The 144,179-nt window shown below is 34.4% G+C and overlaps 2 protein-coding genes across 3 annotated transcripts in view; both read right to left on the reverse strand.

Moving 5' to 3' along the window:
• Window positions 1-405: 405 nt before the first annotated feature.
• LOC114336382 (leucine-rich repeat-containing protein 40-like) lies at window positions 406-97,634 on the reverse strand. Of its 2 annotated transcripts, none has more exons than XM_028286740.2 (11): window positions 97,383-97,634; window positions 77,741-77,931; window positions 73,117-73,320; window positions 62,906-63,029; window positions 57,413-57,582; window positions 57,149-57,291; window positions 49,148-49,351; window positions 45,976-46,119; window positions 39,773-39,961; window positions 16,861-17,046; window positions 406-8,884 (listed from the first exon to the last, which is right to left on the reverse strand). In XM_028286740.2, the coding sequence occupies exons 1-11, from the start codon at window positions 97,540-97,542 to the stop codon at window positions 8,854-8,856; spliced, it is 1,746 nt and encodes a 581-aa protein (XP_028142541.1). In that variant the 5' UTR covers window positions 97,543-97,634; the 3' UTR covers window positions 406-8,853. The 2 variants fall into 2 exon arrangements, with proteins under 2 accessions (XP_028142541.1, XP_028142540.1); XM_028286739.2 differs by having other exon boundaries at window positions 8,792-12,745.
• An 8,640-nt stretch (window positions 97,635-106,274) lies between these two features.
• LOC114336380 (glutamate receptor ionotropic, delta-1) overlaps window positions 106,275-144,179 on the reverse strand; it is a 75,270-nt gene continuing 37,365 nt past the window's right edge. Inside the window, exons 4-8 of the mRNA XM_050646910.1 lie at window positions 143,755-143,927; window positions 140,729-141,015; window positions 135,746-136,189; window positions 115,628-116,004; window positions 106,275-106,666 (exon numbers count right to left, since the gene is read on the reverse strand). Coding sequence (XP_050502867.1) covers window positions 106,350-106,666; window positions 115,628-116,004; window positions 135,746-136,189; window positions 140,729-141,015; window positions 143,755-143,927 — 1,598 coding nt within the window. The 3' untranslated portion in view covers window positions 106,275-106,349. The remainder of the gene's footprint in view (window positions 106,667-115,627; window positions 116,005-135,745; window positions 136,190-140,728; window positions 141,016-143,754; window positions 143,928-144,179) is intronic.

Below are 144,179 nucleotides of genomic sequence, written 5' to 3' on the forward strand. Positions count from 1 at the left end.
TATATTGGTTATTGGTTTAGTCTATTTGAGTAAAATTATTCTGTGTTTGTAATTGGAAATTGGAACTTCATAATAGATTTAAAATTTTATTGTTTTCAAGTTGTCTATTAATAAAGCAAAACAAACAAATCTTGTATTAATTTAAGAAATACAGTGATCACCACAATTAATAACTTGATAAATAAATGACCTAATTTCTGTAACATTTTCAAATAAATATGAACAAACTATTTACATTATACTGGAATTCTGATGTAGGTACAATAATTTACAACTAAAAAGTAGGTATAAACAAAAATAAAAAAATTTTAACCTAAGGAAAAAGAATATTTTTATATTTAAATAGAAGCAATAAAAACCATACAATTTCATCATTTATTTATCTTTTTTTACATTTGTATATTAATTGTATATTGTGTGAACACAATTTATTTTTTTAATGTCAACGGAATTTAAAAATTACTTTACGATTTGCTTTACGTTACGTTGAGGCAGTCACAAAAACTACCTATTTTAACGTTCATCCTCTACGACACGTTAGTGGCTTTACGTATACGGAGATGCGTTACGTTACGTAGCAACAAAAACTACCTAATAACTTTAAATTATTTACGTAGACTTACGTAGCAGAATTACCTCCCTCGATTCACACGTAATAGCGTCTTTTTCATGAAAGAAAATTCTACATAGAGTTTAAAAAAAAAATAGGCGTGTTTTCCTGTAGGCCTATTGGGGACGATCTTTCCACAATAGAAAATATCAACGCACTGGCTAGCTTACCTCAAGTGGTGTGAAAACGGCTAGATATGTTTGTAAAGGAGAAGTTTACTTTACTCAAAGAATTGTGACCGATCACAGGTCACAGGTCAAAGTATCCTCAAAATACTAAGGTAGCCACTTAGGACACTTTTGACTTTGATCCCTTATGACAGACAAATACCGCCGTTCGTGAAGTCACAATCCTCGTTTATATTCATTTCAACTGACACAAATAAACGTCAAAACATGACGATATAGTAACTATATTTTTGGCCTGAGGAAATGAGAAAACTGTGTCTGTTTAATTTTGTAATTAGTTTTAAATAAAAAATATTTTAAAAATTAAAGTAAAATTATTAACTCATTAATCATAATCTTTATTTTTGAGTTATTTATGGACATTCTTACTTACAAATTCACTTATTCTATTCGTTGTAACAACTCTATTGCACCAGAAACTCGAAGTCGAACACAAGGTTCAACTAACACAGATTGGCGCAGTTGCCACACTCAACTTAATGTACATTGCCTATGTCCAGCTGTACGATTTACGTACTGTATCAGGATAATATATTCTGTGATTCAAGTATTTTGTTGTTAAAGATGTTCAAAATTGTAAGCGTTCCATAACAATATATTATTAAAAAATCACTTTAACACTTTTTCTCTTTTCTCGATTGAGTATTAGTCTTTGTTGTACAAATAAATTATTACAATCACTGAATACATAGTTAGTGAAAAAATTATCACATTTATTAACTGAATTAATAATTTGCAATTATAAAAATAACAGTTATCCAAGAACATTCAAAACCCATCTCTTTAAATTAATGATGACATTTTCAAGTAGAATGACATTCTAGTAATGTTTACATATCCATACCAGTGTGAATTTAACTACACGTAATTTGCCGTGTAAAGACAGAAAATGTAGGGATACATGTAAAATATTTGCCAATTATGTACCCATAGCCTTAAGGGATAAAAATGATTCGATTACTATGATTACTTTTGCATTTGAGTACCGGTACTCAGTAGGTATTTTGTATAACGACCTTCACGAAGTACGAAGTAATCAGAGTAATCAAAATAGATACAAAAGCAGTTACTCGCTCTGTTACGATTGGTACGAAGTAATCAGAGTAATCAAAGTAGATATAATAGTCGTTACTCGCTCTGATACGATTGGTACGAAGTAACGAAGTAATCAGAGTAATCAAAGTAGATACAATAGTTGTTATAACTCGCTCTAATACGTTTGTATGAAGTAATCAGAGTAATCAAAGTAACGATTTGCCTCTCTGTATAGTAATCGTTACTTTCGGTATTCGTAAGTAACGAGTACTTTGTAACGAATAGTTACTTTTTCGACATCACTACTGCACGCATGGACACGGCGTAACACTGCGATCCCGGTCGTCACTTCGAGCGACAAGCTATGGCGGTGGCCGGTTCTCGCTACTTGTCGATGGCGACCACAAGTGGCTGTGTTTGCGAGCGCCCTTATAATGGTGACCGATTACTACCAACACAAACCGTTGAAGTGTTACTGCTGTAAATGTATTTAAAAATTATCTTTGCAATTGAAATATAAATTTTATAAGACTACGTTCATTACACATTCAGCCCTGTGATGTATCACTCCAGTTAAATATAACGTAAAGTTATCCTGTAGTTAAGTTATAATCGTCGAATTGGTGTGATGTATCATATTTAACTTAATTAATTGCGTTATTTCTTGGGTTATCTGATGTATCAACTCATTAACTGTCATTTTATAACGCAACGTTATACGTTAAGTTATGAGATAACTTTGTAGTTACGTAGGGTTTGTATGGTTAGGTTCATCTTTTGACTTTTTTAGAAATGAAGTGAATATTCAACGAAGAACGCGGCGAGATTCAACAAATCCGTTTGAATTGACAGAGTTTGAATTCAAACAAATTTAATATCAAATACCAAAAATATCAAATAGGAAGACCTAAAATAGCAATTAAAAACACGTAGGTACTAATAAAATTAAAACAATATTATAAATAAAAAATAGAGCTAATTTAAAAATATTGCATACTTTTAAAAGTGGAAAAATTATAAAAAAGACAAATCGAGAGATCCAAGAATAAAGATGTTTTTAAATTTATAAACATCCAAGGATTTTACTACTTCCACCTACTTTTATGGTGTATACCTTCTCATAATTCTTTTTCTCGTTCCAACTCGTACTATTTCTACATAAGGTTCTCTTTGTTAGACAAAACAATACTTCCTTTTTAATTTCTGGGAAATAACTCATCTCACAACGGTGAGCGATACACCAACCGGAATTTAAGTTATCGAGACAGTTCTCTGTCAGTTATTTTAATTTAAAGCAAAACGTCAAAAATAACTTTGGTGATACATCACAGGGCTGGTTATCTAAAATATCTTACTATTGACCCACCTTTTAAAAATACCGCTATGCAGTTGACTCAACACATACTCGGTACTTTTATATATGGCATCTGTCAAGGTCTACGCTTTAATATCATATAAAGGAATACTGAAAACCTAGCATCAGAGTAAGCGCACTTGTAGCAAATCACGTCTTGTTAATATTGTTTTCAAGTTCTGACAGCACGCTCAATTGGCGCGTCTTGCACGCTCAATTACTCTTGAGTGTTGTCCCACTGTTCATGTAAAAATTTGTAGTTTTTACCATTAATTTTAGGGCAAATTTGGCGCTTTTGATTGCAATCATATCTAATATTATCTGCATATCTTCTACACTGTTTATCAACAAAACAGTATCGTTAGCATATGTATCTTTATGTTATTAATACATGGACAAACACTCCTAAGGGGAGACAGTACACAACCCTGTCGTACAATACGTATCTTCTCTGATGTAGTTCTATCAATTTGAGCTGAAGTGGCCTGTTCCAAGACAAGTTAGCCATTATTCGAGTATCTCTTTCATTTGGACCGATTTTCTTGAGTATTTCCATCAGTTTGATATGCTGTACTGAACACCTTCTGAATACTATTCTGCTATACTGAATACCATTCCATAAATACCAAAACCATTTCTGAACATATTTTATATTTCAACAATTTCTCTTGCACAATGGTTTATTGTTGCCAAATATCCAATTTTTCATATATCTGGTGACGTCCATATGTAGCAGTAACGTCCTCATATGACGACAAAATTTGTGTGCACAATTTTCTCTCGTCTTCACAATTAATTATAAAAATGTGATATTAGTTTAAGAAATAAACTATCTTGGGAAATTATAATTTTAAGTCAGATTCGAAAAAAATTAAGATAAGAAAATATTCGTTAATTGTTAGATCAGCGGTTCTCAACCTTTTAGCAATGGCGCCCCTTTTGAACACTGAAGATAGCTCACGCCTCTCCTCCAGTCAATAATTGGTTGGTTCAAGTTAGAACAGTGAAATTGTGAAACTGACGATGCTAACTCTACGTTAGCAAAAGCTGGGATGCAAAATAAAAATCCAGATATATTTAAATACGAAAGTTTATTTGATGTCTCATTAAACTTAATATTGTTTATTTATTTGAGAAAAAGAATAATCAAAAAATCAAATACGAATATAAAGTTGAAAGTCTTATATGAGTGTTTTTGCACTTTCAATGAGAGGGTTGGCATTGTCTGTTCTTGACAAGTTTTTCGATATTGGGTTGAAACTGTGTCAGAGCACACCTCAAGTCACTTTCAACGTCCAGCCTTGAACGGTATTTTGATTTTATATACGCCAATGCAGAAAAACCAGACTCGCAAAGATATGTGGATGAAAACTGGGCTAATAACTTCACATATACTAAAGCCACTTCTGGGTAAACAGGAAAGTAGGTTAACCAAAATTCTTACAAGTCCATATTTGCAAAATCTGCTTTTGCTTGTGAGTCACATTTTAGGTCAATTGCCTGCTCTTGAAGGTTAACTGGAAGAATGTCAACTTCGATATGAAAAGGATCTCTTGTCAACTTAAATTCCCAGTTTTCCGAGCTAACATCTGGAAAGTACTTTCGAATTTGATTTTTCAGTTCTTCCAAATGCCGTGATATGACGTCTTTCAAATCCGAAACTAGATGTAGTGGAAGGGTTTGAATATCATCGAGGAGGTCGTTCAGTTTAGGAAAAGAGGAAAAGTTTGGCTTGGAACTGTGAAGGCGGCGTTGCCAAAGCGATATTTTTTCAATAAACCCCTTAATTGCATCATAAGTGTTTGAGGTTTTTACGGCCTTGAAGCTGCAGATTCAGGACAATAAGTGTCTCAAAAAAGTCAGACAAATAAGCCAAGTAAAAGATATTTTTATCATCTGTAAATCTTCTGTGAAGATCTTCTTGTTTTGAAGTCATTAACAAAATTTCAACTTCTGACTTTAAATTGAAGAATCTTGCAAGCATATTTCCTTTGGATAACCACCGGACTTCTGTGTCAAACAGGAGGGTTTCCTGATCACTATTCAGTTCTTGACATAGTGCCTGAAAGAGAATAGTGTTTAATGCGCTGGTTTTGATGTGGTTAACTATTTTAATTGCTAAGTTTAATGTGACGTTGAGAGGTTCAGGTAAAGTCTGACTAGCTAAAGCTTGTCTGTGAATAATGCAGTGAGAACCAATTAGCCTAGGGTTCTTCTTTTTTGCCAATTCCATAAATCCAGATCGACATCCTGTCATGGCTTGGGCCCTATCAGTACATATACCAATTACTTTCTCCCATGGAAGTTCATTGATTACTAAAAAATCTTCAAGAGCAGAAAATATGTCAATGGCTTTAGTTGTTGTTTCAAGAGATGTTGAAAACAATATTTCCTCCAGGCACCCGTTTTCTGTTAATCAATCGACATTAAAACAATAACTGTGCATGCTTTGAAATATCAGTTGTTTCGTCACACTGCAAAGAAAAAAACGGCGAACCTTTTAATTTTTGCAATAGTTGATTTTTCACATCCAGAGCCATGTCATCAATTCTACGTTTTACTATGTCGTTTGAGAGAGAAATTTTTTCTGCTTTCTTACAACTGTCTTCACTAAGTACGGTACTACAAGCCGTAAGTAAACAAGGTTTAATTAGTGACTCACCAATAGTATGTGGTTTCTTGTCTTTAACTATCAAAAGTGCTATTTTGTATGATGCTTCCACAGCTTTCTCATTTTCAACACGAAAATTTGCAGTAGAGTCAAGTTTCATACGTTTTAGGCTGCTTTTTTGGCAATAAAAAATTGTGGGCCTTTATCTTTCAAAGAAGAATGGTTTGTAATTAGATGCCGTTCCAAACGTCCGGGGCGCATTGCATCATTACTAAGAACAGCATGGCAGTTGACACATTGAGGTAAATGACTGCCGTTTTTCTCCATAAAGGTAAAACCATACTTGATCACTGGCGAAGCGTCCATGTAACCACTGTTACCATTGGTAACAGTTAAAAATCTTGCAAATAAATATTTTATGACGATGAATAATTCTATTTACCAATATTTTTACCAATAGAAATATATTATTATATTATGTGGTAATAGTACCTTACTCAGTAAATATCTCACTAAATAGCCAACTACTCGTAGACACGAAAATATTGGCGAGTTTATGTGACTCCGTTGCACTTTATTATACTCTGTTACCAGACTCATTTCTGGTGACAATGGTTATATACGCACGCTGGCGCTCGGGACCGGGTAGTGACTGAAAATTTTGAAGAAGCGACGGCATAAGCGCGCTGTGTATCAGTAGGGCTGTTACCAAATTTAAAATTGGTGACAGTACCTATAAAAAGTGTGCGTGCAGTTAACCATAGATGAGTGTCGCTTCTTAATCGATCAACTACTCGAAAAGTAATTCTCCTTGTATAATTTTGAAGATAAAAATGAGATTCTTAAAAATGCAAGACCTATTTTAAACAATTTAAAAAAGGAATCAACAAAAGTAGTTCGATATTTTAAATTTAGTTGGTACAGTGAAAATCCTTGGTTATATTATCGTTGCAAGAAAAATATACTGTATTGTTGGGCATGTCTTCTGGTTTCTACAGAAAAATGGGTGGACCAGGTTCACGATTTAAATGGTGTTAGATTTTTAAAAAGGAGACATGAAATTTCTCCGTTACCTACATGTAAGATGTATACCCAATTTGATTCAGTTTGGCAAAACAAAAATCAGAAGTTCTCTTAACCAAGCTTTTAAAGCAAATATTGCTAAACATAATGAATTTGTTCAAAAACAGATAGGTATATGGTATATCCTTAGCACACTTATAAGAGATACTGTATGTTTTTGGGCCAAACAAGAACTAGCGTTTCGTGATCATTTTGAGTGCGACGACTCTGACAATCGATGCAATTACGGGGAATTGCTAACATTAATTGCCAAAAAAGATCAAAAATTTTGTCAACATCTGTTTTTTTCGAGAGTTTCAAGTCATATACAAAATGATATTATTGAAGCTACACTCACCGGCACAAAATTCCGCCACCCAAAATTTTTTATTAAGTTTGACAATTTATAACTTTATTATTTGTGCTCCGATTTTCAAGATTCTTGCACCAGTTTGTAGGTACATGTATTCATATTGTTTGGTATTATACCGGTAACAAAAATTTTTGCTTGCATGTCATTGTACAGGGGTGAAAGGAAGCGTTGTATTTTCTCCTAATTTTAAAAAATTCTGTGGAAAAATGGAATAGCTGATTTTGTTTCATAGTCCTGTCATATTTTCCCGGAGACATCACCAACATTTTGTTTTTTGAATTATCCGAATATCTTTTTTCTTGTAAGAGCTGTACCATTTTTTGTAAATAAAAACACTGATTGACTCATACAATTGAGGTTGGATTGATAAGATTAGAATGGCCCGCATGCAGCCCAGATCTCAATCATATTGAGCATTTATGGAATGAATAAAAAAAGCTATCTGCCGTCATCCTAGGCCTCCAGAAAAGTTGGTACATTTATGGCCCTTGTAGAGGAATATCGGGCTATTCCCCAAGCAAGGAAAACACATCTTTATTAGATGCTAAACAGATTGCAAGCAGTCGTTGCTGCAAGAGGTGGACATAACCGCTATTGAATTGTTTTGTTTTCTTGTTAAATTTGTTTTGTTTTGTTAATTTTAGTGCGTTTGATATTTTTAATTAAATAAACCTTCAAAGCAGTGTTTTTAATTACAGCTCTTACAAGAAAAGAGATATTCAGATAATTCAAAAAACAAGACCTTAGTGATACCTCCAGGATAATACAAAAAGGGTATGAAACAAAATCAGCCCTCCAATTTTTCCACAGAATTTTTTAAAGTTAGGAGAAAAAACAACGCTTACATTCACTCCCGTATAATGCCATCTAAGCAAAAAATTTTTGTTACCGGAATAATAGCAATTGACATCAATACATGTACCTACAAACTCGTGCAAGAATCTTGAGAATCGAAGTACAAATAATACAGTTATAGATTGTCAAACTTAATCAAAAATTTTGGGTGGCGGAATTTTGTGCCGGTGAGTGTATATATACATTTAGCCATATCTTCATTTTTTTAAATAAGATGTTTTGCATCTGGTTTTGGTAACACTTCAGAAAAAGTCACGCGTCGCCACTGTACTTGATATAATCGTCTGAATACAATCTTTTCTTTGGAAGTGACTTAGCCATTTTCAAAGCTGTTACACAACACTATTAAATATTTCACAAACAATCACTCTGTTATTAAATAACGATTACACTGATTGCTACAAACAGCACACAGACGCTGTCGATTGAGACTGACGCGTGAGACGGAGTCACTGAACTGGAGCCAGGAGTGCTTGCAATACAGTGTTGGTAAATATACTTTGCGCTCCTACGATGTTGCCATACACAAGACTGTCGTGTTTAACTAGGTTGTGTGTTTGAGTAAAACGATTTTAATCACGTTTAAATAAAGAAATATTTCTAAACAAAATAAAAATACGAAATACAAAATATTTTGTTTTTTAACAAAATATATATTTTTTACACATATAACAAAATATGTATTTTTTAATTTTTATTTTTTTTCTTTGTACCCTCACGCCTCCCCTGAAATTCTCTCACGCCCCCAGGTTGAGAACCACTGTATTAGATGATAATTAATGCTGAAGATATCCATCTGAAACATTACCATCATTACTAATGTGATCAAATAAAATGTATGTAAATGTTATAAATCGAAATATGGTAACAATTATTGATATAATCGAAATGTGGCAACAGGATAACACGACATGATCGATATTCGTATATGAGTTATCATAGAATTAATGATTGGAACTCCTTAAACTATCTGCATTTTTCCTTTATATAATTTTTTAAACATGTCTTATTAAAAACATACCACAGAAATAATAATAGTTATTAAATCATTCACTGCAAATTTCTTATATGTATATAATACTCAACATGATCCATAAAAGGACTATTTGGCAATATGGCAATATATTCTAAAAGTTATTAGATTAACAAATATTAGTTTTAGTCTAAGAAAGATAAAAACTAAACTATGGTACTTATACGTTACTTTTCCACCTCCCTCTTTACAAAATCACACAAGCGTTGCACATCCACGTGTAGATTAAAACTTACATCTAGAATTTTTAACCATTAATCTTAATTTCCCTTGTTATTATTCTTACGTAAAAATGTGTTTTGAATATAAAAATGGAATGATTGATTTTTTATTTGTTACGTCAGCCCTTGGCCTATGATCGAACCGCAAGTGGGCCTCCAGTAACCCAAACTTTCTAGAAGCAGGTGTTCACCGACGTTCCGAATCTGTCTACTGTCGACGGTTCCAGACTGTTCGATGTAACGACACTCTGACTTATCAAACGAGCACAGCTCCCGGAGCGACCTATGGCCGGTGAGAGAAACGGTGGTCTGCGTGAAGATTATGTGGGTTTACGACCGACGAGAGGGTCTGTCACCGGCCATGGTTCGTTCCGGGAACTGTAGACGATCTGATGAGAACGTTCAAGGGAATGGACAGCCTAAGTCTGAAGTCATAAATTTTTTGAGGAGCTTATATTGACTCCAAACAATTTTGTTTGTAACGTTATCATGTATCAGGAATTTTTCATTTATGTGCTTTGTGTGGCGAAATAAGACTTCACTTAGGTATTTCGTTTAAGAAACGTGTTAATTAAGAGATTTTTATTCGTTTTTGCTCAGGTGGTTTTTATTCCTTAGTGGTTGAAAATAAACATAACCTCAAAACTGTTTACGTTCTTATCATTGCATTAAATTAACTCACCTGGGCAAAAACGAATAAAAGTCTCTTAACTAACACGTTTCTTTAACTAAATACCTAAATGAAAAGTCTTATTTTGTCACACAAACCACGTAAACAATAAATGAAAAATTCCTTATGAGTGTTTAACCTTATAAACAAAATTGTTTGGAGTCAAATATAAACTCCTCCCAATTTTGTGACGTCAAGACTTAGGATGTCCATTCCAGATAACAGTTCACAAAACATCTATAGGGAAATTTTGACTGTAAGAGTTAGTCGGAATTATAAACTCGTATTGTCATAAATAAATGTATATTATAAATTAAGTAGTTATTGGTGTTAGTGTAAATGAATTAAATAGTGTTAAAAATGTCTGTAAAATAAAGACTAAATAAAATAGATGTAAATAATTAATAGACAACTAAAACCAGTGCATTATAATTGATTGAAATTATAAAACCAGTTTGTGAAATAATGAAATACTAATATCTAACAATAAAACACTGAAAACGTTTGTTTTCTATACTTCCACAAAATTTAGTATAACTATGTGACTACAGCTGTTTCGGCAGAGTGCCTTTCTCAAGTGATTTAGTTTACTATGGGTTTCCCTTTTTAAAGTCTTTACCTGAAGAGGTTGAGGAGTGGGGAGCTGTTTGTCTCGAGTTTGTCATTCAGAATTATATCTGTATTTTTTAATTTATTAATTTCCATAGATTCTAATAAAGATAGCTTAAGGCCTTTATTCTGAATATGCAGAATTTGAAAATCTTCATTAAAAGAATGATTATGATCTTGAAGGTGAAGTGCGTATGTAGAAGTGTCTGTGTTTCTATTGTTGAAAGCCCTTTTGTGTTCTGCTATCCGTTTGTCAAAGGTTCTGCCAGTTTGATCGATGTAAGTTTTCGGACAGTCACCACAAGTTAGTTTGTAGACACCACTCTGTAGTTGTTTTCTCTTTCGGCTCTTATTGTTCTTAATATATTTGCTTAAGTTGTTGTTGGTTCTGAAAGCTGGTGTTATTCCTTTCTTTTTTATGTATAAATTAAACACTAATATATTAAGCATAGCTAGGATAATAAATAATATCGTTAAGTGATATTACACAATAATTTTGATGACAATCTTATCTCGACATGACAATAATTTTACCTTTTTCTCTTTATGTTGCATCTCATATAAAAGGGTGGCGATCATCGAACATTGATATTTTTGATATCGCTGATCTAAACAAGTCAACGGAACTATATCCAAACCAGGTCCTAAAATTGTTGTACAGACAGTTTTACATTATGGTGCGGCTGTTTTTTACCGCCCAAAATAATTTTCTCTTTTCGTTCTTAAATATTTTTTTGTTTACACGCTTTACCGTTCAGCGCATATATTGTTTTGATTAAATACACACTCAGATGGTTAATTCTCTTGTCTCTCAGGGACCATTGCATCACAACTGACTCATGGCACGCTGAGATTTTTCACGATGAACACATAGTTCAGAAAGGATGCATGGAACAGGAGAAAATATTGCCTAAGCAATGCCACCAATGCTGCAGAGAGTTGGCGCCAAGGCTATTCGCGGTGTGCAAGTACTTGGAGGGGATATGAGACACGATCGTGCGCGAATAACGGAAAAATGTTGCAACTTTCTTAAATAATTCATATTGTCAATTGAAATTGTCAAATTGACGAATATTTCATACCTACTGTTATTGAAGAAGAAAAATTATATGTTAATCCACAATATTGATACGATACGCAATTATTATATAAAAGTAAAATTAATTGTATTTTGCTTGCAGTACTGCATTTTAATAATTAATTTTATTTACTACATACAATTGTTTACCTTTTAATAACATAACCTTAATATTACTTTTTCTTCTTATAATTTTTTTGGGCCATGGCCTTGACAATTGTCCAGTAACCAGGCCCAATATGATTGGCCAATATAATTAAAAGTGCGAAAAAAGTTGCCGAGCCATGAAACCAGGTGTCGCATTTCCGAACTTGCACGGTCCAAATAGCCTTGGCACGGTATAACGGCACTGCTGTACCTGACAGCAGTATGCCTAATTATACCCGAAATTTCGTCCCAACTCGCAGAAATAATAACTACACCAAGACAAAAACAAATAGGGATAATCAATAGAGTCTGTAACTAAAGATATAAAAGGAACGAGTAGAGCGGCGAGAGGTTTTGTATCTCGTCATGTTGCCACATCCTGTTTACGTGCACACCCTCTTTATGATTAAAATTCTCTTAAATCTCTTCCCAGATGCTCCGAAAATTCCAATATTGATTTGGACCATCTGCGGGCCACAATTAACTAAGATATTCGAAGAAGATCGTCAGGGATCAATGAGTAGTGATTGCGCCTCCATCCGCATTGCATTTTTGTAATGTCTGCTGCAGTTGTACACGAAATTTCAGGAAAAAATATTTCCGGACCAAGTTCTGTAAACCCAGATTATAATGTATCCTAAAACCAGTAGCAAATCTCTAAGATATAGTTAATTTAAACGATAGAGAACAACTAAGCCATAATCCTTGTCACCTCTATGGGATTATAAATAAACTCATTTTTACGTAAGAAAATATTAATTTTAGAACGACCCTTAAAATTCCAACGCAAGCTTTACGTTGGAATTTTATCTCTTAAATACGACAAGACTGATTCTGTTCCCTGCTCTAGTATTGCGTATCTGGGTTGTCTGAAAGGATTTCCTTTTAATTCTAAAGACCTGAAATTAAATTTAAAAAAAATTAACTTTATTAGTATTATGAGACAAATAGAGTTAAATATTACATTTATTGAATAATCAACCGATAAAACAGAATATTGGATTAAATATGTATTGTCTTTATTTGGGATTAAACCACAATTGATTGTAATTAAAATTACATTTTACATTTATTTTTGACGTTTCGATTTCCAATGCGGAAATCGTTTTCAAAAAAAAAATATTATAGATTAAGAAATTATTTTCTTAACCTGTAGTTTATTCATTGGTGCTTTGTGGCAGCTAATTTGACAGTTGACTCACTTGGCCTCAATCTTGTAAGAAAATAGCCATGTTTTTAGTTGAAATTCGAAGGGTGATGTTGCACTCATAGGTTAGGTTATACTGATTATTTCAATGTGCAGTTGCACTCTCGGATTAATATCAAATTATGATCTTTATATGCTTATTTTGCTTCTTTGATTTTTCTCTTTTTTCGTTGTCTCTTTCTTTCATGACTATTGATGCTTTTTTCCATTCTAGTCTGTGCTCATTGATTCTCTGTTTTTGATATGATTCATGCTCATTCATCCAGTGGCGTGCTGTAACTTTTCAAGCGGCCCGGTGATTTTATAAAAAAAGCGGCCTCCCATCCTCATTTTACCTTCCATTATCAGGATTTTTTACTCGCTATTGATAAAACAAAAATACAAAAATATAAATTATTTTTTAATCCAACATAAAACTTTGAATTCAATGAAATTTTTTTAAATTTACTATGTTTTTAAGTAAGAATAAGCAATCTTACAAATAATAAATATTATCACATGTATGACAATATTGTTTGCAGTCAGTCAGAAATCATAATTGCCTGAATAAATAAATAATTTTTTGTAATTAAGATAAAACTAAAATAAAATTTTGAGAATTCGTCGATTATTTCATCATTTTTAAGTTCATACAAAGCGTATTTTTCTATAACGTGTATGTTTATGTGTTATTGGCACATTTTTCTATAACCGTGAGCATAATCCAAGTGATCTTGTGTTAAAGTACTTCTTAACCGATTTTTTATGTATTTCAATGTTGAAAAGTTTCTTTCACAAGATACTTGTGTCACTGAAAGAGTTAATAAATGATTATATAGGTACTGTATTTTTTTTCCTGAAAAATGGCTTTGGCAGAGCCAATTCGCCAGACTTGTTTGGGATTGATTGCAGATTCATAGTCATCAATTTCTTATTTCATAACATAAGAACAATATTATTTTTATAGATACATATTAGGTACATTGTGTTGCTTTTTTAATTTCGTTTTTTAATTACTTTACTGTGTTTTTTTAATATATATTTTAATTTGTGGTAAACAGGTTTACTTCCTTTTTTTTTGTTAATTTTCTTTTCTTTTTTTTTGTTTCTATTCTTTTATTTATTTATTTTTATTATGTTTCCTTTTTTTATATATTTTTTTCTTTTTAATTTTTTCAAACCACATTTACAAATTATGACTAGTTAGTACATATTACGTTTACAACTTGTATTTACATAATTTAACATGTTTATAAATTTCCATATCATTTGTAAATATTAAAGTATTAAGGTCTATTGGGAAACAACATTTTAAATTTTTTAATTCCTTATAAAGGTAGTTTATGTTATTTATGTGTAAATTACATTCTAATATGACATATACTGTATTTAAATTTGGATAAGCACACTGATATAAGTTGAGCTTATGCAAAACAGCGTAACAGCAAGCTATATAATCTTTAGGTACACTTTTTAGTAGGTACCACACGGAGGTGAAACTTTCACGGTATCAACAATATTGTCATTTGTTCATTCATGTTCATTATCATTTAGCATAGCATCCTTCATATATTCTGTAGACTGAATAGGACTGGATCCCACGTATCAAAAAAAATTGATTAATAGCAAGCTGAAAATTTGTTAATAGCTTAACGGTGTCTTGTCGGACAAACTGTGATATATGGGAACACTGGAAGAGGGAAAGTTTTAATTGAGGAACAGTTTAAAAATTTGGAACGTTAGATTACGAAAACGGCCTATGTATTTTGTCGGACAGAACTTCCAGTTGATTTGTTACCGTTTCATTAAACTCTCATGCAAAATCAGACTGCTATTTATCACCAATAAACTTCCTGTTGGACTTATTAAAATGCCCAGGTGGTGATAAATACCAGTCTGATTTTTGAATGAGAGTTTAATAAAATGGTAACAAATCAATTGGAAGTTCTGTCCGACAAAATACATGGAACGTTTTCGTAGTCTGACGTTCCAAATTGTTAACCTGTTCCACAATTAAAACTTCCCCTGTTACAGTGTTCCCATACATAAAAGTTTGTCCGACTAGACCCCGTTAAGCTACTAAACATATTTTCAGCTTGCTATTAATCAACTTTTTTGGTAGGCGGGATCCAGACCTAGAACATAATATTCATCATTAACTTGATCTTCTATAATTTCAGTATTTTGCAAAATCCTATTTTTTAATACAATCCATTTATCAGCAAAATCAACGAGTTCTTCTCTAATGGCAGTCGCAGATATGGTAGGATAAAAGTGTCTTAACTTTTCAGTGAATGATTTAAATGCCGTTACAGGTATACCATTTTCTATTGTATCAAGATTTCTAAGATGTAGAGTGCCGGATGTAGATGACGATTTGTCTTGATCAAATCGTTGTTCAATAGTTATAATAATTCTAATAAGTTTATCATTACGTTTCTCATATTTGTGGAACACTCTTGTGAAGAAAAAAGTTTTTCCATTTTTATATTCTGCAGAGTACATGATTATTAGATATTTAAAGGAAATTGGAAAACCACACCTACTTGTATGTATGAATGTAAACATTATCTGTAGTAATCATTTATGTATATAGAGTCATATTCATTTACTTAAACTGTATTTTACAATTAAAAAAGATTTAAATTGTTTTTAAATTATTTTGTTAATATCATTCGATTAGAAATTAAAAAAAAAATTATTATCTAAAATTTTTTGTGAAAAAATATTTGACCGGTCTTTTGGTGGTTGCACCGTTTCATTTATATGGCCAGCAAGCCACTGCATTTATCCAAATAGTTAGTGGTTTGAGGTTTCACCTACATAAAAATTGTTGCATTCACAAGGTATTTTATAAATGCAGTTCTTTGATCTACTCTGTGTTACTTGGTTTGGTTTTTGGACAGATCTCAGTGTGTTAGTTGTTGTTGATTGTTGTGATGTATTTATTTCGTATCCTTTTTATTTTTTCTGAGTTTTTCTGGAATTTCAACGGTTTTCGATTGTCGGAGGTCGGTTTTGATGTGAGTATTCCTGTTCAACAACCCCAAAAACCCCCCGAGTAATGTATTTGCATCAATGTAGTGTCGGAAAGCTTCGAAATTCCAGAAGATGGCGTGCATATCAGTCACCCTGGACAGTAGGTGCTCCGAGGGTCAGTTCTGATGTCATATTCGTGTTCAGCAACCACAAAAAGCCCCTGAGTAATCTGTTTACATCAATTTAGTGCCGAAAACCCTCGAAACTTCAGAAGCTGACGTGCCCCAGCAGTGACCCTGGGTACCAGGTGCTCCGGGGGTCGGTTCGGAAGACGTATTCGATTTCAGCGATTCCAAAAACCCTCGAGTAATCTGTTTACATCAATTAAGTGCCAAAAACCCTCTAAACTCTAAATGACGTACCTCAACAGTAACCCCTGCTTCGTCAGTGACCCAAAAACCTCCAATAACAAAACCTGGCCCTTAATATACTGATTTTGAGATGTTTATTTACTTTTGGATGCATTTTATGCACTTTAAAATCCATTTATGCATTTCTATCCATTTTTATATTGTACTTTTTCCTGACCTCATTCTGAACACAATCCAAAAATATTATCTCTAGGCGTTGATATAAAGTCGATTTATTTTTTCCTAAATGTCCTGGTCTAAAGTGAAGACCATGGCTCTTCATGAGCTGTTAGCGATCACTGATGATAATGATGATGCAAGTACAAATCTTCGTAAAATATAATGTTTTATTACAGCATTGGTTTTCTCGAATATTCAATGGTATGTAGTTGTGGAATAAAGTTAGAAGTCTATAAAAGTATAACGTCAATATTATTACCTTAATTGTTTAATATTTCCCAGCTCAGGAGGAACGTAATTAATACTGTTGTTACTTAGGTCCAGAGTGGCAATCCTCGTTAACATTTTTAAGTTATCAATCGGAATTTCCTCAATATTGTTATCATTCATAAGAAGTATTTCAATACCCACCATTTGAAAAATACAATTTGGTATTTTCTTAAACCTAAAAAATCATTGGTTGCAAATAATAGGTCATCTGTACTTCTGATTTATAGAAGAAATAAAAAAGTAAATGCAAATTAATATGAATTGCAGGATAAAGGATAATATCAACGTACCAGCAATATTTTAAAAAAATATTTGATAAGTTTTTTTGCATGGGTTAGGGTCAATTACTATCTAATACAGATCTATCTAATTACTATCTATAGAACGTGCAACCTTGGCAGCTAGTTAAATGTAAATTGTGACTCCGATGAAGAGATACTAAGGACATGGGACATTAAAAACAAATTATAAGCATTCGGATTGTGGTTCTATCAACGGATCTTAAAAAATAAAGATGTTCTTAAAATTATGAATTTGGAACGTCGATTCATAAAATATAAAGAGGGCAAAACAGAATACTCCGGATATATAATTAGAGGACCTAAATACCATCTACTTCGCCTTATAATACAAGGAAACGTGGAGGGAAAGAGATGGATTGGTAGAATCTTTCATGGTCGAGTAATATTAGAAAATGGTGTGGTTCTACAGTAGAATAGGGAACTTGCATAAAATTTTAAATTCGACAAAAATGTTATAAATCACAGCAGAACATAATTTAGAACCTGTATCAAAGATAAAAAAGTTTTGTTTGTCTTTCGTTTGGCCCCTAACGACGACTAAAAATTCAACTTATACCAGCCACGCCAAAACGCGTCGTGACGTCACACCGTTGTATGTTTACATTCTACACCAATTGTACTTCTTCTTCTTTTTTGTTTTTGGTTTCGCTGCAAGGCGATTACCAGCACGATTTATAAGCGATCTTGACGTAGTCTGGCTCTAAGCCATACCAAAATCGCTGACTATGTTCTTGTAAGGAAGCTTTTGATGAGGTGTGATGATTATAATTAAATGAGATTAATTGGATCAGGTTAAGTATGATTAAAAATTAAAACATAAATTAAATGACAAATAGCAACATAATATAACACGGATACATATAAACAGTTGAGCCTTGCAATTTGTAAGCTTATTTTGTTAATTGCTAGAAAACGCATTGCAGTTTATAAGCTTATTTGGTTAATTGCAAGAAAACGCATAATTACATTGACTGATTCTTCCGTTAAGGAACTTAGAATATTGTATATAGAGAGCGGTGTTTTGAAGTTCATGGAAATAAATTTTGTGTATATATCAAAATTAGGAATCACATTAATCGGGCATTCAAAAAAGATGTGGTTTAGATCCTCGAGACGACCACATTCACAAAAAGGATTATCTTTTATATTCATTTTATACAGATGTTGTTTTGTTAAACAATGGCCTGTGCGCATTCTAATGATGGTGGTAGTGTGTCTTCTATTTCTATATGGAAAATTTGAATACCAAGGTTTTGTAGGAAAGAAGTCTTGAATTGTTTTGTATTGCGAAGTCTTCTTCTGGACTAAAGATTTCCATTTTTCTTGGTACTCTTTTGTAATTTTTCCTCTGATGACTGATAGGGCATCCTGGGAATTCAGTTGTACTTCCATGGGTACATTCAGGTCTCTTCCTATTTTTGCCAGTATGTCAGCCTGGGTGTTACCAAATATATTAGAGTGTCCAGGTATCCAGGAAAGGAGAATTTTGGTACCATTCTCATTGGCTGAAGATATAAGTTTCTTTGTTTTTAGGGCCCTTATATCTGCTGAAGCAGATATGTTACATGTTTTAATATTGGTTATTGCATTGAGCGAATCAGAAAATATTATAGCTTTCTTTAGATGTTTTGTAGTTGCGACTTCCACCGCTTGATGTATTGCTATACTCTCTGCTTTGCTTATGCTTAGAGCTCCAGGAAGTCTTGAGGAGAAATTATATTCAATACTCGGGATGCATATCCCAAAACCTACCCTTTCTTTGTTTTTTGAGGCATCAGTATATATAAAGGTATGGTCTTTCCCATATTGTTCAGTAGTCATAAGGAATTTTTCTTTAATCATCGGGTCATATTTTTTGATATTACAATTTAGAATTGGAAGTGGATTCATTAGTGTATCATAGTCTAATTCATAGCATGGAAAATTTGGGCTTTTGTATATTTTTTTCAAATATGGAAAAAAATATTCTAATGCCGAAACCAAGTATGGTACATTATTCCTTGTATAAAAATTAGGTTTGTTTATAAGTCTTTTACGTATTTCAATTAGGAGTAATATTATGGGATGATTCTCAATAATGATGATTTTACTTAAAAATTTAGAGGCTAACAATAATCTTCTATGTTCTAGGTCCATTTGGGCAGACTCTGTCAAGATTGCCAAATTTGGTGTAGACTTCATGCACCCCAAACATATCTTAAGTCCCTCAAAAAATACTGCATTGAGTTTGTTGTTGCATTTTTGTGATATTGGGTTGAATAGGAAGGAACCATAATCGAGGTGAGATCTGATCAAGGCATTAAAAACCATTAGGAGTGTTCGTGGGTCAGCTCCCCACCAGACTACATATTGCACGTAGGATGTTAATATTTTTCTTTGCCTTGAGTATAATATTGTCAACATGTAAGTCCCATGATAGATGCTTATGAAAAATTATGCCTAGAAATTTCACTTCATTTTTTAGAGGAATGGCTGTGTTGTTGATTTTGATTTCTGTTAGATTATCTCTTCGCCTACCCTTTGTGAACCATACAGCTTCACATTTGTCTTTGGATAAGGACAAGTCATGTTCTGCAAGCCAGTGTAATGTGTTTTCCAATTCTTTGTTTATTTTACTTACCATGCTTTGGATATCATATCCCTTAATATACAAAACCAAGTCGTCTGCATATCCACATATTTTAACTTCATTATTGCTAATACAAAACAATTCTGCTATATAAATATTAAACAAAATGGTACTTAAGGGAGAACCTTGAGGTAGCCCCTTAGTTGCCATGAAAGGTCCCAAAAAGTCACCATCATTAGATCTTGAATATAAAAGTCTGTTCTGTAAAATTTTGAACACAATATTATTTATTGCAGATGGAATATTTCGAAGTTTTAGTTTGCTATAAAGTTTGTATATATTGACATTATCATATGCTGCTTTGATATCAAGAAAGATGGCCAAAACCGATTGCGAGGATTCAAAGGCTTCCACAATTGTGGAATGAAGGATGGTCAAGTTGTCAGCAGTGCCTCTTCCTTTTCTAAAACCTGTCTGATGGTTGGTGAATGAACAGTTATGTTCTAAGGACCAATCTAGGCGATTCTTGATTAATATTTCTAATGTTTTAAGCACACATGAGGATAAAACTATTGGTCTGAAACTACTGGCCAAGAGTGGATTTTTGTGTGGCTTTAAGATATTTATAACATTATGGTTTTTCCAATCTTCAGGCAGGTTGTCACCATTTAGACAATTATTGTAGATATTCAACAGAAAATGTTTAGCTTGTAGTGGTAGATGTTTTATCATAAGGTAAGGAATGTCGTCCATACCTGGTGCCGAATTTTTTTTATTATTTACAGCATTGTTAAGTTCCCAGATTGTAAAAGGGGAAACTTGCTCGTTTATATCGTCAAGCTCCAAATTTGGATCAATAAAAACTGCAGACATGTTCTGTAGAATTTCTGTTTTAATGTTAGCTGCTGGGTTATGAAATGTCTGGCCGTAATTTTTGTTATTTGAGAATTTTTTAACTTTATTCCAGACATAGGTAGTGTTAGATTCCTTATTTAATGATTCACAGAAGTTTATGAATTTATTTCTTTTTTTAATTCTGAGGTTTCGTTTAGTTTGGGCGATTATCCGTTTAGCGTTTATATAGTTCTCTAAGGAAACAGATTGTTTAAAGTTTTGAATTGCCTGTTTGCGGCTTTTAATCCAAAGTGAACATTCTTCATCCCACCACGGATTTGAAGGTTTACCCTGTGTTCTACAGTTTTTATAGGGAATTGAGTTATCTGCTACTTGATTAACTACCTCCAAAAACTCATTGTAATTAGAGTTTACCGGTAAATCAAGCATTCCTGTTATCATCCCAGTGTGGAATGTATACCAGTCTGCTCTTTTAATATTTCTCATTTTGTATGTTTGTGTATAGATGCTATCATTTTTGTTAAACTCACAGTTGTTTATTATGACAAAGGTGGGGAAATGGTTGCTATTTCCACAATCTTGTATGACACCCCAAGTAGAACATAGAGCCATATTATTACTTGCTATGGCTAGATCTACAGCGCTAAGATTATTATTAGGAGGTTGAAACAATGTTGCTGACCCATCATTTAGGATAATTAATTCTTTATCAAAAATAAAATCATAAATATTTTTTCCTCCCTTATTGGTAGGACATTTATCCCATAGGGGATGGTGAGAGTTCAGATCACCTAGTATAATTAAGTTTTCTATAGGTATGTTTTCTATTGTTGAGCTCAAGAAAGGAAGAGTTATGGCATTATTTGTATTGGAGTAAATGTTTATTATGTATAAGTTACCAATTTTTGTTGTTATGTATTGGATTTGGTCTGAGTTGTACTTCTGAATTGTAGAAAAAATAATAGATTTCTTGATACAAGTAGCTACTCCACCATATCCGTCATCTCTGTCCTGTCTGACAACATTATAATACTTCAAAGAAAAATTAAAATCTTGTTTAAGCCAAGTTTCATTAATAGCAATTATGTCAGGGTCTTCTTTGAAAATTAAGTTCGTTATGTTTTCCCTGTTTGATTTAATACTTCTAATATTCCACTGAATAATTTTTAATTTCTTTTTTGAATTCATGATTATGTGATTTGATATATGTTTAATTAATTAAAATCAGAATCAGATTTATCCTCTTGGTCCATATAGGACTCTACGTTTAATCGGGAAAATAAATGGTTTTTAAGTAAATTTAAGTTTTCTGATGATGTATTACTAATAAAATTTAGGCATGAGTTTAAAAAGTCATTTGAAGAAAAGGCATCAATATTTTGAAAGTTTTGCGATGCACTGGATTGCCAGGCTTGATTGGAGTTTTGTGATAAATTAGCTGAGGTTCTTGATTTGAAAGGTTCTGAACGAGAAAATGAGCTAGTGGGGGAAGAGGTTGGCTTTTCTGGTCTTAATTGCTGTGTATATGTACTCTTTTCATTTGGTTGCTTATCTTGACGTTTTTGCACGACTCTCCGTTTGTTGTCGGAGTTCAGAGCCACCTGTTGAAAGGAACGTTTTACTGTAGATGATCTAAAATTGTTTGTTCTTCGTTGCGATGGTTCTATGGTGTTAGAATTATTTGTACTGGTACTTGGAGTATTTTCTAATGGCCTGCTGTTATTTTTAAAATTTGGAAAATCTCTCGGGTTATAAATAAATTTATTATTTGAGATGTACGATTTTGGAATGGCTTCACTTGCCTCAAAAAATGTCAAATTTTCATACGCCATCAGTTCTTTAATATTCTTTTGCCTTGTATATTCTGGGCAGCTCTTGTCAATAGATTTGTGAGAGTCCTTGCAGTAAAAACATTTTGTCATGCATACGTCTTCATGTTTGTTTTCCCCGCAATTAAAACATCTTTCTTTCCCTTTACAGTTTGTTTTTGTGTGGCCAAATCTAAGACAGTTATAGCATTGTGTCACTGGGGCAATATATGTGTCCACTAGTCTTGGTATGCCATAAAAAAACACAGTTTTGGGCATAAGAACGCCTCGAAATGTAAATAGTGTCGTACCTGTGGGTTCATAAGAAGTTACTCCATCTTTAATTACTCTTCTATTTAATCTTTTTATATGTAAAATTTCAATGTCATTTCCTGTATCGCAACACCGAAGAAGTTCTTTTTCATCAATATATGTATCAATCTGTCTGACGATACCTTTGCAGGTTACGAAGTTAAAAGGTATATATATCTTGTATCCCTGATTTAGAAGTTGAGTGTTCTTAAGTAGCATGTTAGCCGAGTGAAAATTGGCAAATTCAACTGAAACTCTATTGAGCCCTTTACTATCTATTTTTTTAACGTCATTAAGTTTGAGGTTGAATATATCTCGAGCTATTTTAATTGTATTGAATGTGCCAATTTTTATATTCGGTATATTTGTAGATTCAAGATATATTACAAAAGGTCCATGATCTTTTTCGGAGTATGTATTAACCTTTTTTTCTTCCTGAGAATTATTGTCGGAAGTCTGATTTTGATTTTTTTCGGAATTATTAGTCATTGCAATTTTAGCCGGAGAAGAAGTATCAGGATAAGGGGGGACTGAGCCCCCCTTTTCCTCACTCATTGTAAGAAAAAACCAGTCAATGAAGTATTAATAACTAGAAAGCAAAAAGAAATAAAAAGAGCAAGCAAAATAGCATAAAAGAAAGCCGCTTGAAAAAAAAAATATAAGCAAAAATGCTCAACTTACCTATATGCAAACACTTAAGCAACAACACCGGCGGTTGTTAGCTAGGTTAAGACCCTAAACTAGTGGCAAACTTTAACTGCTGCAAAACAGAAACTGTTCACACCTCGAAAGCGTAATGTCTAGTTTAGAAATATTAAATTTTTGGAAAATATTTCTTAAATTTAAAATACGCGGTCTGACGTTTGGTATTTTATTTGACAATCATGTACACCAATTGTATATATAATTTTAAATTAGACATTATAAACGTCAGTAAAAAATACAGTTATGTGACGTTAAGTGTTTTTGATCGTTTGAACTATTCATAGAAAATTTGTACTTTTACAAAATGGTTTTATTTTCAATAGTAAACCTTCTTTTCTTTCCTTCAAAAACTGTATCAAACTCCAATCTCAACAAACTGGTATATATTATTACAACGACATACGATAAATGTCATTAGAATATAAATATTTTTCCTTTATTTCCCGACGACGAGCTGGTCAAATACCCAAGTAGGTGGAGGCCCATAAACTAAAGAAGGAGAAGAAGAATATAGCTAAATATAACGCTGTGTCTAGGTACACGCTAACGTGTACGCAAATAAAAAAGTTAGTGTCAGAGTGTTGGAATTTGTTTAATCGCGTTGTGTTTACACTTTAATTTTAATATTGATTAGTAAAGAGATTTCTTATTTTTTATTTGTTTAGTGTTTGTTTTTAAATTAACTATGCAGTGTGGACAATTATTTAGTTGTTTTAATGAGTTTAACAACATTTTAAAACAGTATGAAAAAGTTAAGAGACTATAAATTAATATATATTTTTTTAGTTATAAGTGAAATAGTATTACCGTCCAAAATTAAAATAAAAGGAAGACCCAAAGCTTTCACAATAATAATTAACTTGTTCTGAAGCTATTTCCTTGTGGCAATTTTGTAATTAACTATTCTAAATGGGAACTAAGCCACAATTTAACTAAAAAAATGATTTTATTAACGTTTCGACGTCTAAATCGGACGTCGTTGTCAAAATAGAAAATATTATTAAATTAAACAAAAATGTTGCTGCTTAGTAAAAAATTGTTTCTAATAAATTATTTAATCTGACTAATTTTTGTATTTTGACAATGACATCCGATTTGGACGTCGAAACGTTAATAAAATCATTTTTTTAGTTAAATTGTGGCTTATTTCCCATTTAGAATAGTTGATGATAATAATTAACTTACGTATAAAAATTATTTTAACAATATTTTGTACGTGTCATGTCAACTAAATACATATATTTATTTTGCTAACCTAAATATATACTTTTTTATATACATTGATTTATTACAATTAAGTTTGAAACATCTGAATAGTTCTGCTTCCCTTCCCTTAACAAATATTTTTCTATCAGACAAACACTAAACATATCAAAATAGCATCTACCAAAATATACAGTCACTGCGCACGCAAAATAATGACGTCATCGGCTTGATGAAGTTTAAATTCGCGTGTACCTAACTTTTTTTATTTGCGTACACGTTAGCGTGTACCTAGACACAGCGAAATATAACCATAATAATAACTAATGTAAAACTATGTGACGTCACGGGTCGTTTGAACTATTTTATACCGCAGAAGACTATAAATATGTATTTCTAAGTTATTACGAGTTTTTGAAGCGTGAAATTTTGGAAATCTCATTTTTAAACAAAACTGAACATTATTATGTAATAAAAAAATGTGCAAGTTCCCTATTATTTCGTTCAGCAACCGATAGAAAGAGGTTTCACAAAATTGTAAACGTGATGACCGTTAACTTCAGAATACGGACATGGTGCCTAAATAAGAAAACGTGGTCACTAGCCGGTCTCAAAAATCTCAGGAATCTCAACAATCTCAAGGAAAGAGAAAAAGAGCATCATTGCAATAAAAATTAAAAATTAATAGCAAATCGGATAGGGTACAGACGCCGTAATTTATTTTTGTCTAGGGACCCATAAAGACATTAATTGCATTTAGATAAACTAGGTCATGGCTAGAAGGTCGGTAACTTATATTAAATGTCAGCATACGATATCGGATGAAAGTAATGCTATATAAATTCTTAAGAACTGTTCCTTGTACACTCACAGTAATATTTATAAGAAATATGCTCCAGAAGGACATGTTGCAATAATCAATACTTGCACTATTGTTGTTTAGTCGTAAGCCGGGTCCAAACACGTGTAACGTGTAATGTAAGATTACGTGTAATTTAACATCAACAGTGTGGACGTCACACGAACGTCCACACGAATCGTTTAACGAATCTTGGTTTCCACTCAGTTGCTACGAACAGCCGAATAGGGATGTCGTGACAGCAGGTAGGTACTGCTTTTATTTGTATATATTTACTAACTGAAGACCGGAAATAACGTTCGGTGCGTCAATGATGGAAAACTGATTTATATCAGAAAAGATCTAGTTTACTTGAGTACCTAAAATCTCAGCAAATGAGTGGCCAATATTAAAACTTTACCCGGATGCCGCCTACTGATTTTGAATATTTATTAACATAGGTAGATCTAAAATATTAAGACTACTGTCATGAAATCTGCAATTTCACAACAAGATAGACTGGCACTAACATTTTTGACAAGAGATTCATGTTCTTCTTCTTCTGGTTCCTATCCGTTTCGGATGAAAGAAATCATATTGGCAATCATAACCTTGCTCGCTGCGGTAACGATGCTGATTTCTCATAACGTGTCCCAGATACTGTAATCTATAAAGCCACATCTCAAATGCTTTAAGTTTTTTAATAGTGGTGTCTGTAAGCGTCCATGCCTCCGCTCCGTACAATAATACAGCGAAAACGTAACATCTCAAATGTCTCATTTTTGAATTTAGGGATATGTTGTGGCTTTTGAAGATGGAGCTTATTTCGTTAAACACCGTTCTTGCCTTTCCTATGCGGCACTTTATTTCCTGTACATTTGTACATTGCTCCACTGCTCATTTATAATAGATCTCAGGTAGCAATACTGTTTTATAGCCTTCGTGCCAATCAAAAATAATACTATAACTGGGATATTCCAATAACCGATCATTGGTGGCTAGTAGAAATAAATGAACTAAATATAATTATAATAATGATAATAGTACATACGATGTACATACTGTATATGTACATCTTACATACATATATATTTATATGGTTTTAGGCCTTTTTATGTCAATGATACAGCAATGTAACCTATTATTATTAAAAAACCAAATTACGTTTTCTGTGCACGCATCTATTAATAAACATGAAATTCATACGATATGTAGATATGAAGCATTTTATGTAGGTACATATTTTCCTATTAAAATACATACAGCAGAATTAGTTATTTACTCTCGAAAAAATTTTTTGGATCCCAAATACCGGGGTTTTGTTGGTATAAGCAGGTAGATTCGTCAAGCGATTGCTCGCCACACGTCCAAACGGTACAACTTTCACGAATGCCGTCCAAACGGGTATTGCGACTGCGAGCGCCTTTGTGTTCACGAAAAAACCGACTGGCGCCGGGTCCCGGCGAGCTCCAGCGCGAATGGTACATGTAATGCTCGCAGTGCCGTCCAAACGCAGAATTGGCGTTTCATTACACGTTACGTTACGCATTACATTACACGTGTCTGGACCCGGCTTTATACTGCTAATAACATCAACCAAGTTTAGCTAAGCCCATGACTGGGCCACACTAGGCTTTATGAACTAAAAAAAATCCTTAGAAATTCTGACGAAAGACCTAACAGTCTAAGGCTGCACCTACATTGAATCCGTATTTCTTCGATCCGATACGACGTCGGATTGAAAACAAGCTCAAGGTATTAAAGCGTAATGCGTAGTATTAAGGAGGCCGCGCACTGAATCTGCTCGGCTAAGAGCAATCGACAGCTTTTGCTATACATGGAAATAAATGAGCCACCGCGCACCGCTTAAGAACGTTCGACTCGGAACGGCCAGATCGTCTCGACTTCGGCGGAGAATTATAGCAGAGGCAAAAACCGCCGAACGATCCCATGCTGTTGTGTATGTTTTAGTAGTATTTTATGCATTGCAAGGTACACGTCTAATTTTTAATAAACGCACTATGGCTGACGAACTTCTTATTATAGAAAGTGTGCGAGAATATGTAATATTACACAGGGTGTTGAATTGGAAAACGGGCCATAGGAAACTCAATGTTAAATTCTAAACTGTTGATTTCCTGCATCCCTAATTATTCTACATCAAAAGACATGAGAAACTATTGGTAGAGGATTGAAATCAACTGTTAAAATTGTTCTACGAATTAAACATTTTCCAAAATTTTGTAAAAATGTAATTTATTTATAGAGTATAACCAGTGACGGTTTCTCCATAAGTGCACATGTGCACGTGAACCCCCAAAATTATTTTCACACCAACATTCATATATGCAAAATTTATCATTGTATCGATAACATTTTAATCTAACTATACAGTAATTGAAATTCGAAATAACAGATCCAAGGAGTTTATAAGTATCTAATAGGTAACATTTAATTATTTTTATTCTATTTCAAATGAGAAACTTCACGGATGCGAGGCCTTAGACAGAACCCCTCGTTCACCGCTCTTATGGTGGTTCCTATCCCAATGACTTTTCATACGACAAAATACAACTCACCACCCGCCCCGCTACCCGCTATAGCCCTCAAGTTTAGATGGCCACAAGAGCACAAGTTGGATGTGATCTGATGTGATCTTATGGTGTATTTAACGTGCACGGCACACGTACGTTTAAATTTTGTTTCGTGAAGTTCGAATTTCGGAACAATATTAAGAATTGAAGGATTTGTGGATGTACATGTTAGCGTGGAATATTTAAAATCAATTAAATTTTCTTCATTATATTTAAAAGAAAAATTAAAAATGCCGAAACCAAATTTGTTAATTAAGAATGTACCAAAGTGCAAAGATCGGGATTAAAAATGATTATTTAAAATGGAGATTTGTGTAAAAACTTACAAATTGTGTAGGTGTGAAGCACATATTTGGAGAAGAGGAAGCATAATGAATAAAATAGAAGATACGATTTTAACTATCCCGCGCAGTCCACTTAACTAAATTTTTGATTAAAAATAATTTACAAGATGATTTTTCTGAAATAATTTGAATTCTTCAATTACTTGTTACGATGCCAGTGACAACTGCAGAAACAGAACGATGTCTCTCTGCATTGAAACGTATCAAAACTTTCCTTAGAATAGCTATGGCCAGGTACGATTAACTGCACTCGCAATGTTTTCAATTAAAAAAATGATTCAAGAAATTCCAAATTTTACTGAATTTGGTTGTGAATAATTTATCTAAAAAAAAGGCGACTGACTTTCGTTTCAAAACTTGCTTGTAATATTTAAACACTAAATTATAATTTTAAGTCAATAAAATACATTATTTATTGTAATTTTTAATAAGATCCTTTGATTTTTACAATTTGACGACACTCAAAAAATTTTACCTACGGAAATAGGGTCTCAAGGTCTTTTTATATCTTAATATTATGTGTGCACCCCCAATATTTTACAACAGGCGCCGCCACTGAGTATAACGCCAAAGTTAGGCCACACACAGTGCGATAATATATGTAACGTTTGCCTTCGGTCACAATGAAGTTATTATATTTACCATATTTGAATTGTCAAAATTTTTATTTAATCATTTATTGTTTAAAAAACAATAAATTTTATAAGATACCCTCAGTTGAGGAAAAAGTATTAATAACAAAGATGTTTTATTCAGTCGATAGTGAGCACACTGTCAGTTAAATGGTAACGTGTGGCACAATTTTACACACATAGATACCTACTGTGGCAAAATGTATTATATTTTTCAAAATTTTGGAATGTCTTTAAATCGTAGAACAATTTTAACTTTTGTTTTTAATACAGATTTCAATGCTCAACAAATAGTTCCTCATAACTTTTGATGTAAAATAATTAGGGAAGCAGGAATTCAACAATTTAGAATTTTACATTGAGTTTCCTACGTTTTACGATTCACCACCCAGTATGATCCCAAAATAGATATTATCATGACCTCCAATAGAAAAGAAAAGCCTGTTTTGATTTCAATGTCCTTTCTTTCATAAGTATAAGTAAGTACTAACTAAATAGAATAGAATATTTTATTTCTATTCATTCTTTAAACAATTGTTTCACACAGAATAATTAGTAAATGAATGAACAATACTTTAATATTTATTGCTGTCAGACGTTTTTCTGTATATAACCGTTTGTTTAAACTCAAAGAACAATGTTTTATTGTTTATTATTCGGTACAAAAGTGCTGGTAACATTATGATTGTGACTGATAAAAGTAATACATATAAATTATTTTTTCTGCTAAAACAGGTTATAATTATATTCGTGAACCTTTTGTTTAAATTAAATTTAAATATACCAAACAATACCACAAATAATAAAAATATACGACGTACACCGTCGTAATAAACAAAGTCCCCCTCCCCCTTTTTCCAGTTTATGGATGTTCCCTTAGTACTAGATACATATAATTATCTATTAATATTTCAAAGTTTGACTGATTAATTGAAAATGTGCCATAAAATTTGGCACTAGACATTCGAAAAACTTTTCGTCATCTTCGAGTAGGTCGAGAAACAAATGATAAAACTCTCCATAAGTTTCTCGATTTAAATTAATATTATGAATCCAATATCTTGGTTTTTGTAATTCATTGCACGCTAAGGCAATCATAACATCTTCTTCAGAATCTAATGAACTAGAACTCATTTTTAAAATGACTGAAGTCTATATCACACTGTTGCTTACACGAAACTGCCGATGCCGAGGTGACCGAGTCAGTGCGCGGGTACATTTTGCCGATCGTACCGTTCCGAGCCGATTCAGTGCGCGGCCTTCTTTAAAGCGTAAATCGCCCGATATCGGATCGGGCTTCCCACTGCAGTGTAGGCCTGTTGAACAGGGACACAGTATATAGAGGTTCCACAGTAAAACCACTCCTCTGTCGGCGCTTTGATCTCAAGAAGCAATACCGGCAGTACGCAATTGGTAATTCACCAGTGGTGGATGCGGGTTTTCCCTGTTAAAATTCGTACGTTTCTATGCGACTAGCAATGCGAGAGTGGGGCAAAAGCGACTAAGAACATTGCGCGGTCGCCATGCGCGACTACAGATTTTACTTCCAATTTTTCGGGGAGTGGTTCTACTGTCCCTCTTTATACTATGACAGGGATCTCGTGAAATGGGCGGGACTTGTAGTGCGCAGACAGAGAAAGCCTTTGGACAGAAAAGGATGAAACTTACCCGAATATTACCGCTTTGTTGTCGCAATGTTGTCAATATGTGAATGACACATATTGATATTTTTAGTATGATATCTAAAGAAATGAGTTTCAAATAATTGATACTCTGCATGACGTTTATGTAGATTTATAATAGGTAAAAAAATTTTTAAAACAAACATTGTACAGAATCAAACGAAAACAAAAATAATGATATGCATGACGTGTATGTAGATTTATAATCAGGTAAAAAACATTTAAACATTGTACGAAATCAAAGGAAAACAAAAATAATGATTTGATTAAAATTTAATATTTATTAATACATTTTTTTTTATTTGATCCTAATTGCAAAACTGCATTACTGATAAGTATTTAACGTTTCAAAATAAATGTTAAAATAACGCAATAATTATATGATTTTTACTATCATTTTAATATTTTAAATTCTTTTTAATATAAAACTAACAAATTCGGCAAAATTATTTTCTTTAATTTAAAAAGTACGTATAACATTATCTATTGTAAAATATTACTGAAAATTCTGAAACAATAATAGCATTAAGGAGTAGTAGATATTATTAAATAAATGGGTTTTAAATAAATCAGTTTTTTTTTTACCCGTTGGGGTTAGAAATCCTCGGTATCTGATTCTTCATCATCAGAAAACTCCCATTCCGAATCTGTGACTCTTAAAGCGACGACAAGTTTTTTCCAAGTTTATGCATATTATTTTCTGTTGTTGCTTATTGAACCAAAAATCCTTGCTCACATTTTTTTGCACGGTTGCATCGGCCTTGCCACTCAGTGTGAGGAAAAGTGGCAAAGAATTGTTCACATATATCTCGTTTACATTATTTATATTGAATGTAATATTTTTTTGATGTTACATACGATTTTAAACTAGCCCAGGCCAGCTCAATTAGATTAAGATCTGGGAAATATGGAGGTAATCTTAAAATTTTAAGACATATCGTCGTGATAGTCGCCTATTTTAGTACTAGATTTGAAAATTAAGGTTATTTTGCACGTTGTATGTGTTGAGTGAATGTATGTTTCATCCATATACACTATAGGACGATCTTTTTCTCGGTACTTATTAAAAGCTCTTAAGTAGTGTATACGAAGCTTCTGGATGTCATATCTTTCCATTAGAAGCCTTCGATTTGTTTTTGATTTTCTCCAACTGAAACCAGTGTCTCTTATACTTAATTAATCTTCTAAAATTTCTTAAAAACTACCTTGATTGCCTCCAGCATCTCTGAATTTAGACAGAATATTTTTTAGCTGAGGTACTTTTGCATCGCTCGTATGCAAATATGAATAATACGCCTTAACGCCTCTTTGTCAATGTCTTTAAAAGTTTGCTTCTTTTTTCTGTTATAATATGTTTTCTTGGAGAGGAAAACAAGGAGCGTTGTCCTGCAATTACATATACAGTCGAACCCGCTTATTGTAATAGCCTTCGTGCCAAGCAAAAATATTCTTATAACCGGGATATTCTAATAACCGATCATTGGTGGCTAGCCGTAATAAGTGTAGCGAAAATACGTAATAATAGTACATACTATGTTAATATGTATATGTATATGGTTTTAGGTCTTTTTATGTCAATAATACAATGGCGTAACGTATTTATTAAAAAACCAAATTACATTATTATATTATGTTGATGCATACAGTAATTAATATGAAATGTATGCAATATATAGATTATGTAAATATTTGCGTATTAAAATACATAATATACTTAATAAGAAAATTATTTATTTAGTCTTGAAAAATAATCGGTAATTGTAGCTTGTTTTCTTGTTACATAAAATACTAGTCACTTTTGTTGCTGCAAGCAAGCAATTTGATTCAACCCGACCCATGAGACTTGTTCACCCCTGAGGAAGTACGTTCGGGTGTAACAATTCATTGGAGCGAGGTGTATTAACTCGAGTCTAAGACAGGAGTCACTCCACCGCGCTCCAATGCTCCGGGCCATCCCTTTCCCCCCTATAGCACGCTGATGCGCGATAGGGGCACAACTATCAGCCAAATGCTTTTCACGTGGGAATCCTGGGTAATAGAATACCAACGTGGTGCCCTAATCGATTTGCAAATCAGGCCAGCGTGAAGCGCTATATGCCTGTTATCTTCTTGTGACTTGTCCGCGGTACTAAAATTGCTTGCTTGGGCCCCAGGCCTCTGAACCGAGTTAAGCTCGGTTCAGAGACCTGGTGCTCAAGGGTTGGGCCCTACTTGCCCGGGTTTTTGTGTTTTTTTTTTTTTTTTTTTTTTTTGTTAGAAATTTTTTTTTTTTTGGCTTGCGCCGGTGTTAGTAATTTTTTTTTTTTTTTTGGCCAAGGCCGATTATTTTGGGTTTTTTTTTTTATATTTTTTTTTTGTAGGATGTCCTGAAAATAAAATCTTAATTAGTAAAAATTAGCGAGTATGGGGCCCACACTAATTGCCTTGTCGTTGTTGATGGAGCCACGTATTGTCCACTTTTATTTTATTTCTTATTTTATATCTTATTTACTGTCATTTTATTTATTTCTTTTTATTTTATCTCTAATGTTTATTTTCTTTAATCCACTATTTGTTGTTTTGGACGTTTGTGCTTCCATCGGTGGAAGGCGTCGTATCGCATTATCTCTCGCAGTATGGGACTTGGATGATTTTCCAGCTCTGGGAATTTTGTCCTGGCTCTTTCCGTCATTATGTCGGTCACTCTGATTTGTTGGAGTTCTCTGAATAGGTGTCTTTCCGCCACGTATCTTGGGACGTTCGCTGCTTCCCTTAGGCTGCTGTTGTGTGCCGCTTGGATCTTCTTTTTTGTTGTTTTGCATACGTGTCCCCACGCGAGAGATGCATATGTCAAAATTGGTATTATTATGCTATTGATTAATCTTATCTTCGTTTTAGTTCTTAATTTACTTTTTCTACCTACGAGTCCTCTTAGTGATGCTTTGGCCATATTGGCTTTTTTAATTGTGGCTTCTACGTGTTTTTGAAATGTTAAGCCTTTGTCCATTATGACTCCTAGGTATTTCGCGTGATCTTTCCACTCTATGGGGTTGTTTTGCACCGTCAGTTGTTCTTCTGGGCTTTGTCTTCTCTTTTTGAATAGCACCGCTTGTGTTTTTTCTGAGTTTATGGCTATTTTCCATTTAATACACCATTCTTCAACGTCGTCTAGCGCTGTTTGTAGATTGTTCACTGCTACATCTATGTCTCGGTGTTTGGCCGCTATCGCTGTGTCATCGGCATAAAGGCTTAATAGTGTTCCAGGTGTTCTTGGAACGTCGGCGGTGTATATTGAGTACAGTAGTGGCGACAGGACCGCTCCTTGTGGTACTCCAGCTTCCGGAGTCCCGAGCCCAGACAGGACTTGTCCTATACGAACTTTAAAACTCCGGCCTCTTAAGTACGAAGAGATTAGTCTTGTCATTGCCACGCTGTATCCATAGCCTCTCATTTTGTATATTAGTCCTTTATGCCAGACTCTGTCGAAGGCTTTGCTTACATCCAGAAAGGCTACGCTGGTATATTGTTTTTCATTAAATCCTGCTGCTACGTATTCTGTTAGTCTGAGTACTTGTAACTCACTGGAATGTTCTGCTCTAAAGCCAAACTGAGCTTCGGGGATTATTTCTAGTCTGTTTGTCTCGGCTTGTAGTCGGCTTAGAATGACTCTTTCTGCTATTTTGCTTATTGCTGGAAGTAAGCTTATCGGCCTGTAATTTTGCGGAAAAGTGCTATTTTTGCCGGGTTTTGGTATCATAATGACATGGGCCAATTTCCATCGATTCGGGAATTTTCTGAATCTTAGTATTCCATTTATTAGGTTGGTTAGGAAAACTATGGCTCTTGCCGGTAGGAATTTTAAGGCTCTGTTTGTTATCTGGTCTGGCCCTGGGGCTTTTTTGGGTGAGCTATTTTTGATAAGTTCGTTGATCTCTTCTGGTGATGTTGGAGGGATGTTCTCGTCTGGGTTTTCAGGCCTTTCTTTTTGTTCTTCGACTTCTTCTATGAAGTCTATGTCTTCGTCCGGATGATAGTTTAGTAAACTCTCTCTCTCTAGTGTGGACATCATCACTTCTGCCTTTTCCTCAACTGTGTGGACTATGCCATTCTCTCCGTGTAGAGGTGGGATGGGTTTTCTGTCGCTTCTGAGTATCCTTTGTAGCTTCCAGATGTTCTGTATATTTGGACCTTGTTCTTCCATCTCTTGGACATGGTCGTTCCAGCTTTCACTACGGTGTTGTTGTAGTGCTGCTTTGACTTCTCTATTTAGTCGATTTACCCTGTTTTTGTCTGCCTGATTTTTTGTTCTTCTGGCTATCTGTTTCGCTCTGTTCTTTTCCCGAATCATGTCTTTTATCTCTTGTGTAATGTTTCTAAACCTACCCTTGTTTATTTCTACTTCCTCCTCTGTAGTGCTATTCCTGAGTGCTTCTTGCATAATGTTTTCTAACTCTAGGACTCTAACTTCTATTTCTTGTGCGTTGTTTATTACTGGGACGTTGTTTATCCCTTGACTTACTAATCTCTTAAAGTTGGACCATTTCGTCTTCTTCTTAGTCCGTTTTGTGGCGATTTCTTCTTCCCATGTTCCTAGTTCCAGTAGTATTGGATTGTGGTCCGTGGTTCCTTCGTTTAAGGTTTTTAATTCGGTTTGGAGTCCTAAGTTTTTAGCAACTACGATGTCTATGTGGGTTGGAAGTCCGTTACTTGGATAATGGGTTGGTTCTTCTGGGCCCAATGCCACTGTGTCTTCGTTGTTTTCTAAGTAGTGGTTAAGTAATCTTCCATTTCTATTCGTGGCTCTATCGTTCCAGTTGGGGGATCTTGCATTTAGGTCTCCTATGATGATTGATGGTTCGACTATGTTTAGGAACGCGTTCAGATCGTCCTCTATTAGTGGATCCTGTGGCCTTACATAAGCGGAGGTGATTCTGATTTCTCCTTGCCTCATTTGAATTCTCACTGTTGTGGCTTCCATGTTGTTTAGTTGTGGTGTTGTTATTTTGACGTGTCTGATGCCTTTTTTTATTAGGATTGCTGTGCCTCCTGATCTTGCTGTTTTGTCGTTCCTATATGTATCGTAGCCGGGAAACTTCAAGTTGTAGGTGTTCGTAAGTTTAGTTTCCTGGATAGCTACGACGTCCATTTCGTACCTGTTGACCAGTTCGTCCAAGATGTCTTGGTTGGTCCTAATTCCTCCTGGATTTCAGGAGCCTATCCTCAAGTATCCCCTTTCAATATAAGTTAGTTCAGTGCTAACTTAATATCACTGATCGCGCTGTGCACCATTTGAGTGACCAGTTCTCTAACTAGTCCTGCTAGTTCGTCTTGGTGTTGTTTTGAGATCAGGATTGTGTTTCTGGTCTCTGTTGGCTGTTGCAACGCTGTCTGTGCGTACGTGGGTCCTGCCGTACTTTGTTGTGGTGGTCGTCTCTGCTGTTGTTGTCTCTGGGGTCTCCCCCAGGTGGGGCATCGGGGGCAACCTCTGTAGTTGGCCGGATGTTGTCCGTTGCAGTTGACACATTTTGCCTTCTGCTCCCTGGGCATCTTACAGTCTCTGGTATGGTGGTCTTCGCCGCACTTTACGCACTTAGGTGACTTGAAACATGCTCTTTGTGCATGGTGGTAGCCTTGGCAATTAAAACATTGTGTGGGCCCTGTCGGTTTACGTAGGTGTTCTACAACGACGCGCATATTCATCAGACCGGTGATGCTCAGCGCCTTTTGGACGTCTTCTTTTTCTACCGTCAATACGAACATCGGGAGTTGTCTTCTGTCGCTTTTCCTGGACTTCATGTTTTTAACTGACTCGCAGGTTATCTCATATTCTTCTATGAGGTAGTTGGTAACATCGGTGTCTTTGATGCTTGACGGTAGCCCTCTCAGAACCAGTCTCGGTTTGATGTCTTCCTCTAGTGGGAAGGCGATCCATTGGATGGGTTTGATGTCTGCATTATAGGCTTCTATAATTTTGATCATCATCCTGTAGTCGTCTGGATTTTTGGCCTGGATGAGTGTTTCCCGTCCGTTCCTTGATAGCTTATTATTCGTGATGACCCTGGAGTTTTGGGCTATCGTCAGTATTGGTCCGGTCTCGTTGACGCTCTGCAGTTTAATCACTGGAGGCTTTCCTAGGTATTTGGGAATATTGGCTGGGGTTGGTATCTCGCCAGTGTCCATTTCTTCTTGTTGAGCATCACCGCCCTGACGACTACGGTTGTCGTCGTCTTTTTTGGGGAGTGACGGGAAGGCTTCGCGGTTTTTGGGTTTCGCGGGCTGCGGTTTTATTTCTTTGGCTGGGGTCGCTTTGGGTTGTTGTTCCCTTTGGGTCGGCTTGGGAGTATTTTTCTCCTCTGGTCGTGTCCTTGATACGGCACCCTTTGTCCTGTCGTGGCATCCTGTTGTTTGTTCCAGGATGTGTGGCTTCATGGCATCCGTTGCCTGGCTCTCCCATACGTCTGTCTTTTTCAGCTGATGCATCTGATCAAACTTACTGTCGATGTGGCCCATGATTTTTTGTTGCGTCCTCTCCATTGTTTCCTTAAGTTCCTCAATCTTTGTTTGTAGGCGGGCTATCTCCTCATCTTTTTGCTGTAATTGCTTCCTCAGTGCTGCTATTTCACTGGCATCGTCTTCGCTACCGTTGGTCGTGCGAGCTCTTTTGGTCGATTGGGACTTCGGTTTGACCTGGATGAATTTTTCATCTGTCGTCATGGGTACTTCGTTAGATTTTGGAAGTTTAAAATCGTCACTCTTGCTTACTTTTTGGTTATCTTTACCGCTGTCTAATTTTTCTTCGACTGTTTCGAAGCCGTCGTCGGCGGGGAGGTCGTTATAAATGTTGTGGTTCGAATATTTCGAACCACCATGAAGATTGACCTGTCGGTCAGGGGGTGACCGTGATCTGTCACGGCTATCTAAGGGCATTTTGGGGGCGAAAATCCTATTTTTGAAAGAAGGCTTTTATTTCAGCCGTCTGACCCGTTGTCAGCACGGTGTCTGGGAGCCACCCAGGAACCTTTGCCGCGGAAGTTCACTCGCCCAGACAGAACTAGGCGAGGGATCCTCTTGCTGTTCTCACCTCACTGGTTCTGGGGCCGAGTCTGTCCGATGTGAAATCCAAAAAATCCACACCTTACATTGTCATTCCAGTCGAAACACAGTGAGTATCCCGAACGGGCCGCACCCGTTTTACTTATTCTGCTAGTCTTGAATGTAGCCTCCCAGAGAATCCAATAAAAATAAATTCCCTCGGTTTAACTACATACAAGTTTGGCTTCGTGGTTCTTGTCGTTTCGCTACGGTCTATTTATAGACTTCAACCCTCGACAAACGAGCGGCACTACGCGTAGCACATCCTCCCTGCTCGACGTCCTCCACTTGACTACTTTTGTTGCTCTGAATTATAAAAATTAGAAAAATTTACAATGGTTTGGCCACCCGAACACGTTTTATAATTTTACAAGGTATTAGGATGGGCGAACTGTTTCTTAAAAATTTTATTACAGTCAACTGGGTGGCAATGTATGTATAGTTTCTAGACAAAGGAAATTATTTTACGACTGAATTTGTCGGTAAACGATTGAATTGGTACTCATAACAACGCAATAAAATATTTACTACCTATCTGACAAACCCAAATAATATAAAGAAAACAGCACTACAGGCCTTCGAAAGCCCTTGGCGAGAAATTATAGTACAAGACATAATTTAAATTTTTAGGAGTTTCGAAATTATAGGTAAAAATTTATTCGTTGACCTGAAGTATTATTCTAATAAACGGTATTGTCTTATGAATACGTATGCCAATAAACGGATAAATTTATTAAGGAGTAAATGGAAACGTTTCTGGACCTCGAATTTATATTCCATAAACCGGGATATTCCTATAACCGGTACTCTAATAAGCGGGTTCGACTGTATTCCATTAGTGCCAGCATAAAGAAGTTGCTATGGATACCATATAAAATATGGTATAGGTATTTGTTTACTACTTTCCATAAGACATAAGTTGTTATTTAATTTTAGTTTGTTCAACTGAGACTCTATAAATTATTGTACTTTCGGAAACACCTGTCGCTGCTACCACACGCTCTTTTATGCTACGATCAGCTATTGTGACACCCTCTTCAGCTTCCTTTTTCATAATGGCTAACACATTAGCAATTATTTCTCGACTTTGACTATTAACAGGTTGTCCGGATAATTTGATCTTAACCTCCATGTTACAATTAAATAACACTAATTAGGGATTCCAATGAACTGTCAGTGGTGGCCGGTGGATGGCCAAACTGACATGGCCATAGACATAGTTAAGGGGGCTGGTCATGGCGTATCTAATGTTTACCTTGAATATTGACAAATTTGTAAAGAATATCCTGTTTGGTTTTGTTTTTTTGTTAATTGTGTAGCGAAATTTTTGAAATTGTGATAGCAAATTAAATATGAAGTGGTTTAAACCTTGGATACGCCTATGGATGACAGTTTCGCCATCCAGCAGCCATATTATATCACGTGATTTGGAATGCCTAATTTAGCTATATCTACTTTTTTATACATATTACAATTATTAATAGTCACTTACCTTTACAGTTTTTAATTTAAGAGTTCCAAAAAGAACTTTTGCATTAAATGAATAAAACTATAATAATTAAAACAGAATACACAAATAAAAAACGTAGAATCAACAATAAAAAAACGAAAAAAAAAAATACATAATCACATTTAAATACCGTGAGTAAAAGAAACAATGCAACACTGTAAACATTTCGAGTAGATCGTTCTTTAACGTCTACTCACGAATGACTTTGCTCCACCCCCACTTTCAAATTTGTTTCGGCGCAGTGACAACTTTTATTTCCCGAGATATCTGTTCGCTTTAATACCTTGAGTTTGTTTTCAATCCGACGTCGACGTCGGATCGGATCGGAGAAATACGGATCCAATGTAGGTGCTCACTAACAGCTATGGTAATCCAAAATGGAGAATTCAATATTAGGACTCCAGAACAGGAGTAATTTGTATTCACATAAATTTTAACGCTAAGATTTTAGTTTACATAACCAAATAAAAACTTACCTATTGTTACTTAAAATTAATTCTCTTATATATACAAGACTAGACAAAGAATCTGGCAAATCCTCCAATTGATTTTTGCTCAAATCGCAGAATTTCAATTTGGTAAGATCCATAAGGAATTCAGGTACGTTGCTTATCCGATTACAGGACATGTTGAGTTCTGTTAAAGTGTTTGATAGTAGTTTTAACCTAAAATAGTAAAATACCGATATAGCAAATCAAATCAGTAGTCATCTGTCAGTTTAATTTGAATATATTGGGATGTGAGGTGTTTGAAATCCACTGACTAAGAAACAAAGTGACTGTGACAACAGTGTGAGCCAAATGGTACCGGTATTGGACCGGTGCATCTGCCCACCGGAGGAGACGACTAGCGACCATAAGAGATGGCACACGCCTTTCATTACCTTTTTAAGGCATAGAAAATCAGTCAATCAGCCAGTCACAACATAGTAGCCACGTTATTACTATCACTAGCTCAGGGAAGTAATGTGTACTGTGTGTGTTAAGTAAATGTCTTGTTAGTTAGTCAAGTCGACTTCATGGTCTTTACAAAGAGAAGCTTATGCTTTATAGTATCCGAACGTCTGCGGTTCCTCAGGTAAGTACCGATCCCACAAGGAAATAAATTATTTTCACTTATTAAATTTTTTAATAGAGAAAATTTTTCACTCAGCCAGGATTCGAGCACACGGTCTTTGGGTCCAAAGGTAGCCTCTCTTACTACTGAGCCATTGGGGAATTTTTTCATTAATTGTATTCAAAATTTTGTTTTATACCATCTAGTAATAAAGTTTATAACGAAATAATGTAATTTTAAAAGTTGATGCCTTTGAGATGTGGAATTGGGCAAGAATAAGGGAATGACAAGAGAGAGATAGAGCTAAGGTTAGAACGCTGAAGTTTCAGCTAAACTTGCTACGGTGACAACATTCTGTTGAAATTAAAAAGAGTGTTGTATTTTATTTTTCATTATTGAAGATGAATTTAAACCAAGTAACCGTCAATTTCATAATTAATTAGTAAATATTCTGTAACAAGATAAACCATGTAGCCCGATCAAAGAACACAAAACTTGAAACGAAAACCTCAAAAAAAAAAGGAAGAATCAAAATTTGCGAATACATCCCCTTCATTTTGCAAAAATTGTGCAGGAACGGTTAATTTTTCATTAAAAGTGCTGTATTTTGAAACTACTGAAATAATCAAAAAAATGTTTTAAAAACAGCCATTACAGTGATTTAACCTTACAACATTGGTCTAATTTTTTTATATTCTGACTATTTTATGTATGCTTCTTTTCATGAGCATTTTTCAGTGCGTCACAAATGATAGAAAAATAGGTAAGTCCTTGATAATATACATTTTAGTGACATGACATTTTAGTTGAATCTGACAGTTGTCAAATTTTATTTGCAATTTGGCATAAAAACAAATCAATTGTGTTTATTGCATTTATAAAATGGTATTTTCTTTTATTTGTATAGTCTTTTAAATTGTTCAGATTATATTCGTAGATATATTATATAACTCGCAAATTATTTTATTTTCGATTATAGCGACATCTATTGACAACTAGAATAAATGTTATAAATGTCACCGACGAAATGTAATCACTGACGTGCGTTTTTTCTGTCACATACAATTTAATGCGTTAGAAAGAAATCGAAAAACTGTGACGCACTGAAAGATCCTCATGAGAAAAAGCATATAGCCCTTTTTTAATAGGGTTTGAAAACCAAACATTTTGAAAACGGTATATTCGGTTATATTTATTTTTTTTACTTAGCGTATGGCTATATCACAGTTTTTGTATACAAATAAAGATAATAATGATAACAATACATTATAAATAATAATCAATATTTATAAACAAAAAGTTAGTTGGGAAATATATTCAATTGACTCATTGGTAGCCACTAAAAAAATAGGACCGATTGCCACTGTACTGTCTGATGGGGCATTCCTCCACCATATGCTTAATCGTTTGTCTTTCAGCACCGTGTAACGGTTCACGTTACGAAATTAGCTCTTTGATTATTTTTATAATTATTTTCCCTTAATCTCATTTAAATCTCTAATTTTCTCGTAAAGGACTACTTACGTGACGTCATACCTCGGTGATGGAACGTACTATGTACGCCACCTATCGAGAATTATTTCGTGTTCTGAGAGAATTTGACGTTTACCTTGGCGGAGAAACGCATCTCGTTCGCCACTTGGCTGTTGGCTGTCTCGACGAAATGGCGGGTTGATAATTTCAACTAAATTATTTATATTTAACATCTCCAGTTTAATTTTAAAGTGAAAAGTAGTTATTACCAATTGTTGTTTTGGAGAAAGGAGAGAAGTGTAAAACACAAGTGGAATCTGGATAAGAATCACCCGGTAAAATATTTATTTTTTCATAATAATTCTTTTATATATAGCCTGGTTTTTTTGTGATGGAACATTTGATATATTAGGTTCATTGTTAAATTTCTTAGTCAACTCATTATTTGGATTTTATGTAGATTATTACATGTCATTGAATATTCATTCAAGGAAAATTATATATTGCGGTTGCATCCTCGAAAATGAGCATCAGGATGTTGCGACCCCATGCCTCCTGTAGGCCCAGGTGCCAAGACGAAAATTGAGCTGGAACGCTCCCATAGCTTACTCCCAAATAGACATACTCCCATTTGTTAGTTTTATTTAATTGGTTCTTCTTTAGCACTTATTCATCTTTATACATTTTTCAGAACATTATTCTTATCTCAGTATTTACCTTTGCTAGTTATTATTATCTACTTTGAGCTACTGTTCTTCGACAGGCATGCAAACGAGCCGTACCCATCCTTGAGTGTCAAGTTGTTCTCTTGCATCTCTTGCTAGCCAACTCTATTTAGTTTGCCTCTGTCTCTTCATACTTCTACTTCTATCCCTTTTAATTCTCCTTTCCTCAACATCATCATTATCATCATTTTATCATTATCCCCCCATACAAGTACTTCAGTTTTCCTTAGTATTTCCCTTACCACCCCTTCTCTTCATATTTGTTCCAATAGCTCCCATTAAGTTAGTTTCTTTTTCTACTTCTGTTGGAGTTTTCACTCTCTTTACTTACACTCCAACAGAAGTTCTTCTTTTTTGTTTCAGCCGCAATATTAGTTATTATTTTCGGTTATATTTGTTTTGTATCAATTAATTTGAAAATCATAGGCGTAACCTGGGGGGTGTGTTTTGGGGGTTATAACCCCCCTCCATTGGGATGTACTTTGAGCTCTATACGCTTAACACCATACCCCCAGAGACCTTCCAGTAGTTCTAGTAGACCAGGATCATCCTGGTTACGCCGTTGTCGAAAGTTGCCCCTTATCAGGGGGGGGGAACACACGTTTAAAATAAGTCCGGATTTGGATAAACGGTTTAATTCTAAGCAACTTTTGTTCTATAGAGTTTTTCACTAAGTCAATACTTTTCGAGTTATTTACGAGTGAATATGTTTATTTTAATAAAAAAAACACGTTTTTAGACGGTTTTCGCTAAAGTATTTTTTCGAAAGACATATTCTTAACAAAACTATTGGGACCATGCAAGTTCGGAAGAGTGACATCTAATAGTGTCATAGCTCAGCAACATTTGTAGCACTTTTAATTAATTATATTGACCAATTATATGGGCGCCTGCAGTTCATCAACACGACTCTACCTTATCGGTAGAGGCTACGAGAAATGCACGGTAAATTGAATGTATAATTACAAAAAGAATATGTATGTGTCATTCCAGTGTCATTCATTGTTCTTTCATTTTGACTTGCTAAGATGTAGCATAATTTTTATTTAATTCATTTTGATCTGTTGGTCCTTTGTCCAGTGTGTGTTATATGTATTTATTAGTTTCAAATTTTTAAAATTTCTTGCCAATGTTGCAATTTGCTGGGATATCTTCCTAATTTGACGAAATGCCCCTGATGATGCTAAGATAGCGAAAGTATACTTGGGCCAGATTTAATAAACTAGATGCTCGAAACCTGCCTTTTAATCATATAGATTCCAATTATATTAGTCCTGGTTACTGGATAATTGTCAAGGCCATAGTCCAAAAAGAATAAGAAGAAAAAGTAAGATTGAGGTTATGTTATTAAAAGGTAAACATTATATGGAAATCCACTTTTCTCTTTGTATTAATTTGAGCTTAGAAGTTGGAAACGAATAGAACTTAAATTGACAATTTTTTGCTGTATTTTTACAATTTATAACATAGCATTTGCGAAATTCCATTTTCTTCAATCACAGTAGATATGAAATATGTAATGACAAATTCAATTGACAATATGAATTAAAGAAAGTTGCAAGATTTCTCCGCTAGTCGTGCACGATCGTTTCTCGTATCCCCTTTAAGTACCTGCACACAGCGAATAACCTATAAAAAAATGAAAAAAAATGGTGTATATATGAAGTCTGTAGACCCAGCACAAGCAGAGTTGTAGCTAATGAAAAGTAGGTTCTTATTCGTTAAATCGAATATTTCAACGCGAAACAACCAAAAAGCTTGATTTTTCTATTTTAAAACAGTTTCTAGCATTAAAAGTAAGTAAGTTAAGCTCAAAATAAAGTTGGTCCCTTTTTTTGGCAAAAAAAAAATCGTAAAAATCACCCCCAAATTAGCATCCCAAATGAACTTATTCGCTACCGCTTAACAAGTTACTTTACTCGTGTATTGTTTATATGATCTGCAAGTTTCATCGGTTCAAAGTGCTAATTAAAAAAAAATTGGTTTTAAAATAATTTTTTTTTTCCTTTTTTCCAAAATAACTTAAAAACAATTAGTGATACTTACTCAAAAAATCTCAAAGAGTAATAAAATGTACGTTTTGCTTTTCTGAATATTTTGGATTTTTTGTTTTCCTGTTAGGCAAAAGTTGGTTATACTAAGGCTGTTCAAAATTTGAACTACAGCTTTTTCAAAAATAAGCACTTTGAACAAATGAAATTTACAGATCATAATATGATCTGTAATAAGTAATATATTATAAATATATATCTGTAATATATTATAAAAAATACATTAGCAAAGTAACTTGTGAAGCGATAACGATTAATTTTATTTGGGAAGTTAATTAGGGGGTAATTTTCAGGATACTTTTTACCAAAAAATAAAAGGGACCAACATTACTTTGAGCGTAACTCACTTACTTTTAATGTTAGAAGTTTTTTTTTTAACAAAAATAATTTTTTTTATACACTTTAAAAAAGTTGTAATGAGTTGTCCTTGAAAAGTGCTTCATTTTTGGTTATTTTACGTTGAAAAATTCAATTTGGAATTTTACGAATAAGAACCTACTTTCATTAGCTACAACTCTGCATACATCATTTTTTTCACTTTTTTATGATCGATATTCTTGCTCAGGATATTTTTTCGATAAAATACATACTTTTTGAGTTATTTGGGAAAAACCGTCCACAAACATGGTTTTTGTGGAAAAATGAAGATATTTACTCGCAAATAACTCGAAAAGTATTGACTTAGTGAAAAAACTCTATAGAACAAAAGTTGCTTAGAATTAGTCATTTTATATAATTCCGGAATTAGTTTGAACATTTGTTTTTTCATCGGCAAGAAGAGGTGTTAGTCATCCCCCGAACAAAAGCGCACATATGTTACAATATCACTTTTCTTCTTTGACATGTTAGCTATGTGTACGCCTAATTTCATGTCAATTCAAGCGGTTGCTTAAAATTTGTAGGTTTTGTAATATTTTACCGTTAGTTAATGGACTATGTTGTGCAATTTTAAATATAAATATTATATAGCTATTTTAGAACGTAAATCTAAAAGGAATGTTAATTTAAATTATTATAAAAATTTTTATGAAAAAAATGTTTTATTTAAAAAAATGATTAATGCATTATTTTCCGAAATACAGCACATTTAATGAAAAACCAACCCTTATTGCCCAAACTTTTTCTTATATAATAATAGACAATTTCAGCTACCTATTCCCAAATTTTCATCTTTTCTTTATTTTTATTTGGGGTCAGATTGTTCTTTGATCCGGCTAATGAGTAAATAAACAAAAATAATACGCACAAATGACATAATCCAGATAATAAAATCTTATTCACTTAAAGGTGCATAAGATTCATGGTGTATTCATGTATATCATCTGGGTCGGGGTAAAAACTAACCGTCTTCAAAGTAACATTAAGTGAACTTACCCGTGTGGAATGTCTACAAATTTGTTTTTACACAAATCGACGTTACTGACATTGGCTTCTTTCGCTTCCATAAAACATTCTTCAGGAACATCAGAAATATTCTTCAATGCCAAATTTAAAATGTTTCCATTTCTCATAGTATACCTGAGCAAAAGAAAAACAATATTTTTTAATTATCTACGCCATATCATACACTGACATATCTCGAATGGTCAGGCACAATAAAAAGGTGCCTAGACAGTCCATATTATCATAAATATATTGCGGAATAATTACAAATAATATTGACCATTTAGAATATTTATAGAGTCGCCTTGTTACTGTTCACTGACTAACAAACGAAAATGTCAATTCTACAACGAGTAAATTACAAAATCAATTAGGCCTGGATCCCAAAAAATAGTTTATTAATAGCAAGCTGAAAATTTTTTACAACGACAAACTTTGATGTACGAGACCACTGGAACAGGGGAAGTTTTAATTGTGGAACAGGTTACAAGTTTCGAACGTCAGACTACGAAAACGTCCCATGTATTTTGTCGGACAGAACTTTCAATTGATTTGTTACTCTTTTGTTAAACTCTCATGCAAAAATCAGACTGCTATTTACCACCAATATAATTCCTGTCAGTTGACATGTTCTACGTGTCGGACGTAAAAAAATATGATATATTTTTCGATCTGTCCCACCCGGATTATAAAAACATAGGTACTAAAAATAAATGGTTTACAAAATCTTTCTAAATTCATTCTAAAATATATAATATAGAAACGGTCTATACATGTCTGCCAAGTTCTGGCGACAATTTATGAAATTCTCCTTATTGCTTGTACCTCAGGTTAATGCCATGTACCTTCCCAAACATCTCTTCTTTTTCTGCAAAATAAACTGCATAAATGTCTTTATTTGTAAATGGAAAAAATATAACGCCCACGTATACCTTTTATTAAATTTCTTTCTTTATTCGAACTAATTTTGAATAATGAAGGTTACATGCCTTCAAATTAGAATGAATTGTCTTTTTTCGTCCAACAATACTGCAACAAGCAGTGCTTCTTCTTCTTGTAATCGGACATTTTATATACAATATTTCCAACTGTATTATTTTTATACTAATGAAATCGCAGGTCGCTATCGCTCCGATATGTTCGCTTTCTACAGAATCCCAGATCACCATCGCGATCGTGGTCGCTTAGATGCGATCGTGGTCGCTTAGATGTGTTCTCCGCTTTAAAGAGGTAAATCGCGTAATTTTTTGTGTATGTCTAAATTGTTTTGAATAATAATAAATATTGTAAGTAAGTAACAATTTTCTACTGTTTATTATTGGTGATAATTAATCTTCCTTTCTTTTAAACAACAAAATTTTGAGTAAGACTAAATAAGGTAAGTGTAATTGCTAATTGCTATTTGTTTGCCTACATTCAGGGGCGTCATTTGAAATTTTGATTGGGGAGGCAAGCATTATACAGGGTGTTTTAAAAAGGTATGTCATAAATTAAATCACGCATTCCGGGGACAAATATATATTGATTGAATCCAACTTACCTTAATACAAAAGTGTACACAAAAAAGTTACAGCCCTTTGAAGTTACAAAATGAAAATCGATTGTTTTTCATATATCGAAATCTCTTAGAGATTTTTCATTGAAAATGGACATGTGGCATTCTTATGGCAGCAACATCTTAAAAAAATTAAAGTGAAATTTCTGCACCCCATAAAAATTTTATGGGGGTTTTGCTCCCTTAAACCCCCCAAACCTTTGGGTACGTTTCAACTAATTCATTATTGTGGTACCATTAGTTAAACACAACGTTTTTAAAACTTTTTTGCCTCTTAGTATTTTTTCGATAAGCCAATTTTTATCGAGATGCGGCTTCTTTTTTAATATGTTTACATAAAAATTCTATGGGGGTTTTGTTCCTTTAAACCCCCCAAATGTTCGTGTACTTTCCAATTAAACTATTATTGTGGTACCATTAGGTAAACACAGTGTTTTTAAAACTTTTTTTGTCTCAGTCTTTTTTGATAAGTCACCTTTTATCGAGATGTGGCTTCTTCTTCAAAATATACCTAAAAATGTAAATTATAAATAAATTTTCAGATTATTAACAGGTCTCTATAAACGTACTTAACCATATACAAATATGTGGTGGATTCGACAAATATTCAAAATATCTCGATAAAGACTGGCTTATCGAAAAAGTACTAAGAGGAAAAAAAGTTTTAAAAACATTGTGTTTAACTAATGGTGCCACAATAATAATTTAATTGGAACGTACAAAAAAGTTTGGGGGGGGGGGTTTAAAGGAGCAAAACCCCCATAAACCTTTTATGGGGTGCACAAATTTTACTTTAATTTTTTTTAAGATGTTGCTGCCATAAGAATGCCACATGTCCATTTTCAATGAAAAATCTATAAGTGATTTCGATATATAAAAAAAAATCGATTTTCATTTTGTAACTTCAAAGGGTTGTAACTTTTTTTGTGTACACTTTTGTACTAAGGTAAGTTGGATTCAATCAATTTATTTTTGTACTCGGAATGCGTGATTTAATTTATGACATACCTTTTTGAAACACCCTGTATATACAATACATTATACAATACTATAGTAATAAAATTGATGTATTTTTTTGTAAATTTCAGTCATTTTCAGGGTCAGGGGGGGGGCAAATGGCCCCCCTGACCCTGTAAAATGACGCCCCTGCCTACATTTGTATTTTGCCTTGATTTTACGAGTTTTCTTTGTCTGTCTAAGAAAAGACAAGTGGCGCCCTTTTTGGAAAATTGCTTCTAGCTTGTTTTCTTAATTTTATTTATCTAGCATCTCTAGTAGCTATCATCTCCCTAATTTTCTTATTCCCAATTTTATTTTCTATTTCTGAGCTAGTAAGGAAGATCCAAAGAACCACCAGTTCCGATTTTAGCAACGAGGCCTTTGTACAAATTAGTGTCAACACCATGTGTGCTAAAATATATATCTGTATATATACAGACACATAAACCTCTGTTCCTTCTTCTAATATAGTACAATATTTTTTACTATAGGAGATACCATGGTAATAGAGAGGTATGTACTATGGTAAATACATTCACTGTTTTTTTTTAAGAGTGAAGTTTATGTACTGTAAGAATACTGATAGTGAATTTTAAATAAATGATTTACCGGTCAGGATATATTTTACAATCGTACGATACATCTGATGGAACGGATAATATCTGTAACTCCTCGTCGCTGATTTTCTCTCTCAAATGTCGAAGAATTCTGTTAGTACCGGTATGGATGATATCCGGCCTTATTTGTTTTAATTTGTTGCCTTCAATCTTGAACGACTGAAGATGTGGCATGAGCCCCATTGCATTTGGTAACCTAAAATATATAGACACTTTTTATATAAAATTTGACCATTTTAAATTTTTTTGACTAATGCTAAAAATAATAATACTAACAATTGAAAATAACCAAAGAATAACTCTGAAGCAGAGCAGAAAAGGTTCACGACCAGATAGTCCTACACAAATGTTATTTTCATAGTAAATACCAAAAAAATTCTTAGAATATAGTATATCATAATTTAAATAAAGCATTTGACAGAGTCCAAATACAAGAGGTACAGTGGAACCTCGATTATCCGTCAGGGCACCGGACCAAGGGTATTGTAACGGTCCACCCGTTATAATATCATTTTTAGCGCTTTAATTATTTTTATAATTATTTTCTCTTGATCGCTTAATTAATTTCTGTAACTTTCTCGTATAGGACCACTTACGTGACGTCACACGTCGACGTCCACGGAACACTTGTCGAATCGTTCCGTGACATTTAATTCATGTTCTGTGGTCGTTTGAGGTTCTCCACTTTGAAGTGAGAGGAATGTTCGTTACTTGACTTGTGGCTGTGAGGTGGGTAGTTGGTACCATAAAATGGCGGTGGATTTCCATCATAATTATTTTATTATTTATATCAGTTTTAAAGTGAAAAAGTTACCACCAAGGGTTGTCTGCAGTAGGGAGACATGTGGGTAACACAACTCCTTCTGGAATTGGAATAAAAATCACCGATAATAAAATCTTTTTTATAATAATTTTTTTGTTAGCCTTGAATATTAAAATATTAGCCCCATTGTTAAACTTTCTTAGTCCATTTATTAGGTGAAGTTATGTGGATTATTTTGATTTTATTTAATATTCATTCAAGGGAAATTATAAGTATATTAATATGTTTTGGGTTTTTACATAACCAAACATTTCTGAAGTCCTCAAATTAATATTGGAAATAATTATCATTACTTCCCTGTAGGTTTTAAAGTTATTGAACATCCAATATTTTTATAAATTCAATATTACAATATCATATTCTCTCAGATAAATCATATCCTATGTTCCAATTTCAAATTCAATGTCATTATTTGTTCATGTCTTCACACTCAAAATATTTCAAGGTTACCTGAGATTAGTTTTTGTTTCATTTAATGGTCACTTTTTTTTCTTAAAAAAAGTTTTCTCTTTATTTCTTCCCTTTACTTTTTGCTCATGTTTATATGGGAAATAAAACTGGGAATGTTTTTTTAGCCATTTGGGAGAAATCATAATATGAAGTCGTAGCCCCTTTGACCACCTAGGGAAACCACTACAGCCACAGTCAAGTCACCATTGGGAGTATGTCGATTTGGGAGCAAGCTATGGGACATTCCAGTCCCATTTTTGTCATCTTTCTACCTGCACCTACAGGAAACATGGTTTAGCACCTCCTCTGGTGCTAATTTTATGGATTGTAGCATCAGACTTTACCTTGAAGTCTTTCGATGAAGGGATTGGTTTGGGAACATTTAAAGTTTGTGATTTGAGTAATTATAGTGTTTATATTTCAGACAATTGGTTAATGCACTATGTTTGTTAATATTTTTTTCCAATTTAGCTTACATTTGGTTTTTATTATAACATATTTGAATATTAGTGTATTTGGTTCCCAAACTATTATCTATGGTAAGTTACTTGTGTGCACAAGGTAATCATGCCTAGACAATTAGGGTTTTATACTTTATTATTGGTTTAATATTTATTTTGTAATATTACTTGCTTGTTTCCCAAATATTTATTATTTATTCGCTTTATTCCATTTGTTCGGTAAATTTAGGTCATCGTTTCGGTATTTATCTTAGCTTCATTTTTATAACTTTTATTAATTAATTTTGCTTAATTCATCATTGTATTTTCTCTTCGTCAGGCTTGTGCCTATTTATTTATATTACTTTTAATATTTGTCGGTTTTAATTTAGTTGTACGTAGCAGGCGTACTATAACCATTTGGTAGAAATCTCATGTGAGTTGTACCCTATATGTAAGTAAGAGGTACTTATTAAATTTTGTAACAGGTAACATTATTGTTGTTATCTTAGATATAACTTTTGTATAACTTTTGTCATGTTAAGAGTCACAGCATAATATGCACTTTGGTTAACTCAGAGATTGTCAAACATCTAGTAGTTATTTTTAATAAATATTTACTTATTTTGTATATCATTTATTTTTATTATTCCTTTATGTTCATTATTACAGATTTAATAATAATATATTTAATATTTGACAGCAGTATAAGATACCAGGGAGAGTGATCGAAGATCATTTTCTTGGCGCCCATGATTTGTTAGTTTTATTTATTTTGTTTCTCTTTAGCAATTATTCATCTTCATTCATTTTCAGTACATTATTCTTATTCTATTATTTCACCTTTTAGTCATCATTACTATCTACTTAGAGCTACTGTTCTTCGACAGGCATGCAAACGAGCCGTATCCATCCTTGACTGTCAAGTTGTTCTCTTGTCTTGCATCTCTTGCTAGCCAATTCTATTCAGTTTGCCTCTGTCTCTTCATACTTCTACTTCTATCCCTTTTAATCCACCTTTCTTCAGTACTACTGCAAAGTATTATTTTTTCTTACTTCGGCTTCTCAACGTTGAAGCCACTTCATTTTTATTTTCATAATAGCCACAACTATTTGGTTATAACTTTCTTTTTCCTTACTTCTGTTGGAGTATATCTTTCTTTTTACTTTCACTCCAACAGAAGTTTTCTTTTATTTGTTTCAGTATGACGAATAATCGAAAAGACAGTTAACAGAACATTAAAAAAAAATTCATAGTACATATAACTCTCAAATTGCATTTGTATAATATTTTATTTGACAATATAAGAGGGATTTACGTTAGTACAGTCGAATCAATTTGATTTAAAATATTCCGAAATCTTTGTTTGTTTTATTGTTACTTCACATTTTGCAACAGCTGAATTTCTTAATAGACGTAAAATCATCAAATCTAATAATTATTGTGCCGGCTTGTTTTTATTTTCGGCTTGCGATTCTAAAAATAGAACTCTAAAAGCACGGCATCATTTATCATTACCTATTTAAATTGAAATTTAATCCAGAGCCCTGAATAAGAACAACAATTATTTACATAAAAAATGCGGTGGTGGCATAACTGCCACCAAATTTCGTTTGGCTTATCGCAATGCTCAAACAAAATGAATTGATGACTAAATTTTTAGTTATGTAGTCAATATAACGTATGGACCCTGACGGTTAACAGAGGTGACGGTTAATAGAGAGACGGATAATCGAGGTTCCACTGTAATACATTTTTATTATATGACACAAACATACCAATGGACAAAGGGATAGGAAAATAACGTTATTGTAGTCTTACAAAAGTACTAAAGACTAAGGCAGGGCTTCCCAAACTTATTCGTACTGCGACGCCCTTGGGACTTTGCTATTTTTTTGCGACACCCCTCAACCCAACCTCCACTAATAGTCTGGGCTGATTATCGGAGAATAGGCCATTTTTGGGAAAAGTTATTTACCAGCAATTTTATTGCTGGAATCGAATCTTATCGTCTGTATATATTAATAATATAGGTATGCAAAGTCCTCAGATAGTGTGCTACTTTTTTTATAAACAAAATGGCGCACGAAAATCGTGTTTTTTTTTCAATTATTGCTCTATAACTCCGAAGATTTTAATTTTACAACAAAAACACTCAAATAAAAATTCACCGTGATTAAATTCTGCATAGAGACGTGTTTTTCCCGATCTGGTCCGATGAAAATTTTCCTCGGAAAATGCGGGTTTTCTTTACAAAATCTTTAATTTTCAAATAAAGTTTTAAATAAGTAATTATTTACCAATAATTAAATAATTTGGTGACTTAAAAGCCTTCTTGGTTTAGATCATAGTTCCAGAAGCTGATAAAAATTAAACGAATATTTTAGCAACAATTCAATTGTTAATTAAAAATTTACGGTCGCAATAATAACCAAAATAATTATGATACACCGATCAAACTTTGAAATCTTATAAAGATGAGATGCCTATTTAACATTTTGTCGACAAAATATAAATTTTTTGTTTTTTTGCATAATCTTTAAATGTTTAAAAAAATAGTTATGAACAAATTAACGTTTCTCAGAAAGTTTTTATTATATTGTAATTTTAAAAAATAGCTAAAATGCGCATTTCAAATTTCTTGAAACTGAATGCTTTAAAACTTTTTTGCAACCATTTGCAAAAAAGTTATGAAACAGCAAAGTAAACATACGATTACTAGGGTGTTTATAATTTTTTTTAATTCTTTTAAAGCGTAGAAGTGAGTTTAAAGTACAAGCTAATTATTTACAAAAAAATATCGATTATCAGTTTAATGGTTCTATTTTAATTAAAGATTATAAATATATTTTTTTGCAATTTACACGCGCGAAAGTGGAATAATACAGTAATGTAGCTAAAATTTTCACTCGGAGCGACGACCGGCCGCGCGAGACGTACACTTTTATAAATAATATATGCTGCGTGTCAGTCGCTTCGAGTGAACATTTTAGCTCCGACTCTGTATCAGGCCTACTTTTGCGCTAAAAATTACAAAAAAAAAGTATTTTTAATCTTTGATTAAAATATAACCATTGCCCTAATTTTTTACATACTTTGTGAGTAATTAGATTGTACCATAGACTCACTTTTAAGCTTTGAAACAATTAAAACAAATTATAAATAACGGAGAAATCGTATATTTACTTTGCTGTTTCATAACTTTTTTGCAAATGGTTGGAAAATTTTTTTAAAGCATTCATTTTCAAGACCTATGAAATACGCATTTTAAGTATTTTATAAAATTAGAATATAATAAACAATTTCTGAGAAATGTTAATTTTTTTATCACAATTTTTTTAAATATTTAAAGATTATGCAAAAAAATGAAAAATTTATATTTTGTCAACAAAATATTAAATAGGCATCACACCTTTATAATCTTTCTAAGTTTGATCAATGTCTCATCATTATTTTGGTTGTTATTGCGACTGTAAATTGTTAATTAACAATTGAATTGTTGCTAAAATATTCGTTTCATTTTCACCGGCTTCTGAATTTATAATCTACACCAAGAAAGCTTTTATTTCACCAAGCTATATAATTATTGATAAATAATTGCTGGCCCAAAAACATACATACATAATCGGTTGCCTCTTTTACCATATTAGGTGTCGAGGAGTGGCCCAAAAAATTTATTTGAAAATTCGAGATTTTGTTGGGAAAACCCACATTTTCCGAGGAAAATTTTCGTCGGAGCAAATCGGAAAAAACTTGCTTCTATGTAGAATTAAATTGGGGTGGATTTTTATTTGAGTGTTTTTGGTGTAAAGTTAAAATCTTCGGAGTTATAGAGCAATAATTGAAAAAAATACGATTTGTCGGCGCCGTTTTGTTTATAAAAAAAGTAGCACACTATTTGCGGACTTTGCATACCTATATTAATAATACATAGGATCTTATAATTCGATTCCAGCAATAAAATTGCTGGTAAATAACCTTTCTTTGTACTTTACTAATTAGACCAGCGTATTATAACTATTTTTTTTTTCAAAATTTAAAGATTATGAAAAAAAAAATTATATTTTGTCGATAAAATATTAAATAAGCATCTCATCTTTATACGTTTGATCAGCGTATCATGATTATTTTGGTTATTATTGCGATCGTAAATTGTTAATTAACAATTGAATTGTTGCTAAAATATTCGTTTAATTTTCACCAGCTTCTGGAATTACAATCTATACCAAGAAAGCTTTGATGCCACTAAGTTATTTAATTATTGATTAATAATTACTTACCGAAAACTTTATTTGAAAATTAGAGTTTTTGTTAGGAAAACCCGCATTTTCCGAGGAAAATTTTCGTCAGAGCAAATCGTGAAAAACCTATCTCTATGCAGAATTTAATTGCAGTGAATTTTTATTTGGGTGTTTTTGTTGTAAAGTTAAAATCTTCGGAGTTATAGAGCAATAATTGAAAAAAATACGATTTGTCGGCGCCATTTTGTTTATAAAAAAAGTAGCACACTATCTGCGGACTTTGCATACCTATATTATTAATATATAGGAGCTTATAATTCGATTCCAGCAATAAAATTGCTGGTAAATAACTTTTCCATGAATTTTGCTAATTAGCCCAGAGTATAATACTTACAAATTTTAGTACTAGCCTAGTAACAGGTTATAGTTACAACAAAAACACTATTTGGACATTTATAATTTTTATTAGAAATTAAGAACGAAATCAAAACATAGGCACAAAAATAAAAAGGGATATTATTTATTTATGTAACTGGTTGGTTAATGTGAGGGATGTGCTTGCTTTTTTGAGTACAGCTTATGAAACCGGGGCTTCAGTTTGAAAATTGCCACTCTCATTTCTTTTTCTACGTTTATGTTTGACATGTACTTGTTTTTAATTACTACTGCAACTGCAGAAAAGCCCGTTTCGCACAGGTACGAAGTCGCAAATGGTAATAAAACCTTTAATGCAGAAGTACTGATGGCATGATATTCATGAGAAACTGAGCTCCAAAAGCTTTAGGCTAGAATCACAGGACAATTCTGTCAGTTGTTCTTCTTCCTCTGTTGAAAGTGTCGATTGTGTGGATGACTGGAAAGGGTTTCTGACCCAGTCATATTGTTCCAGATCTTCGGGAAAATGTTTCTCAAAGTGTTCGCTCAATGATGACATGATGATGATGTGCTGCGTAAACATATTTTTTAAACAGGGATCGAGGATTTCTATCGATTTTTCTTATAGAATACCTTGTAAAGCAGGGAAACAGTCAATTTCTTGATATTCTAATTTTCTCTTCCATAAGAGCAACTTCTTCTAAAACCCAGTAATTTTATCTGCCAATTGCAGGATATGAATATTGTTTCCCTGCAAAGACTTATTAAGATCATTAATGCCTGGTTGCACCAACAGATCTTAAGCTCCAACTTAGCTAAGCTCTACTTATAGATAGGGCCTCCTTGAGTATCACTTACGTTGCACCATAATTTTAGATTCTTACCTTATTATCAATTATGTCTATTATTATATTATTGTATTCTTATTGTAATATATTATAATTATATTATATTAATTCTTATGATATTCTCGACTTAAGCTTAAGATCTGTTGGTGCAACCGGGCATTCATTTCTTAAATATGTCCAGAGGTATGCTAATTTTATTATAAACTCTGAATTAATAAAGTTTTGAGCAATATTATGCGATTCTGTATGTAGATACCTACGTGTAAAATTCATTTCTTAATTCGTATACATGTGCGAGTACGTTGCCTTTGGACAGCTAACGAGAGTTGTATTAATAAATTAAAGGCATTTCTTCACAAAGTTCTTGAAAAGTCTTGATTTCACGGATCGTGTGTAGTTCACCACTTTAATAACAGGTGTAATTTCTTTGTTGCTAAGGCCTCTCTATGTGTGACAAATGTGTCCATTTTACACTTGGAGCCTTGGTTTTGATGAGAGCCTGTAGTCCTCCATACTGTGCAGGCATCGCTCGGGCACCATCCGTACACACGCCTACACAGATATCCAGTTAATATTATTTTAAGTCACATATCAGTTTAAAATATCGAATAAAAGTCAGCCTGACACGCGACGCCCCTGGAACAAAGCCGCGACGCCCTGGGGCGTCGCGACGCACAGTTTGGGAAGCCCTGGACTAAGGTATTGAAAGGATAGAGAGAAAGATACTCTAAACGAAACTTACAGTAAATAAAACATGTAGAGACTTTTTTTGTATAGAAAATGTTTGAATTGTCTTCCTAGGTTGCTATACTTACTCCTCAATGTCATTATTGGTCAGGTCAAATTTAGTTAAATGAGCTAACTTTGTAATTTCTGAAGGCACAGCTTTAATCTGATTATCTCTTAATTCTAGTATTTTCAGATGATTCATATTTTCACAAAATTCAAGGGGTATTTCCTAAAAAATTAGAATCTTTATTTTGTAATCTAGAAGTATAAATAGATTAATAAGTTTAGTCCATACTTTTGCGACATACTGTATACAGATATAAAATAAGAACTTCACATAAAATACGTACTTCTATAAAGTTATTGCCAAAATAAATTTCATGTACTTGTTCACATCCGAAAAATCCTGGAATTTCTCGAATATCATTGTGTTGAGCATATAAGATTTGTAATTTTCTCAGTTCTCCCATATCTGGCAGTTGTGTAATACTGTTGTGACTAATATCCATCTTTAATAATGCTAAAATTTAAAAACAGTCAAGCCATTATATTTTCCATAAGCTCATTCATAATTTTACAATAGGTACTCACATAACAAACAGCAAACAAGGTGATAATTTGAAAATTTCCCACCTTTAACCCATTAATAAACAAAATATAATTTTTTTCGAATTTAAAAATTTTTGAGTTCTGAGCTCTCACAAGAGCTCTGAAATTATTGAATTTTTCCCGCGTGACACTTTGACAGTTTTAATTTCACGAGCCGAAGGCGATGTCAAAGTTTCACGAGAGCAAAAATTCTATATTACTTTCAGAGGTGGAGTGCAATTTGTTGCGATTATTTCATGAATAAAACTGTTCAAAACCAAAATTTTATTGTAATTTATTTATGTAAGTACCAATAAACACACAGTTTTTATAAATATTTGACGATTGAAAGTCATCACTTTTATAATTTTTAAAACATTAATTGTCATTAATGTCACTGAATGTATTTTTTCGTAGCAACGAAGGGCATCTGACGTAATATACTTAACGACGGGAGATTATTAAAAATTATCGATTTAATTCAGATTTCTGTAGCTTTCTATTGGTCAGAATCTCCTATGAATGAAATAATCAGTAATATTGTTATTAATATGGAAATATTCACGAAATTGTTTAACACATTTGCTTTTTTATTAATTTTGACCCGTCCTTTAAATAGATCACTGGGCGTTAGTGTTATCATAATTGCAAGTATGTATGAACTAGTTACAAACAGTCGGGCATGGGCCCAAAATGTCGCCTGTCAAAATGTTCAATGTGTTTTAAATGTATCCATGTTTTTCGAATCCTGAGCAAACCAATAAGTATTTTTGAAAAATTTAAATGCATAATGAAAGATTACATTATTACTGAGGGCCGAAAGTCCCTGAAAACTTCTATACCTAATGTTTATTTTAAAAGTTACAGGCTAAAATAAAAGAGAAAATTTAGTGTGATTTTTAATTGCAAATATTTCATTCAAAAGAAACTTTTTATTTATTCTAAGGGACTTTAGGCCCTCGGTAATAACGTAATACTTCATTTTGCGTTTAAATTTTTCAAAAATACTTATTAGTTTTCTGAGGATTCGAAAAAATTAACACAATAATTAAAACACATTGAAAATTTTGACAGACCACATTTTGCGCCATTCCCCTTAAAATTTTTATTTGTCTCTGATAAAAATTAGTTTATGTTTTATGATATTGTATAAAACAATTTTTACACAATGTTACAGCACATTTTCCGGAATATTTTAGTGATTTGGCTTTGCAATTTTCTCCTGGACATTGTCTCTGCTCTTCACGCTTCTCCATGAAGTATTCTTTCTCCTCGAATTTTACGTCCGTAAATACATTAGATATTGATGTTTTCGATCTTCCTACTATTCTTCTTGTAGTAATATTTGACTCAAGTAATATTTCACTTATTGACTCATTTTTAGAGAAGCCATGAATTTACTAATGCCATATCAATCAATCAGTGTGAATATTGCCCAATTTCACTTCTTAGCTCTGATTTTAGAGTAGGTAATATAATATAAGTCAACCAAATTTGGGAGGAGCTAAGGTACGCGATAAGCGCCTTGATGAGCAACGAGACACAGAAAATGATAATAATCCTATCGACATGTTAGATTTTTATTCTAGAGTGATAGAAAATGAAGTGGATGCGCTTAGAATGGAACGAGTTCGTCCAGTCCCGGTGCTAGGTTATAAGGTACACGTCTGCAAAACTAGCATAGACGCCCTTCGTTTTTTTTTTTAATTAGCATTTTGACCAAAACAATCAAATAAAAAAATATGAAACAAATATTTTTAAGAAACGCTTTTCTTTAGTTACATGTGACTAAAATTAAACATAAAAAATCAACTAAAAAGCAAAAAATAAAAAAAATTGAAAAAATCTAACACATTCGTCAAAGAAAAGGGTGGCGCGTCTTCATCGAATAAACGGTTTTCGCACCACGCTTTTCTTTAACGAATGTGTTAGATTTTTTCAATTTTTTTTATTTTTTGCTTTTTAGTTGATTTTTTTATATGTTTAATTTTAGTCACTCGTAACTAAAAAAAAGCTTTTCTTAAAAATATTTTTTTCATATTTTTTTATTTTTGACTTTTTAGTCTTACACTTTTCAAACATTAAAATATATCCTCATGTTTATTAAAATATGTATAAAACATATGATATACAAACATGAAAAGTAGTCGGAATCGGCAAAAAATTTGAAACTTTATTGTTTATTTATGAAGCATAACGTAAACAATAATTAACGTAAAGTAAAAAGTGAAATTATGTATAGTTCATATAATTAGCTACAATCTGTAAAAGTTTCAAGTTTCTTCATTGTAAAAAACAAAAGAATTTAAGCATTTTCCGTTAAAATCGTTTTTTTATTTAAACAATTAATAAACAAAAAAATTTTTTATTGACTATTCGTGTATTGTTCCTGCGAATACATAATATGTCTGCAAATTTTTAGTCATTTGCATTGAAGAAAAGGCAGCCAAATTAACGTCCAAAGATTTGACCCAAACGATTGAACTAAAGAAAAGCGTTTAATTAATTAATACGAGAAAACGAATTCTTTAATTGTAGCACAAAACGTTTCTACCGGTGGTTTTTCTAAGACTACGATAAAAACACGAATTATTTGAATTCGAGTTTTGGTTGAAGTTTTGTGTCGTATCGTATTGAAATTTGACACGAATAAACGCCGATTTATATATAAACAAATATATGAGCGTTCAAAATTTGAAACTTTATTGTTTATTTATGAAGCATAACGTAAACAATTAACGTAAAAAGTGAAATTATGTATAGTTCATATCATTATCTACAATCCGTAAAAGTTTTAAGTTTCTACATTGTTAAAAACAAGAGAATTTAAGCATTTTCCATTAAAATCGTTTTTTTACAATTAATTAACATAAAAAAATTTTTATTGACTAATCGTGCATTGTTCCCGCGAATGCATATATCTGCAAATTTTCATTCATTTGCATTGAAGAAAAGTTAGTCAAATTAACGTCTAAAGATTTGATGCAAACTATTGAAGTAAAGAAAAGCGTTTAAAAAAGATCATTTTGTCGCCTCCCACAAACAGAGGCGCCTGCTTGCAGTGCATCCCTTGCAGGCCCGTTATCGCCGGCCATGAGTTCGTGCACATCGAACACAACATAAGCTCAACACAATGTCAACTATCCCACATAGTTTATGAATGCCATGAAATTTGCTGGACTCCTCACAATTTACAATAATAGGTAGGTTGTCATTATGCTGCTTAATATTAATCAACCTCGAATGTACAATGTGAAAAAGCTACCGAATAATGTCATTGAGGCAATTATCAGCAAGGAAAAATACAAAGAAGATGTCTTGATCTCGCGTATACCGATGATTCCAATGGACTTCCTATTTGATTTTAAGAATCTATTATTTTCCATGTGTTTGGTTTTATGCAATGAGGATAAAGAAATCGCAAGGCCGATCGTTGGCAGTTTGCGGAATCAACTTGCGAGTTTTGATGTTTCGCGCATGGACAACCATACGTCGCGTTTTTGCGCATCGGAAACCCGTCATCGTTGTATATTTACAAGCATCAAAAAGGGCCAAAAATATTGCTTATCAGAAAGCATTAAATTGATTAAACTTTTTTCGTGCAAAATGTTCTTGAACATTTTTTAATTCATCATTTAATTCTAAGTCGGTAGACTTATGTTATGCTAGAGTGACTTTTGTGATTTATTTTTTTAGGCACTAATATTTATTTTGAATTGACTCTATTTATTTTTAAATAAGAATCCTTATATTAATTTAAATAAAAAACTTCATATTATTTTATTTACAGCACTAACTTTACAAAAACAATAACCGCTTAACACTTAATTTATTACGACAAATATAATCTAATTTATATTACAAAATTATCTATTCAAAAATGCCGGCTACATACGTTCGAAACACGGCTTTATTATACTGTCCCAATACATTTTTGATTCCTTAAATACTAAATTAAATCCTTCTAGGTTTAAAGAATTCTCTAGAATATCATAATATCAAATAAACAAAGTTAAAAGAATTTACTATTCTTTTTCTCATAGGTATCTTTCAGTGCGTCACAGTTTTTCGATTTCTTTCTAACGCATTAAATTGTATGTGACAGAAAAAAAGCACGTCTGCGATTACAGACATTTATAACATTTATTCTAGTTGTCGATAGATGGCGCTATAACCGAAAAAAAATTTACGAATTATATAATATATCTACGAATATAATCTGTACAATTTATAAGACTATACAAATCAAAGAAAATACCATTTTATAAATGCAATAAACACAATTGATTTGTTTTTACGCCAAATTGCAAATAAAATGTGACAATTGTCAGATTTAACTAAAATGTCATGTTAGAATAAATGTTATAAATGTATATTATCACGGACTTACCTTTTTTTATATCATTTGTGACGCACTGAAAAATGCCCATGAAAAGGACCATAGTACGTTCGGCAAAAAGCTCATAAATCAAACAAGGTAATAAAATCCTTAGGTAGACAAAAAAAATGTTTATGTGTGAATATAAAAATAGGCCGGAATCTTTGGTGGTCCATCGACAATGAGGAGCGTCACACTTAGCTCACCATTTCCACTGAAATAATCTTAAAGCTAGAGACGCCTTTAAATTCACTGTAGAGAAGGTCTAAGGTCTAATGACTTCTAACGCAGCGTAAATTTCGAACGCGATTTTATGGCAACTTTTGGACAAAAAATATGAAGTTATAGTAGGGGAGGCAAGTGTGCTGAATTTGCAGTTACTCGAGCGTTATGGGGACCTATTGGGTTGTGAAGAATAGGTCCTAAAACCAAAAAAGTTAAGTTAAGTTTTCCATAAAGTGGGAGACTTTACATTTTTAATTTAATTTTCCATTTCCAACAATCGTTTTTCCGATTATAGCGTCATCTATCCATAATTCGAAAAAATGTCTCGAATAAAAGTTGCTTATTTTTACGTGTATTTTGCATTTAAATTTACCCCCCGCCCTTGAGTGTTTATTGAGTTTACTAGCGATCCAAGATATGTTAATTCCTTGACTTGCTCAAAGGTATGGTTGTTATTTGAATTTTCTGTTGGATATTTCGGGAGTTTTTAGAAACCAACATATATTTGGTTTTTTCCTCGTTTACCACAAGTCCTAATTCACTTGCCGCGTCCGCAAGCCTTGTAAAACACTGCACCATGTCTCTCATACTTCATTTAAGGTCTTAATTATAGAAACATTAGTAATGAAATATGTTAATCTAACAAACTCACCTCTTAAATTAACAATATCCGGTGGTAGTTTGGCAAGCTTGTTATTCGAAACATTTAATTCTGTAAGTCTTACCAAAAAACCTATTCCTGAAGGTAAGTTTAATATCACATTGTTTGACAAATCCTAAAATGAAATGTAATATAGGTTAAAAATATATTTTTAAGAATACACCACAAACGGAAACAAAATGGTTTTAGGCAAGCTAGAAGCGAACACTGTGATTCTTTAAAAATAGGTTCACACCAAGGGAGAAAAATATGTGCAATAGAGGGCGTTGTTGTGGTATAAAACGTCAATGCCAAAAACAATACCGGTAAGAAATTTGTTTCACAAGTTTGAAAAATGAAAAACTTTAATAAAGAAAGCGGCAAAGTTCTGTCTCTAGCTAAAATAATCACAGATTCTTTTAAAATATATGCCAGAAAATATATTTACGTGAAGTGATTATACGCTTCAACGCTTCAATTATAAACTTTCAGTTTATAAAGTTCTTTTTTCTAATGTAGATATCACACTGACTTTTTTCATGGTCTATGTTCATAATTATATTTTCAACCAACTCAATAGTATGCTTTACCACATCTTCTTTTACTGTATTACATTAAAGAAAATTAATAAGGATGAGACGTAACTCGTTTTAAAATTCACTCCATCATCTTGCGTATATACATATATAAACAAAAGCTTCTAGATCTGAAAATAATTTTTAAGTTTAGCAGTTGGTCTGAACTCATTTCTAAAAGTGTTTAAATTATGATATGATAATATTACAATATAACCAGAATACGAATAAATGTGGACAGAAGGCTTATCAGTTGATCGAGCACCGCTGGGCTGCTTATGTTGATAGAGAACACACTCAAATTAGTTTGGTAAGTGATCCCATGAAAGTAAATAATCAGTTGTGGTACCTTCCCTTCTTCTTCATGTACATCCTCCTCTAAGAAGGTGGACAATCACCTCAGCAATTCGCACTTTCAATATCCCGCTGCTTTAAAGCTATCAGCAGAAGTGCAGTTAAACTAGGATCTCAAATAGTTGGACCAGAAAATGCACTTCTTCCACGAGTCCTTCTACACTAAACTCTTCCTTGTATTAATTGTAGCAAGTTATAACGCTCACTTCTCATGACATGTCCCAGATATTGCAATTTCCCAATCTTAATAATGTTTCTCTTTCTCTTTTCTCATTCGTCTCAACACCGTGAATATCTTCTAAACATTCGGGATATCCCTCCCCCCAACTTATTCGTAATATTCTTCTGTAGGTCTATAATTCGAAGGCTTGCAATTTATCTAAAACGTATTTCTTTAAGTCTCTAACCCATAAAATAATACGAATAACACGAAGCATTAAAGAAAGTGTAATGCCCCTGCTACATAATACTTTTTTCCCTATGTTAAAAGCATTTCTTGCCTATTGTCTTCTTGTTTTAATCTCTTCTTTGTAGGTACTCATTACTTTCATTAATTATCGTTCCCAGATATTTGTATTTTTGAACTTTTTAATTTTTTTCTATGTATTGTTAAGGGGCTATCCTAGTGTAAAAGTGCGAAATTCATATACTTTTTTTTCTTCTTCTTTCTCGAAACTCCTTATGCCCCTCAGGCAGGCGCGGATCTAGAAATTCATAATAGGGGGGGCTGGACTTCCCGAAAATGTTATTATTATGATTATCCAGATTTAGCCATACGGCTCGCGCTCCCCCTAAGGCTCTGGGTTGCGGTCCCAGTATAGCTTGTAGTTGTCGTTTTGAAGCATTTAGTCAGGGATGTATTGATAACAAGGGAGATGGTCGGTTTGGAGAAGTACCAGCTTATTGGTGAATTCCTGGTGAATAATCTTTCCTCTGCTTCGGCAAATATCCTTCCTGATATTAACCAGTAGTTCGACTCATCTAGATATCTCGGCTTGCGTCTGAAAATAGGTTCTTAAATTAGTAACCAGCTTTTCTATTTGCTTGCCTATGCACATAAGTCCTCTTCCTCCTAGATACCGCGGTAATGTTGTTCTCTCTACTGCACTCAATGGATTGAGCTCTGGCGCTACTATCTCTATCCTATCTTTTTCCTTGCTACTGAGCCCTAGGTGATTTAGTATATGCCGGAGTATCTCCCAAAAATTAAATTTTCGTGTATATCTGGTCGATGAAAGTGGTACAGCTGTCAGCATGGACTATACAGATGTTCATTCAGACCCAACTAGTTTATGTTTTCTAGAAGGAATGACTCCAGTAGTAGAGAGAATAATAGGTAGGTATTGTTTCGGTACTTCCAAATCTCCGTACTGGCTTTCTTTTCATTATATTTAACACGCAGATTATTGTTGTTAGGTATCACCACATTAATTAGTGTTTTGTGCATGAATTTATTAACGAATGAGATCTGTTCTATTATATGCCACTGTTTAGTCTGCTGTCCTAGTAATTGCAATTCTCAACAACCGATTTTGGGCGTCGAAACGTTAATAAAATTAAATGTAGTAATGAAACACAGACTTACTCACAATCATTTAATTATACTTTGACGACCGGTTTCGATCTCTACATTATACAGATCATCTTCAGGTCGGCGTTACAAGTAGTTAAATGCTACAATTAAAGAAAACCAGAATTAGAACATTATCTGGTTGCACAAATATTAATAGAAAGCCAAATTCGAAAAATTTTTTGAAATAAAGGTTTGCAACTATTGACATTTCAGAATATTGATACATACAAATGCACACCTATGAGTTAAAATGCTCATAAGCATATATGAGCAACTGGGTGCATGCAGTTTGTGAATATTTGTTGAAATTTAAATTTTTTAACTATTAAAAAACAAATTAAAACATTAAGCAACCTTAAATATACATCCCAACTCAAAATAATAATAATAAATAGATAGTAATATTGTTCAAACCTACTCACATGCCGTTACAAGGGATGCGTTGCCACTTAGTTGTTATCATATTAATTCGTCCAACTTATGCCAATTGGTTTGCTGGGAGAGTTATACGGTAAACAGACATGTTACGCAGGTCAAAACAAAGTAAAATTTTTTGAATTTGGAATGGATCCTGAAGGAAGGTGCGTGCTGTGAAACAGGTGATGACTTGTTAGAATGGAGAAAGACAATGCTCAAGTGGTTGTGTATTGAATGTAGCCAAGTATGAAAACTTTATTGTAGACACTTGTACAAAAGTGATGGTCTTAGTTCGTAGATGTTTTACGATACAATTTCCTCTGCCCGTATCGTAAAACATCTACGAGCTAAGACCATCACTTTTGAACAAGTGTCTACAATAAAGTTTTCATACTTGGCTACATTCAATACACAACCACTTGAGCATTGTCTTTCTCCATTCTAACAAGTCATCACCTGTTTCACAGCACGCATCTTCCTTCAGGATTCATTCCAAATTCAAAAATTTTACTTTGTTTTGACCTGCGTAACATGTCTGTTTACCGTATAACTCTCCCAGCAAACCAATTGGCATAAGTTGGACGAATTAATATGATAACAACTAAGTGGCAACGCATCCCTTGTAACGGCATGTGAGTAGGTTTGAACAATATTACTATCTATTTATTATTATTATTTTGAGTTGGGATGCATATTTAAGGTTGCTTAATGTTTTAATTTGTTTTTTAATAGTTAAAAAATTTAAATTTCAACAAATATTCACAAACTGCATGCACCCATTTGCTCATATATGCTTATGAGCATTTTAACTCATAGGTGTGCATTTGTATGTATCAATATTCTGAAATGTCAACAGTTGCAAACCTTTATTTCAAAAATTTTTTCGAATTTGGCTTTCTATTAATATTTGTGCAACCAGATAATGTTCTAATTCTGGTTTTCTTTAATTGTAGCATTTAACTACTTGTAACGCCGACCTGAAGATGATCTGTATAATGTAGAGATCGAAACCGGTCGTCAAAGTATAATTAAATGATTGTGAGTAAGTCTGTGTTTCATTACTACATTTAATATGGACTCACATATGCAACCCATTCAAAAATGTTAATAAAATTATTTTTTAGTAAAATTGTGGCTTATTTCCCATCAAAACTAGTTAATTGCAAAAATGTTACAAGAAAATAGCTTTATTAATATTTTTTGTATTTTGACAATGACACTCGATTTGGGCGTCGCGTCGAAAAGTCAATAAAATCATTTTTTTTTTTAGTAAAATTGTGGCTTATTTCCCATCAAAACTATATAGGTAATTGCAAAAATGCCACAAGAAAATAGCTTCAGAACAACATTATAATATGGGAGATGGTTAGTATGGAGAGAAGTCCCACTTTGATACCTTATCTGATATACCTAATATATCTGATTTGATATACCTGATCTCTTAATGATGGATCTTTCCCACTGAGTCATGCCGTTCCTTATTCAGTTGCAGCAAACGCCTGGAATCCCCCGGTACGATATTGGATGGTTTCTTGGGATTGACATCCATATCAGAAATTGTCGTTTTGGATCGGATTGTCTTTAAATACCGCTAGTTTTGCTACACCCAAACCGAATTATAACAGTGAATAAACTGTATTGAATGTTCCAATGTTGCCACATAGGCTCGACCGTTGTGTGAATGCATTCGGACATACTGTTCATTGTTTAAAATGTGGAAAACATATTGTTACATAAATTAATAATTCAAATCAAACATTCTGCGTAAAATAGTTACACAAAATGATAATTTATAGCAGTAATGTTCCTTTGCTTACGTCGGGACAATTGTAAAACTGTAAAAAAATAATATTTAGAGACTAAGTACAATAGGGGGTCTATAGCCCCGTTGACCCCCCTCTGTATCCGCGCCTGCCCTCAGGGGCCTCGGAGGTTTTATTCATCTTCTATCCATCTCTTCCATTTCTTGCGGTCCTTTGCTAACTCTTTCATTTGTTGATGTGTTTTTCCTTTTTCCTGTCCAATTTCTATAATCTGATCGATCCATCTCTTCCTTGGCCTCCCTTTCCTTCTTTTACCATATCTTTTCGATTCCATCACCTGCTTTGGTAGTCTTCCCTGGTCCATTCTGTTAATGTGTCCATACCATTTTAATTTTCTTTTTTGTATCTTGGTTATTATCGATTCCTGTTTCAGTCTTTGTCTAATATCTTCATTTCTTATTCTGTCCAATTTCGCTTTTCCTGCTATTTTTCTTAGCTGCTTCATCTCCGCTGCGTTTATTGTACTGTCTATTTTTGCATTGTTTACCCATGTCTCACTTGCATATATTCATATACTCATTACTTTCATTAATTATCGTTCCCAGATATTTGTATCTTTGAACTTTTTAATTTTTTTCTATGTATTGTTAAGGGGCTATCCTAGTGTAAAAGTGCGAAATTCATATACTTTTTTTTTGGGAACTAAAAAGTACTGTACTAATCTTTATGAAAATTTGCATAAGCAGTTACTATAAAAAGAAGTATTTGAATCGCTTATAACTCGAAAACCATCAACTCTTGAAAAAAATGACAAGAGACCTTTTTTTTTAAATACAATTTTCGGGGCTAAAAGGTAATTTTGAATTTGTATAAAAAGATTGTTTGCCTGGCATCCCGGGCCCCTTCTGATTTGTTTAAGGGGACATTTTTGAACAGGAATCCACAAAAAAAACCGAATCAGAAAATTTGTCATTGTTTACATAATTATCAGTGAAAAAAATGACATTTTTTATTATGTACAACCTGTCTGAGGTTTGGAGTGAGTTTGGTGCAACTCAGGGCCGCCGCTAAAATGTTGGCCGCCCGTGTGCAACTTAATATTTGCCGCCCCCTTCCAACACTTTAATCGTTTTAACATAAGTACTAGTAGTCCAAGTAATGAAGCTTAAAATAGGACAAAACTTCGCAATTCTTACAGAATAGATCGATTTGCTTGAAAATTTGAGAATAAGTAGTAAATTAATAATAGTCCAAGAATCAAAATCTATATCATGCCGAAAAGCGCTTTTGCCATGGGGGTGGTTGCCACCCCATCTCAGGGGTGGAAATTTTTTATTATATTTTAATCGCAAAAGTTGGTAAAAACGTTCACTCTAAGCAAAAAACATTTTATACATTTTTTTGATAAAATTGATAGTTTTCGATTTATTCGCTATCTAAAGTGTTAGTTTTATATCGAAAAAATCAATGTTTTTAATAAGTTTTCTGCTAATAACTCCAAAAGTTTTCGTTTTATCAAAACAACTTTACTTAACAAAAATGTACCTTTTGAAAAAATAAAAAAAACCGTTTTTTTTTTAAATTTTCTTTAAGACTAATAATAATCGAGCTATACTTTATTATATGTTGGCTCTTCTTCGTCAAATGCTAAATATTGTAGTTTCAAAGTTAAAAGACGCGAAAACTACGCATTTTTCGAGGACAACTTGTTCAAACTAATTTAAAGTACTTAAAAATATCTATCTTCGGAAATAAAAAAAGTCTCTAGCTCAAAATTTAAGTGACTTACAATGAAAAGAATGTCAGTCCCCATTTTTTTCAGCGAAAAAGTGATCGCAAGCAACCCCCTAATCACCACCCTATGTAAAATTAGTCATTGGCCTTATTTGGTGTTCTTTATTTATGTACTATTAATAGGTTCTAGAAGTTTGACCGACTTAGAATGATTAGTTTTTAAAAAAATGGAGTTAAAAGCGAATAACGAATTTTTGTAGTTTGGAGAAAAATAACCTTTTCTTCAGAATAGCAAGATTAGCATCAGAGATACGAAAAAATATTTAAATATGAAATTGTGGCTTATTTAATTCCCAAGAACCTGGTTTGTTAACCTTTTTTCTGCGGCAAAAATTGAGTGAGCTATTTACAATTAAAACTTGTAATAACAAGCCAAAGCCACTTTTACAAACCCTTTCAAAGTCAAACCCTTTCAAACATTTTTTTTTGCGACTGAAAATTTTAAAAATATTTAATATTAATAAACTTATAGATCTTGTAAAAACTACAAAAATTTTTGTACCAAACTTTCTAAGATAAAAAATAAAAAAAGTTACGATTAAAAAATTAATTTATTTTTTTGAAAAAAAAAAAGGAGAAATCCAATTGGAAGCATAATAATGTAAGTTAGCAGTGTTTTTAGTCATTGGCTTTATTTATTCTTATTTACTTATGTATTATTAATAGATTCTAGAAGTTTGACTGGCTTAGAATGATTAGTTTAAAAAAAAACTAGAGTTAAAGCGAATAAGGAATTTTTGTAGTTTGGTAAAAAATGCCATTTTCTTCAGAAAATCAGAGATACGAAACAATGTTTCAATATAAAATTGTTGATTATTTAATTCCCAAGAACTTGGTTTAAAAAAATTTTCTGCGGCAAAAATTGAGTGAATCGTAAATAAGTATATCGAAAAACATTGATTTTTTCTATACAAAACTAACACTTTCGATAGCGAATAAATCGAAAACTATTAATTTTATCAAAAAAATGTATAGAACATTTTTTGCTTAGAATGAATGTTTTATCAACTGTTGCGGTCAAAATATAATGAAAAATTTCCACCCCCGAGATGGGGTGGCAACCACCCCCATGGTAAAAGCGCCTTTCGGAATTATATAGATTTTGATCATTGGACTATCCACTACTTATTCTCAAATTTTCAATCAAATCGATCTATTCTGTAAAAATTGCGAGGGGAAAAGCTTCGGTTCCTGGCCTATAGTATCTAAAAAAATGTGCAGGAGACCGTAACGCGTATATTAATAATCATAATTGCTCTGATCTCGACGTTACCTTTAGACCTGGAACCCGCGTACCAAAAAAAAAGTTATTATTATGTCAATAATAATATACAGAAATGCAATATTGTACTAATACCTACATGTATAAGTTTTGTTTACAATACCTACTACTTACAACATTCGGCATGCTTAATTGTTTACTAATATATTTAAATATATGGGCCTGGATCCCGCGTCCCAAAAAAAGGTTGATTAATAGCAAGCTGAAAATTTGTTAATAGCTTAACGGTGTCTAGTCGGACAAACTTTGATGTATGGGAATACTGGAACAGGGGAAGTTTAAGCTGTGGAACAGGTTAAAAATTTGGAACGTCAGACTACGAAATCGTTCCATGTATTTTGTCGGACATATCTTCCAATGATTTGTTACCATTTCATTAAACTCTCATGCAAAAATCAGACTGGTGTTTATCACCAAATGGGCATTTTAATTAGTGGAACACGAAGAATGTTAAATGACAGGAATCAAGTTGGTTAGTAATAGCAGTCTGATTTTTACACGAGTTTAATGAAAGGGAACAAATCAATTGGATGTTCTGTCCGACAAAATACATGGGCCGTTTTCGTAATCTGACGTTCCAAATTTTTAAACTGTTCCACAATTAAATATTCACCTGTTCCAGTGTTCCCGTACATCAAAGTTTGACAGACTAGATATCGTTAAGCTATTAACAAATTTTCAGCTTGCTATTAATCAACTTTTTTTGGTACGCGGGATCCAGACCTATTTGAAATACAGTAAGTGTGCAAAAGAAACGGTCACACTACTATATATTACAAACAAAATCAATTATATAAAGCGTGTCTAAAATCATAAAATTCTCAACTTAGACTGAACTCTAACCCATTTATAACCATACAGACTTATGCATAAAGGAACAATATTATAGCTCGAGTAATAAAAAAGATTTTTTTAAACCATCGAGTAATAAAAACGACTTTTTTATTACTCAATGAGAGCAACTTAACAAGCACTTATCTAAATTCTCGGAAAGTATCCTATTGGCGTATCGTACTCCATTAACAAATCATAAATGTTCAGAATTTGAAAAAATCGCATAAGGACCAAGTAGATAAAAATATAAGTCCGAAAGCCGCCAGCCACTTTGAATTAAAAAGCATTCCCTGAACTACTTTATGACTACAGCTGCAAAATGACAGTTCATATAATAACTAACATTTTCTGGCATTTTTGTTTAGATTGCTTGAAATATTAGAGTTTATAGAAATATCTGAATCATTACTATTTAATTTTTTGAATTTATTTTCATTTGAAAAAGAGTATTATCATCAGTGACCTGCTTTTGGCCGCCCCTATAATCGGCCGCCCGTGTGCGATGCACACTTTGCACACATGGTAGCGGCGGCCCTGGTGCAACTGATTCTCATTGGGGAGTTGAGATATTCATCTGTTAGCTGAGATCTGTACCGATTTTTAATAAAGTTCTTGATAAAGCGGCTTCGCACACATAAGTTGAGTCAAACATAATATACAATTTCATGGCCAAACATTTTCAAAATTGCCAAACGCTATATTCTGAATTTAATGACGGTCCGCAAAATAGTAGCTCACGGTCCGGATGCGGACCGCGGTCCGCTAATTGGTGACCCCTGCCGTATACCATCAACTAGGATTTTTGAAAAATATTAAAATTTGGAAAAATTAAGGTGTTGATTTTTTTTTTAAATTAGCTTATTAGAATTTTTAATTTTTTAAAACATTTTCGGTTTCAAAAACCGCCAAATTGACATTTTTTATCCGATCAAAAAAACCCCTAGTTGATGGTATAGAAAATAACTATTTCAATAATAACTTTGAAATTTTATGTTTCAAGATCTCTATTAGTCCCAATCACTGCAGCAGTGGAGCTAGTTTTTTATATTCACGGTGCCAGTAGATGGCGTATAAATCGTTTAATTTTCAATATTTTTTTATGAAAATTGTTTTACGTGTACTTCTTTTTATAATAAATGCTCATGCAAATTTTCGAAACAATTGGTACAGTATTTTTTATTTTAGAAATTCCCAAAAAAGTATATGAATTTCGTACTTTTACACTAGGATAGCCCCTTAAGGTTTGTTGGCGCTGTTGGGCTTTTGTAATCAACATAAATTGTGTGTCCTTGTATTTAGAGACTATCGATCTGTTGACATCTGAGGACATCTGAAAGGGAGTCTAGATATACATATACGTTCAGTCTCCAACACGCTGATTTCTCCCCTTCGAAATGAGTATGTATATTACGACCTACAAAGGCAATGAGCAAGTAGACTATAGTAAAACTTATTTATGGCAAGTGAAATAAAAGTAGAGATATTGGTACATTTAATTCTAACTCATTAAGTTCTACAAAGTTAAAATATGCGATGTGACCATAAACTACAACAAATATTTCGTTAAAGTCGAGGATTGTTACAAAGTTTTATAATCTATGAGCTTTTCAAATATATTTACACATACTTACCAGCTTTTCCAACATAACCAGATCCGAAATATCTTTGGAGACAGAATCTAAACAGTTATGACTAATAAAAAGTTGTTTAAGTTCTGTCAAGTTAAAGAAACCTTGAGGTAAATTAGTAATCTTGTTATGGTTTAGGGATAACTTTGTTAATTTTGTCAAGCTACTGATTTCCTCCGGCAGGGATGTTAATAGATTATCATGTAACTAAAAAAATATTGTAATGTTATTTGGCAAGTTTAAAAAAAAGCAGTAACAGTTTTTTTCTACATTATAATTTTTTATGTACAAAAGTATCTGTTCGTTTTGGACAACATTAAAATAGTTCTTTTTGATAGACAGAATTTCTTATTCTTCTTTCAGCGCCGTCTCACAATCAGAGGTTGGATATCATCAACACTACCTTTACTATATCTACAGCTGCTCTGAACCGTTAAATAGAATTGCCTTTAAACCAGTCCCTTAAATTCTTCAACCAGGACAATCTCCTTCTTCCTCATATATTTCACTGTATTATAAATCTCAGCATTTCATATCGCTTTTCCCTCATTCGTGTCCCAGATATTGTAATTTCCATATTTTTATTGTGTTCGATCCAGATTTAGCCATACGGCTCACATTCCCTCTAAGGGGAAAATTTACTCATCCCAGATACCTACGGTATCAAAAGGATTGAGCTCTAGTGGGGCTCTTTCCGTGTTATCGAGCCCTAGGAGCCCTAGGTTATAATAGGTATTGTTTGGGTACTTTAAATTCTCCATTGTTTTCATATTTGAATCTCCAGATCTCTGTACTTGGCGATCTTTTCAGTAAATTTAGTACGTAGATTATTGTTGTTAGGAATCGCCACATCAATGAGTGTTGTTTTTCTCGTTAATTTATTGACTAATACGAGATCTGGTCTATTATGTGCCACTGTTTGATCTGTGAGTATAGTGCGGTCCCAATATAGCTTATAGTTGTCATTCTCAAGCATACTCTCAGGAACGTATTGATAATATGAAAGATGGTCCGTTTGGAGAAGTAACAGCTTGATATCTTCCCTACTCAGTCATGCCGTTCCTTTTATTCAGTTGAAGCAAATGATTGACAGCCGCCTGTTTCTTGATCTTGACATCCATATCAGCATTTGTCGCTTTGGACCTGAGGGTCTTTGACGATATATTTCAGGTAATTTTTGGTCGGTATAACCTGATCCTGGATGGCCAGTAATGAACCTTCCGTTTCAGGGAACACCTTTCGTGATGTCAACCAATAGTTTGACGCTGTATTGTCGACATAGTCTTGGCTGACCTCATTGGGATGTCGCCTGTGCAGAGGTTTACCCATCCAGGTGCGCAATTCTTCTTCCTTATTAAGGTGGTTTATGCGCATTTCTGGTTCCCTCAGTTTGGTGTTGTGTCATCTACTGCGCAGATAGCGCGATGAAGAGTAGATGTCTCAGCCTGCATCTGAAAATAAGTTCTTAAATTAGCAATTTGTTTATCTAATTGCTCACCTAGATCCATAAGTCCTCTTCTTTCTAAATTCCGTGGTAATGTCGTTCTTTCTATTGTACTTCGAGGATGGTGTTTTTGTGCCTTTGTGAGGTGTGTTCTTACTTTTCGCTAAAGATTCTCTATGTCCGTATTTGTCCACTTAATAATGCCAAATGAATAACTAAGCGCGGAACATGAGGTGTTAAGAGCCTTAAACAAATTTCTATTGTTAAGGTGTGAGTGAAGCAGCTGTTTTACACTTAGTATAAACTCAGTAGTTATCTCAGTTGTTTGGTCAATTTTCCACGCTTGCTTTACTCCAAGATATTTATAAATACAGTAGACTCCCTCTATAACGAGAACTGAAATGGCGGGCTAATTACCTCGTTATAAGCGGATCTCATTATATCAGACAACAATAATATTGTGCATACCACCACCACTGAAATGTTTTCATGCCTCTTACGTAGTTTATTAGGTGTCGATGGTCGGCCTCTACATTGAAATTTGACCATCGTAAATTGTAAATTTCCTACAATATTCAATATCGGTCGATAGATATACAAAAAGGAAGAAATTTATTACCGGCGGTGGAATTTATTACAGCACTGGTCTCAATAAGCACACAGATGTTGGGCATTCCTCTATATAGGCAGTTATTACATTTATTTATGGCCATCAACACGCCAAAAACAGGTAAAAAAACATTCTTCGATTTCATATTTCCTCGTTATAACCAAATATGCTTCGTTATAGAGGTGTTATAGTTCAATGGGAATTTCATGGGACATCTAGTGTAACTCGTTATAAGCGAAACCTCGTAATACCCGTGTTCGCTCTAGAGAGAGTCTACTGTATATCGTTTTCACCCATAGCCTCGATGTTCTGGCCATTTTGCATATCGAATCCTCCGGGCTGTACTTTTCCTCTGACTATATTTGAAACACGGCACTTATCTTTGTCTAGTCCGAAGTGCATACTATTATCATTAGAAGATGATTCTACAGTTTTTAGCATCTCATCTAGTTGGTTTCGAGTTGAAGCCATTAATTTCAAATCATCCATATACAACTGATGATTAAGCTTCGCCACCACATTGTTGTTATTTTTTATGCTAAAACCTGTGGGTTCGTAGTTAGACAGAACCACAGAGGACTCAACGAATCTCCTTGAAACAGGCCCCGGCTGATTGCGATATTTTCAGTTTCGATGTTATTTTCACCAGATATTTGAAGGTGAATTCTAGCCTTCCATTCTGTCATAATATGCTTTAAAAAGGTCACTGTATTATAATCGACTTTATATATTCTTAATATATCTTTTCCGTCGACCGTCCATTTATGATCAATTTTAACACCCTCAAAATCATTGATTAATGACCCCTATTAATGAATGATTTTCTATTAATGAACGATTTCATTATATGCAACACAACATACATTGCTTGCATAAATTAATTAAACGCTGTGATTGGCAGTGACCTGTGGTGTAGGCAACCAAACATAATATATACCTATTTATATTCCCACTAAAAAATTTAAAAATCAAGTAGCCGCTGTTAGTACTATCTGTCATTGTATGTCATTATTTACTTTATTGTTTAAAATTCTGTGTATTTGAAAAATCAATAGATGGATATATCTTTATTTCTGAAAAGTACGGTCGACGGAAAAGTTTTGTAACGAACTCGTGAATTAAAATGGCGATTAACAATCTCGAACATTAACGCGCTCGCCCCGCTCACGCGTTAAAATATCTCAATTGTTAATCGCCCTTATTAATACACTTGTTGGTTAAATAACTATTAAGCCATTCATGCGGTACTGAATCAAAGGCCTAATTGTAATCAATGAAGGCAGTAAATAGGTTCCTCTTTTTGGAATATGCCTGATTAGAAATTACTGAGTCGATGATAAGTTGTTCTTTGCAACCCATGGAACCCTTAGCGCATCCTTTTTCTTGAGGCTCTACGATATTGTTCAGAGCACAGTGTCGGTAGATACGCCGAGCTACACAGGATGTGACCAATTTGTAGAAAGTTGGAAGACAAGTAATCGGGCGGTATTCGGATGGATCTTGGGTGTTATTTTGATCCTTCGGTATTAAATAAGTGGTTCCCTGAATTAGGATTGACGGTATTTCTTGCGGATTAGAAATAACATGATTAATTAGTGTTGATAAGCATTCATGAACACTCCAAAACTTCTCGAGCCAACAGTTTTGAACTTCGTCTGGTCCAGGAGATTTCCAGTTACGCTCTTTGATGATATTTGAGACTTTTTAAGTAGTAAGGGGTTCGTAGAGAGTAGTAATGTAGTGTTGGCAGTTATGTGTCGTATTTTCTATCCATCCAGCATTGTTGTTAAGAGCAGCTGGTGTGGAAAGTTGATTTCCCCAAAACTCATGAATTTCTTCTTGACTTGGGTAAGTCTTATCAACACGTTCTACAGTGGAATTAAGTTTTCGATAGATTGCCTTCTCAGTATTTTCAAAAAGCGCTTTTTTGAAACGGAGAGTTTTTGTTTTAATGTATCCAGACACTGTTGGGCTGTGTTGTTTTCTGGATCATATCTTGAGTGTCTTGCGGTACTCAGTATTATTTCTTCAGCTCTCCTGATGACTTTTCTACTTGTTACACCTCGTATGTATTCTGTGACTTGGCCAGTATCCCTACGTAGTAATTCAATTTTTCCGAGCAGTCTTTTTCCCAGGGTGCAATTCTGTTACCAGTTCTTCCGTTATTAGTGCCCCGACGTGTTCTGATCTTAACGCCCATTACATTATCAATTGTTGTTACTGCACAGTAGATTAGTATATGCAAATATTCTAACGTGTGAGCTTCCACGACATAGTTGGGTATGACTTCAGTATTCAGTGTTTATGAACTATAATTATTATTGCCGTAACTATATATTATTGCGCGTGGAATAATATATCGCTTGTACTATTTGGACGATTATTTTTTTGTTGTACTCAATTGTGGCTTAATCTCTGATGTTGAATGTAATATTTAGCTTAAACATGCTAAAAGGAAACAGTTTCAAAACATTCATCTACCTATGTATATTAATGTTGTCCAAATATAGGTAAAATAATTTTAAAACTAAGTAAATCTACCATAAACCTTAAACTACAGTAACACGTCTTACATTTAACACCACTAAATCCTGGAACATGCCGATCTGCTTTGGCAAATTTGTTAAAACATTAGAGCTAAGATCTAGATGCGTTAGGGTTTTAATATTCCACCAAGCTTCCTCTTCTTTAACTGGTCTGCTTAAATCTATATTTATTTCATTCTCATTTGTTAGTTCATATATTGAAAATAATTTTTCTGGCACTGCAAAATTAGTAAGTCACTTTAAGCTGGTTTTATAGGCGATGTATATGTATTAAATACTGTTTATGTTTTAGTAAAATGCACACATTTTTTTTGTTTGAACCAAAATTTTAAATAATTATAATTTAATAAATTTTATTAAGGGGACTTTCTCATGAATACTTGAAAATCAAATCAATAAATAATTCAAGCTGTGAAAAACACCGAAGAGGTGTCATCAATTGTTTTTAATTTCCCAGTGTAAATATTTTAGGAATAGGCTACAGTAGCGATCAACAGGTAGCAACAAACGCGTTCCAAGATTACGGCTGTAATTTTGAATATTTTGTCTAGATATATGGCACACATATTCGTAATATAATAAAGAATGGCGGTACAGAGCCCAAATTAAAAAATATAGTAGTATGTGGAAATTACTCTGTAATTAAATACAATATTAAAAAAAAAGAATGTGTGTGTACTTTGTACGCACGTAAGAAGTTATACTTCTATTATAATATAATTTCAACGAAATAAATATACCTACTTAACAGTTACAATACAAAAAATTAACAATAATTACCAAAAATGAACCAAAACTTAACAACGCCAAATATTAAAAAAAAAAAGAAAAAATATGAATCGTCCGGGATTTGAACCCGCAATCTCGCGATTTTTTTATCTCTGGTCCAATGCTCTACCAACAAGGCCATCAAGCCGCATGCTACTTACCTTTCAGATATACATAATTATACATCACGGTGACAAGTGAAATATAAAAATAGCTGTTTTATTATTTTACGCCCAAGGAAGACAAATCCAAAGACACAAAATTATAATAAAAAACCTTTTAAACCACCTTTTTCAAATTGCGCAAGTTGTATTATTAATATTAATGTTAATAAATGAAATATAAATATTTTGACGTTTCACAATTTGACAATTCACTTTTAACTGCAGTGCCTTAAAAATTTAAAGCACTAGTGCCTTAAAGTAGCATTTTTAACGCTCCTATGGAGTCCTAAAAATTGCATTTTTAACACGTTTGTAGAAAAATATATTTAAAAACACTAATATATTCTTTCCACACCTTTTCTGGACTGATACATACATAAATTAAAACATTTTGAAGTATAACTTCAAAAATATAATATGAAAACTATTTAAAAAGGCAGTATAACTATTAACTAACCTTTGTTGTTTCTCTTCCCACAAATTTTAAAACGCAACAACCATACATAACTAAACCGTCAACCGTCCAAACCACAGCTGCGCTACAGCTGCCATATTGGATAATTTTTGACATGTCATTTGAACATCCAATCAGAACAAAGTTATAATGCGCATGCGCCCGGATCGTAGGTTTTAACATATAAAAATTCACCCTCATATCGCGCGTAAAGAAGTATAACTTCAAAAACGAGCCTGTACCGCCATTAAGAAGAACAAAAAAATAAACTTTCTTCAAATAAACTTTTTTATCCCATGCCTAGATTTTGTGTAATCTTGGAACTACTAAAATTTTTTATTTCTAACAAGAAATAGAACATATTATAACTAATAACTAATTAGGCAACATAGAGAAATTATCACTGTCATTTTGACAAACCTGCGTCAGATTTTCTCTAATCTGTTCTGTCATCTTTATCGATATCTGTTCAGTGCAGTAGTGTGTTAATTTAAGAATTCGTTATTGTTGCTTCATAGGAAAGTAGTGTTTATTGATAGTTAATTTATTATATTTTTGTTGTTGTTGTATAAGTTGTTGGCCTCTTTGAAAGAATAGATTGTTAATTGTGAGTTTTAGTTATATGTAGGTAGGTAAGTATATTTTACGTAAAAATATTTCGAATTGTAATGCGAGTATATAAAGTTTTAGTAGTATTTTTTATTCTAAAAATATTATCAATAGTTTAACAAAATCGGAAAAGTAAAACAAACGAAAAATAAAGTGAAACCGTCCAGAAAAAGTCCATTAAAAACCGTGTCAAAATTATGCGAAAATCGAAATTTGTTTCGCTTCACAACGAAAAATGATTATTTATTATTGTTTTATTATTAGATATTTCATGCAAATACATAACATAAAATTTTCAGCAATTTTGGTTTATTTTTATAAATATTTATTTACTAATAATAAAATCGTTTTCTATTACCTACTTCCATTTAGCGCGACTATGATATTGTCAAAATATTAATCTTAGATAATGTCAAAGATTACCACTGTTGCCAAAGTTTATGATACTATCTCCCGAAGTTATATTTTGTTGCTACCTGTTGATCGCTACTGTTGGCTCTTAATGATTTTGATTACTTTTTTAGGTGTTTAGTACAAAAAAAGCTTCCTTAGGTTTGTACCAACACAACGAAAAACCATCATGTAATGATCACTCTCTTGTGCAATAAACAAAATAGGTATGTTCCAACAAAATTTGTTCGTCACATCGTCCTTCCGATTGTTCCAACAAACATTGTGCTCATCCAGTGACAGGTTCGCGACAATCATTTCAGTACATGGATAAATGCAAGTACTGGTTGGGCTAACCTGCGCACTAGGATCGGTTTTCGAATTACTGTCACCTGAGGGTACAAATGATGAACATGCGCATAAAAAGGTACAATCAGTTTCGTGAAGATTTCTGGACTATACCAAAATTGTCAAATAACACGTTTTCTCAAGTCACAGTCAAAAAATATTACAAGAACTTTTATTAAAGAAAATCTTTGTAGGGAAGGGAGTTAAGTGCCATGAAATGACTTTTCGGTTGCACTTTCCTGAGTTTAAAACAAAATTAATACTACTAGATGCGTGGCAGTATACTGGGCTGAAAACCAAAACTTGTGGTTTCAGGGAAAATTGGTTTGTAGCAAAAGAAATGGTAGATCATGAACAAATGTAGGCAATAAACTCATTTTTGCCATATACGTAAACCACTGGGTCCAAATGGGATTTATCCAATACTTCTGCAGAAGAGAAATAACCTTTGCATAAAAAAATATATATTATATTGGCAGTATAGAAAGAACACTGGCAACATTGATAGCAACGGAAATATATTTTTGGAGAAGAGCAGCAGGAAGATCTAGAAGAGAAAGAATTACCAACAAACGCATTAAAGAAATACATAATGGGAATCAAACAAACAATCACGGATGGCCTAACAACAAAACAACTTATCTGGATCGGACATATACAAAGAATGGATGCACAACGAATACCAAAGAAAATATTGGAATGGCAACCAAAAGGAAAGATAAAACGAGGTAGACTCAGAAAAAATTGGAGCGAAGAAATAGACAAAGAGCTGAGAGAAAGAGACATAGAAGAGGAGCTATGGAACAACTGGACGAAGTGGCGATTGGAAGTCAGAAAATGGAGGAGAACATTATAAACTGACATGTAATGGTAGTATATTGGCAGTATACCGGGTGGTGAATCATAAAATGGACCATAGGAAACCTAGTGGGAAATTATAAATTGTTGAATTCCTGCTTCCCTATTTATTTTACGTGAAAAGTCATGAGAAACTATTTGCAGAGAATTGAAATCTCTATTAAAAACAGATGTTAGATTTGTTCTACGAATTAAACACATTCCAAAATTTTGAAAAAATATAATACGTTTACCAGAGAGTTGCCGTCAACACGTAAAACATTTTTGACCTCTAAAAATCATAACAAGCTGAATTTTGCTAAAAATATCAATTTTGGGACCCCAAAAAATATGAAAAGATGTTTGCCCCTCCTATCACCAGGCATCCCGCTCAAATCCCCCATATATATGTGAAGCTATTTACAAGCCTTTTAGGCCCAGAGCTTTGTTCTTTTCCATAGCTTTCTGTTACTTGTCAACTTCTTCCAGTCTGTTATTCCCTTTTCTTTTGGGTCTTCTACTACCGCCTCTCTCCATCGCTTTCGTGGTATTCCTCTCTTTCTTGTAAGAGAGGATTTCTTGTCTTTCTCTAAATTATGTTTTTTGCTCATACTCGTCAAAAAATAAATTTTTTCGCTAACATTTTATTAGGCATTATAATTTACACAATCGTATAATCGAAAATAATATTTTTCGCGGCGGTCATTGAAAGTTCTACTCTTAACGGCATTTTTCGGAGTTATACTTTTCGTAGGCGGCGGCGATATATCCTTCCTCTGTTCTCTTCCCTCCTAATATTCTTCTGAGTATTTTCCTTTCCCATCTTCTTACTGTTTCTTTTGTTGTTTGGTTGAGTATCCATGTCTCACATCCATATATCGCTGTTGGTCTTATTATAGTCTTATAAATCCTGAATTTCGTATTCCATGACAAGGCCTGTGAAAGAGTCTTAGTCTCAGCATCCGTTATCGTTATGGCTTGCAAATTTTAGAAGCCTCGGAGGTGTAACCAGAGAAGGTTCCCATTGTTTTCAATCTGGTGGGATGTAGAGTAATATTTTTGGTATTTTATTGATTGAAAACTTAGTCTTTGGTTATTTTAGCTTTTTTTAAATTTTAAAAGGCATATAACTCGACAACAACCACTTTTAGAGGAAAATAACAATAGATCTATTTTGCTAAGAATGACCCAAAGAATATAAGAAAAATTTGTCCGAAGTGAAAAAAATTATTTTTGTGAATTTGTTTAAAAAAATTGTTTAAACAATCTTCCGACCGCGATACCGCCTGGTGCCCTGAGGATTTGTTATAAGGACCTCTTTTTGAGTAAGTTTGTGCAAAAAAATCGCACAGGAATAATTTACCTAACGGAGGCGACGATACAGCTTGTGCTAATAAATATTTTCGCTGCCGAATATTTCCAAAGCATTTAGAACTGACAATGCTGCCCAATTTTTAGGAGAACAAATTTTTATTCGAATAGCACGTCGTACAGAATTCTGTATCGCTCTGAAGGAAAGATATTCATATTATATTTGCTCACTAGGTGGCTTTGGCCTGCCATCTATTAGACGAATATAGCAATGGTCTCATTTTGTGCCATAAGATTGTACAGCTTCCCCCAATATATCAAACAACGAGTTTATTACGCTATCTATTTGTGGTTCTCTGTAAATATTATAAACTTCCTCATTTGTTCTTCTTATATACCCTCCCGCTGTTCTCTTCCCTCCTAATATTCTTCTAAGTATTTTCCTTTCCCATCTTCTTACTGTTTCTTTCGTTGTTTGGTTGAGTATCCATGTCGCTCATTCGTATATCGCTGTTGGTCTTATTATGTAGTCTTGTAAATCCTGAATTTCGTATTCCATGACAGCTTCTTTGATCTTAATAAATAATTCATGGCTCCCGCAGATCATTTGGCTTTACTTAATCTGGCATCAATTTCTTTCATTTCTTTACACTTGTTTGTTATCCTTGCTCCTAGATATACAAATTCGTCTATTTCCTCAAATTTAAACTCTCCTAATTGTGTGCTTACCTTGAACTTTGTCCCATCCCCCTTTCTCTTCCTACTTTCATAAACTTGCTTTTCTTTGGATTTATTTGTAGACCCAGCTTACACGCTTCATTTACTAATCTTTTTGTTATCTCTTTTAGTATCTTTTCACTGCTACAATTGCCACATCATCTGCATATCCCACTAATTGATGACTCTTGTACAATATGTGCCCATTTCTATTTAAGTCCCATCCTAATGATTTTTCTAGTATGTATCATGTTAAATATTAGCGTTGATAGCGGGTCTCCTTGCTTAAGTCCTGATCTGACTGCAAAATCTTCTGGGGTTCCCTCTTTTACTGTTACGTTGCAGGTTGTATGCTTCAATGTCATCGTCACTAGTTTCTTTAGCTTTGAAGGTATTTCAAATTCTTTCACAACTTCCGCAATTTTTTCTCTCTTGATAGAGTCGTAGGTACGCCTTTTTAAAATCTATGAATAATACTATTGCCAGGATTTTGTATTCATAGCAACTGGTCAGTATCTCTTTCATTTTGAATACCTGATCGGTTGTTCCTCTGCCTTTCCTAAACACTGCTTGATATTCCCCTATCTGTAGTTCAACTAGTATTTTTTTATACCTCCAGCCTGATTTTAACCATAAGAATCGTAAAAAATGACAAAAATCATGCAATGTTTATTTATATCCTAATAGCTGTATAGAAATTGACTTTATTTGTGACAAAATGCAAAAATTGGATACAACTGTCCCTTTCACCTTTAAAACACATTTTGATTTTTGTCAATAGGATATTTAATCAAAATATCAACTGAAACAACGCCGGAAGCAACTGGCGTTGTTACAATAAAATGTGTACCAACTCGACGGTAAAAAATCGATATCTTTTGATCAGAGTGTCCTACTGACAAAAATCAAAATGAGTTTTACAGGTGAAAAGGGCAGAATCCAATTTTTGCATTTGGTCGCAAATAAAGTCAGTTTCAATACAGCTGTTAAATAAATAAAAATTGTGCGATTTTTTCCATTTGTTATGATTATTATGGGGGATTTCAGATGGAAGTTCGGGGGTAAGAGTTGAGCACAAAATTGATAATCTCAGCAAAATTCAGCTTGTTAGTATGATTTTTAGAGGTCAAATCTCATATGATTGGACTAATAATACTCTGGACAAATGTGTTTAATTCGTAGAACAAATTTAACGTTTTTAATAGAGAATTCAGTTCTCTACACATATTTTCTCTTGACTTTTAACGTAAAATAATTAGGGAAGCAGGAATTCAACAATTTAGAATTTTCCATTGAGTTTCCTATGGCCCGTTTGACGATTCACCACCTGGTATGTCGTTTGTATTATTGTATTAAAGACTAGAAAAACAGGGCACAGTAGGAATGGCGTATTGGTTGAAAGTCTGTTATATTAGGGACACTGTGTGTTCAGAGATCTTCCTATGATGATTTTCCTATGCCAAACTAAGCAAGACACAATGGAAAAGGAAACAACTATACCAAAGTCTAGATCTAGAAGACAAAAGAGAAACAAAGTACTATGTGTGATACTATTATGTATTAACAAACAGTTAAAAGTATTCAAGGCCAGCCCCAGGAGTGGGCAAACAGGGCGGCTGTTAAAGTGGCGGATATAGACATTTGCCTTGGAAGGGGAAATTTGTCTCAGGGGGAACTTACTTCCAATGAAACGCAACCCAAAGACATATATAACAGATAAACCCAAACTACATAAAAGACATAAATTAATAACTAATATGCATTAAGTTCCCTTAATTTTCCTAACTAGCATGTGTATTGGGTTGAATTTGTCTGTCAGTGGTTTATGTTTTATGTCAGCTGATGTACACTCACCGGCACAAAATTCCGCCACCCAAAATTTTTGATTAAGTATGACAATCTATAACTTTATTATTTGTACTCCGATTTTCAAGATTCTTGAATTAGTTTGTAGGTACATGTATTGATGTCGTTTTTAATTATTCCGGTAACAAAAATTTTTTGCTTAGATGGCATTATACGGGGGTGAATGGAAGCGTTGTATTTTCTCTTAACCTTAAAAAATTCTGTGGAAAAATTTTGAGGGCTGATTTTGTTTCATACTCCTTTTGTATTATCCTAGAAGTATCACTAAGGTTTTGTTTTTTGAATTATCCAAATATCTCTTTTCTTGTAAGAGCTGTAAATAAAAACACTGCTTTGAAGGTTTTTATTAATTAAAAATATCAAACTCACTAAAATTAACAAAACAAAATTAACAACAAAACCAAACAATTCAATAGCGGGTATGTCCACCTCTTGCAGCAACGACTGCTCGCAAACTCGCAATCTGTTTGGCATCGAATAAAGATGTGTTATCCTTGCCTCGGGAATAGCTCGATATTCCTCTACCAGGGCCATAACTGTACCAAATTTTCTGGAGGCCTAGGATGACGGCGAGTAGCTTTTTTTAATTCATCCCATAAATACTTAATAGGATTGAGATCTGGGCTGCATGCGGGCCATTCTAATCTTATCAATCCAACCTCTATTTTGTGAGTCAGTGTTTTTATTTACAAAAAATGATACAGCTCTTACACGAAAAGAGATATTCGGATAATTCAAAAAACAAAATTTTAGTGATGTCTCCGGGATAATATGACAGGACTATGAAACAAAACCAGCCCTTCCACTTTTCCACAGAATGTTTTAAATTTAGGAGGAAGTACAACACTTCCATTCACCCCCGTATAATGCAATGCAAGCAAAATTTTTGTGTTACCGGAATAATACCAAACGATACCAATACATGTACCTACAAACTGATGCAAGAATCTTGAAAATCGGAGTACAAATAATAAAGTTATAAATTATCAAACTTATTCAAAAATTTTGGGTGGCGTAATTTTGTGCCTGTGTAAATATAGAGTAATACCAAATGAGTGGGGGGGGGGGGTCGCTGATCTTGCCCAAGGCGCCAAAATCCCTCGGGCCGGGCCTGAAAATATGGAAAAACACTTCTAAATTGTTTGATGGTGAAGGAATAGAATACATACTATGTAACACGTCCATTAATAATACACTGTACAGTATGTATTAAAACTGGAATACATGAATGCTTAGTCTGGATGGAACACCTGACTACTTTATGTTTTTACAGAAGGCATAACTGACAGATATTATCATTCTTGATCTGGAGACAACTAGGCATTTCTAAATAGAAGTCTACAAAAAAAAACTTAAAGAACAAGAAGAGAAAGGGCAAAAATATTAGGTAAATAAATTCAATTGTACACTAACTATTTAACTTCTTGATAAAAACAGCAAAAATAAATAATAATAAAAAAACAAGAATACAGAAGGGGAAGAAATATGAAAAATACAAAAATAGCCACTAAGTGCTGAAATAATAGGTTCCTGTACAAAAAAAAAAAAAAAATTGTGAAATTTAAAAATATACATTGAATGTGAAAAGGAAGCAACACCATACAGGAAAAACATTTCCTTTGGTTATAATATTAAGATACTACTGACAGAAATTGGGGATATGTATATATTATCATAAAAAAACCTTTTTACTTTTTCAAAATTAATTATCTTCTTCTATAGTATGGGATCCCAATATAGGTCATTGGATTAAACTAGTAATCTAAGATCCGAATATATGTAGGTTGACCTGCACCCATCTGCTTTCTGGATAAAACATTTTTTTATTAAATTTTATACATAGAAAAATATTTCTAGCATGGGTTGCCTATCAAAATCGTGTCATAGCTATCCGTAAGGGGGAGCCGTAGGGATTGAAATCAATATATCAAGCACATTTTTTTTAAGTATGGTAGAATTATTTTATTTTTAAATTAAATGGGCATGTTCAGAACAATTTATAGATTACTCAAGAAAAAATTCAAGGAGAAATAAGCAAACGGTGTTAAATTTTTAAAGACACCTCAAAAAACAATAAATTTTGCGGTGGACATCAGAACTCATCATTGGATCAGGGTAAACAAAAAATTCAAAAAGATTTTATTAGCCTATGAGTTTCTCGAGGTAAAGCTATCGAGTTTTTTTAGTTTAATCAAATTTTGACTTTTTGATATCACTCAGAAATCAAAACAACGAATTTTTTTGCAAAAAGGGTGAATATCAACATATTTATTATTGTTAAACAAAAAATAAGCATAAAACACCCCCGATAGGGGCTTCACGACCTTGACGTTGGTTCGGGGGCTTAAGCTGACTGTTCAGATAGGGCCGTAGTCTGGCGCAGGAAGTGGATCAAGTATGTATGTACGAATGCATGGGATCTCCCTAATAAGGAGCTCTCCGATGAAAGAAGGCACCCCCTATAAACGGGCAAGGCCTAATGCATGGTAAGTATGAAAGGATGTGAAACAACCTCGCTAGACCGGTTCCTGTCACGACTTAGCTCTCTGGAGTATCTGGGAATCTTTCCTAGGTACTCGAGAGACTAGGAATGTATGAACTGCTTCAGCGACCAAGAAGTAGCCCGCCCTAAGTTAACCCACCCATGTCTGGTTGTACCACTCCCCTGGCGTAAATTTAAGTAGAAGACCCTCTGGTCTTCACTGCCACATCTCCATTCTACGGCACTGTTCACATCGCCAATATATAGTCAACCGACCCGATATTATCTGCCAGCTGTATCTATCCTACACTCCGAGTACAACCAGAAAATGCTATCCCTCCTTCATCCTTTTTCCCACTAAACCTACACCCCCAACACACAAGGTAAAGGTGTAATTGTACCGTGCCCAGGCCTGCATGGCAGTTGTGTGTCTAAATTGAACTGTCTCAAACGGTCGACTGGGGGAACCAGGCCACACCCCCTTTCATTTAAGGCCTTGTACCGGCACAGGGAGCGCTGCTGGTATGGACAGTTTATTTCTCCCATACTCGTGGGATCAATATGGAACCATGCAAAAATTTAAAAGATTTAACCCTAGGGGTCTCGCAGGAGAACCCAACAAACAATCAAACTTCCACTGAGACTGTTCGGCAGAATCTGGAAGAAAATAATCCCATCACATCGGGTAATAAAAATACTGAGGACGCAATGCGGACTCCTTTAAAAGATGCTGAGGATGAGGTTTCTCGGCCAAAAATATCTGGGGCACAGAGAAGAAAGCTTCGGAAAATGAGAGAACAGGGAATTGACACTTCTAAGGTCAAATTACCTCCTAGACCTCAAAATAAAACTCCTGGAAATGCCGAAATCACGCAAGCTGTCAAGCGGACTGTGTCTGATAGAAGCACTCCTGAGGAGAAATTATCAAAAAAGAGCAGAACTGCTGCTGCCTCTTTCAAAAAGCTCAACAGCAACTACAAAGCAGCTCTTACGGGAATAAAGACGGCAATAATTCCCAAAGAATACCCAGACATATCTGTAACGGAAAAAGACGTTGGGGCAATAAAAGAGGCCCTAATTAAACTTATCGATGAGATTCCTTGCGCACCTCGTTACGAAGGTAATCGGCTCATGGATGGATACTATGGGTTGATATGTGCTGACGAGGAGTCCTTTAAGATCACAAAGGATTTCTTGGAAGAAAATACGGAGTGGAAGGTCGTTAAGGCTGAGGAACTCCCAAAATCGAAGCGTGTACTGATGTACCTTCCAGAGACTAAAAATGAGGATCTGAAAGTGCCATTGGCACGAATTGAAAAACAAAATCCTGAACTAAGGACCAGTCGTTGGGCAATTCTGAGTTCCAAACCAGTAACTGACGGAGGACTGCATGTGAGTCTCCGAATTGATAAGGAGTCAGAGGCACAGCTCGAAAGGCTTCAATGGAAGCCTTATTACCTTCTACAGCGAGCAAGTATTATACCGTTGGAAGAGGGTAAAGCAAGACAGGCTGGGAACATTGGGGAACCAAAACCTGCAACGATTACTTCCGAACTGCAGGAGGCCGAAGGGGAATCTATGCAGGTGGAAGAAATTACAAGAGGGCCTGTTAGAGACCCCAAAAATGAATAAACTGCAAAAATAAGATCATACAGATCAATTTGCAGCACAAAAAAACAGCTTCGGCACTTTTGTGCCAGGAAGTAGCTGAGAAAAACATTGATATGGTGCTTATTCAAGAACCGTGGATAAATGAAGGTGAGATACGGGGACTAAATGTTAAGGGATGGGAACTAATTTTGGGAGTACCTGACAATAAAATCAGAACTTGTATATTTTGTAGATCTGACCTTAACCTGGTACCAGTTATGGAGCTCTGTACGGGAGATATGACAGCTGCCAGAATTAAACTGAATTGCAATGGGTTGGTTACAGAGTTGATTGTTGCGTCTCTTTACCTTCCTATTGACAGTAAAGAACAACTTCCAGGGACTAACCTAGAGAACCTTCTAGAATACACCAATGATAAGCATACAGAACTTATCATTGGAGTCGACTCCAACGCCCACCACATCATTTGGGGAAGCAAAGATACAAACAATAGAGGTAAGTTACTTTTTGAGTACCTTTGCACTACTGAACTTGATCTTCTGAACAGGGGTAATAAGCCCACCTTCAGGACATCAAGAGCAGAATCACTAATCGACCTAAGCCTATGCTCTATGGGGATTGGGAACATAATATCTGACTGGCATGTGTCGGATGCGTTATCCTTATCGGATCATGCATACATATGCTTTGAGATAAACTCAGTCAAACCGGAACCAAGGTTCTATAGAGACCCTAAGGTGACCGATTGGGAATCCTTTAAGAGGGATCTTGGAAGAAGGGTACGGAATTATCCTAAAAGGCCAAAAAACAATGTTGAGGTTGAGATGGCAGTAGACTGGTTGCAGCATGCAATAGTCGTCTCATATGAGGAAAACTGCCCGTTAAAAGAAAGTCACCCTCCCAGGCAAGTAACTTGGTGGAATAAGGAGCTGTCTGATCTCAAAAGAGAAACAAGACGGCTCTTCAATAGGGCGAAGAAATCAGGTGATTGGGAAGCATATAAGGCTAAACTGAAAACCTATAATAAGAAAATCCAATCCGCTAAGGAAAGATCCTGGAGAGAATTCTGTGAAAACATTGAAAGTGTACCTGAAAGCGCCAGGATTAACAGAATCCTCAAAAGATATAACATTAACAAACCCAAGTCAATGAAATTACCCAATGGGAAGTATACGGACACAGAGAAGGAGGCTGTAGAGCATCTTTTAAGTGTTCACTTTTCAGGGTCGACGCAATTGACTGCTAATAACAATCATCAAGCAAACAATAGCCCAACCAAAAGGGACTGGCTGACCTCTGACGAGATCTTTGGTTCTCACAAGGTCAGATGGGCTATTGAAACTTTTGAACCTTATAAAACTGCGGGACCGGATGGTATATTTCCTAAGCTTCTCCAGGAGGGTCTGGAAATAATCATGGGTCCCCTGATCACAATATTTAGAGCTAGCCATGCTCTGGGATACATTCCCAAAGCTTGGAGAAGGGCAAGGGTGGCGTTTATTCCCAAACCAGGAAAAACAGATTACACCTTAGCAAAATCCTACAGGCCTATAAGTCTGACCTCATTCATGTTAAAAACCATGGAAAAAATCTTGAACGAACACATCAAAAAAAACAATTTAAATGAAAATCCACTGCACCAACGGCAATGGGCGTATCAGGCAGGGAAATCAGGTGAAGCCGCCCTGCACAATCTAGTGTCGGAACTCGAAAGGAGTCTGCATCAGAAAGAAGTCGCCCTTGCTGCATTTTTAGATATAGAAGGTGCATTTGATAATACCTCAATCGAGTCTATACAAAGCGCACTGGTGAGGAAGAAAATCAACAACACAACATGCAAGTGGATTATTCAGATGCTTCAGAGCAGAATAATATCCACAGATACGCATGCAGATACCATAAATCTGAGGGCAACTAAGGGATGCCCTCAAGGCGGTGTATTGTCACCGTCATTATGGAACATAGTTGTCGATGATCTGATTCATGGGCTAAGCGCCCAAGGAATCTGGGTCCAGGGTTTCGCAGATGATATCGTGATAGTAACTAGGGGAAAATTTCCCAGCACTGTTGCGTATCAGATGCGATATGCATTTCACTACATAGAGAACTGGTGTCTGAAAGAGAACCTCTCCTTGAACCCTTCTAAAACTAAACTGGTAGCCTTTACAAATAAGAGGAAGCTTACTGGACTGAGTGAGCTGAAATTATTTGGAGAGGTACTGGAAAGAACCAATGAGGTTAAGTATCTAGGGGTAACCCTGGATTCGAAACTCAATTGGAATACTCATATTACCAATATAACCAATAGGGCTAAGCGACTCTTCTGGAACTGCAGACGAGTTGTAGGTAAAACCTGGGGATTGAAACCAAAGGTGATATGTTGGTTGTACACATCAGTGATACGACCGACAGTTACTTATGGGTCAGTAGTCTGGTGGGGAAAGACGGCTTTGCAATCTTGTGTGACCACTCTCACCACCCTACAAAGACAAGCGCTTCTATATATAACGGGAGCCTTGAATAGTACAGGAACGGCTTCATTAGAGGCTATCACAGGCCTCCCTCCGCTGGAATTGTATATTTCGGCGGTAGCCTTTATGACCATCCTGAGGCTCAAAGCAAACAATACTTGGAGGCCAAATTATGTATTGAATAGCCACACAAACATTACTGGGACTATACTTGAGGAATACATCTTTATGATGAACTTAGATATGATGACACCAGAACTAACCTTCACTGAGAAGATTAACACAATTATACCATCTAGAGAACAAAAAGTCCCAAACATTAATGGAGACTTAATATGGTTCACTGATGGATCTAAAACTGCCCATGGTACTGGATCACGAGTCTTTGGGCAAACATGTAACTATAATAAATCTTACAGCCTAGGTCAACATACAACGGTGTTCCAGGCTGAAGTTTTTGCTTTGGTGGCCTGCATTGATGAAATAATTGATGAGGACCCTAAAGCTAAGAGAATCAACATTTACACAGATAGCCAATCGGCTATTCTGGCTGTGAAGAACCCTCTCACCAAATCAAAACTGACGAGAAACTGCAAAGATCTCCTCAATAACCTGGCAAAAGACAACAAAGTGTCTTTGATATGGGTGCCGGGTCATGAAGGGGTGCATGGGAACGAACGAGCAGATATGTTAGCGAAACAAGGCTCGAGAAAAACTTTTGAAGGCCCAGAACCTTTCTGTGGCATCACTAAAGATGCTATGAAAAACGAGGTTCAGAAATGGCTGATAAAGAATCATCAAAATAAATGGAGAACCACTCAAGGGCAAATCCAGACTAAAAAAATAATCAAGAATATTGATAAAAAACTCTCGAACAGTTTGATGAACCTCAATAAACGAGAGATCAAAACGGTCACTGAAATGGTGACTGGACATTGTCGTTTAAGAAATCACCTATACAAACTAGGTAAGGTGAATGAACCATGGTGCAGAAAGTGCGAAATGGAAGAAGAAACTGCCATACACATACTATGCTATTGCAGTGTGCTAGGTGATGTAAGGCAGAACTTCACTGGTCAAATGAGGTTTGAACCAGAAGAGATCTTAAAACTACCAATAAGAAAACTGTTGGCCTTCGTTGAGGCCACAGGACTTATTAAAGTTTAAGGAGAAGAACAGGGTTTGGTACAAAGGTCTTATGACCAAGTGGCAGAGACTAACGAGTCTCGCCTGAGTTAAGAAGAAGAAGAAGCATAAAACAAAAAATATCTTGACAGCGTTACCTCCAGGAATGTCTAATGAAAATATGTATATACAAAAATTCCAGGTGGGTTGGTCAAGTAGTTTTTGAGTTACAATGTCTGCAGCCTTTGAAAAAAGCAGTTTTGAGAAAACGCGTTTAAAGTATTGTCAACTTTTATTTTCAATTTCCTTTTTGTCTGTCAAGTCGTAAAGTGATGCACACCGGAATATGTTTTTGAATCGCGGAGTAATGTACAAAAGGGTAATGTACAAAAGGAAATGAGAACAGCTGTTGACCGTTTCTCACCGAAGGTAGGGAGGTAGGAAGATAGTGTTGAATATCCCTCTCTTCGGCTCGCTTGAACGTAGTGAACTGCGGCCAACAGCTTTTCCCATTTTTTTTGTAAATTACTCCACGATTCAAAAACATATTCCGGTCTGGATCACTTTACGATTTGACAGACAAAAAAGAAATTGAAAATAAAAGTTGACCATACTTTAAAGGCGTTTTTCTCAAAATTGCTTTTCTCAAAGGCTGTAGACATTGTAACTCAAAAACTACTTGACCAACCCACCTGGAATTTTGTATATACATATTTTCTTTAGACATTCCTTGAGGTAACGCTGTTGAGATATTTTTTGATTTATGCTTATTTTTTGTTTAACAATAATAAATATGTTGATTTTCACCCTTTTTGCAAAAAAAATCCTTGTTTTGACTTGTGATATCAAAAAGTCAAAAGTAATTAAAACTTAAAAAGCTCAACAGTGTTATCTCAAAAAACTCATAAGCTAATAAAATCTTTTTAAATTTTTTGTTTACCATTATCCAATGATGAGTTCTGATGTCCACCGCAAAATTCATTATATTTGAGGTGTCTTTTAAAAATTACCATTGGCTTATTTTTCCCTAACTTTTTTCTTGAATAATTTATGAATTGTACTGAATATGCCCATTTAATTTAAAAATAAAATAATTCTACCATACTTTAAAAAAAATGTGCTTAAGATATTGATTTCAACCCCTACGCCCCCCTTAAAGATAGTATGACACGATTTTGATAGGCAACCCATGCTAGAAATATTTGTCTATGTATGAAATTTAATAAAAAAATGTTACATCCGGAAAGCAGATGGGTGCAGGTCAACCTATATTCGGATCTTAGACAGCGCCGGGCGACCGCTCGGAGCGCCAAATTTTGGGGGGCGCCAAAGTGTGGGAGACGCCGATATATAAATATAATATTTTTTACATTCATTATTTTTTAGACTTTATAGATTATCTTTGGGGTAAGATTACTCCTAAGACAATTATTATTGAATAATTGTAACAATAAGAAAATTATTTCTAGCTCACAAAAATTCTCTAATAAAAATATTGCAACCTAAAAATTGTTATGGCTTTTAAAGGTCATTTATCAGGTACCTATCACTTTTATGGTAACAATGTTATAAGTATATACATACTTAAAATACATGAAGATCAGATTTTCGAAGTACAGTGGAACCTGCTTAATTCGAACTTCCATAATTCGAAATCTTCTTTAATTCGAATTTTTATTCTGGTCCCTAGCATTTCCTATATAAGTAATGGTAAAAAGTCGTGAATAATTCGAATTATATTTTGGATAATTCGAACTTTTCTGCTATCTTTTCTGAATATCTTAGAATCTTTTGTCATTACTGAGAAGCTAAATTCTAAAAAGCAGCTAAAAATTTTGGATCTCTTTGGAAAAAAATAAAGTCGGTCTTTTTTATAGCTTGCAAATGTTTTAATTGATATTTTTGGCCGAATTTTGTTAGCCAATTTTTTTAGGTTGACAAAACTCAGACAAGAATAGGAACAAAAACATCTCCAAGCGATAAAAATGATCAACTACTGTTTTTTTGCTGATCAACTACTGATATTTATCATTTGCAGATGTTTTGAAGGTAATTCTTGTTTTTGTAGATTTATTTTTTAATTCGAATTTTTGGATAATTCGAATTTTTTTTAACGGTCCCCTGAGATTCGAATTATCCAAGTTTCACTGTATCAACCAATTTATGAATAGTCATAATAATATCAGTGATATTATTATACTGACGCTTGTCATCATAGCCTCAATGGTTAAATAGTTTTGTCTTCCTGTTCTGTAAACTTTGCATTATCAACATTGTTGTGTGTCCCTGGGTGTGTAATTTGAAATAAAAAAAAAAACAAACTGAGTATGTATGAATTATGACAAGTTCTTTTTCATATAAATACAATAGAAATTTATTTCGAATACTTTGTAAGCGTTAAGATGTTTCACACTTTTTGCATAAAAACGACATGACCAACGTATGAAAAAAGGAAGAATAGATTTTTGTATCACAAATTGAATGAGTAATTCCAAAAGATTTTTTATTTGAAATATCTCAGTGGCATACTATGTTTTTCTTAAAAAAAATTCAGACCATTACCTGTATTCATGCCAACAGTAGTAGATATAAAGTTCTTAAATTTGTGTCAAAAAACGCGCAATAATTACCTCTTAAAACACATCAAATTTCATTTGCATATCTGAACCGGTTTTAGAGCAATAAATAAATCGTCAGTTTGTAAGAAAAATTTCAACATCCCATATCTCGGAAATGGAGCATTTGCGGACATACATTTATAGAGCAAACTGTCATTATTTGTTCATATAAATTACCTCTTAAAGTTTGTCGCATTTATTTAGAAATACCCTGTATAATATAAGGATTTCCACAGTTTTCACTGTATTCTTTCACTCAACCGTTCTCTTCAGTTCTTTCTGTTTTGCCAGCCCCCTTCCTGGAGATTTCTTTTCTATTGCTTCATCCATTTTATCTCTGAAAGAACTTCGGGGTCTGCTTCTCTTCCTCCTTCCTATCGGGCTCCAATCTGTTATTCCGTTTAACCAACGATTTTGGTCTGCTCTTCTGCCATGTCCGTACCAGGTTAATCTCCTTTGTTCTATGTAGTCTATTATCTCTTGAATTCATTACCATTATTTTCTTAATCTCTGTGTTATTTATTCTATCTCTTCTACAGCTTCTACTTACGTATTCCATCTCTGTTGCTTTTATTTTGCATTTCGTTTTCGTATTTTTTATTCAATTTTCAGACCCATTAGTCAGAATACTTCTTGTCATGGTGTTATATATTCTTCTTTTTGTTCTTATCCCACAGTACTGGGTTTAATTTTAGTATGCAGTCTATTGTTTGTCCTAGTCACTCTATTCGAGTCATAGACCTACTCATGAGATAATAAAAAAAATAATGAATGATTTTATTTGAATTTACATAAATGATTGTAAGGCCAAGGATACGGCTCTAACATGGAGAGAAAAAATAAAAGTGTACAAGCTCGCTTTTGCAAAGAATATCCTCGTGCTCTTTTATGCTAAGTGGATGCCACTACCTCAATTTAGTTATTGTGGATACAGCTACATCTTGTGCACAATCAACATGTTTTCTTGGTATTGTAGAAGGTTTATACCCATTTTTTTCTGCTTGTTGACAATGTGCATTTATCTTTTACCTAGCTCCTTCGTCGCTTGAACTTCAAATGTGCTCGTTATGCTATGTCCTATGTTGGATAAGTTATAAATAATAACTATTGTACTATTTTTTAAATAAATATATTTTTACATAGCTCTTAAATTTAGATTTTTTGCTTTTTTCCTATTTCTTTTATATTTGCAGTGAATTTGTATATTCTTGTATGAAGGGGTGCCAAATTTTATTTTGTCCGGGCCGCTCAAAACCCTAAAACGGACCCTGATCTTGGACTACTAGTTTAATCCAATAACTCTATAGTTCCATGAATTTTATTTATTATGGATTTTAACCCGTTAAGCACCAGACAAAATATTCAAGAAATGCCCCCTGGGCCAAGTAGCAGCGATCCCTAGGGACTTCCATGGCATATGAGGTACTTCCTATATTGGTCCCTAGGGACTGGCATGGTGTTTAATGTGTTAAAATTCCCTAAAATGAAGACAATCTAGTCTAATCTAGTAAAGAAGTCTAATCATTGCAATAAATAACAGTTAGTTCATTTATAATTTAGAACAAATATTACTGTGTTATCAGTTTTACTGTTTTTTTTTATGAATAGTTTATATGAAATGAATGCTTTTATGAATTTATCTTCAATAAATTGGTAAATATATACATATCACTGTATTTTAAATATTCATAACCCATAAGGTATTTTATCAGCTGGAACTAATAGTCAATTATTTTTAAATAGCCTTGTGCGTAAATTAAAGGTATAGTTTTTTAAAACAATATGACAATAAAATCATTTTGGTAATTAATAAATGCAATACTATAAGCTTTAAAACCTAAAAATGTTTTACTACTTAGAGTTGACAATATTTAAGTAATCCATATTTTTAGAATTACCTTCAGAAAGATGCCTTGAGGACAAATTCAACTGGCCAGTAGTTCGAACTTTTTTTATTACATCTTTGGTCATGTGTTGATCATTTTCATCTTTTGTTTGTAAATGAAACACTGGATTCACACACTTTCTTCTTGATTTAACTTTGTTTTGTTTCTCCATGACTTGTATTTACAGAGTAAATTAAATTATTACGGAAAACTCTATTTATTTGAATAATTGTTTCAATCGATTTGTCAAGGTTAATCCGTTGCTGCGACAACTTTAAAAATAATAACAATAATATCACAGAATAACTAGACAATATTGACATCTACGACCTTGACAATCGACGGTTCGATGACATAAAACATGCATAAAACGCGGGAAACGTATTGTGTTTTTGTTTTAAAAAGATATAAACATAATTTGATCTTTTTATTCCCAAAATTGCATTTCTAAAATAATATAAAGTAAAATTATTATCAATTTAAAATTTAAGACTAAAACATCCAACATTTCCTGTGATGTAATGTTGGTTGTCTACATTCAGAGTCTAGAAAATGCTTTCAACTTCATTTTATTTCTTTTAAATTATCTTAATGACCAAATATTCTTTTTTGAAAACAATTTTTCGGAATGGAAATGGAAACGTAAAAAATAGCAGTTATATAATGTAATTTTAATTTGCATTTAATCTCAAAAATCAGGTCCAGTAGATTCTTTATCCAGCAACCCACCTACTACTTTATTTTGTTTACTTGTTCCACTAGGGTTACTTGATAACTCTCTATTAGAGAGTTATCAAGTAACCCTAGGAGAATACGGTAACGCTATTTTACTGTATACTTTACATGTTATTTATAACGTTACCGTATTCTCATAGAGTTACTTGATAACTCTCGAATTTACTATTCGATGTCATAGGAACAATCTGAGATCAAGAAAAAGTCACCACTTTGGTCTTATCACTGTTTATTTCAGATTTTTAATTAACTTTATGCCTACATTGTCTAATCCGATACCTTTTAGTTTTGATACTTACCTATCTATGTAGTTGTAAAAGTTTGTCGTCCTTGCCTTTATGAAAGGCCTTTTCCAAATTAACAAAATACGTATAAACTTATTTTGTTTTGTGTTATTTTCCCAAGAGTATTTGTAATTTAAAAATAGCAGGCTCGTGGTCAATAAAATTGCGAGGATTGACTTTTTTATGTAAGTAGTGGAATGAAGATGAAATGATTTCAGCCATGCTTGTTAGATCCTTCCTGTTTTATAAATTAGATTGAATAGGTACAACAAATAAATTTGGATCCTCGTCTTCAATTTATTTCAGTATTGCTGAATATGTCATCAGGATCTGGCCTTTTGTGTATTTTAAGTCCATTGATTGCATTTTCTAATTCACTGTGTAAGATTTTTGGGCCGTCCTCACAGGATTCTGATAGATTCGTGCCAACATTCATCATCATCATCACGTAGCGCTACAACCCTGGGTGGATCCTGGCTGACTGTACAACTTTCTTCCAGTTGTTCGGTCTTCCATCAACCTAGGGTCAAATGGGATGTTCATTTTTCGGAGATCTGCTTGGATGTTATTTCTCCATCGCATTCTGGGACGTCCGAGTGGTCTTTTGCCTATAGGAATCTCCTCCCATACCAGTCTTACAAGTCTCTCGTTATGAAGTCTGTGCACGTGGCCTGCCCATCTTAGTCTCTGTGATTTAATTTCTTGGACAATATCGGTGTCATTGTAGAGTTATTTTAATTCGAAGTTGGTTCTGATCCTATACTGGTTTGTGTTAATATCGTGGTGAGGTGCGAACATTTTTCTAAGTATTTTTCGTTCAAAACGTCTGATCTTTTCTTCGTTTGATTTGGTCATGGTCCACGTTTCGCGACCATATGTTAGTACAGGTCTGACGATGGATTTATAGATTTTGATCTTGGAACTATTGTAAGATTTTTTGATTTTATAAGCTTATCCAGTGCGAACATTGGTATCTTACAAAAATTGTGTAATGTAGCCTTCCCAAATTGACATTTTTCTAGTATTTTTGAAAAATGCCTACCCTATTTTTCACGATAGATTGTGCAATATGTCGTTTCTTAAAAATAAATTTTTTGATCGCACTATTAGACGGAGAGGCAGCGCTGAAAAATCTCTTTGAATTTACTAAAGCTAAATTTTTCACAATTGATTACTGTGATTGTGTAGAGAAACATACTGCGGTCGGTCAAGCGAAAGGTAAAACAGGGGTTACTGAGAGAGTATCAAAGTTGCTTTCCTACGAAGGTAATTAAATCCATTTACTAAGGCTGAAAATCAGTATACACATTCTAAATTGATTATAAATAAAAGTTATTATAGTCGGTCAGCTGTATGACGGGACAGAGCCCGTCGGTCGGCCCCAATGAATGTACAGGTTTATTCACTATATTTTGACCCCCTTGTAAACTGCTTTATTTACAGAATTAGAAAAAAATGTAAAATACAAAAGTTATTCGATTTTTTAATTATGATTTTTTGACATATATATCATACTAGTGACGTCATCCATCTGGGCGTGATGACGTAATCGACTATTTTTTTAAATAAGAATAGGGGTCGTGTGCTAGCTCATTTGAAAAGTTATTAAATTCTCTATACAGTACTATAAACATTAAGGTCATTATTTATACAGGGTGTCCAAAAAATATTTTTTAATTATTAATCTAACAATTAATTTCATTACAAACAATTTTTTTGGACACCCTGTATAATTAATCATGTTAATGTTTATATTACTGAATAGGGAATTGAATAACCTTTCAAATGAGCTATCACTAGACCGCTATTCTTATTTAAAAAAAAATAGTCGATTACGTCATCACGCCCAAATGGATGACGTCACTAGTACGATATATATGTCAGAAAATCATAATTTAAAAATCGAATAACTTTTGTATTTTATATTTTTTCTAATTCTGTAAATAAAGCAGTTTACAAGGGGGTCAAAATATAGTGAATAATGTCATACAGCTGACCGACTATAACTTTTATTTATATTTAATTTAGAATGTGTGTACTGATTTTCAGCCTTAGTAAATGGATTTAAAACTTTAAAAAGGGGGTAAACCCTCTAGTTGGCTGTATACCTTCAATATAACAACGTGGAATAAAGTAACACTTCTGTTGTATGTAGGCATAAGAATTTATTAAAAAATCCTTAAAATTTATCCACGAAGGAGTGGAAGTACAAAACGTTTTCGGTCAGACTGACCATCATCAGTGTAAACGTCCATTGTACAAGTAATTGTAACTAGCCACTTCAATGGGTATAAAAACCTCTAAAATACATTATTGTTACATTCTATATTAAAAAGTGGTCGACATTAAGTCGATGTCTTAAGATTTAAAGATCACATGTGAATTTATTTCATCCTTGCTCGAAAATTGCACAAGTACATACCAACTGAACCAAGTTGGTTCGTAACCTCTCACCTGAACACAAGTACATACCTTGTGCAATTTTCGAGCAAGGATGAAATACATTCACATGTGATCTTTACATCTTAAGACATCGACTTAATGTCGACCACTTTTTAATATAGAATGTAACAATAATGTATTTTAGAGGTTTTTATACCTATTGAAGTGGCTGATTACAATTACTGGGATGTTTACTGGGATGTTTGTACACTTGGACGTTTACACTGATGATGGTCAGTCTGACCGAAAACGTTTTGTACTTCCACTCTTTCGTGGATAAATTTTAAGGATTTTTTAATAAATTCATATGCCTACATACAACAGAAGTGTTTACTTCATTCCACGTTGTTAAATGGATTTAATTGCCTTCGTAGGAAAGCAACTTTGATACCCTCTCAGTAACTCCTGTTCTACGTTTCGCTTGACCGACCGCAGTATGTTTCTCTACACAATCACAGTAATCAACTGTGAAAAATCTAGCTTTAGTAAATTCAAAGAGATTTTTCAGCGCTGCCTCTTGGACTATATGAACGATTGATCGTTCATGACTGATTGAACATCATGTTTTTGATGAAGTCCTTTGTACTTATCAGTTAAATGTACTTCCTCAGCCTTTTTTATTTCTGTTTTTATTTTTCTATGAATTTTTTGGTGCTCTGTACTCTGTGGGATTTCCGCCTTCCAGTAGCCTTCTTTTTTCCATCCTTTATAATTTACATTATCAGTTCAGTTATCCATTCCTTAGTTTGCTGTTTTTGGTATAGTCCACAGTAGATCGTCCTTTTTGAAAGATGATTACAAAATTCTTAAAAATGGTCTTAAGTTTGAGCAAGTCTACCACTTTCTGAAAAAGTTGAGAGTGCAAGTTGGACGCGTTTTCGCGTCCCGCGTCATTAACATGTTTACGTTGTCGGACTAACGAAACTAGGCTGTAAATTTGCCGGACAAGGGATCGACAATCTTTATTAATTAAATGTAAGTACTTTCAATTGAAAATTAAGAGTTTTGTAATAAGAAAACTACCTCGCTAGAGTGATATCTTGCGGGTGTCGGACTCCGCGATCGCGCCCTCTTTTTTGTCCGACAAAAATAATTTATTTTTATCTGAAATTTTTCAGAAAGTGGTAGACTTGCTCAACTGAAGCAATTAAAACCATTTTTAAGACTTTTGTAAGCATCTTCCAAAAAGGACGGTGTGGACTAGTACCTATTGGTTGAGTATTTTCGTTTATAATGTTAGTTAAAATTTCTCCAATAATTATGAATTCTCGAATAGGTAGTTTTTTTTTTAAGTTCGATAATTGAAAGTTCAATTTTTCTGAGACCTCTTCTTTGGTCATTGGGTCTTGTAAATTGTTTATGTCTGTTTTAATTGTACAAACTGTTATCTTTTGAGCCTTTAGTTTGATTTCTATCTTGGCTACTATAGGATTGTAATCTGAATTGATATTAGTTCCCGGATTAGTTTCGACTGCTCTGTGGAATCTTTTATGGATAAAAATAAATATACTCAATAGAGTTCCAAACTATATTGATGCTACCATTTCGTTTTGTTGGCAGAACTCGACCAGCCTATCACCCCTGTCATTTCTAACTTCTAGATTATATTCTCACACTACATCAGCGAAGTCTTGTCGGTCATTTGAACGAGTGTGTTAAGGGATTTAACCCTTAGACATTGAAGTTAAAATCCAATGATGTAAAAACAATATTAGCTTATAGCTGTATCAAGTGTTTAACGTTTTGTGAACTTGAAGTCAAATTCTGTTATTATTTAGATAGGTATAAATATGCCGAGGATCGGTATTGATATAGTAATTTGGTAGTAACGTTGATACCTTAAGAGGAAACAGTAGCGATCAACAGGTAGCGAAAACGCGTTCCAAGATTGCGGCTGTAATTTTGAATATTTTTTCGAGATATTTGGCACACGTATTCGTAATATAATAAAGAATGGCGGTACAGAGCCCAATTTGAAAAATATATTAATATGTGGAAATTACTCTGTAATTAAATACAATATTAAAAAAACGAGCCTGTACCGCCATTAAGAAGAACAAAAAATACACTTTCTTCAAATAAACTTTTTTATCCGATGCCTAGATTTTGTGTCATTTTGGAACTACTAAAATGTTTTATTTCATTAGTAGTTCCAAAATGACACAAAATCTAGGCATCGGATAAAAAAGTTTATTTGAAGAAAGTGTATTTTTTGTTCTTCTTAATGGCGGTACAGGCTCGTTTTTTTAATATTGTATTTAATTACAGAGTAATTTCCACATATTAATATATTTTTCAAATCGGGCTCTGTACCGCCATTCTTTATTATAATACGAATACGTGTGCCAAATATCTCGAAAAAATATTCAAAATTACAGCCGCAATCTCGGAACGCGTTTTGGCAACCTGTTGATCGCTACTGTATCACCTTAATGAATCATTGTCATTGTTTAGATTAGTAACTAATAGTTACTAATTAGTTACAAAAGTCAGTAACTAATTAGTAACTAAAATTATGAATTAATTAGTAACAACTGTTGTCCGTTACACCGTTGAATAAATTATAATGAAGTCAGATTGGTGTCGTGTTTATTATACCTATTTAATTAATTAAAGACCAAAGCCACATGATCCCAACAACCAACATATATTTATTTACCACACGAGGATCTGTGGGGTGGCAAAAAATATTCTTTACGTTTTCATTGTAAAACTAATATTTTTCGAGTTATACGCGGTTGAAAGTAACAGTTTTTCGACCAAAAAGTCAACTTTTTTAGAAGGTTTTTTAAGAATAACTCGAAAAATATGCGTTTAATCAAAAAAACTGTAGATATCAGAATTTTATATTCTCGAAACACAAACAAAATCCTTTTTTTTTATAATTTTTTTGCGACCAATATAAACCGAGATACGGCATTTAGATTTTTTCGTCAAATTCATAATTTGAAATATTCAAAGCCAAATAAGGGGAAAACTTTGCATTTTTCGAGAAAAACTATCCAAATCTTTTTTCAAGTATTTAATTAGACCTTTAAAAAAAATTAGTAAAAAGTTTCTATCATAAAAATTGAGCCACATATAATCAAAATAAGGTCGGTACCTACTTTTTTCTACGAAAAAATCAGTGAAAACAATCCCCTAACTACCCTCCTAATTAAAATTGGTTTTCACCCTTCTGTAATTCTTTTTATATATGTATTATCAATACAATTAAGAAGTTTGACTTATTTAAAATGCTTAATTTTAGAAAAATTGGAGTTTAAAGATAAATTGATTTTTTGCAATTTCGTATTTTTCACCTTTCTCTTCAAAATATCTCCGAAAATACTGAAGATACAAAAAAAATCATATATGTAGTACTAAATTGTAGCTTTTTTAATAATTAACATTTCTTTGTGCGTACATTTTGCTTTACAGTGAATATTTAGCGAGTATAGCTGTTTAAAATCTCTATTTACGAGCAAACACCCCCTTATTCGAGCCCTCTAAACTCACCCCACTTAACTAAGGGATCTTACGGAATTTAATTTACATAGTCTTATAGCTATTCAAAAACCGTACAAAATCATTTGTGAAAAAACTTGTTATCACCAAAAATGAAGGAGCTATTTTTATGAAACGAATTTTTTTTTCGAAAAATTCGAATAGCCTGTTTGGGAGTGTACATAATATAGCATTTTCAATGTATATAATACCACAGAACCTGACATCGATCTCGATGAAGATGACTAAAAAACTTTTTGTATTTGTAAATTCGTATTTTTGTGTGTAAATAAATGTTTTTGTACGTAATTCTACTTTTTTTATGTATGGATCTATTAAATTGCAATGTTATTAAGGGTGGGTTTTAAGAGTTGAAATATTATGATATTATATCATAAAGCATAAAACAATCATTATTTAACTAATTAAATCCAAATTTTACCCATATTAAACTTTACAATGCTTTTATATAATTTTTGACAATAAGGGGTAGTTTACACCCCTAAAAATAATCAACGCCCTGGAGCATGATATAGAAAATGAAGAACAGGGTGAGATAATCCTAATCCCAAATTTTTATGCAAATCGATGAAAGTCGAAATCAATCTTTTATGATAAATAAATTTTTTATAGATAGCTCCAAGGGTGGTTTTAAGGATTGAAATATTATGATATTATATCCTAAAGCATAAAACAATCATTTTAACTAATAAAAAACCAAATGTTGACCATATTAAAGTTTAAAATATTATTTTATAATTTTTTACAATTAGGGGTAGTTTTAACCCTTAAAAATCCAAAAGCGTACAACGGCTCGATATAGAAAATAAACTAGAGGACAAATGAGCCTAATCCCAAATTTTTGTACAAATCCATACTGGACGAAAAAATTGCGAGGTTTTACCATTTTCCAGCTTCATTTCCTGATCTAATAGTAGTTTATGCAGATGATATCGTTATAATAGCCCGGGACAAAAGATCATTAATTAAGGCATTCTCTGAAATAGAAAAAGGGCAAAAAGACGAGGACTGGACATAAATATGGAAAAAACAAAGTACATGAACGCAAGCAGATTCAAAAAACAAGACTAACACAAATGATAATAGATAATTACAGATTTGAGGAAGTAGATACATTCAAATACTTGGGAACGATGTTTAGTGGAGATAATGAAAGGATAGACCTGAAACAGAAACTACAAGCAGGAAATAGAGCTTACCACAAAAATAAAAAAATAATAAAAGATAAAAGTTACACAGAAATACAAGGATGTGAATATATAAGACTACCATAAGGCCAGTGGTAATGTATGCCATAGAAACTAACACCCTAACGTTAAAAGAAGAAGAACAGCTGAAAGTGTTTACTATAAAAGTACTAAATGAAAACGAAAGAAGACCCTGGATGAACCACGAAATAGAACAATGGATGGAAGGAGAAAACATTGTGAAAGAAGGAAAAGCGAGAAGAATAAGGTGGTATGGTCATGTAAGTAGATAAAGTTATTACCAACTGGATACCCCCTGAGACTGAGACAAGAGCACGAGGCAGACCAAAAGCAAGATGGAAACATCAAGTCGAAGACGACTTAAGAGTTATGGGAATTCGCAACTGAAAAAAAAGACTGAGAACCGAAATGAGTGGAGAAAAGTAGTGATGGAAACGAAGACAGGCCAGAAGCTTTGAAGAGGCAGATTAGAAGAAAAGTGAACTGATCCCCCATGTCTTAACGGATCATGAAAGTGAAAAACAGCTAAAATTTCCACGGAAGTGTACAGCTTATATACAATGGCACCTAGAGACCATTCAGACGAATAAAAAAATGATATCTTACATACAGATATAAATTATCTAATAGCTACTTGTTTTTACAAAATTTCGGACAATTTGTTTTGAGCATTGTCATAATATTTTGAGAGTTGTATGCATAAAAAAATAGATGCAATGATCGAACAAAGTTTTTATTTATCGTGATAAATTAATAACTAACAAATACAAATAAATATTTATTTACATTTGAAACTAGTCCGGCTATTTAGATTTTTTGACAATTTGCCTAGAATATTTATTAAATTGTGGATTTTTTGCAACTTTAAGATAAAAATAGCAGTTTTCTACAATCAAAGTAATAATTCCAATAATATAGCCGATTATTAAAGCTACTAAAGCTCCAGAGAATTTCTTTAAGTTCATTATTGCTTTGGTGGTACCAGTGTCTTCTATTTGGATTTCTGATGTAAGTACTTTTTGCATAACGTCGTCCATCCACTTTTTGATAAAACCTGCTTCTAATACTCGTCGTATGAATTTGTCCATGCGTGGTTTTAAAGGAGAATTTTTTTGTAATCCTGAAAGTAATTACAAAATAAACATGCCAATAAAGTAGTAAGAAGAGCACAAATTAGAACAGAACTACTGACAATAAATGGACCAAAATTATTACTATAGTCTGTTTTTAAACCTAGAGGAGTAATTCAAATTCCTCGAGCCGTAAAGCTTGTTTGTAATTGGACCTCAGGCAAGTTTACTCCACTGTTATCAAATTTTAATACTAATAACATTTATAAAATTTTGACATTATTGGTATTTCATAGGTTAATTAAGTTATATCAGCAATTTTTTGTATTTTCTGCGTTATTCCTTTAATTTTTAGATTTTTAGTCTGTTTTTATATAAAAAAAACAGTTGTTTTTAGAACTCTTAGAACTGTATTAGTATAATATAATATTTATGGATTACCGTCAAAGGCCAATATGATCAACCAAAAAAGAAGATGTGCCTATTTGGTAATATTTCTAGTGACTTTCTTAGGTGTGAATCTGTCTTTTTAGTTTACTCCTCTTGGTTTAAAAACAAATGTTCTTAGCATATGCGGGTGTCATTGATATTTTGGGGAACACAGTCACCAACGTAAAAGAGACTTTCAATAAATTAGAGGTAGAGCAAAAAACTGGTCTAAGGGTCAATGAAGAGAAAACCAAATATAATATGAGCATTAAGGGACAAAAGAGACGAGATGGAATAGGGCTAAATGTAACTTTGAAAGAGTATAAAGTTTTAAATATTTCGGAGCGACAATCACCGCAGAAGACCATATCAAGGAAGAGATAAAAGGGAGAAACCAAGCATCAAATAGATGTGTATACAGCTTCCACAACACTATTAAATCAAAGAGCCACACGAACATAAAAAATCATGGTATATAGGGAGTGATTAGAATGATGCTCATGTATGGATGTGCGACGTGGACGCTGACAGAGGCAATGGAAAGAAAACTCTGCTCTGGAAAACATCGCTGTTTTGAGAGAAAAATCCTCAGAAAAATACTAACCAATACCGACAGGCCCGGATCTAGAAATTAATAATAGGGGGTCAGACGTACTTTATTGTCCATATTTTATTGTCCAGATTTAGCCATACGACTCAAACTTACTCTAAGGATAAAATTCAGTCGTCTCAGATACCTACGGTATCAAAAGAATTGAGCTCTGGTTGACAAAAAAAATAATAAATAATAAAAGAAATACTTATAGACAAAATATAATAGGGGGGTCCATGGACCCGTTGACCCCCCTCTGTATCCGCGCCTGAATACCGAGGTCAAACAGATGTACAGGGCTAGCGACGTAGTCCAAGAGATTAAATCCCAACGTCTAAGAGGGGCAGGTCTTATCCATAGACTCCCTAATAACCGCCTTGCGGAGCTAATTTTGAAGGAAGAAAGCCCTTAGGACGTCCACAAATGCGATGAAGAGATGACATGGTTAGCCTGAGGTCAGACAGGCGATAATTTACGGCACCGTAAGAGCAGTAAAAGCTGTAAAATGAAGCGGCAGTAGCCGCCGTAAAAAGCATGACCAGACGGAGATGTAAATCACGGCGTGTGCCGCGAGATGTAAATACAGTGTTTTGGTCTTTGTTGTGGCTAGATCAGCTACAAATTTGGACCCAGGTCCATTCGTTTGCGATACACGCCGAAGATAGGCCCGTTCGATGTTGCTGCGCGATATTTTACAGCTCAGTCTGGTCATCCACTACTCTCACCATGGGACCCATTTTTGCGCTTTATTTTACGGTTCTTCGTCATCATCATGCAATCTCTTCTGTCCACTGCTGGATATAGGTCTCTCCCATTTTTCGCCACTCTTCACGATTCTGTGCTTCTTGTTGCCATTTCTTGGATATTCGGTTATTGTCGTCCATCCAGCGTGTTCGTGGTCGTCCTCTGCTGCGTTTGTCTTCTCTTGGGCGCCAGTCAATTAGATTTCTGGTCCATCTTGAGTCTTTCAGTCGCGCTATGTGGCCTGCCCAATTCCATTTCAGCTTGGCTATACGTTCAACGACATCAGTGATACCTGTTCTTTTCCTTAAGTCTTGGTTCCTTACTTTGTCTTTTTTTTGTCACGCCGAGAATCGATCTTTCCATGCGCCTTTGTGCCACTCGCATTTTTATTGCTGTTGTTTTTGTGAGCGTGAGAGTTTCTGCTCCGTATGTCATAATAGGAAGAACGCATTGGTCATTTGTCTTCCGTTTCATAGCTGTCGGGATGTTGCTCTTAAAGATGTCTCTTAGTGAACCATACGCCGCCCAAGCAAGTGTTATTCGTCATTGAAATTCGCAAGTCTGATTGTCCTTGCCTATTCTGATTTCCTGACCGAGATATATGTACTTTTCTGTCAATTCTACCACTTGATTTTGGATGGTTAGGTGTTCGCTGGGAACTAAATTTGTCATAAATTTGGTCTTACTGATGTTCATTTTTAGACCTATTCTTGAAGATACGTTTTCTAATTCTAGTAGCATTTGTTGTGCTTCACCCAGATCTTCGGTAATAAGTACTATATCGTCGGCAAAACGCAGATGATTGAGCATTTCTCCACCTATTTTTATTCCTCTATTTTTCCACTTTAGCATTTTAAAGACGTATTCGAGGACCGCTATAAATAATTTAGGTGAGAGAGTGGACCGCATGACATGCCCAGCCTATAGGGCGTGGGTGTACGGCAGGGGAGGGGAAAGGGAACCCATAAAACATTAAAAGAAACAAAAGCGAAAGGGTGAGAAGTGGTTTCCTGATGAACGGAGGTGGGTCCGTATACAGCCCACCAGTGAAACAGGAAATCACCTTTTATAGGGTAAATTTATCGATTTTAATCATACATATTTTTATTTATTTATTTAATTTATTTGAAAATTTTATCTATACACATTTTATTTATATAAATTTTATTTATATAAAATTTAATTTCACATATAATTTTAAAAAACTTAGTGTGTTGTGTATTGTCCAGTATACCATTTTAATCTTTTATTTATTTATTTACCTATTTATTCATTTTATATTTACACCTTTATTTTATTTATATTTATTGTGTTCAATATATACAAACGGATACGGGTCAACTCTCTAGGGAACTGAACCAAAAATGAACCTCAAGGATCAACCTGGTATAAGGATAATGCAGGTGAACGTGGGCCGCGCAAAACGGGCACACGATCTCGTCCACGCGAAAGCCTGCACGCTAAAAATAGACTTACTCATCGTCCCGGAACCTAACAAAAAAATAACGTCGGACGGTGGCTGGGTGCAGGATACAAACAAAAACGTGGCGGTGCTCTTCAGAAATAAAGATCTTGGTGTGCGTGGCATAGTCAGGGGCGGAAATTATATTCTCATTAAGATGAAGGATTTTTGTCTCCTGGCATGCTACATATCTCCAAACATACCCATCAGAGACTACAAACAAAAAGTAGATGAAATAATGAGCATCGCTACAAGAGAGAAGCAAATAATGATTGTCGGGGACATCAACGCAAAATCTAGGTCATGGGGCTCTCCCATGAATGATGAGAAGGGAGAGTTCTGGAATGAATGGATAGCCCAGGCTAGCCTCCATGTACTCAACAACAACAAACCCACATTCGTAAGAGGGGCTAGCAAATCACATATTGATGTAACCATTGCAACCGAAAGGCTATCCAGACGCATAAAAAATTGGGATGTCCTCGACGAACAGTTATTCACCTACCACTGTTACATAACGTACGAGGTGATGGTTAAAGGGAGGGTTCTAAGAAAACCGATAGGTCGAAGAGAGAAAATATTAAACAAAAACAGGTACCTGTCGGAGATTAAAAAAATCGACGAAGATGCAATTACAGATCTCGGCCAACTTAGGAAGACACTCGCTAATGCCGTTGAGTTGGCCACAGAAAAGACAAAAAATAACGAAAGAACCCCCTATTGGTGGACGGATGAGATAAGAGAACTACGGAAAGTGTGCCTCCGAGCTCGGAGGAATTACACAAGAAGCCAGGGCAACCCCGAGCTCAATGAGATATATAAAACAGCGAAGAGGAATCTAAACAACAAAATAAAGAAAGAGAAAAAGGAAAGGTGGCAGAATCTGATAGACGCGCTAGAAAATGACATATGGGGAGACGCATACAAAATAACAATGAAGTCTCTCAAAATGATCGCCCCATACAGACTAGACGAAGACCAGCGGCGTGAATCTGCGGAACTTCTCTTTCCTGCCAAGGAGGAGCAAGCTTTCTTGAAGATTTTCCCCACGGTAGTGGAGGAGTTTACGGAGGAAGAAATAAAAGCCGCTGGTCAGGAAATCAAATCGGGTAAAGCTCCCGGCCCCGATGGTCTGCCACCCGAGGCACTGAAGATAATAGCAACAGAGAAACCAGGTTTGATCAGAAGAGTATTTAACAATCTACTGCGGAATCAAGAGTTTCCCAGGGAATTAAAGGAAGCAAATCTGGTATTGCTACTCAAGCCTGGGAAACCCCCCGACTCGGCATCCTCCTACAGGCCGATATGCCTTCTAGACTGTCTTGGCAAGTTTTATGAAATTCTTGTGAAGAAGAGGCTGGAAGGGGTATTGGCAAGTGAGAGAGCTCTATCCAGTCAACAATTCGGATTTCGAAAAGGTCGATCAGCAGTAGACGCAGCGATCTGGATTAGAGACGCGGCACAAATAAGTAGAAAGAGGTGGGTGGTACTTGTTCTATTGGACATTAAAAATGCCTTCAACTCGGCGAACTGGGGCCTCATCATCGACAGGATTGTCGAGCTGGGGGCCCCGGATTACATGTCCAATATAATAAAGGACTACCTATCGGAAAGAAGCGTATGCATAACGAAGAAAAATAAGATGAATATGACTGCTGGAGTACCCCAAGGGTCAGTCCTGGGACCCACATTATGGAACATATTATACAATGGGGTACTAGAGGTAAATAGAACACTAGGAGTAAGGGCAATAGCATACGCAGACGACCTAGCCCTACTAATCGAGGACGACACGAATCGGGGCATCATACATAAAGTAAACACAGCAATAGAAAAAACCGCGAAATGGATAGAGAACAACGATTTAAAATTGGCAGTAGAAAAGACTGAGATAATTATCTTGAGGGGACGGCGGGATCGAAAAGACATTAATTTTCGGTTCAGAGGCTCCGAACTAAAACCCCAGAAAACAGTTAAGTATTTGGGAATAATCTTCGACGACAGAAGGTCATTCGGCCCACATATACATGAAGCATGTCGGAAAGCGGAGGCAAGGACCTCAGTCCTACAAAAATTAATGCCGAATATAGGAGGCCCTGGATCACACAAACGGGCAGTAATGCTACAATCCATTATGTCAATAATATTATACGGGGCTCCAGTATGGCACGAAGTTGTAAATAAAGCCAAATACAGAGACATGCTTCTCAGAGCACAAAGAAAACCCCTGATCAGAGTGTGCAGCGCGTACAGAACCGTATCAACCGTTGCTCTACAGGTAGTGGCCGGAGCTGTGCCGGTGCACATTCTGACAGAGGAGAGGGTACGAATGCATCGAAGGGGTAACGGAGCTATAAGTTCAGGACCAGAAGAAAGAAGAAGAAGCCTGGAAAGTTGGCAGGATCAGTGGTCAAGAGAAACAGGCAAAGCCGCCTGGACGAGGACCCTTATCCCTGATGTAGTGAGGTGGTATGAATGCAGACACAGGCGCGTTAACTATTATTTCACACAATTTTTGACGGGCCATGGATCCTTTCGGGCATATACATATCGTATAAGAAAGACTGAGGACGATCTGTGTACCGAGTGTGGAGTGGTAGATGACGCGTACCACGTGATATTCGTATGCCCTGTATATCATGCAGGGCGAACCTCGCTGCAGCTGAGGATGGGGTCCCCTCTGGGTGAGCCCCAAGAATTAATGCATAAAGCCATTATGAATGAAAAAATGTTTGACTTGATCATTGGATTTGTCACTGAAACGATGAAGCATAAGGAAGAAAGAGAGAGGAGACTCCAACAAAGATAATCTGTTTGTATTTCTTTTGAACATGTGTCGTTTTGCACCGACCGGGGTGGGCAGTCAATATACAACTCCCACTTCTGCCGGGGCAGTGTCCTTTAAAATAAAAGGATTTTTAATCCTAGTGTTAGTAAATGTTAGATGTTTTGTTTTTCATGTGTTTATATCTTATGTTGTGAGTGTATAGATGAATGGGCCACTCCTACAGGGGGTGGGGAATGAAAGTTTAGTTGTTCTCACTGGCTGTTTAGTAATTCTTTGCCAGTTTACGGTGGATGGGATGATAGCGTGGTCGCGCCTCCTCACCCATTATCATGCAGATAGGTCGGTTGCCTTACGGACCCTGGCTGGCTGCATGCGTGGATGGGGTGGCGAAACCGGGTTGTCATGACAGTCACAGAGCGCACGCAGAGAGTGCTAGATGGGGTGACGAGCAAAGCTGGTGGGTCAGAGCTATGCCCGCTAAGGTCGGTTCCTGGCCCGCCGGTTGGAGAAAGAGGAGGTGAGTTTAGTTGGTAGGCGGCTTGCTACGGTTAGGCGTAGAGAGTTGAATCCAACACACCTGGGACACCTTCCCAGAAGTCTTTAGAAGATTCTCACCTCCCAAAAAAAAAAAAAAAAAAAAAAAAAAAGGTGAGAGAGTGTCGCCTTGTCTCACACCACGCTTGATATGAATTTCTCTGGTAGTATCATGTAGTTTTACACGCATTGTGGAGTTTTGGTATAATGTTTGCACTAACTTTGTAAACCGGTGATCTATTCTACTATTGTTCAGAGCAGTTATAATGCTGTCGAAGTTATAATTCCACAGTGTCGAAGGCTTTGTGAAAGTCTACGAAGATAAATACCAGTGTTCTGATATATTCTATCGACTTTTCTATTAAGGTTTTTACTGTTTGTAGGTGATCGTTTGTTCCTAATTTTGAGCGGAATCCAGCTTGTTCTCGGGGTTGGTAGAAATCTAACTTTTTTCTAGTCTTGTCGTAATTATTCGGGTAAACATTTTATAGATGTGGTTCAATAAGCTGATTGGTCTATAGTTTTCTAGGTGCGCCTTGTCTCCTTTCTTGTGTAGTAAAATTGTTACTGCATTGTTCCATGTTTCCGGTATGCAACAATATGTTAGACAAAGGTTAAACAAAATTTTTATTTGGTTGAGAAGGGCACGTCCACCCATCTTTCTAGCTTGTATTACGACTCCATCTTCTCCTGGCGTTTTGTTGTTTTTCATCTTTTTCATTGCGATTTGGATTTCGCTTAGTGTGATCTCTGGCATGAGCTCTGAACCCTGGTTGATAATTTTGCGTGATGCAGCGGCTTCCAAATTTTTTTGGTCTTCTCTTTGGCTTGTGTATAGTTCTTGATATAAGTCTTCAACTATGTGTAGTAGTTTTTTGTTCTTCTCTATTTGACGTGGGGACTCCTTCTTTGTTCTTTAGTTTATATATTTCGCATTTTCCATTGCTTAGCCGTCTTCTCAGGACTTTCAGACTTTTATTCTCTTTTATAGTTCGCTGGACTTTTTCATTCTTAAATTTTTCCTTATAGCTTTTGATACTTCTTTGTTTATTTTTCGCAGTTCTTCTTCGTCAATGCTTTCGTTTCCTTTGATTTTTCTTCTAGTCTCCATTAGTTGCGTTGTTTCAATAGTTATTTTTTCGTCATGGCGTCTTTTAGGGCAGCATTTTACTTGAGCCTCTCGAATAATAGCTTCTACGATATTTTCGTTCAGGGCATTTACATTATTCATGCATTCATTTTGTTGTAGGATTTTATTGATATTGCCTTGGTATTCATTTAAATTCGTTGGGTCGTTCCATATTGGGTTGGCTTTCTTCCTAATCATTCTGGATCTTTCTGTTATTAAGTCTAATTTTAGTTTGGCTCTTACCATTCTATGATCGCTGCCTGTGGAAAAGCTATTAAGGACTGTGACACCGTTGAATATATATTTTTTGTCACTGATTATGTAGTCTATCTCGTTTCTGGTCTTACCATCTGGCCTTTTCCACGTCCATCTTCTGTGATCTTTTTTAGAGAAGAAACTATTCATCTGGTATAGATTTTGTTGTAATAGAAATTCTAGTAGTGTTTGGCCACGCTCGTTTCTGCCTTTGGATCCAAATTTACCTAGTTCTGTTTCCTGTTCATCCTGCTTTAGACCGATCTTTGCGTTAAAGTCGCCGCATATAATCGTGTAATGTGTTGGTGTTTCTTTCAGTGCCGTTGAGATGTCATCGTAGAAGTCTTCAATCTCCTCATCCGGATGGTCCGTTGTTGGTGCGTATACCTGAATAATCTTTATTTTATACCTTCGGTTTAGCTTTACGATTAAATAGGCTACTCTTGTGGATATACTTCTTGTAATCACTATGTCATCTGCAAATCTTTTGTGTATGAAGAATCCGACTCCCCTGATTGATTCGGATTCACTGCCTATACTATAAAATATATGCCCTGATTTTAGTGTTATCAGGTTTTCTCCATGTCGTCTTACTTCACTAACTCCAATGATATCCCATTTTAATTTTGACATCTCGATTTCCTTTTCGATCAAGATGTGGAAATCGAGAATCGAGATTACGGTTCTTATGGCGCCGTAAATTATTGCGTGTCTGGCTAAGGTCACACGGGCGATAATTTACGGCGCCGTAAGAGCAGTAAACCTGACGAGGCATTGGTTGACTAACTCCTATTTCATCTAGAATTGGTGGAGGAGTTAGTCAACCAATGGGTTTACTGCTCTTACGGCGCCGTAAATTATCGCCCGTGTGGACTTTTGCTAGGCTTACATCTCAGATTTAAGATCCAGGCAGCAATGGGGCTACCTAGACTGACCCAACTATTATGGACGACCGTTGGGAGGGAAGCGAGTTGCATAGACAGCCAAGACCCACCCTGGGTTCTAGTGCTACGAGAAGAAGAAGTGCTATGAATATTTATTAAGATAATAACTACAAGTAATAAAATTAGCCGCTTACCTATGGATACAGGCATATTAATTATACAATCTTTCATAATATGTAAAGTTCGATCATCTTTTATCACGTTTTCGTTCATCGGCTTACTAACATTCGTTGTCGTTGTCAAATTATCAGATGAACTAAACATATTTTGATATCTTTGTTGTCGCTTTACTAAAGCTTCTTTTAAGAAATATGTATTTTCGTAAAAAGCGAACGACGCCTCTGCCACTCTGTCTACGGCATCCTCTGAATCATTCACTGTTACAAAATTTTTCGAGATTATTTCCAGTGACGGGTCAGTGGATTTTTTAAAGAATTCCTTATTTATTTCGCCCCAACCACCATATGTCAACCGACTTTCGACCAGTTCCTCCACTGTGTCTATTTTCACTCTAAAATAAGAAACGTAAGCTTTATAGGTAGCATATAACTTATGACACGTCTTTGGGATTATTAAGTTAATTCCCCCTGCAGCTTTGATGTTACTCAAGTAAATAAGCACTAATTTTTGTGATAAAAATTTGGATATATTATTTATTCTGTTTTCCATTCTTTTATTTGTCACCCACGTCTCTGAGCCTTACAGTGAGCAGCTTTTTACTATTGCGTTAAATATTTCTTGTGTATGAAATAAAAATACACCTACTCACAATCACTTTTATTTGCCCCAGGTGACCGGTTTCGCTTTCCACAATATGCGAAGCATCATAAGGTCTCGGTACAGTAAACTTAAATAATGCCGAGACAAGGAATGATTCTAAAGCCGGCCACTCACGGTACTGTGGTGTCGTTCGACAAAACCGTCGATGATATCAATTCTGCAGTACTGCAGCAGACATGTCAGTGTCTCTGTGGTAAAATTGTAACGATTTTGTTGGATGCACGGTCACACACGATCAAAATTTTTGTCAATTATAATTCGACAAAACTGAAGGACCCGCAGTATCGTGAGTAGCCGGCTTACATGTATGTACCGGGTGTCCCAATAAGAATGGATCTCGGCCATATCTGAGGAACCGTTTATAGTACAACTTTGAGAAAAAAATATTTATGACAAAAGTTGCCTCGGAAAAAGCCTGGAAATTATTTTCATAATTGTAGGTTCGACGCTAGAGGGCGTATTTGAATATCAAAAATTAAAATATCAAAATTTTACAAAATTTGCCTAACGAAAGGTCACTGGAAATCCAATCATCGTATTTTTCATAAATTCCTGCGCATATTTGATTTCACAAGTTTAAGTCTACCTTTGCAAATAAGAGGTGGGGGTGAGTGGGAACCTTGTTATGAAAAAATGGCTTAAGTTCGGTTCTGCTAAATCGAATTTTGCAAACTTGGTCTTGTTGAAAACAGCTCTTTTTCGTCAATGTAATAGTTATAATTTCGAAACAGCCTATTAAGTAATATACCTGCTAGGAGGCATTTTTTAATTATTTTCAGAAATCTAGTTTTCTTTGGAAAATATTAAATACAAGTATGCATTTTTAATCCTGTATTACAAAATTAGATCAAATTAGCAACAGAATAGCGAAAACCGTATGTCGATACCTTTTTCCTGTCTCGAGATATCTTAAGATACGTGTAAATTTTATACCTAACCGTTACTGTCACCGGTAAACGAAGTTAAGGAAAGGTAGTTTGCTGTGGAAAAAACAAAGAACTATTTTTTAGATGTCAAATTAAATGATGTATTAATTAAAACAACAAGGGGACCAACAACACTATAAAATATAACAAAGAAATAAAAACAACTACTTAGTGACGACTTAAATGTTCAAATTATGGCCCATAATTTTCGATGCAAGTATTTACTCTTTAAGAGTATATTGAACAGCAGTCTCAATTTCTGCTCTCGCAATACTTTGCATGGCGTTTCCTACTCTCTGGATCATGTTGTCTCGAGTAGTGGGCCTAGCGGCAAGGCCTTTAATCCGCCCCCATAAATAAAAGTCTAAAACAGTTAAATATGGTGATCTGGCTAGCCAAAAAATAGGCTTCCATGTCCTATTCATCTATCAACGAATGACTCATCTAAAAAATCTCTTACTACTCTGGAAAAATGTGCGGGACAACCATCGTGGTGAAACAACATGGACCTATGAACTGCTAGCGGTACATCTTCCAGAACAAGAGGCAATTCATTTCTTAAAAAATAGATAGCGTTCGCCAATAATAGCATTACCGAAAAGAAAGGGTCCAATTATCTGACTATCACCCGATTTAACTGTTTGGTGTGAGGACGGTTTGGTATTTCACTTTTATTTAGGTATGGGGACGGATTGAAGACCTTGTTGTTGCAGCTAGGCCTACTCGAGAAAAAATGATGTAGAGAATACGAAACCCCATTCAAACATTCAAAGTATATCGAGAGCAGAGATTAAGGGAGCGTTCAAGTATTAGGTAACGCGATTTTTGAAGATTTTAATCCCCCCTACGTAACGCACTCTTATGGGAGTTTAACTATTGCGTAACGCAATTCTTGAAGATTTTTGACCCCCCCCCCACCTGCGTTACGTAATACTTGAACAGTCCCTAAGACTGCTGTTCAATCTACTCTTGAAAGAGTTAATGCTTGAATAAAAAATGATGGGCAATAATTTGAACATTTAAGTCGTCACTAAGTAGTTGTTTTTATTTCTTTGTTATATTTTATAGTGTTGTTTGTCTTATTGTTGTTTTAGTTAATCATATACGTTGAGATAAGAAAATGTTTCTTTATTTTTTCCACAGCACACTACCTTTCCAACTTCGTTTACCGGTGACAGTAACGGTTAGGTTTAAAATTTACACGTTTCTTAAGATATCTCGAGACAGAAAAAAGGTATCGACATGCGGTTTTCGCTATTCTGTTGCTAATTTGATCTAATTTTGTAATACAGGATTAAAATTGCATACCTGTATTTAATATTTTCCAAAGAAAACTAGATTTCTGAAAATAATTAAATAACGCCTCCTAGCTGGCATATTACTTAATAGGTTGTTACGAAATTATAACTCTTACATTGACGAAAAAGAGCTGTTTTCAACAAGACCAAGTTTGCAAAATTTGATTTAGCAGAACTGGACTTACAGTCATTTTTTCATAACAAGGTACCCACTCACCCCCACCTCTTATTTGCAAAGCTAGACTTAAACTTGTGAAATCAAATATGCGCAGAATTTTATGAAGAATACGATGATCGAATTTACAGTGCCCTTTCATTAGGCAAATTTTGTAAAATTTTGATTTTTTAATTTTCGATATTCAATTACGCCCTCTAGCGGTGAAACTACAATTATGAAAGTAATTTCCAGGCTTTTCCCGAGGCAACTTTTGTTATAAATATTTTTTCTCAAAGCTGTAGTATAAACGGTTCCTGAGATATGGCCGAGAGCCATTCTTATTGGGACACCCGGTACATAATAGCAATAGCCCCGTTATTGCTAATTGAGAACGAGAACTAATGAATTTCTTAACTGCATTGAATAACAAGTATTGGGAAAGCGCTTGAGGAGAGAAGAGAAGAGTAAAGGTCGCGGCAGATTATCATGCACGCATCGTTTCCAGCACGTAGCGCAGTCTCCGAAAAACCTGATTTTACAAAGAGGTGTCTGATACGATACGTTCCAGATAGTGTGATACGTTCCAGATAGTGTGAATTGTTCATATTTAAAACCATTAAAATCAATATTTTTCGGAAACTAAACGCTACGTGCTGGAAACGATTCGAGCATGATAATATGCCGCGAGCTTAATTCTAACAAACGAGTGCTCGATTGTTTATTTGTTGAGGAATAAAAATTGTGATGTTATATAATTAGATTTTATTTATTTTTGTTATGGCAGAATTCTATTTATTATTATACCTATGATATTAATTTAATATTAATATCATAGGTATAATAATAATCCCTGTAGCGATTTAAACGGCAGCCATTTTTGTATTTATAATGTATTAGGTATTGTATAGTATCCAAAAACTCCATTTGCAACCTGGCTGGTCAAGTGTCCCGACAAAAACCTTATTTCTCTGGACTATTACTTCATTTACTTTGTTTATAGTACAGGGCGCATCTGCCTTGAGATGGACGTTGAGAGGTGACTCAAATTTTTTTGCAGAAATTGCTTGAAAATAAATCAAATAATAATATTTGAGTTATTCTCCCTCTCAAAAAGGTCCGGAACATTGTCATTCATTTGCAATTTGCAAAATTAAAATCGATTAATTACCACGGCGTCAGGAAATTTTTTAAATAAACATTAATTTTTGGTGCTACGCGCAGGACAGCGGTGTTCGATTCACACAAGTTGATTTCCACCAAAATTTCTTCCAATCTTTATCTAATATATTATTTTCTTACTCTATATTTTGTTGTATTTTAATATTTTAATTCCACAAAAATCAAACTTATTTTATTGTTGTTTGTGAAATATTGTTTAAACAATTGCATATATTTAAAAATAATAAACTCTTATTCTCTAAGTTAAAATATATGAACAAAGAAAGTTTTTGCTAATAAAAGTGTTATTTCAAAGGATAGAGTATGTGTTTTTATTTTGCAATAAACAAATTTATTTATTTACATCGAAATGTAATAAAAATTAAAATGTATCAACCATTATCAAAGGTCATTGGAATGACAAATCAGAGCAAACTATCCGCTGTCCTGCGCGTAGCACCAATAATTAATGTTTATTTAAAAAAATTCCTGACGCCGTGGTGTTAATCGATTTTAATTCTGCAAAATTGCAAATGAAAGGTACAGTACATTTCTATAAGCAAAAAAAATTCAACTTGATATCTGCTTTATTTTCAGTCCTGTAACATTTTGAAAAAATGAATTTTTTTGCGAAAGCTGGATTGCGAAATTTATTTTGCAAAATCTATTGAACCGATCTTAATGAAATTTACCGTATTATTTTCTGTATCATAAAGTTTTTCTGGGTGAAATATGAAGGTCCTAAGTGTAGTGTGTAATAAATGGTTTAAAAACGTAAAATGCGAATACTTGTTTTTGTATGGTTTTTTCGCAATCATTGCTATTTTGTAACAAGGGTGACTATTTTTTAAATTTTTAACCAATTCTATATTGTAGGAAATTTATATACCCAACTTTTATGTCAGTACAACTTTTCTCGGAAATCAATACGAGAAGTTATAATCAAAAAACGAAGAAAAAAATCGAATTTTTCCTTAATTTTTTGACATTTTGATTATTTAAACAATGTTCCGGACCTTTTTGAGAGGGAGGATAACTCAAATATTATTATTTGATTTATTTTCAAGCAATTTCTGCAAAAAAATTTGAGTCACCTCTCAACGTCCAAATGTACTAATATTTTTACAGATGCGCCCTGGTCTATTATTAGTTGCTGTAAACTGTTCAAACTGTCTGCAAAAATAACGGTGTCATCTGCATAGCGGATGTTGTTCAGTCGTTCTCCATTTAGGAGTATTCCATGTTCGCAATTTTCCAAGGTTTCACTAAATATTTCCTCTGAATAAAGGTTAAATAATATAGATGAAAGTATACATCCTTGTCTAACGCCTCGTAAAATCTAGATCGCTTCCGTTGATTCATCTCCAAGATTTGTTCTTATTGTAGCTGAATGGTTCCAGTATAAATTTTGTATTAAACGCCAGCCTTTTTATTACTTAAATGAATATATACTCTAAAATAAAACAAACACAAACTGGAATCCGATCAGTTCATATAATACAATCTTGAAAAAATCGAACGATAGTTTAGGTATATCAGCCTACAAAAAAGTTGTTTGAAGCAATGTAAATACCACCGTCCATTGAAATATTATATTTCAGACCTATAATATTTACAAAAATCATTTAATTTTTATGACTAAGAAGAAATTTCTTAGATGTGGCAACAGAGCGCTGTGTAAAATAGAAACTGTACTTACAATTTTGGCCAAAACCGTTGAGTTTACTAATAAAATCGTCGAATTCGCTGGTGGCAGCAGTAGTCGAGTCATGTATTTTTCACACTTTTTCAGTTTGTAAGAGACGGAAGATCGTATTCGCGTTTTTGAAAGAACGATAGAGAGTCGGCACTCTGTGCCTCATTTTTCACTGAAGGATGGGATATCTTCCATATTACATAATATTTCAATCAACGATTAAACATACAAAAGAAAAGATAATTTTGGCGATATTCGATACATGAATAATAAACCGACGTTCGTGAGAGTTAATTATAAGTCGCATTTATTTCTCAACGCGAAATGTAAAAGGAAGGAGGTATCTGGCTCAACACGCCAGATGGCAAAATATGTAATGATGACTATGTTCAACATCGCCGTTAGATAGGAGAGGGATTTGTCGATTTCGCTCAGCTCGCCAAATCAACGGGATTCGAAAGGTTTCGGAATACGTCCAGCGCACCTATCCCGACGGTTAGTTATTCTCCGTTTAGCACAGAAAATGCTCTAATGGATTTCTGTTCGGTCTTTTATTCTGCCAGAGACGGTATAAGAACACGTTTTGTTTAATATACAGGGTGAGGAAGATAAACGACCTATTAGAAATATCTCGAGAACTGAAGACAATAGAGCCATGAAAATTGGAATGAAGGGGTTTTGAAGAGTGATCTATTTAATGAAAGTATTTGCATTTATCAGCTACTTCCGGTTATACCGGAAGTTGCTCATAACTTCGTTTTTTTAATGGGACACCCTGTATATTTTTACATTTTTGGATTCTTCTCGATGTATTCTTTCTTAAACTATGAGGTTTTGTAATGTTATGTAGGGTAGTTTAAAAGATAATTACGTTTATTTTCTTAATTTCGTAGCAACATTCACACCTTGTAAAATTGTAGTAGTTTGACAACAAAAACTCTATTTATGTTCAAATGATTTTTATTATTGTCTACTATTGTTTAGAATTGTTAGTACATATAGCTAAATTTTTAATTTTGGTATACAGGGTTGGTCGAAACTCCAAATGAGTATTTTCTGAATTTTGTTAAATAGAACATTAAATAATACCCCGTATTTTAACATTGTAGTGAAATGATATTTTATGGTACTTTTTTATTTCTTAAACATTCCCTATACCTAACTAGGAAGGCTTTTATGACTTGGAAACCAGTTTTATGTAACAGAAACCTGTCGATGAATATTCGAAAGAAGGTCCTGAAATGTTATGTGTGGTTTATTTTATTGTATGGTTGTGAGACATGGACGTTAAAAACCACAATGCTAAACAAAATAGAAGCATTCGAATTGTGGTGCTATCGACGAATCCTAAAGATATCGTGGGTTTCGCACACTTCCAATGAAGATGTTCTTCAAATGATGAATTCAGAACGTCTGCTCATAAGCATCATGAAAAGGAGAAAAACAGAATACTTCGGCCATATAGTTCGAGGACCTAAATACCATCTGCTTCGCCTTATAATACAAGAAAAAGTGGAGGGAAAGAGATGGATTGGTCGAAAGAAACTTTCATGGTTGCGTAATATTAGACAATGGTGTGGCTGCACAGTAGAAGAATTATTTCGCGCAGCAGCCGATAGAGAGGTTTCAGGAAATTGTAAACATGATGACGGCCAACGTCTGAATACAGACACGGCACCTAAAGAAGAAGAAGATACCTAACTGTTTTAATTTGTGTGTTATTGGTGATTCAAGCCAAATTAATTACAACAAAAATTACGTGAAATTGTATTAGGTTGGCCGTGAAAATAATTACAAAAATTTTTCGGAAATAATTACATATTAATCTAGACTGATGATATATTACTTATCAAAATACCTACGTAGTTAAGATTGTTGGTGCGATTAACAATTAAGCACAAATTAAAGCAGTTAGTTATAGGAAATGCTTAAGAAATAAAAAGTACCATAAAATATCATTTCATTAGAATACTAAAATACAGAGTGTTCCATTTAAGAAAACTCATAAAATATTCATTCCGAGTTTTGACCAACCCTGTATACTGAAATTTAACCATATTATAGTAGACTATATTAAAAACCATTCGAAAATAAATAAATACCTGGAGTTTTTGATGTCAAACTACTACAATTCTACATGGTGTGTCTACAACACCTCATATTTTAAGAAAGAAGACATCGAGGAGAATCCAAAAATGTAAAAATATACAATGTGTCCGCTTAAAAAAATGAAGTTATATACAACTTCCGGTATAACCGGAAGTAGCAAATAGATGAAAATATTTTCATTAAATAGATCACTCTTCAAAACCCCTTCATTCCAATGTTCATGATTCTGTTGCCTTTAGTTCTCGAGATATTTCTAATAGGCCGTTTATCTGCCTCACCCTATGTATTTAGGCGTAACCTAGACGATACAAGTATATTATCGTCACAACTAAGGCTAGCTCCTCATTAATCGACGATATCTTTGTGGAGTCAGATAGAGTTAAAATTGAAATGATATAAATTGAAAATTAATAATTGAACTATTTCACAAAGTTTTCAAAGTTACCCTGAATTAAATAAAGTTGACAAAAACAGAGACTTAACAAAAGCACAGGACAAGACATAAACATATAAAAGGGGGACTTTGAAAGTAGTGCACTACATTATACAGAGAGAGTCTGTAATTTGGAATAAATTCAATATCTCAAATACCAATTGTTTTTTTGAAAAATGCTCAGACACGTCGATTAGTATTTCAAACTGTCCTTTTTATCATACAATAATAATGTATACAGGGTGTCCCCATTTAGAGATATGACATCATCGTTGATTTTCTTAAATGGCAACACTGTCATTTTAATAGCTATTTTGATAGGGTGTGTAAAGTTATATACAACTGCAAAATTTCAAATTTTTATTCCCTACCATTTACAAGATAATAAAAAATAACAAAGTTGTGAAAAACAAGTAATCAAAAAATAATTGAATTTAATTATTTCAATTAAGCAAATGCTCATAACGTTGCCCATTGACAATTTGACAATAATTGAGGGCAACATTATGAGTATTTGCTTAATTGAAATAATTAAATTCAATTATTATATTGTTTGATTACTTGTTTTTCATAACTTTGTTATTTTTTATTATCTTGTAAATGGTAGGCAACAAAAATTTGAAATTTTGCAGTTGTGTGTAACTTTAAACACCCTATCAAAATAGCTATCAAAATTACGGTGTTGCTATTTAAGAAAATCAACGATGACGTCATATCTCTAAATTGGGACAACCTGTATACATTATTATTATATGTCAAAAATGACAATTTGAAATACTAATCGAGGGTCTGAGCATTTTTCAAAAAAAAAACAATTAGTATTTTAATTATTGAATTTATTCCAAATTACAGAAATAACTTTGTTATTTTCTATTATCTTGTAAATGGTAGAGAATAAAAATTTGATATTTTGCAGTTGTGTATAACTTTACACACACTATCAAAATAGCTATCAAAATGACAGTATTGCCATTTTAGAAAATCAACGATGACGTCATATCACTAAATTGGAACACCCTGTATACATTATTATTGTATGTCAAAAAGGACAATCTGAAATACTAATCGACGGGTCTGAGCATTTTTCAAAAAAACCATTAGTATTTGAGATATTGAATTTATTCCAAATTAGAGACTCTCTCTGTATATTGCTTCAAATTGGGAGAGGAAATGTAATTTCCTCTCCCTGAATGGATTCGGATCCCGAATGGACCGAATGTATTTTGTTTTTTTATATAATATGTAGAACAAGACTGGAATTTTAGTGGTTTTGGTTCAAATATATACGGAAAATCGGTGGCGCCTAAAATCCCGAGAGCCAAAATCCCGACAGCCAAAATCCCGACGCCCAAAACACCGACACGCCAGAATCCCGACGGCCAAAACACCGACACGCCAGAATCCCGACAGGCCAAAAATCCCGACATGCAACAATCCTCGCATAAGCAAAAATCCCGACCACTACATTTTGAATATTTATTGTTTTCTTTTCAAATGCAATACCAAATCATATTATAGAGTATTGAAATTGAAAAATTAATTACTTACTAATAAGTACGGGTACTAATTATTATAAAAGAAAAATCATTAAATACTTCATTTTATAATATAAAAGCTCTACTTACTGAAATGGAAGGTTGTAAGTGACATGATAATATCTAAAATAAAATAAAAATTCCATTTTTATTCAGTTGCAATGCGAAGGCAAAACCGTCTTATTTTTCACTTAGAACAAGGAGCGCAGACCAGCACTCTAAATCGACGATTTTCGACTCTATTTGGAGTCATCATCAGAGAGGCGTAGATTTGCTGCTCTCTGCCCGAAGTGACAAAATCACGAAAGCTTATATTCGCATTGCAACTGACGTTTATGGAATAGGTGACTAGCGTCATCTGGCAACTGAAAGGCAAAGTAAGTTTTCAACCTAATGGAAACATAATAATATTGAAAAATATTACTAAAAGATTTTTAATTGAAAACTTATTGGTCCATTTCCCTGGTAACACCTCCATGGCTTCTAAAAATTGCAAGCCAGATGGATGCTGAAGCGAAGAAGACAAGAGGGAATTCAAAAAATTTACAATTCACGACCCCGTCTGTTCAGCTGGTAAATTCCAACGGAAAATGGACCTAGTTACTTAATGGAGTAAAGAGCAATATAAAAATAAAATAAAAATTCCATTTTTATTCAGTATCCCAGTTCACTTAGGACAGAGAGCGCAGACCAGCACTCTAAATCGACGATTTTCGACTCTATTTGGTCTCCTACTCCATAAACGTCAGTTGAAATGCGGGGAAAAGCTTTCGTAATTTTGTCACTTCGGGCAGAGAGCAGCAGGCCTACGTCTCTCTGATGATGACTCCAAATAGAGTCGAAAATCATCGATTTAGAGTGCTGATCTGCGCTCCCTGTTTTAAGTGAAAAATAAGACGGTTTTGTTTTCACATTGCAACTGAATAAAAATGGAATTTTTATTTTATTTTTATATTGGTATTTACTCCTTTAAGTAACTATGTCCATTGTCCGTTGGAATTTACCAGCTGAACGGACGGGGTCGTGAATTGTAAATTTTTTGAATTCCCTCTTGTCTTCTTCGCTTCAGCATCCATCTGGCTTGCAATTTTTAGAAGCCATGGAGGTGTTACCAGAGAAATGGACCAATAAGTTTTCAATCAAAAATCTGTTAGTAATATTTTTAATATTTTTCAATATTATTAATGTTTCTATTAGGTTGAAAACTTACTTTGCCTGATAATATCTATTATATGAAAGTAAACTTGAATTCAGGATTTTATTATACATACATATTGTGACGCCTCACGACCCGGCCTAATTATTCTCGATGCTTCCCGGGGTTACGAGTAAAGGCCAGACCTTCCACGGCGATTCGAGGCGACCGCTGTCAGAGTATTTAAGAACAGGAATTCGAGCACAGGCCAGTCAGTCAATGAACGAGCCGCGACGCGTGATATAATTGTATTCGAATCGGATTTAATGAAATGTATATATTAGTTATCGAAGTTATTATGTTTAGTTAATTAAATCATAAATTTGAGTTGTAAATAAATTAGATGTGTTAGTTGGTGTTATTTGTAATTATTAAAATAAATAAGTGATGTAAATAAAATAATATAAGTAAGTCTTCCTTTATTTAAATTAAACTTAGTGCCTAAAGATATAAATAAATAAAATAGTAGAGTCAATCGCGTAACAAAATGGTGTCAGAAGTGGGATACTTGAAATAAATATCAACGTAAATTTTCGGTTTAAATACAGTGTGGAACCTTTAAAAATAAATTAATATAAATCGTAATAAATAAAGTGTGTGATCATGTCTACCTTGTGTAAGCTAAAAATTGCAGACCTGAGACTTGAATTGGAAGAAAGGGACCTGAGTTCTACTGGAAAAAAGGCTGATCTAGTCGAACGTCTAAAAAACGCTCTTCAAGAAGAGGGTCAAGATCCAGAAACCTATTTGTTTGAAGACAAGCATGCTGCTTTAATTTCGTCAATAACATCGTTAGAGAACAAAGTATCGACAGACATTACATCGTTAGAGAACAAAGTTTCTAGTGAAATCTCTCAAGTATCAACAGACATTACATCGTTAGAGAACAAAGTATCGACAGACATTACATCGTTAGAGAACAAAGTTTCTAGTGAAATCTCCCAAGTTTCCTCGGATGTTTTGAAAGTTTCGACAGACATTGCATCGTTAGAGAAGAAAGTTTCGGGTGATATTTCATCCCTTGAAAGCAAAATGACTAACGAGATCTCTGCTAACATCTCTAAGGTCACTTCGGATTTCGACGACAAGATATCGTCCATAAAATCTACTTTTGAAGAAAAGATCAAGGAAATAAAAAAGAAACTGGAGGAAACTGAAAAAGTGGACAAAGTGGTGAAACCCATCTTAACAGATATTAAAGATGATGAAACCAAATACAAATTGGAGCCACAGTCGATAGTTGAAGGGAGTGTGAGTCTTGCTCGTGTTAAGGTGCCAAATTTCGACGGAAAGTCTTCCTGGAAGAGTTATGTGAAACAGTTCGAAGCAGGTGCAAGAGCGAACGGATGGTCTGAAAAAGACAAAGCTGTAAACCTGGTTATTGCTCTTCGAGGAGAGGCTTTAGATGTACTTGAGACCATAGCAGTAGAGCAGATTTTAAGAACAGGGTAATCAAAGTTGGCAACGAGGAGGTATTTCTTCATCCACATGATGACAGCACTATGCTAGCAGCTATTAGAGAAGATACAGTTGTGCCTGCGAGGAGTGAAACGATCATCGTAGCGCGGCTACAGGGAATTGTAGAAGAAGGAACACCTGTTATGATGGAGCCATGGAACCACGACGAGGAGGTTGGCCGAGGGATCATAATTGGAAAGGAATTGGTTACTTCTGCTAAAGAAATTCCCGTGAGATTGATTAATGTCAATGACTACCCGGTGACCTTCAAGAAGGAGACAAAAGTAGGAACTTGTGTACCCGTGACGTCCATAATCCGTCAGACGACAACATCAGATAATTCCAACGACAAGTTCGACCAAATGGTTGCAGTTGCAGGCCAATCTCTAAATCAAATGGAAAAAAGGAAATTAAGGGAATTTCTTAGGCAATATCGTGACATATCCGTACCGAAAGGAGGAAAGACAGGAAGAACGACAGTTGTCAAACATAAAATTGACACTGGTACCGCTAGGCCAATTCGTCAATCAGCTCGACGATTACCACAGGCGAAGAGAGAGGAAGCTGAAAGGATTGTTCAAGAAATGAAGAAAGACGGGGTGATAGAAAGTTCTACGAGCCCATGGGTCTCTCCGGTGGTCCTGGTCAAGAAGAAAGATGGAACTACGAGGTTCTGTGTGGACTACCGTTTGTTGAACAATGTTACCAAGAAAGATAGTTATCCTCTGCCTCGGATCGACGACACGTTGGACACATTGGCTGGAAGTAAATTGTTTTCTACGTTGGACTTGAAGTCTGGATATTGGCAGGTAGAAATGGATCCAGTGGACAAAGAGAAGACGGCCTTTACGACAGGATCTGGATTATGGGAATTCAACGTTATGCCGTTTGGACTCTGTAACGCTCCTGCGACATTTGAGAGGCTTATGGAAAATGTGTTGAGAGGGTTATCTTGGAAAACGTGCCTGGTGTATTAAGACGACATAATCGTTTTTGAATTATTTTTGTTCCTAGAGGAATTAGGATTTCCCCCGGTAGTTGCGGTTACAGAGCACTGGCTTGAAGTCAACGAGCCTTTTTTTGTAGAAAAATACACCACAATTGCTAGGTATGATCGTCCAAGCTCAGCTTACGGAGGCACCCTAATTCTATCTACGAGCAATGATTTTTCTTCGGTAACAAAATATGACTTTCTGCTAAGTGAAGCCGTCTTTGAGTTTTCGTTAATTTACAATAAGAATCTTAATCTTTATATTATTTGCATTTATAGATCACCTAACTCTTCCGTGGAACTATTTTTTCAGAACCTGCTAAATTTGTTAGATGACCTGCCCCATAAAAGTAGAAAAATTTTATGCGGGGACTTTAACATTGATTATGCTGCTGCTAGTGCTACACAAATATCCTTGGTCAACATATTTGAATCGTATGGTCTAACAATGCACGTTGATTCTCCTACAAGGATTACAAAAATTTCATCTACCATAATTGATTATACTGTCTCAGATTTTTCACCCCTTGATGTCCACTCTATAATTATTAATGCTGGACTATCTGATCATGAAGCAGTTTATACGAAGTTTAATATCTTGAGCAAACCCTCCTCGAAAACCCGACGTTTAGGCAGGATTTTTTCCACCCGGAACTTTCGTAATTTCCAAAATTTATGCTTAACCTCTGAGTGGCGCTTTCCTGCTATGGACGTGGATAATAATTTCAGTGCTTTTTTGGATAAGCTTGTCCGTATCTTCAATAAAGCATTTCCTTTAATTGCAATTAAGCCAAAACATCGCAAACCCTGGACTACTAAAGGTATCCGAATATCTTCCAAGAATATGCGTTCTCTTCTCTATATCAGGAAATTTACTACCAACGTTTCTATCACTGAATATATCACCAAGTACAGGGCAACCTATCTTAAACTTATAAAATCAGCTAAAAAAGACTACTACCATAACCGTTTGGGAAGCTCAAAAAGTGTTGCAAAAGAAACTTGGTCCATAATAAACGATCTTCGAAATAAAACCCACACTGCTAAAACAATTTCCCTTCCAGACCCTGAAAATCTAAATGAATACTTTGTTAATGTGAGTAAAAATATTACATCAACTATTTTGCCACAACAAGATCCCATTGCTTATCTCCCTAATTCAAGAAAGGTCTCGAATTCATTCTTTATAAAACCAGTCGATAAATCTGAACTGATCCAAACAATCAATAGTATTAAAAGCAAATCCTCCTGTAGTACTGATGGTCTATCGATAAAAATTTTTTCTAATCTCCCAGAAAATGTGTTAGAAGTCCTCATCTCACTAATTAATGATTCCTTTGAGAAAGGTAAATTTCCAGAGTGCCTGAAGACAGCCATCATTATTCCTCTTCATAAGGGTGGTGAAATATCTAATACCTGCAATTATAGACCTATTGCACTACTACCGGTACTCTCCAAAATTATTGAGAGATTCATAAAAGCCCGACTTATGTCCTTTCTAGTTGAAAACAACATTTTATCACAAAATCAGTTCGGCTTTTTAAATAATAAATGCACCACTGATGCCATCTTTTCTGTACTACATGAGGTTTATCAAGCACTGAACAATAATCTTCACACTGCCACCGTTTTTTGTGACTACGCCAAAGCTTTTGATTGTGTAAATCATATCATTTTGATAAGAAAACTAAATTTCTACGGAATTCGAGGTATTTCTTTAGATTGGTTCCAATCTTACTTGGATGATAGGAAACAACTGGTTAGAGCAAATGATACAGACTCTAGTCTCAAAAACATTGTATGTGGGGTACCTCAAGGTTCAGTATTGGGTCATCTACTTTTCCTTATCTTTATTAATGACATCACTAGTTTAAAAATCGATGGAAAAATCTTTCTTTTTGCTGATGATACCAGTATCACTTGGAGCAACTCAAATATTGCAACTCTTCATGCTACTATAACTTCTGATCTACTTACAATAAAAACCTGGTCTGACTCTAATTTACTCTCGTTTAACGTAGATAAAACAGTAGCATTGTCTTATAAAGGAGTCCTTCAACCCTTACCTCTTAATAACAGCCAGATCAGTACCGTTGATTCTGTGAAATTTCTTGGTATTTTTTTAGACAGCAACCTTAAATGGTCCCACCATATCGATTTGTTAAGGAAGAAACTATCCTCAGCTTGCTATGCTATAAGATCTGTTTCGAATGAACTCAATTTAGCATCTTCCAAAATAACATATTTTTCTTTGTTCGAGTCACATCTTCGTTATGGTCTTCCTTTTTGGGGTTCTGGTACAGCTGCCCAATTCGATGTTATTTTCAAATTACAAAAAAGAGCAATTAGATATCTGTTTGGCCTCAGAAGAACAACACATTGCAGAAGTTACTTCAAAGATCACAGAATTTTAACCCTTCCATCTTTGTATATTTTAGAAACTGTTTGCTTAATTCGTAAACATCTACATGTCTTTCCACCAAGACCTAATCATGACTACTTCACGAGAAATTCTACGTTTGACGTCTATATGCCGACCCCGTCCTCTGAGTTAGTAAAGAAATCTATATTATATTCCGCAAAAAAACTTTACAACCATCTCCCTCTACAACTTAAATCTGCAGCATCTTTCCCCAAATTCCGTAAACTGACAAAAGCCTACCTATCTGAAAGACCATATTATTCAGTAGAAGATTTTCTTAATCAATAACTAAGAAATTACAGTACCCTTTGCACAAGTAGTATTTTTATTATCATTTTTTTTGTCTATATTTGGGTGTCATATGCAGCAGCTTAACTTTTAAACTTATTAATTACTAGGTAGACTATGCATTTGCAATTTACTTAACTTTTGCAATTGACTACTTCTGTTTAACTTCATTATTATTGTTATTATTGTAAATATATTGACGATTTATGTAATTTTAGTAAATTGGATTGTTATTGTTTTGTTGTCTTGACTTTTTATAAGCTTTGTCGATAAAATTGTACAATTTTTCATGACAATAAAGCATATTTCTATTCTATTCTGAGACGTTTGAAGACCACCTGAAGAATTTATAAGACGTTTTTAATCGACTTAAATCTGCCCAGTTAATGTTAAATACCAAGAAATGCCAGTTATTTCAAAGTAAAGTCAATTATTTAGGTCATATAGTCAGCAAAGAAGGAGTGGCCGTGGATAAAGGAAAAATTGATTCCATTAAGGAATGGCCTGAACCAACTGATAAACATCAAGTGAGAAGTTTTCTGGGACTATGTACATACTACCGGAGATTCATTAAGAAGTTTGCAGATATTGCTAAGCCATTAACGCGACTTACAGAGGAAGCAAGGGATTATTGCTGGGATGGGGACTGCCAAACGGCCTTTGAAACTTTGAAGAGGCATTTAATTACAGCGCCAATATTAGGGTATCCACTGCCAGAAGGAGAGTTCATCTTAGATACGGATGCAAGCAATGTGGGAATTGGAGGAGTACTGTCGCAGATCCAAGGAGGACAGGAACGAGTCCTTGGATATTTTAGTAAAGTGCTTTCAAAACCTGAACGAAATTATTGCGTCACGAGAAGAGAACTTCTAGCAGTAGTAAAATCAGTGGAACACTTCCATCAATACCTCTACGGAAGGAAGTTTCTAATCCGAACCGACCATGCCGCCCTTAAATGGTTAATGCAGTTTAAGAATCCAGAGGGTCAGATAGCCAGATGGATTGAACGACTTCAAGAATATGATTTCAAGATCGAGCATCGGGCCGGAGTTAGCCACAGGAACGCTGATTCTCTATCTAGAAGACCGTGTCCAGCAGAATGTTCCCATTGCAACAAAACAGAGTCAAAGGAAGCAGCAGTACTAAGAACAACAGTGGTCAACGACGAGTGGACGCCTACCAAGATCAAGGAAGAACAAGAAAAAGATCCAGTTTTACAGAAGATTCGAAAATGGAAAGAAGAAAATCGTCGACCATCTTGGCAAGAAATATCAAGCCTAGGCTCAGTAGTTAAGACGTATTGGGCCCAGTGGGACTCATTTATCTTGGAAGACAGCTTGCTTAAACGAGTAATAGAAAATGATGATGGTTCAGTGAGGAGAACGCAGTTGGTGATTCCAAAGAGCAGAGTAGCCGAAGTACTCCGTCAGTTACACGACAGTCCATCAGGAGGGCATTTTGGTGTAAAGAAGACCCTTCAGAGAATTCGGCAACGATTTTATTGGATGAATAGTTCGGACGATGTGAAGGACAGGTGTAAGAAATGTACTACCTGTGCTACAAGTAACGGACCCTACCGGAAAAGAAAGGCTCCTATGAGACAGTACAATGTTGGAAGTCCGTTTGAAAGAATAGCTTTGGATATTGCCGGGCCATTTCCAGAAAGTGACAATGGATGCAAATACATGTTGGTGATAATGGATTACTTCACGAAGTGGGTGGAGATCTACGCAATTCCAGACCAGAAGGCCGCCACTATTGCAGATGTGTTAATCAAAGACTGCATCAGCCGATTTGGAGTACCTCTGGAGATCCATAGTGACCAAGGAAGGAACTTTGAGAGCGATCTATTTCAAGGAATCTGTGATAAACTAGGCATGAAGAAGACAAGGACCACGGCCTATCACCCGCAATCGGATGGAATGGTGGAGCGTATGAATAGGACAGTCGGCAAGTATTTGACAAAGATGGTGTCCAATCATCAACGAGACTGGGACCAGTACCTTCCGTTCTTCGCAATGGCCTATAGATCTGCTGTTAATGAATCAACTGGCCAAACACCAGCAAAAGACCTATTTGGACGTGAGATGCGTCTACCCTGTGATCTAGAGTTTGGATGTCGACCTGGAGAAGATGTTGCTGGTGAGGATTACGTGAATGAATTACGAAGAAGAATGGACGATATACATGAGTTGGTCCGGTCTAACCTTCAGATCGCTAGCGACCGCATGAAGAAACGATACGATACCCAAGCCGAGAGGGGATGTTTTAAGGAGAACGACAAAGTCTGGCTTTATAATCCAAAGAAGCGAACAGGTTGTTCTCCCAAGTTGCAGCAGTTCTGGGAGGGTCCGTACCTCATTGTCAAGAAAATCAATGACGTTATCTACCGAATAAGCAAGATTCCTAGGGGAAAGCCGATGATAGTCCACCATAACCGGTTGGCGCCGTACGAGGGAGACCACGACGTAGATGAAGAAGTGGAAGTCAACCAAATTCGAGGAATACCTGACCTTACCTTTGAAGAGTTCATGGGTGCCTACGGAGGTACCGGTAAAGCAAGACATGGTGTTACCACTGAAGAAAAGGGAGATCTTCTCGCACTTCCCGATGACTATTCGCTGGCCCATACCATCCCGGCCAGTATCAAAGACGCACGAGGGTTGGCATCCGCCTTCCGAAGGAAGTTTGGTCGAGTTGCAGAACTTCACTGCCAACTGCCAGCTCCTGGCAAAGCATTGAAACTCCAAGATGCATCACGTTACCTATTTTATCTGGTAACAAAAGACACTGTCCGTGACCAACCTACCTACCAAGATGTATGGGATGCATTAATTCAATTGAGAGAGCACGTGTTGGAGTCCGACGTGCAAAAGTTAGCCATGCCAAAGTTAGAATGCAGCCAATTAGACTGGAGAGTTATCCGAAATATGGTAGAAGAAATTTTCCAAGACACCGAGGTCCAGGTGTTAGTCTGTTGCAATCCGCATAGTTACTGGTGCGGAGAGAAGACCGTCCCCTGTCACTTTTATACAACTGGGAGTTGTAAAAGAGGGTCCAGTTGCAGATACCAGCATCCAGTTCCAGTCCCGACAAGGTTCCAGGAGGAACCATCTTTTAAGGAGGGGGCAATGTGACGCCTCACGACCCGGCCTATTTATTCTCGATGCTTCCCGGGGTTACGAGTAAAGGCCAGACCTTCCACGGCGATTCGAGGCGACCGCTGTCAGAGTATTTAAGAACAGGAATTCGAGCACAGGCCAGTCAGTCAATGAACGAGCCGCGACGCGTGATATAATTGTATTCGAATCGTTTGAGTTGTAAATAAATTAGATGTGTTAGTTGGTGTTATTTGTAATTATTAAAATAAATAAGTGATGTAAATAAAATAATATAAGTAAGTCTTCCTTTATTTAAATTAAACTTAGTGCCTAAAGATATAAATAAATAAAATAGTAGAGTCAATCGCGTAACAATATATTTATTGGACTATATATTGGCAAAAAATAATTTAATTCATATACCCATGTTAGAAATTTTATTTAGAAAATTAGTTCATATTAAATGGTATATACTTTTGTTTAGTAACAAAAAATAAAAAACAGATGGCCATAAACAAAAAACCAGAAATAAATGTAATTATATGTTAAAAAGGAACTTATCAAACCTGTCGGGATTCTGGCGTGTCGGGATTTTCGCCTGTCGGGATTCTGGTGTATCGGTATTTTATCCGTCGGGATTTTGACTGTCGGGATTTTGGCTCTCGGGATTTTGGGGTAGACCCATGGAATATTATTACTACTTACTTCAATGAAGGTCTGGCTAAAATAGCAGTCATACTAGCTCTATACGCAGTAACCACAAGTAAACAATACAACCAATACCACCCAGTTAATACCCTTAAGGACCATCCTGTGGGTAGTTTAGGTAGAGAAACCAGAAGTAACATGCTAAAAGTGTAAAGTGCACTATTGACTGGTTCGCTAAATTGATACAATCCAACTGGTTGTCCTTCTCTTCTAATTACTTGATATTTTTCTTTCATTAAAATATACTTAGTGTTTGCATTCATTTTCTCCAAAGCTGGGTGCAAAGAAAGTGTTATTACTTTTTTCGTCTTTTGAAATGGTGTTTGGGAATCTGTGTCGCTGGCGACTTCTTGACTTGTGCTCACGTGAAAATGAGCCAAATAGTAAAAACTTATGATTGTTACTAATAGTGATACTAGTACTCCAGCCCACATTATAGAACTAAAAAAGAAAAATATTTGGTTATCTCAAAGTTGTGTCTAGTACCTATACAGGGTGTTTCATTAATAATTGTCCATATAGTAACTGGAGAAACCTTAGTACAAAATATGAAGATTTAACCTAAAACACTTAAATAAAATGTGGTTCCTTACTGAGTTACAGGTTGTTTTATCTAAAAATTTGAAAACAATTTTTGCCCAGCATTTTTAAACTATTCGACGTATCTTTTTCATACTTGGCAGAAAGTGCGACTACTATACATCCTACTAAATTATGATAAAAAAACGTTTCTAGCTACTACCAGAGGCATACGGCAGGGATAGTAAATGGTTGACCCATCTCAAATTCTACGCCACTGGAGGATTTACTATTTTAGTGCCATTTTTAGATTCTCCAATACTATCTACATAAATAATATACTCCTCAATGGTAACGATAAAGTCATTAGTTTTCGAGATATTTGAAGTTAAATAGGAAACGACACAGTTATTTTAATTAATTTAACCTTATCATACTTGACAGAAAATGTAGATACTGTACACCCTACTAATTTAAGATAAATAGACATTTCTAGCTACTACCAGAGGCGTACGGCAGGGGATAGTGGCAGGTTTACCCTTCCCAAATTCTACGCCACTGACGAAATTGCTATTTTAGTGTAATTTTTTTATTTTTCAATACTTTTTATGTAAATAATATACTCTTCATTCGTAACGATAAAATGATTAGTTTTCGAGATATTTGAAATTAAAAATGAAGCGACACAATACATTAATCAAAATAACCGTGTCGTTTCATTTTTAACTTCAAAGATCTCGAAAACTAATGACTTTATCGTAACGAATGAAGAGTATATTATTTTCATAGAAAGTATTGCAGAATCCAAAAATTGAACTAAAATAGCAATTCCGCCAGTGGTGTAGAATTTGGAAAGGGTCAACCATTCACTTTCCCCCGTCGTACGCCTCTGGTAATAGACAAAAACGTCTGTTTAACATAATTTGGTAGTTTATACAGTACCTATACCTTATACCGAAACGTTTCTAGGAGAATACCAGGCAGGATTCAGGCGTGGACGTTCAACTATTAACCAGATCTTTACACTACGACAGATCCTGGAAAAAGCGCAAGAGTTTAACATAGATATGTACCATATTTTTGTCGATTTTAAAGCTGCTTATGACAGTGTATTAAGACCAAGTCTCTACAACGCTATGAATGAGTTAGGAATCCCAAAAAAACTCATATGTATGATAAAAGTGACAATGGCGAAGATGATATCAGCAGTAAAAATTCAAAACGACTCGTCAACCCCATTTGAAATACATAGGGGGTTAAGGCAGGGAGATGCGCTGGCGTGTCAACTTTTTAATGTAGCATTAAAAAAAGTCGTACGAGACGCTAATATAGATAGCAGTATAGCAGGGGAACAATATTCAATAGATCTGTCCAAATTCTAGCATATGCAGAAGACGTGGACATTATAACAAGAACCAGAGCGAGAACTGCGGAAATCCTAACCGAGCTAGTAGCAGCAGCAGAACGAATGGGGTTACATATAAATCGAAATATAACAAAATTCATGGCGACTAACACAAACACAAGAGCTGACGCATATCTAATCATCAATGACCAAAACTTCGAAGCGGTCAAAGAGTTCATATATCTAGGGACATCGGTTAACCCCAATAATAATACATCAGAGGAAATAAAAAGACGAATATTAATTGCAAACAGGTGTTATCATAGTCTATCAAAGTACTTAGCTAACAAACGTCTGTCCCAAAAAACTCGTATAAGGCTGCATAGAACATTGATAGTCCCCGTTCTCACATATGGATCAGAGGCATGGACGCTAACTAAAACAGATGAATCCGCTCTGTCGATTTTTGAAAGAAAGGTGCTACGTAAGATATTCGGAGCGGTCTGTGAGAACGGAATATGGAGGCGTAGATATAACTTTGAACTGCAGAATATCTACAAGCATACGTTTGGTGGAAAAGATATTATCACTATAATTAAGCTAAATCGCCTGCAGTGGGCAGGACATGTAGCCCGGGCCCCTGAATCAAACATGATAAAAAAGATTCTAACAGCGCAACCCGTGGGAATGAGAAGACGGGGTAGACCAAAGCTGAGGTGGATGGACGGTGTAACACAGGATGCCGAGAAGATCGGAGTCGGCAACTGGAAAATGCAAGCAAGAGACAGAACAGAATGGCGTAGAAAGCTTGAGAAGGTCGAGGCCCTCTAAGGGCTGTAGCACCAAGATGATGATGATGTCAGTACCTATACTTCCTACCAAGTATGAAAAGGATACGTCGAATAGTTTTAAAATGCTGAGCCAAAATAGTTTTTAAATTTTTAGATAAAATACCCTGTAACTCAGTAAGGAACCACATTTTATTTAAGTGTTTTAGGTTAAATCTTCATATTTTGTGCTAAGGTTTCTCCAGTTACTATATGGACAATTATGATAGAGTTTGACAGAGTCCAACTGAAACACGCAATCCAAACTACGAAGAAGAAAAGTCAATAAAAAATACATAGCAATAATCAGGGAAATTAACAGTTGCAATTAAATTAGAATAAAAACACATTTTCCAAATAGGTAAGTACCTATGTAATTTTTTATTACAATACTGAAACATTTACAATTAAATACGTAACTGTTGCTTTTAAAAACTATTTAAAAAGTTACTACAATTATAAAATTGCTTTTGTCTGTGTCCTCACAACAATAAAAACTAATATACAATATTTGTTTATCATAACCTCCATATTGAACAATTTATTGTCATGTCATTTGAACACCCAATCAGAACAAAGGTATAATGCGTCTGCGCCGGGGAACAAGGTTTTTGATGAATTCGCGCATATTAAATTTCACTCCCATCGCGCCTAAAGAAGTATAACTTCAAAAATAAGATTCAGCGCGATCTTAACCCGCTTTTTATTTTTTTAAGGTGGGATAAAATCAATTTAAAAATTTGGAAAAAGTCACATATAGTTCATGCTTTTGTATATAACCTCAAAGTTCATTTTTATTTATTTATTTTTGAAAAAAGTGTACTTTTTTAGAGATGTCTATTTGATGTCTGTTTATTTTTTTTTTTATTGAAGTTATACTTCTTTAGGCGCGATTGGGATTGAATGTAAAAGTGCGCGAATTCATCAAAAATTGTTGGTGCTACGCGCAGATCATTTATACATTTGCTCTGATTGGGTATTCAAATGACAGGTCAAAAACTATCCAATATGGCGGCTGTGGTTAAAGAATGTGTTCTCCTTTACTCTTTTTTATTTTTACGGTTATGGTTGTTTTTTAAAGGTTGTGAGTTTGTGAGAATAGAGACAAAAGTGAGTTTATATGGTAGTACTGACTTTTTAAATAGTTTTTATATATATTTTTGGACTTATTAATATAAAAAAATATGTGTGTACTTTGTACGCACGTTAGAAGTTATACTATTAAAATTGTGTAGAAAATCTGACGTTTTTTAGATTTTCTACGATTTCTCAAAAAGCAATTGCTGGGACGCTCCAGATCGTCAAAAAATTACAAATTAACATTATTATTTATCGAAAATTGACATGGCATCGGGAATATTTTGAGTTGTTGATTAAATAATATTGATAGTGTATTTGATAAATAATTGATTTAAGACGTGAACTTAACAAAAAAATATTGTAAGCGTGTTTGATGTTCAAAATTGTAAGCGTTCCATAGTAACAATATATTATTAAAAAATCACTTTTCCTCTTTTCTCGATTAAGTATTAGTTTTTGTTGTACAGTATATAAATTATTACAGTCACTGAATACATAGTTAGTGAAACAATTATCATATTAATTAACTGAATTAATAATTTAAGCGATTATACAAGTAACAGTTACCCAAGAATATTCAAAAGTCATCTCTTTAAAGTTAATGATGACATTGTCAAGTAATATTTACATATCAATACAAGTGAGAATTTTACTACACGTATTTGCCTTGTAAAGACAGAAAAAGTAAGGATAGCCGTAAAATATTTGCGCCTACACTCTTAACGGACGGTATCATATATGAGTCGATTTCTATATGTATTAGTTGCCATTATGATCTATTAAGCAATCAAAAAACGCGTGTTTCTTCGACTTGATGCAATGGGCACGATACACACAATGCCTCGTGTATTAAATTTATTGTTATGAAATGAAAATATTATTTAGCAGGAATGATGAAGCTTATTTGATATATTGGAAAAATGGTAAGATAAAAATATCGATAGTGGTATTCGCCATTTCAACGACCATTATAACTCCAATATCAGTATGTATATACAAAAATGTTAGGAGACTAAAAAAGTAAATAATCAAAAGGTTAATTTATATCACGAAACTTTTATTAGAATACTAACCTATAAGGAGATCTATTATCTCCAATTTCAGTATATGCAAAAATGTTAGGAGACTAAAAAAATGAATATTCAAAAAGTCAATTTATATCACGAAACTTTTATTATAATACTATAAGAAGATCTACTATATTCTTACCTGAACGGTAGTATTAATGTTTTCCAAGAATTGTCTGTTAGAGCTTCTGGTGTAATAAATGTTAAACACTCTGTATTATAGGGAACCGTCAGATCCATTAAATTAAGTAGATATGGCGTATAATATAAATCCCCAAGAGCAATATCTGCCCTAGTACTTACTACTTCGCCTATGACACCTGTGTAGATTCCTCCAATTAGGGGTCGACCCCAAAGTTCCCTTTCTATGTTTGGGGGTTCATAAATTTCTACATTAAAGTTCATCCATTTGGAAATTGTGTGTAAAATCTAAAATTATTCTTTGGCGTATCAAACATTTCCAGATAACTATATGGTCAGCATACTGGACATATACATATGCGGGTACGGGCGTAGCCAGGAGGGTTTTGGGGGGTTTACCCCCGAAAAGTTAGGAATTAACATTCAGAACTTCATTCATAACTTCATTCCTAACTTCATCCATAACTTCATTCATAAAATTACAGGGCTTAACCGGATTTTTCAGTCGATGGGCAGTAGTTGTCTCCTGAAAGCAAGAGACAACAACATAAAAACCGAAAGAAACTAATCCCAGTGTTAAAAGGAATAATTTTTTGTGAAAAATAAGAGTGATCTTATTAATAATACCGACTGCTTATCAAAAGGTCGACTGGTGGGTTCATAAGCATGAAGCTGTTATAAGATTCATGGAAATTTATTCAGCGATTCTGCATGCTCCCAAAGATTTCCAATCTAGCTACAATAAAGAAACGTCGTAACAATTCTGTCATTCCATAGATCGTCCTCGAGTTTTCTTTCCCTGATTTCTCTATCAACTCCCTCTCTCCAACTTCTTCTAGGCCTTCCTGGTCTGCGCCTTCCTCTTGGTTGCCATTCGAAGATCTGTCTTGGTATTCTATTCTCCATTTCTTCCATTTAAGCTTTGCTAGTTGGGTTGGGGTTCAATTAATCGTGTAACATTACGGAAGGCAATGATCGAGCTCGGCGTACCCAAGAAACTAACTGCGGTAACACAAATGTGTGTAAGTAACTCCTTTGCACAAGTTAAAATACGGGGAAAATATCTGCGTAAATTCTGGACTGAGAGAGGGAGATCCGTTGTCCCCATTGTTGTTTAACCTGACCTTAGGATATGTCATGCAAAAAATGTATCCAAAAATCAAACCAGACATAACTGTTCCGGGAGCAAAAATCATGGTTGCCTTTGCCGATGACGTAGACGCAGTGGCACAATCAACATTAGAAATTAAGGATATTTTCTCGAGCTTTGAAGAAGCTGCATTAAACATCGGTCTAAAAATAAATGAAGACAAAACAAAATACATGGTCGTCTCAAAACAAGAACGACGGCGAATATGGCAAAATATTACTATAAACGATCATAACTTCGAAATGGTTAAAGAATTTAAAAATATCTAGGAGCAACAATCACAAACGACCACAACTTAGAGCGAGAAGTTGAAACGCGAATAATGGCAGGAAACAGATCTTTCTTTGCAATGCAACATCTAATGAAGTCAAAACTTCTTTCACGAGGTGCAAAAATCCAGATATATATAAGACCATAATACGAACAGCAGTCGCGTATGGAAGCGAAACATGGACGCTAACAAAAAGAGAAGTAAATAAATTGCTGGTGTGGGAACATAAAATCTTTCAAATGATATATGGCCCTTGCAGAGACAGCGTGACAAATGAATGGAGGCGCAGATACGAGCTAGAGTCTCTATTCGGAAAGGGAAATCTAGTCAGATATATAAAGGCCAATAGACTCAGATAAGCAGGGTATGTGATACGCAGTAACGACAATCGCCTTATAAACAATGCGTTCTGGGAAAGGCCAGATGGAAGAAGGTCTATAGGGCGGCCTAGAAAAAGGTGGAAAAATGCAGTCAAAGAAGATCTAGAGAAAATGGGAGTGCGACAATGGGAATTAGTGGCACAGGACCGACAAACATGGAAGGCAATAGTAAACGCGGCAAAGATTCACGAAGAGTTGTAACGCCATTGATGATGATGATGATAGTTGGGTTCAAACATCTTTCACTTTTGTTTTGCTACGAAACATTCACTATGGGATATAAATTGATGCGAATAAAGTAGGGAACATACGGTATGCGGTAAAATAACCCGTACTGAAATGCGTATGCCTCAAAGTATGTGTCATGCGCCAAAATGTACTAAGTGGTTTCCGAACGTCGTTATAACGTATGTGAATGCCGTGTTAATGTTGAGGTTGGTTCTCCGTTTAAAAATTGTATCGTAGAGTTCTATTTTCGGTACCGCCACCTGATGCATACAAATGCGGAATGCTGAAGGAGGCAGATCGATCAACCGTCTGACATTCTGGAATTGCGGACTAGAATTAAAGATTATTTCGTGCCAGAGGGCATCTTTAAATCTGTTTTATCGGGAACGTCGTCGTGAATAATGTTTGCAAGGCTATATCATGTATAATAAATATTTAAATAATCATAAACATTTCAATATTCATTTCTATACTGTTTATTTTACCGCATACTGTATTTACAAAGAAAAAATACTACAAAAAATACTGGATCCTTTGTAAAAGGTATATTTAAAATAAATGTAATATAATGTAAATTTATTTAAAATGTTAAATATACCTTTTACAAAGGATCCAAAGGATCCCTTTTACAAAGCATTTTTTATGATTTATGGTATACAGCCAGCTACAGGAACTTTATTTTCCTCGTGAATTTAAAAAAATATTAATTCTCTAATGCGTAGGTACCTATATATAACAGACCCTCATTTCTTTTATTTAGCCCATACTGTCCCATTCTCAAAAAAGGACTCCACAATTTCTTCCAGGAGCTTTTCTATCTTTAATAGCTATTTGTAAATCTATCTTTAAACATTTTTATATCTTTAATATTTTTCTTATGATAAAGGTAAGGATAATTTTATGGACTTTTAGTCGTTTAATTTTCTTCAACCCTACCCGATACTAAAACCTGGCTACGCCCGTGGGTGTGTGTGGGTCAGTTTTTTGAAAATACTTACTTCTATCTCAGTTCCTGCAAAACTTACAGTTTCATTTAATTCTGCTCTACTATATACTGCCCTTAGGGTACGGCTGGAGTTAATTTTTTGTACGCCTGGTATATGAGAAAACACAACAACGTTTAAAGTTTGGTTTTGTAAGTCCAAAGTTTTGTCTTTAAATAAGTCAAAACCTAAAATAAATCAATAATTTTTTATTGTTTTAAAAGAAAAGAAGGACATTCAAAATGTTCATTTCACAAAATGAGCAGGTAGAACCATAAATAGGTAGAAAAGTCCGTTCTGCTCTCAGAAGACATTGGATATACCTAATCTTCTTTGGAAGGACCATTATTATCTGTTCAGAAATAATTAAGTAGCATTAACCTCTCACAGTTTAATCTAAGCTACTTTTTAACTGGCCTTGCTACGACTTAATCGTAACA

The sequence above is a fragment of the Diabrotica virgifera genome, chromosome 3 (genome assembly GCF_917563875.1).
Source record: "Diabrotica virgifera virgifera chromosome 3, PGI_DIABVI_V3a".
NCBI classification, from domain to species: Eukaryota; Metazoa; Arthropoda; class Insecta; order Coleoptera; family Chrysomelidae; genus Diabrotica; species Diabrotica virgifera.

Coding starts and splice junctions, on each gene's coding strand:
- LOC114336382 (XM_028286739.2), bottom strand. CDS start 97,542: ATGGAGAAACAAAACAAAGTTAAATCAAGAAGAAAGTGTGTGAATCCA. Junction 49,352..57,148: donor ACCAATAATGACATTGAGGA/GTAAGTATAGCA, acceptor TATATATTTTAG/GTTACCAAATGCAATGGGGC. Junction 17,047..39,772: donor TTAATTTTAAGTAACAATAG/GTAAGTTTTTAT, acceptor ATGATTTTTTAG/GTTTAAGAAAATACCAAATT.